This window comes from Leiobunum rupestre, chromosome 7 (assembly GCF_980474605.1).
Source record: "Leiobunum rupestre chromosome 7, qqLeiRupe1.1.hap1, whole genome shotgun sequence".
Taxonomy (NCBI): Eukaryota; Metazoa; Arthropoda; class Arachnida; order Opiliones; family Sclerosomatidae; genus Leiobunum; species Leiobunum rupestre.
Genome location: NC_143390.1, coordinates 5,453,150 through 5,574,739, shown reverse-complemented (window position 1 = coordinate 5,574,739; position 121,590 = coordinate 5,453,150). Strand labels below are relative to the sequence as shown.

At 41.4% G+C, this 121,590-nt stretch overlaps 1 protein-coding gene and 202 non-coding genes across 203 annotated transcripts; all 203 read right to left on the bottom strand.

Moving 5' to 3' along the window:
* Positions 1–17,698: 17,698 nt before the first annotated feature.
* On the bottom strand, positions 17,699–23,457 carry Ncc69 (sodium chloride cotransporter 69). Its single transcript, XM_090181023.1, has one exon. It carries the CDS (start codon positions 22,892–22,894, stop codon positions 19,643–19,645), a length of 3,252 nt encoding a protein of 1,083 aa, XP_090037149.1. The 5' UTR covers positions 22,895–23,457; the 3' UTR covers positions 17,699–19,642.
* Positions 23,458–45,898: 22,441 nt separating this feature from the next.
* TRNAR-UCU (transfer RNA arginine (anticodon UCU)) lies at positions 45,899–45,970 on the bottom strand. Its single transcript has one exon. It is a non-coding gene; the product is annotated as a tRNA-Arg (tRNA).
* Positions 45,971–46,625: 655 nt separating this feature from the next.
* On the bottom strand, positions 46,626–46,698 carry TRNAR-UCU (transfer RNA arginine (anticodon UCU)). Its single transcript has one exon. It is a non-coding gene; the product is annotated as a tRNA-Arg (tRNA).
* A 219-nt stretch (positions 46,699–46,917) lies between these two features.
* TRNAR-UCU (transfer RNA arginine (anticodon UCU)) lies at positions 46,918–46,988 on the bottom strand. The gene has a single exon. It is a non-coding gene; the product is annotated as a tRNA-Arg (tRNA).
* Positions 46,989–47,061: 73 nt separating this feature from the next.
* TRNAR-UCU (transfer RNA arginine (anticodon UCU)) lies at positions 47,062–47,134 on the bottom strand. The gene has a single exon. It is a non-coding gene; the product is annotated as a tRNA-Arg (tRNA).
* Positions 47,135–47,206: 72 nt separating this feature from the next.
* TRNAR-UCU (transfer RNA arginine (anticodon UCU)) lies at positions 47,207–47,279 on the bottom strand. The gene has a single exon. It is a non-coding gene; the product is annotated as a tRNA-Arg (tRNA).
* Positions 47,280–47,352: 73 nt separating this feature from the next.
* TRNAR-UCU (transfer RNA arginine (anticodon UCU)) lies at positions 47,353–47,425 on the bottom strand. The gene has a single exon. It is a non-coding gene; the product is annotated as a tRNA-Arg (tRNA).
* Positions 47,426–47,498: 73 nt separating this feature from the next.
* Positions 47,499–47,571, bottom strand: TRNAR-UCU (transfer RNA arginine (anticodon UCU)). Its single transcript has one exon. It is a non-coding gene; the product is annotated as a tRNA-Arg (tRNA).
* Positions 47,572–47,937: 366 nt separating this feature from the next.
* TRNAR-UCU (transfer RNA arginine (anticodon UCU)) lies at positions 47,938–48,010 on the bottom strand. The gene has a single exon. It is a non-coding gene; the product is annotated as a tRNA-Arg (tRNA).
* Positions 48,011–48,083: 73 nt separating this feature from the next.
* On the bottom strand, positions 48,084–48,156 carry TRNAR-UCU (transfer RNA arginine (anticodon UCU)). Its single transcript has one exon. It is a non-coding gene; the product is annotated as a tRNA-Arg (tRNA).
* A 363-nt stretch (positions 48,157–48,519) lies between these two features.
* On the bottom strand, positions 48,520–48,592 carry TRNAR-UCU (transfer RNA arginine (anticodon UCU)). Its single transcript has one exon. It is a non-coding gene; the product is annotated as a tRNA-Arg (tRNA).
* A 73-nt stretch (positions 48,593–48,665) lies between these two features.
* TRNAR-UCU (transfer RNA arginine (anticodon UCU)) lies at positions 48,666–48,738 on the bottom strand. Its single transcript has one exon. It is a non-coding gene; the product is annotated as a tRNA-Arg (tRNA).
* Positions 48,739–48,811: 73 nt separating this feature from the next.
* TRNAR-UCU (transfer RNA arginine (anticodon UCU)) lies at positions 48,812–48,884 on the bottom strand. Its single transcript has one exon. It is a non-coding gene; the product is annotated as a tRNA-Arg (tRNA).
* Positions 48,885–48,957: 73 nt separating this feature from the next.
* TRNAR-UCU (transfer RNA arginine (anticodon UCU)) lies at positions 48,958–49,030 on the bottom strand. The gene has a single exon. It is a non-coding gene; the product is annotated as a tRNA-Arg (tRNA).
* A 73-nt stretch (positions 49,031–49,103) lies between these two features.
* On the bottom strand, positions 49,104–49,176 carry TRNAR-UCU (transfer RNA arginine (anticodon UCU)). Its single transcript has one exon. It is a non-coding gene; the product is annotated as a tRNA-Arg (tRNA).
* A 72-nt stretch (positions 49,177–49,248) lies between these two features.
* On the bottom strand, positions 49,249–49,321 carry TRNAR-UCU (transfer RNA arginine (anticodon UCU)). The gene has a single exon. It is a non-coding gene; the product is annotated as a tRNA-Arg (tRNA).
* Positions 49,322–49,394: 73 nt separating this feature from the next.
* Positions 49,395–49,467, bottom strand: TRNAR-UCU (transfer RNA arginine (anticodon UCU)). Its single transcript has one exon. It is a non-coding gene; the product is annotated as a tRNA-Arg (tRNA).
* Positions 49,468–49,540: 73 nt separating this feature from the next.
* TRNAR-UCU (transfer RNA arginine (anticodon UCU)) lies at positions 49,541–49,613 on the bottom strand. The gene has a single exon. It is a non-coding gene; the product is annotated as a tRNA-Arg (tRNA).
* A 70-nt stretch (positions 49,614–49,683) lies between these two features.
* Positions 49,684–49,756, bottom strand: TRNAR-UCU (transfer RNA arginine (anticodon UCU)). The gene has a single exon. It is a non-coding gene; the product is annotated as a tRNA-Arg (tRNA).
* A 73-nt stretch (positions 49,757–49,829) lies between these two features.
* TRNAR-UCU (transfer RNA arginine (anticodon UCU)) lies at positions 49,830–49,902 on the bottom strand. The gene has a single exon. It is a non-coding gene; the product is annotated as a tRNA-Arg (tRNA).
* Positions 49,903–49,975: 73 nt separating this feature from the next.
* Positions 49,976–50,048, bottom strand: TRNAR-UCU (transfer RNA arginine (anticodon UCU)). Its single transcript has one exon. It is a non-coding gene; the product is annotated as a tRNA-Arg (tRNA).
* Positions 50,049–50,121: 73 nt separating this feature from the next.
* TRNAR-UCU (transfer RNA arginine (anticodon UCU)) lies at positions 50,122–50,194 on the bottom strand. The gene has a single exon. It is a non-coding gene; the product is annotated as a tRNA-Arg (tRNA).
* A 70-nt stretch (positions 50,195–50,264) lies between these two features.
* On the bottom strand, positions 50,265–50,337 carry TRNAR-UCU (transfer RNA arginine (anticodon UCU)). The gene has a single exon. It is a non-coding gene; the product is annotated as a tRNA-Arg (tRNA).
* A 73-nt stretch (positions 50,338–50,410) lies between these two features.
* TRNAR-UCU (transfer RNA arginine (anticodon UCU)) lies at positions 50,411–50,483 on the bottom strand. Its single transcript has one exon. It is a non-coding gene; the product is annotated as a tRNA-Arg (tRNA).
* A 73-nt stretch (positions 50,484–50,556) lies between these two features.
* Positions 50,557–50,629, bottom strand: TRNAR-UCU (transfer RNA arginine (anticodon UCU)). Its single transcript has one exon. It is a non-coding gene; the product is annotated as a tRNA-Arg (tRNA).
* A 73-nt stretch (positions 50,630–50,702) lies between these two features.
* TRNAR-UCU (transfer RNA arginine (anticodon UCU)) lies at positions 50,703–50,775 on the bottom strand. Its single transcript has one exon. It is a non-coding gene; the product is annotated as a tRNA-Arg (tRNA).
* Positions 50,776–50,994: 219 nt separating this feature from the next.
* On the bottom strand, positions 50,995–51,067 carry TRNAR-UCU (transfer RNA arginine (anticodon UCU)). The gene has a single exon. It is a non-coding gene; the product is annotated as a tRNA-Arg (tRNA).
* A 73-nt stretch (positions 51,068–51,140) lies between these two features.
* Positions 51,141–51,213, bottom strand: TRNAR-UCU (transfer RNA arginine (anticodon UCU)). Its single transcript has one exon. It is a non-coding gene; the product is annotated as a tRNA-Arg (tRNA).
* Positions 51,214–51,286: 73 nt separating this feature from the next.
* TRNAR-UCU (transfer RNA arginine (anticodon UCU)) lies at positions 51,287–51,359 on the bottom strand. The gene has a single exon. It is a non-coding gene; the product is annotated as a tRNA-Arg (tRNA).
* A 73-nt stretch (positions 51,360–51,432) lies between these two features.
* Positions 51,433–51,505, bottom strand: TRNAR-UCU (transfer RNA arginine (anticodon UCU)). The gene has a single exon. It is a non-coding gene; the product is annotated as a tRNA-Arg (tRNA).
* Positions 51,506–51,577: 72 nt separating this feature from the next.
* On the bottom strand, positions 51,578–51,650 carry TRNAR-UCU (transfer RNA arginine (anticodon UCU)). Its single transcript has one exon. It is a non-coding gene; the product is annotated as a tRNA-Arg (tRNA).
* Positions 51,651–51,723: 73 nt separating this feature from the next.
* On the bottom strand, positions 51,724–51,796 carry TRNAR-UCU (transfer RNA arginine (anticodon UCU)). The gene has a single exon. It is a non-coding gene; the product is annotated as a tRNA-Arg (tRNA).
* A 217-nt stretch (positions 51,797–52,013) lies between these two features.
* TRNAR-UCU (transfer RNA arginine (anticodon UCU)) lies at positions 52,014–52,086 on the bottom strand. Its single transcript has one exon. It is a non-coding gene; the product is annotated as a tRNA-Arg (tRNA).
* Positions 52,087–52,453: 367 nt separating this feature from the next.
* Positions 52,454–52,526, bottom strand: TRNAR-UCU (transfer RNA arginine (anticodon UCU)). The gene has a single exon. It is a non-coding gene; the product is annotated as a tRNA-Arg (tRNA).
* Positions 52,527–52,599: 73 nt separating this feature from the next.
* On the bottom strand, positions 52,600–52,672 carry TRNAR-UCU (transfer RNA arginine (anticodon UCU)). Its single transcript has one exon. It is a non-coding gene; the product is annotated as a tRNA-Arg (tRNA).
* Positions 52,673–52,745: 73 nt separating this feature from the next.
* On the bottom strand, positions 52,746–52,818 carry TRNAR-UCU (transfer RNA arginine (anticodon UCU)). Its single transcript has one exon. It is a non-coding gene; the product is annotated as a tRNA-Arg (tRNA).
* A 367-nt stretch (positions 52,819–53,185) lies between these two features.
* On the bottom strand, positions 53,186–53,258 carry TRNAR-UCU (transfer RNA arginine (anticodon UCU)). Its single transcript has one exon. It is a non-coding gene; the product is annotated as a tRNA-Arg (tRNA).
* Positions 53,259–53,331: 73 nt separating this feature from the next.
* TRNAR-UCU (transfer RNA arginine (anticodon UCU)) lies at positions 53,332–53,404 on the bottom strand. The gene has a single exon. It is a non-coding gene; the product is annotated as a tRNA-Arg (tRNA).
* A 72-nt stretch (positions 53,405–53,476) lies between these two features.
* Positions 53,477–53,549, bottom strand: TRNAR-UCU (transfer RNA arginine (anticodon UCU)). Its single transcript has one exon. It is a non-coding gene; the product is annotated as a tRNA-Arg (tRNA).
* A 72-nt stretch (positions 53,550–53,621) lies between these two features.
* On the bottom strand, positions 53,622–53,693 carry TRNAR-UCU (transfer RNA arginine (anticodon UCU)). The gene has a single exon. It is a non-coding gene; the product is annotated as a tRNA-Arg (tRNA).
* A 72-nt stretch (positions 53,694–53,765) lies between these two features.
* Positions 53,766–53,838, bottom strand: TRNAR-UCU (transfer RNA arginine (anticodon UCU)). The gene has a single exon. It is a non-coding gene; the product is annotated as a tRNA-Arg (tRNA).
* Positions 53,839–53,911: 73 nt separating this feature from the next.
* TRNAR-UCU (transfer RNA arginine (anticodon UCU)) lies at positions 53,912–53,984 on the bottom strand. Its single transcript has one exon. It is a non-coding gene; the product is annotated as a tRNA-Arg (tRNA).
* Positions 53,985–54,057: 73 nt separating this feature from the next.
* On the bottom strand, positions 54,058–54,130 carry TRNAR-UCU (transfer RNA arginine (anticodon UCU)). Its single transcript has one exon. It is a non-coding gene; the product is annotated as a tRNA-Arg (tRNA).
* Positions 54,131–54,203: 73 nt separating this feature from the next.
* On the bottom strand, positions 54,204–54,276 carry TRNAR-UCU (transfer RNA arginine (anticodon UCU)). Its single transcript has one exon. It is a non-coding gene; the product is annotated as a tRNA-Arg (tRNA).
* Positions 54,277–54,349: 73 nt separating this feature from the next.
* TRNAR-UCU (transfer RNA arginine (anticodon UCU)) lies at positions 54,350–54,422 on the bottom strand. The gene has a single exon. It is a non-coding gene; the product is annotated as a tRNA-Arg (tRNA).
* Positions 54,423–54,495: 73 nt separating this feature from the next.
* TRNAR-UCU (transfer RNA arginine (anticodon UCU)) lies at positions 54,496–54,568 on the bottom strand. Its single transcript has one exon. It is a non-coding gene; the product is annotated as a tRNA-Arg (tRNA).
* Positions 54,569–54,641: 73 nt separating this feature from the next.
* TRNAR-UCU (transfer RNA arginine (anticodon UCU)) lies at positions 54,642–54,714 on the bottom strand. Its single transcript has one exon. It is a non-coding gene; the product is annotated as a tRNA-Arg (tRNA).
* Positions 54,715–54,787: 73 nt separating this feature from the next.
* TRNAR-UCU (transfer RNA arginine (anticodon UCU)) lies at positions 54,788–54,857 on the bottom strand. The gene has a single exon. It is a non-coding gene; the product is annotated as a tRNA-Arg (tRNA).
* Positions 54,858–55,216: 359 nt separating this feature from the next.
* Positions 55,217–55,289, bottom strand: TRNAR-UCU (transfer RNA arginine (anticodon UCU)). Its single transcript has one exon. It is a non-coding gene; the product is annotated as a tRNA-Arg (tRNA).
* Positions 55,290–55,362: 73 nt separating this feature from the next.
* Positions 55,363–55,435, bottom strand: TRNAR-UCU (transfer RNA arginine (anticodon UCU)). The gene has a single exon. It is a non-coding gene; the product is annotated as a tRNA-Arg (tRNA).
* A 73-nt stretch (positions 55,436–55,508) lies between these two features.
* TRNAR-UCU (transfer RNA arginine (anticodon UCU)) lies at positions 55,509–55,581 on the bottom strand. Its single transcript has one exon. It is a non-coding gene; the product is annotated as a tRNA-Arg (tRNA).
* Positions 55,582–55,653: 72 nt separating this feature from the next.
* On the bottom strand, positions 55,654–55,726 carry TRNAR-UCU (transfer RNA arginine (anticodon UCU)). The gene has a single exon. It is a non-coding gene; the product is annotated as a tRNA-Arg (tRNA).
* A 73-nt stretch (positions 55,727–55,799) lies between these two features.
* TRNAR-UCU (transfer RNA arginine (anticodon UCU)) lies at positions 55,800–55,872 on the bottom strand. Its single transcript has one exon. It is a non-coding gene; the product is annotated as a tRNA-Arg (tRNA).
* Positions 55,873–56,091: 219 nt separating this feature from the next.
* On the bottom strand, positions 56,092–56,164 carry TRNAR-UCU (transfer RNA arginine (anticodon UCU)). The gene has a single exon. It is a non-coding gene; the product is annotated as a tRNA-Arg (tRNA).
* Positions 56,165–56,237: 73 nt separating this feature from the next.
* TRNAR-UCU (transfer RNA arginine (anticodon UCU)) lies at positions 56,238–56,307 on the bottom strand. The gene has a single exon. It is a non-coding gene; the product is annotated as a tRNA-Arg (tRNA).
* Positions 56,308–58,317: 2,010 nt separating this feature from the next.
* TRNAR-UCU (transfer RNA arginine (anticodon UCU)) lies at positions 58,318–58,390 on the bottom strand. Its single transcript has one exon. It is a non-coding gene; the product is annotated as a tRNA-Arg (tRNA).
* Positions 58,391–58,463: 73 nt separating this feature from the next.
* Positions 58,464–58,536, bottom strand: TRNAR-UCU (transfer RNA arginine (anticodon UCU)). Its single transcript has one exon. It is a non-coding gene; the product is annotated as a tRNA-Arg (tRNA).
* A 73-nt stretch (positions 58,537–58,609) lies between these two features.
* Positions 58,610–58,682, bottom strand: TRNAR-UCU (transfer RNA arginine (anticodon UCU)). The gene has a single exon. It is a non-coding gene; the product is annotated as a tRNA-Arg (tRNA).
* Positions 58,683–58,901: 219 nt separating this feature from the next.
* On the bottom strand, positions 58,902–58,974 carry TRNAR-UCU (transfer RNA arginine (anticodon UCU)). Its single transcript has one exon. It is a non-coding gene; the product is annotated as a tRNA-Arg (tRNA).
* Positions 58,975–59,193: 219 nt separating this feature from the next.
* TRNAR-UCU (transfer RNA arginine (anticodon UCU)) lies at positions 59,194–59,266 on the bottom strand. Its single transcript has one exon. It is a non-coding gene; the product is annotated as a tRNA-Arg (tRNA).
* A 73-nt stretch (positions 59,267–59,339) lies between these two features.
* Positions 59,340–59,412, bottom strand: TRNAR-UCU (transfer RNA arginine (anticodon UCU)). Its single transcript has one exon. It is a non-coding gene; the product is annotated as a tRNA-Arg (tRNA).
* A 73-nt stretch (positions 59,413–59,485) lies between these two features.
* TRNAR-UCU (transfer RNA arginine (anticodon UCU)) lies at positions 59,486–59,558 on the bottom strand. Its single transcript has one exon. It is a non-coding gene; the product is annotated as a tRNA-Arg (tRNA).
* A 72-nt stretch (positions 59,559–59,630) lies between these two features.
* TRNAR-UCU (transfer RNA arginine (anticodon UCU)) lies at positions 59,631–59,703 on the bottom strand. The gene has a single exon. It is a non-coding gene; the product is annotated as a tRNA-Arg (tRNA).
* A 73-nt stretch (positions 59,704–59,776) lies between these two features.
* TRNAR-UCU (transfer RNA arginine (anticodon UCU)) lies at positions 59,777–59,849 on the bottom strand. Its single transcript has one exon. It is a non-coding gene; the product is annotated as a tRNA-Arg (tRNA).
* Positions 59,850–59,922: 73 nt separating this feature from the next.
* TRNAR-UCU (transfer RNA arginine (anticodon UCU)) lies at positions 59,923–59,995 on the bottom strand. Its single transcript has one exon. It is a non-coding gene; the product is annotated as a tRNA-Arg (tRNA).
* A 219-nt stretch (positions 59,996–60,214) lies between these two features.
* On the bottom strand, positions 60,215–60,287 carry TRNAR-UCU (transfer RNA arginine (anticodon UCU)). The gene has a single exon. It is a non-coding gene; the product is annotated as a tRNA-Arg (tRNA).
* A 73-nt stretch (positions 60,288–60,360) lies between these two features.
* TRNAR-UCU (transfer RNA arginine (anticodon UCU)) lies at positions 60,361–60,433 on the bottom strand. The gene has a single exon. It is a non-coding gene; the product is annotated as a tRNA-Arg (tRNA).
* Positions 60,434–60,943: 510 nt separating this feature from the next.
* On the bottom strand, positions 60,944–61,016 carry TRNAR-UCU (transfer RNA arginine (anticodon UCU)). Its single transcript has one exon. It is a non-coding gene; the product is annotated as a tRNA-Arg (tRNA).
* A 73-nt stretch (positions 61,017–61,089) lies between these two features.
* TRNAR-UCU (transfer RNA arginine (anticodon UCU)) lies at positions 61,090–61,162 on the bottom strand. Its single transcript has one exon. It is a non-coding gene; the product is annotated as a tRNA-Arg (tRNA).
* Positions 61,163–61,381: 219 nt separating this feature from the next.
* TRNAR-UCU (transfer RNA arginine (anticodon UCU)) lies at positions 61,382–61,454 on the bottom strand. Its single transcript has one exon. It is a non-coding gene; the product is annotated as a tRNA-Arg (tRNA).
* A 219-nt stretch (positions 61,455–61,673) lies between these two features.
* TRNAR-UCU (transfer RNA arginine (anticodon UCU)) lies at positions 61,674–61,746 on the bottom strand. Its single transcript has one exon. It is a non-coding gene; the product is annotated as a tRNA-Arg (tRNA).
* A 73-nt stretch (positions 61,747–61,819) lies between these two features.
* TRNAR-CCU (transfer RNA arginine (anticodon CCU)) lies at positions 61,820–61,892 on the bottom strand. Its single transcript has one exon. It is a non-coding gene; the product is annotated as a tRNA-Arg (tRNA).
* A 219-nt stretch (positions 61,893–62,111) lies between these two features.
* TRNAR-UCU (transfer RNA arginine (anticodon UCU)) lies at positions 62,112–62,184 on the bottom strand. The gene has a single exon. It is a non-coding gene; the product is annotated as a tRNA-Arg (tRNA).
* Positions 62,185–62,403: 219 nt separating this feature from the next.
* TRNAR-UCU (transfer RNA arginine (anticodon UCU)) lies at positions 62,404–62,476 on the bottom strand. Its single transcript has one exon. It is a non-coding gene; the product is annotated as a tRNA-Arg (tRNA).
* A 364-nt stretch (positions 62,477–62,840) lies between these two features.
* On the bottom strand, positions 62,841–62,913 carry TRNAR-UCU (transfer RNA arginine (anticodon UCU)). Its single transcript has one exon. It is a non-coding gene; the product is annotated as a tRNA-Arg (tRNA).
* Positions 62,914–62,986: 73 nt separating this feature from the next.
* TRNAR-UCU (transfer RNA arginine (anticodon UCU)) lies at positions 62,987–63,059 on the bottom strand. Its single transcript has one exon. It is a non-coding gene; the product is annotated as a tRNA-Arg (tRNA).
* Positions 63,060–63,132: 73 nt separating this feature from the next.
* TRNAR-UCU (transfer RNA arginine (anticodon UCU)) lies at positions 63,133–63,205 on the bottom strand. The gene has a single exon. It is a non-coding gene; the product is annotated as a tRNA-Arg (tRNA).
* Positions 63,206–63,278: 73 nt separating this feature from the next.
* Positions 63,279–63,348, bottom strand: TRNAR-UCU (transfer RNA arginine (anticodon UCU)). Its single transcript has one exon. It is a non-coding gene; the product is annotated as a tRNA-Arg (tRNA).
* Positions 63,349–63,707: 359 nt separating this feature from the next.
* TRNAR-UCU (transfer RNA arginine (anticodon UCU)) lies at positions 63,708–63,780 on the bottom strand. Its single transcript has one exon. It is a non-coding gene; the product is annotated as a tRNA-Arg (tRNA).
* Positions 63,781–63,853: 73 nt separating this feature from the next.
* TRNAR-UCU (transfer RNA arginine (anticodon UCU)) lies at positions 63,854–63,926 on the bottom strand. Its single transcript has one exon. It is a non-coding gene; the product is annotated as a tRNA-Arg (tRNA).
* A 73-nt stretch (positions 63,927–63,999) lies between these two features.
* On the bottom strand, positions 64,000–64,072 carry TRNAR-UCU (transfer RNA arginine (anticodon UCU)). Its single transcript has one exon. It is a non-coding gene; the product is annotated as a tRNA-Arg (tRNA).
* A 2,018-nt stretch (positions 64,073–66,090) lies between these two features.
* TRNAR-UCU (transfer RNA arginine (anticodon UCU)) lies at positions 66,091–66,163 on the bottom strand. The gene has a single exon. It is a non-coding gene; the product is annotated as a tRNA-Arg (tRNA).
* A 73-nt stretch (positions 66,164–66,236) lies between these two features.
* On the bottom strand, positions 66,237–66,309 carry TRNAR-UCU (transfer RNA arginine (anticodon UCU)). The gene has a single exon. It is a non-coding gene; the product is annotated as a tRNA-Arg (tRNA).
* Positions 66,310–66,382: 73 nt separating this feature from the next.
* Positions 66,383–66,455, bottom strand: TRNAR-UCU (transfer RNA arginine (anticodon UCU)). The gene has a single exon. It is a non-coding gene; the product is annotated as a tRNA-Arg (tRNA).
* A 73-nt stretch (positions 66,456–66,528) lies between these two features.
* TRNAR-UCU (transfer RNA arginine (anticodon UCU)) lies at positions 66,529–66,601 on the bottom strand. The gene has a single exon. It is a non-coding gene; the product is annotated as a tRNA-Arg (tRNA).
* A 219-nt stretch (positions 66,602–66,820) lies between these two features.
* On the bottom strand, positions 66,821–66,893 carry TRNAR-UCU (transfer RNA arginine (anticodon UCU)). Its single transcript has one exon. It is a non-coding gene; the product is annotated as a tRNA-Arg (tRNA).
* Positions 66,894–67,258: 365 nt separating this feature from the next.
* On the bottom strand, positions 67,259–67,331 carry TRNAR-UCU (transfer RNA arginine (anticodon UCU)). Its single transcript has one exon. It is a non-coding gene; the product is annotated as a tRNA-Arg (tRNA).
* Positions 67,332–67,404: 73 nt separating this feature from the next.
* TRNAR-UCU (transfer RNA arginine (anticodon UCU)) lies at positions 67,405–67,477 on the bottom strand. The gene has a single exon. It is a non-coding gene; the product is annotated as a tRNA-Arg (tRNA).
* A 72-nt stretch (positions 67,478–67,549) lies between these two features.
* On the bottom strand, positions 67,550–67,622 carry TRNAR-UCU (transfer RNA arginine (anticodon UCU)). Its single transcript has one exon. It is a non-coding gene; the product is annotated as a tRNA-Arg (tRNA).
* A 73-nt stretch (positions 67,623–67,695) lies between these two features.
* TRNAR-UCU (transfer RNA arginine (anticodon UCU)) lies at positions 67,696–67,768 on the bottom strand. Its single transcript has one exon. It is a non-coding gene; the product is annotated as a tRNA-Arg (tRNA).
* Positions 67,769–67,841: 73 nt separating this feature from the next.
* Positions 67,842–67,914, bottom strand: TRNAR-UCU (transfer RNA arginine (anticodon UCU)). Its single transcript has one exon. It is a non-coding gene; the product is annotated as a tRNA-Arg (tRNA).
* A 219-nt stretch (positions 67,915–68,133) lies between these two features.
* Positions 68,134–68,206, bottom strand: TRNAR-UCU (transfer RNA arginine (anticodon UCU)). Its single transcript has one exon. It is a non-coding gene; the product is annotated as a tRNA-Arg (tRNA).
* A 73-nt stretch (positions 68,207–68,279) lies between these two features.
* TRNAR-UCU (transfer RNA arginine (anticodon UCU)) lies at positions 68,280–68,352 on the bottom strand. Its single transcript has one exon. It is a non-coding gene; the product is annotated as a tRNA-Arg (tRNA).
* A 510-nt stretch (positions 68,353–68,862) lies between these two features.
* On the bottom strand, positions 68,863–68,935 carry TRNAR-UCU (transfer RNA arginine (anticodon UCU)). Its single transcript has one exon. It is a non-coding gene; the product is annotated as a tRNA-Arg (tRNA).
* A 73-nt stretch (positions 68,936–69,008) lies between these two features.
* TRNAR-UCU (transfer RNA arginine (anticodon UCU)) lies at positions 69,009–69,081 on the bottom strand. Its single transcript has one exon. It is a non-coding gene; the product is annotated as a tRNA-Arg (tRNA).
* Positions 69,082–69,300: 219 nt separating this feature from the next.
* Positions 69,301–69,373, bottom strand: TRNAR-UCU (transfer RNA arginine (anticodon UCU)). Its single transcript has one exon. It is a non-coding gene; the product is annotated as a tRNA-Arg (tRNA).
* Positions 69,374–69,592: 219 nt separating this feature from the next.
* On the bottom strand, positions 69,593–69,665 carry TRNAR-UCU (transfer RNA arginine (anticodon UCU)). Its single transcript has one exon. It is a non-coding gene; the product is annotated as a tRNA-Arg (tRNA).
* Positions 69,666–69,738: 73 nt separating this feature from the next.
* Positions 69,739–69,811, bottom strand: TRNAR-CCU (transfer RNA arginine (anticodon CCU)). Its single transcript has one exon. It is a non-coding gene; the product is annotated as a tRNA-Arg (tRNA).
* A 219-nt stretch (positions 69,812–70,030) lies between these two features.
* On the bottom strand, positions 70,031–70,103 carry TRNAR-UCU (transfer RNA arginine (anticodon UCU)). The gene has a single exon. It is a non-coding gene; the product is annotated as a tRNA-Arg (tRNA).
* Positions 70,104–70,322: 219 nt separating this feature from the next.
* TRNAR-UCU (transfer RNA arginine (anticodon UCU)) lies at positions 70,323–70,395 on the bottom strand. Its single transcript has one exon. It is a non-coding gene; the product is annotated as a tRNA-Arg (tRNA).
* Positions 70,396–70,614: 219 nt separating this feature from the next.
* Positions 70,615–70,687, bottom strand: TRNAR-UCU (transfer RNA arginine (anticodon UCU)). The gene has a single exon. It is a non-coding gene; the product is annotated as a tRNA-Arg (tRNA).
* A 72-nt stretch (positions 70,688–70,759) lies between these two features.
* TRNAR-UCU (transfer RNA arginine (anticodon UCU)) lies at positions 70,760–70,832 on the bottom strand. The gene has a single exon. It is a non-coding gene; the product is annotated as a tRNA-Arg (tRNA).
* A 73-nt stretch (positions 70,833–70,905) lies between these two features.
* On the bottom strand, positions 70,906–70,978 carry TRNAR-UCU (transfer RNA arginine (anticodon UCU)). Its single transcript has one exon. It is a non-coding gene; the product is annotated as a tRNA-Arg (tRNA).
* A 73-nt stretch (positions 70,979–71,051) lies between these two features.
* Positions 71,052–71,124, bottom strand: TRNAR-UCU (transfer RNA arginine (anticodon UCU)). The gene has a single exon. It is a non-coding gene; the product is annotated as a tRNA-Arg (tRNA).
* Positions 71,125–71,197: 73 nt separating this feature from the next.
* On the bottom strand, positions 71,198–71,267 carry TRNAR-UCU (transfer RNA arginine (anticodon UCU)). The gene has a single exon. It is a non-coding gene; the product is annotated as a tRNA-Arg (tRNA).
* A 359-nt stretch (positions 71,268–71,626) lies between these two features.
* On the bottom strand, positions 71,627–71,699 carry TRNAR-UCU (transfer RNA arginine (anticodon UCU)). Its single transcript has one exon. It is a non-coding gene; the product is annotated as a tRNA-Arg (tRNA).
* A 73-nt stretch (positions 71,700–71,772) lies between these two features.
* On the bottom strand, positions 71,773–71,845 carry TRNAR-UCU (transfer RNA arginine (anticodon UCU)). The gene has a single exon. It is a non-coding gene; the product is annotated as a tRNA-Arg (tRNA).
* Positions 71,846–71,918: 73 nt separating this feature from the next.
* TRNAR-UCU (transfer RNA arginine (anticodon UCU)) lies at positions 71,919–71,991 on the bottom strand. Its single transcript has one exon. It is a non-coding gene; the product is annotated as a tRNA-Arg (tRNA).
* A 72-nt stretch (positions 71,992–72,063) lies between these two features.
* On the bottom strand, positions 72,064–72,136 carry TRNAR-UCU (transfer RNA arginine (anticodon UCU)). Its single transcript has one exon. It is a non-coding gene; the product is annotated as a tRNA-Arg (tRNA).
* Positions 72,137–72,209: 73 nt separating this feature from the next.
* On the bottom strand, positions 72,210–72,282 carry TRNAR-UCU (transfer RNA arginine (anticodon UCU)). Its single transcript has one exon. It is a non-coding gene; the product is annotated as a tRNA-Arg (tRNA).
* A 73-nt stretch (positions 72,283–72,355) lies between these two features.
* Positions 72,356–72,428, bottom strand: TRNAR-UCU (transfer RNA arginine (anticodon UCU)). The gene has a single exon. It is a non-coding gene; the product is annotated as a tRNA-Arg (tRNA).
* A 73-nt stretch (positions 72,429–72,501) lies between these two features.
* Positions 72,502–72,574, bottom strand: TRNAR-UCU (transfer RNA arginine (anticodon UCU)). The gene has a single exon. It is a non-coding gene; the product is annotated as a tRNA-Arg (tRNA).
* Positions 72,575–74,443: 1,869 nt separating this feature from the next.
* TRNAR-UCU (transfer RNA arginine (anticodon UCU)) lies at positions 74,444–74,516 on the bottom strand. Its single transcript has one exon. It is a non-coding gene; the product is annotated as a tRNA-Arg (tRNA).
* Positions 74,517–74,589: 73 nt separating this feature from the next.
* Positions 74,590–74,662, bottom strand: TRNAR-UCU (transfer RNA arginine (anticodon UCU)). The gene has a single exon. It is a non-coding gene; the product is annotated as a tRNA-Arg (tRNA).
* Positions 74,663–74,735: 73 nt separating this feature from the next.
* Positions 74,736–74,808, bottom strand: TRNAR-UCU (transfer RNA arginine (anticodon UCU)). Its single transcript has one exon. It is a non-coding gene; the product is annotated as a tRNA-Arg (tRNA).
* A 73-nt stretch (positions 74,809–74,881) lies between these two features.
* TRNAR-UCU (transfer RNA arginine (anticodon UCU)) lies at positions 74,882–74,954 on the bottom strand. Its single transcript has one exon. It is a non-coding gene; the product is annotated as a tRNA-Arg (tRNA).
* Positions 74,955–76,970: 2,016 nt separating this feature from the next.
* Positions 76,971–77,043, bottom strand: TRNAR-UCU (transfer RNA arginine (anticodon UCU)). The gene has a single exon. It is a non-coding gene; the product is annotated as a tRNA-Arg (tRNA).
* Positions 77,044–77,116: 73 nt separating this feature from the next.
* TRNAR-UCU (transfer RNA arginine (anticodon UCU)) lies at positions 77,117–77,189 on the bottom strand. The gene has a single exon. It is a non-coding gene; the product is annotated as a tRNA-Arg (tRNA).
* Positions 77,190–77,262: 73 nt separating this feature from the next.
* On the bottom strand, positions 77,263–77,335 carry TRNAR-UCU (transfer RNA arginine (anticodon UCU)). Its single transcript has one exon. It is a non-coding gene; the product is annotated as a tRNA-Arg (tRNA).
* A 73-nt stretch (positions 77,336–77,408) lies between these two features.
* TRNAR-UCU (transfer RNA arginine (anticodon UCU)) lies at positions 77,409–77,481 on the bottom strand. The gene has a single exon. It is a non-coding gene; the product is annotated as a tRNA-Arg (tRNA).
* A 73-nt stretch (positions 77,482–77,554) lies between these two features.
* On the bottom strand, positions 77,555–77,627 carry TRNAR-UCU (transfer RNA arginine (anticodon UCU)). The gene has a single exon. It is a non-coding gene; the product is annotated as a tRNA-Arg (tRNA).
* A 73-nt stretch (positions 77,628–77,700) lies between these two features.
* Positions 77,701–77,770, bottom strand: TRNAR-UCU (transfer RNA arginine (anticodon UCU)). The gene has a single exon. It is a non-coding gene; the product is annotated as a tRNA-Arg (tRNA).
* A 2,014-nt stretch (positions 77,771–79,784) lies between these two features.
* TRNAR-UCU (transfer RNA arginine (anticodon UCU)) lies at positions 79,785–79,857 on the bottom strand. Its single transcript has one exon. It is a non-coding gene; the product is annotated as a tRNA-Arg (tRNA).
* Positions 79,858–79,930: 73 nt separating this feature from the next.
* On the bottom strand, positions 79,931–80,003 carry TRNAR-UCU (transfer RNA arginine (anticodon UCU)). Its single transcript has one exon. It is a non-coding gene; the product is annotated as a tRNA-Arg (tRNA).
* A 73-nt stretch (positions 80,004–80,076) lies between these two features.
* On the bottom strand, positions 80,077–80,149 carry TRNAR-UCU (transfer RNA arginine (anticodon UCU)). The gene has a single exon. It is a non-coding gene; the product is annotated as a tRNA-Arg (tRNA).
* A 73-nt stretch (positions 80,150–80,222) lies between these two features.
* On the bottom strand, positions 80,223–80,295 carry TRNAR-UCU (transfer RNA arginine (anticodon UCU)). Its single transcript has one exon. It is a non-coding gene; the product is annotated as a tRNA-Arg (tRNA).
* Positions 80,296–80,368: 73 nt separating this feature from the next.
* Positions 80,369–80,441, bottom strand: TRNAR-UCU (transfer RNA arginine (anticodon UCU)). The gene has a single exon. It is a non-coding gene; the product is annotated as a tRNA-Arg (tRNA).
* Positions 80,442–80,513: 72 nt separating this feature from the next.
* Positions 80,514–80,586, bottom strand: TRNAR-UCU (transfer RNA arginine (anticodon UCU)). The gene has a single exon. It is a non-coding gene; the product is annotated as a tRNA-Arg (tRNA).
* Positions 80,587–80,659: 73 nt separating this feature from the next.
* Positions 80,660–80,732, bottom strand: TRNAR-UCU (transfer RNA arginine (anticodon UCU)). The gene has a single exon. It is a non-coding gene; the product is annotated as a tRNA-Arg (tRNA).
* A 73-nt stretch (positions 80,733–80,805) lies between these two features.
* Positions 80,806–80,878, bottom strand: TRNAR-UCU (transfer RNA arginine (anticodon UCU)). The gene has a single exon. It is a non-coding gene; the product is annotated as a tRNA-Arg (tRNA).
* A 219-nt stretch (positions 80,879–81,097) lies between these two features.
* TRNAR-UCU (transfer RNA arginine (anticodon UCU)) lies at positions 81,098–81,170 on the bottom strand. The gene has a single exon. It is a non-coding gene; the product is annotated as a tRNA-Arg (tRNA).
* Positions 81,171–81,243: 73 nt separating this feature from the next.
* Positions 81,244–81,316, bottom strand: TRNAR-UCU (transfer RNA arginine (anticodon UCU)). Its single transcript has one exon. It is a non-coding gene; the product is annotated as a tRNA-Arg (tRNA).
* Positions 81,317–81,389: 73 nt separating this feature from the next.
* On the bottom strand, positions 81,390–81,462 carry TRNAR-UCU (transfer RNA arginine (anticodon UCU)). The gene has a single exon. It is a non-coding gene; the product is annotated as a tRNA-Arg (tRNA).
* A 72-nt stretch (positions 81,463–81,534) lies between these two features.
* On the bottom strand, positions 81,535–81,607 carry TRNAR-UCU (transfer RNA arginine (anticodon UCU)). Its single transcript has one exon. It is a non-coding gene; the product is annotated as a tRNA-Arg (tRNA).
* A 73-nt stretch (positions 81,608–81,680) lies between these two features.
* TRNAR-UCU (transfer RNA arginine (anticodon UCU)) lies at positions 81,681–81,753 on the bottom strand. Its single transcript has one exon. It is a non-coding gene; the product is annotated as a tRNA-Arg (tRNA).
* A 73-nt stretch (positions 81,754–81,826) lies between these two features.
* Positions 81,827–81,899, bottom strand: TRNAR-UCU (transfer RNA arginine (anticodon UCU)). Its single transcript has one exon. It is a non-coding gene; the product is annotated as a tRNA-Arg (tRNA).
* A 219-nt stretch (positions 81,900–82,118) lies between these two features.
* On the bottom strand, positions 82,119–82,191 carry TRNAR-UCU (transfer RNA arginine (anticodon UCU)). The gene has a single exon. It is a non-coding gene; the product is annotated as a tRNA-Arg (tRNA).
* Positions 82,192–82,264: 73 nt separating this feature from the next.
* On the bottom strand, positions 82,265–82,337 carry TRNAR-UCU (transfer RNA arginine (anticodon UCU)). The gene has a single exon. It is a non-coding gene; the product is annotated as a tRNA-Arg (tRNA).
* A 365-nt stretch (positions 82,338–82,702) lies between these two features.
* Positions 82,703–82,775, bottom strand: TRNAR-UCU (transfer RNA arginine (anticodon UCU)). Its single transcript has one exon. It is a non-coding gene; the product is annotated as a tRNA-Arg (tRNA).
* A 73-nt stretch (positions 82,776–82,848) lies between these two features.
* Positions 82,849–82,921, bottom strand: TRNAR-UCU (transfer RNA arginine (anticodon UCU)). Its single transcript has one exon. It is a non-coding gene; the product is annotated as a tRNA-Arg (tRNA).
* Positions 82,922–83,433: 512 nt separating this feature from the next.
* Positions 83,434–83,506, bottom strand: TRNAR-UCU (transfer RNA arginine (anticodon UCU)). The gene has a single exon. It is a non-coding gene; the product is annotated as a tRNA-Arg (tRNA).
* A 219-nt stretch (positions 83,507–83,725) lies between these two features.
* On the bottom strand, positions 83,726–83,798 carry TRNAR-UCU (transfer RNA arginine (anticodon UCU)). Its single transcript has one exon. It is a non-coding gene; the product is annotated as a tRNA-Arg (tRNA).
* Positions 83,799–84,311: 513 nt separating this feature from the next.
* Positions 84,312–84,384, bottom strand: TRNAR-UCU (transfer RNA arginine (anticodon UCU)). The gene has a single exon. It is a non-coding gene; the product is annotated as a tRNA-Arg (tRNA).
* A 365-nt stretch (positions 84,385–84,749) lies between these two features.
* Positions 84,750–84,822, bottom strand: TRNAR-UCU (transfer RNA arginine (anticodon UCU)). The gene has a single exon. It is a non-coding gene; the product is annotated as a tRNA-Arg (tRNA).
* Positions 84,823–85,040: 218 nt separating this feature from the next.
* On the bottom strand, positions 85,041–85,113 carry TRNAR-UCU (transfer RNA arginine (anticodon UCU)). The gene has a single exon. It is a non-coding gene; the product is annotated as a tRNA-Arg (tRNA).
* A 218-nt stretch (positions 85,114–85,331) lies between these two features.
* TRNAR-UCU (transfer RNA arginine (anticodon UCU)) lies at positions 85,332–85,404 on the bottom strand. Its single transcript has one exon. It is a non-coding gene; the product is annotated as a tRNA-Arg (tRNA).
* Positions 85,405–85,477: 73 nt separating this feature from the next.
* TRNAR-UCU (transfer RNA arginine (anticodon UCU)) lies at positions 85,478–85,550 on the bottom strand. The gene has a single exon. It is a non-coding gene; the product is annotated as a tRNA-Arg (tRNA).
* Positions 85,551–85,623: 73 nt separating this feature from the next.
* Positions 85,624–85,696, bottom strand: TRNAR-UCU (transfer RNA arginine (anticodon UCU)). Its single transcript has one exon. It is a non-coding gene; the product is annotated as a tRNA-Arg (tRNA).
* A 511-nt stretch (positions 85,697–86,207) lies between these two features.
* TRNAR-UCU (transfer RNA arginine (anticodon UCU)) lies at positions 86,208–86,280 on the bottom strand. Its single transcript has one exon. It is a non-coding gene; the product is annotated as a tRNA-Arg (tRNA).
* A 72-nt stretch (positions 86,281–86,352) lies between these two features.
* On the bottom strand, positions 86,353–86,422 carry TRNAR-UCU (transfer RNA arginine (anticodon UCU)). Its single transcript has one exon. It is a non-coding gene; the product is annotated as a tRNA-Arg (tRNA).
* A 365-nt stretch (positions 86,423–86,787) lies between these two features.
* Positions 86,788–86,860, bottom strand: TRNAR-UCU (transfer RNA arginine (anticodon UCU)). Its single transcript has one exon. It is a non-coding gene; the product is annotated as a tRNA-Arg (tRNA).
* A 73-nt stretch (positions 86,861–86,933) lies between these two features.
* On the bottom strand, positions 86,934–87,006 carry TRNAR-UCU (transfer RNA arginine (anticodon UCU)). Its single transcript has one exon. It is a non-coding gene; the product is annotated as a tRNA-Arg (tRNA).
* A 73-nt stretch (positions 87,007–87,079) lies between these two features.
* Positions 87,080–87,152, bottom strand: TRNAR-UCU (transfer RNA arginine (anticodon UCU)). Its single transcript has one exon. It is a non-coding gene; the product is annotated as a tRNA-Arg (tRNA).
* Positions 87,153–87,371: 219 nt separating this feature from the next.
* Positions 87,372–87,444, bottom strand: TRNAR-UCU (transfer RNA arginine (anticodon UCU)). Its single transcript has one exon. It is a non-coding gene; the product is annotated as a tRNA-Arg (tRNA).
* A 73-nt stretch (positions 87,445–87,517) lies between these two features.
* Positions 87,518–87,590, bottom strand: TRNAR-UCU (transfer RNA arginine (anticodon UCU)). The gene has a single exon. It is a non-coding gene; the product is annotated as a tRNA-Arg (tRNA).
* A 73-nt stretch (positions 87,591–87,663) lies between these two features.
* Positions 87,664–87,736, bottom strand: TRNAR-UCU (transfer RNA arginine (anticodon UCU)). The gene has a single exon. It is a non-coding gene; the product is annotated as a tRNA-Arg (tRNA).
* A 73-nt stretch (positions 87,737–87,809) lies between these two features.
* On the bottom strand, positions 87,810–87,882 carry TRNAR-UCU (transfer RNA arginine (anticodon UCU)). The gene has a single exon. It is a non-coding gene; the product is annotated as a tRNA-Arg (tRNA).
* A 73-nt stretch (positions 87,883–87,955) lies between these two features.
* Positions 87,956–88,028, bottom strand: TRNAR-UCU (transfer RNA arginine (anticodon UCU)). Its single transcript has one exon. It is a non-coding gene; the product is annotated as a tRNA-Arg (tRNA).
* Positions 88,029–88,101: 73 nt separating this feature from the next.
* On the bottom strand, positions 88,102–88,174 carry TRNAR-UCU (transfer RNA arginine (anticodon UCU)). The gene has a single exon. It is a non-coding gene; the product is annotated as a tRNA-Arg (tRNA).
* Positions 88,175–88,247: 73 nt separating this feature from the next.
* TRNAR-UCU (transfer RNA arginine (anticodon UCU)) lies at positions 88,248–88,320 on the bottom strand. The gene has a single exon. It is a non-coding gene; the product is annotated as a tRNA-Arg (tRNA).
* Positions 88,321–88,393: 73 nt separating this feature from the next.
* Positions 88,394–88,466, bottom strand: TRNAR-UCU (transfer RNA arginine (anticodon UCU)). Its single transcript has one exon. It is a non-coding gene; the product is annotated as a tRNA-Arg (tRNA).
* A 73-nt stretch (positions 88,467–88,539) lies between these two features.
* TRNAR-UCU (transfer RNA arginine (anticodon UCU)) lies at positions 88,540–88,612 on the bottom strand. The gene has a single exon. It is a non-coding gene; the product is annotated as a tRNA-Arg (tRNA).
* A 73-nt stretch (positions 88,613–88,685) lies between these two features.
* Positions 88,686–88,758, bottom strand: TRNAR-UCU (transfer RNA arginine (anticodon UCU)). Its single transcript has one exon. It is a non-coding gene; the product is annotated as a tRNA-Arg (tRNA).
* Positions 88,759–88,831: 73 nt separating this feature from the next.
* On the bottom strand, positions 88,832–88,904 carry TRNAR-UCU (transfer RNA arginine (anticodon UCU)). Its single transcript has one exon. It is a non-coding gene; the product is annotated as a tRNA-Arg (tRNA).
* Positions 88,905–88,977: 73 nt separating this feature from the next.
* Positions 88,978–89,050, bottom strand: TRNAR-UCU (transfer RNA arginine (anticodon UCU)). Its single transcript has one exon. It is a non-coding gene; the product is annotated as a tRNA-Arg (tRNA).
* A 73-nt stretch (positions 89,051–89,123) lies between these two features.
* TRNAR-UCU (transfer RNA arginine (anticodon UCU)) lies at positions 89,124–89,196 on the bottom strand. The gene has a single exon. It is a non-coding gene; the product is annotated as a tRNA-Arg (tRNA).
* A 73-nt stretch (positions 89,197–89,269) lies between these two features.
* Positions 89,270–89,342, bottom strand: TRNAR-UCU (transfer RNA arginine (anticodon UCU)). The gene has a single exon. It is a non-coding gene; the product is annotated as a tRNA-Arg (tRNA).
* Positions 89,343–89,414: 72 nt separating this feature from the next.
* On the bottom strand, positions 89,415–89,487 carry TRNAR-UCU (transfer RNA arginine (anticodon UCU)). Its single transcript has one exon. It is a non-coding gene; the product is annotated as a tRNA-Arg (tRNA).
* A 73-nt stretch (positions 89,488–89,560) lies between these two features.
* On the bottom strand, positions 89,561–89,633 carry TRNAR-UCU (transfer RNA arginine (anticodon UCU)). Its single transcript has one exon. It is a non-coding gene; the product is annotated as a tRNA-Arg (tRNA).
* Positions 89,634–89,706: 73 nt separating this feature from the next.
* On the bottom strand, positions 89,707–89,779 carry TRNAR-UCU (transfer RNA arginine (anticodon UCU)). Its single transcript has one exon. It is a non-coding gene; the product is annotated as a tRNA-Arg (tRNA).
* Positions 89,780–89,852: 73 nt separating this feature from the next.
* On the bottom strand, positions 89,853–89,925 carry TRNAR-UCU (transfer RNA arginine (anticodon UCU)). The gene has a single exon. It is a non-coding gene; the product is annotated as a tRNA-Arg (tRNA).
* Positions 89,926–89,998: 73 nt separating this feature from the next.
* TRNAR-UCU (transfer RNA arginine (anticodon UCU)) lies at positions 89,999–90,071 on the bottom strand. Its single transcript has one exon. It is a non-coding gene; the product is annotated as a tRNA-Arg (tRNA).
* Positions 90,072–90,144: 73 nt separating this feature from the next.
* TRNAR-UCU (transfer RNA arginine (anticodon UCU)) lies at positions 90,145–90,217 on the bottom strand. The gene has a single exon. It is a non-coding gene; the product is annotated as a tRNA-Arg (tRNA).
* A 70-nt stretch (positions 90,218–90,287) lies between these two features.
* Positions 90,288–90,363, bottom strand: TRNAR-UCU (transfer RNA arginine (anticodon UCU)). Its single transcript has one exon. It is a non-coding gene; the product is annotated as a tRNA-Arg (tRNA).
* A 73-nt stretch (positions 90,364–90,436) lies between these two features.
* Positions 90,437–90,509, bottom strand: TRNAR-UCU (transfer RNA arginine (anticodon UCU)). The gene has a single exon. It is a non-coding gene; the product is annotated as a tRNA-Arg (tRNA).
* Positions 90,510–90,582: 73 nt separating this feature from the next.
* TRNAT-UGU (transfer RNA threonine (anticodon UGU)) lies at positions 90,583–90,655 on the bottom strand. Its single transcript has one exon. It is a non-coding gene; the product is annotated as a tRNA-Thr (tRNA).
* A 219-nt stretch (positions 90,656–90,874) lies between these two features.
* Positions 90,875–90,947, bottom strand: TRNAR-UCU (transfer RNA arginine (anticodon UCU)). Its single transcript has one exon. It is a non-coding gene; the product is annotated as a tRNA-Arg (tRNA).
* Positions 90,948–91,020: 73 nt separating this feature from the next.
* On the bottom strand, positions 91,021–91,093 carry TRNAR-UCU (transfer RNA arginine (anticodon UCU)). The gene has a single exon. It is a non-coding gene; the product is annotated as a tRNA-Arg (tRNA).
* Positions 91,094–91,166: 73 nt separating this feature from the next.
* TRNAR-UCU (transfer RNA arginine (anticodon UCU)) lies at positions 91,167–91,239 on the bottom strand. The gene has a single exon. It is a non-coding gene; the product is annotated as a tRNA-Arg (tRNA).
* Positions 91,240–91,312: 73 nt separating this feature from the next.
* TRNAR-UCU (transfer RNA arginine (anticodon UCU)) lies at positions 91,313–91,385 on the bottom strand. The gene has a single exon. It is a non-coding gene; the product is annotated as a tRNA-Arg (tRNA).
* A 1,406-nt stretch (positions 91,386–92,791) lies between these two features.
* On the bottom strand, positions 92,792–92,864 carry TRNAR-UCU (transfer RNA arginine (anticodon UCU)). The gene has a single exon. It is a non-coding gene; the product is annotated as a tRNA-Arg (tRNA).
* A 73-nt stretch (positions 92,865–92,937) lies between these two features.
* TRNAR-UCU (transfer RNA arginine (anticodon UCU)) lies at positions 92,938–93,010 on the bottom strand. The gene has a single exon. It is a non-coding gene; the product is annotated as a tRNA-Arg (tRNA).
* Positions 93,011–93,083: 73 nt separating this feature from the next.
* On the bottom strand, positions 93,084–93,156 carry TRNAR-UCU (transfer RNA arginine (anticodon UCU)). The gene has a single exon. It is a non-coding gene; the product is annotated as a tRNA-Arg (tRNA).
* A 73-nt stretch (positions 93,157–93,229) lies between these two features.
* Positions 93,230–93,302, bottom strand: TRNAR-UCU (transfer RNA arginine (anticodon UCU)). The gene has a single exon. It is a non-coding gene; the product is annotated as a tRNA-Arg (tRNA).
* Positions 93,303–93,375: 73 nt separating this feature from the next.
* On the bottom strand, positions 93,376–93,448 carry TRNAR-UCU (transfer RNA arginine (anticodon UCU)). The gene has a single exon. It is a non-coding gene; the product is annotated as a tRNA-Arg (tRNA).
* Positions 93,449–93,521: 73 nt separating this feature from the next.
* Positions 93,522–93,594, bottom strand: TRNAR-UCU (transfer RNA arginine (anticodon UCU)). Its single transcript has one exon. It is a non-coding gene; the product is annotated as a tRNA-Arg (tRNA).
* Positions 93,595–93,664: 70 nt separating this feature from the next.
* On the bottom strand, positions 93,665–93,740 carry TRNAR-UCU (transfer RNA arginine (anticodon UCU)). Its single transcript has one exon. It is a non-coding gene; the product is annotated as a tRNA-Arg (tRNA).
* Positions 93,741–93,813: 73 nt separating this feature from the next.
* Positions 93,814–93,886, bottom strand: TRNAR-UCU (transfer RNA arginine (anticodon UCU)). Its single transcript has one exon. It is a non-coding gene; the product is annotated as a tRNA-Arg (tRNA).
* Positions 93,887–93,959: 73 nt separating this feature from the next.
* TRNAR-UCU (transfer RNA arginine (anticodon UCU)) lies at positions 93,960–94,032 on the bottom strand. The gene has a single exon. It is a non-coding gene; the product is annotated as a tRNA-Arg (tRNA).
* Positions 94,033–94,105: 73 nt separating this feature from the next.
* Positions 94,106–94,178, bottom strand: TRNAR-UCU (transfer RNA arginine (anticodon UCU)). Its single transcript has one exon. It is a non-coding gene; the product is annotated as a tRNA-Arg (tRNA).
* Positions 94,179–94,251: 73 nt separating this feature from the next.
* TRNAR-UCU (transfer RNA arginine (anticodon UCU)) lies at positions 94,252–94,324 on the bottom strand. The gene has a single exon. It is a non-coding gene; the product is annotated as a tRNA-Arg (tRNA).
* A 73-nt stretch (positions 94,325–94,397) lies between these two features.
* TRNAR-UCU (transfer RNA arginine (anticodon UCU)) lies at positions 94,398–94,470 on the bottom strand. The gene has a single exon. It is a non-coding gene; the product is annotated as a tRNA-Arg (tRNA).
* A 219-nt stretch (positions 94,471–94,689) lies between these two features.
* On the bottom strand, positions 94,690–94,762 carry TRNAR-UCU (transfer RNA arginine (anticodon UCU)). Its single transcript has one exon. It is a non-coding gene; the product is annotated as a tRNA-Arg (tRNA).
* A 365-nt stretch (positions 94,763–95,127) lies between these two features.
* TRNAR-UCU (transfer RNA arginine (anticodon UCU)) lies at positions 95,128–95,200 on the bottom strand. Its single transcript has one exon. It is a non-coding gene; the product is annotated as a tRNA-Arg (tRNA).
* Positions 95,201–95,272: 72 nt separating this feature from the next.
* On the bottom strand, positions 95,273–95,342 carry TRNAR-UCU (transfer RNA arginine (anticodon UCU)). Its single transcript has one exon. It is a non-coding gene; the product is annotated as a tRNA-Arg (tRNA).
* A 663-nt stretch (positions 95,343–96,005) lies between these two features.
* TRNAG-UCC (transfer RNA glycine (anticodon UCC)) lies at positions 96,006–96,078 on the bottom strand. Its single transcript has one exon. It is a non-coding gene; the product is annotated as a tRNA-Gly (tRNA).
* A 74-nt stretch (positions 96,079–96,152) lies between these two features.
* On the bottom strand, positions 96,153–96,225 carry TRNAR-UCU (transfer RNA arginine (anticodon UCU)). The gene has a single exon. It is a non-coding gene; the product is annotated as a tRNA-Arg (tRNA).
* Positions 96,226–96,594: 369 nt separating this feature from the next.
* Positions 96,595–96,667, bottom strand: TRNAR-UCU (transfer RNA arginine (anticodon UCU)). The gene has a single exon. It is a non-coding gene; the product is annotated as a tRNA-Arg (tRNA).
* A 364-nt stretch (positions 96,668–97,031) lies between these two features.
* TRNAR-UCU (transfer RNA arginine (anticodon UCU)) lies at positions 97,032–97,104 on the bottom strand. Its single transcript has one exon. It is a non-coding gene; the product is annotated as a tRNA-Arg (tRNA).
* A 219-nt stretch (positions 97,105–97,323) lies between these two features.
* On the bottom strand, positions 97,324–97,396 carry TRNAR-UCU (transfer RNA arginine (anticodon UCU)). Its single transcript has one exon. It is a non-coding gene; the product is annotated as a tRNA-Arg (tRNA).
* Positions 97,397–97,613: 217 nt separating this feature from the next.
* Positions 97,614–97,686, bottom strand: TRNAR-UCU (transfer RNA arginine (anticodon UCU)). The gene has a single exon. It is a non-coding gene; the product is annotated as a tRNA-Arg (tRNA).
* Positions 97,687–98,048: 362 nt separating this feature from the next.
* Positions 98,049–98,121, bottom strand: TRNAR-UCU (transfer RNA arginine (anticodon UCU)). Its single transcript has one exon. It is a non-coding gene; the product is annotated as a tRNA-Arg (tRNA).
* A 73-nt stretch (positions 98,122–98,194) lies between these two features.
* Positions 98,195–98,267, bottom strand: TRNAR-UCU (transfer RNA arginine (anticodon UCU)). Its single transcript has one exon. It is a non-coding gene; the product is annotated as a tRNA-Arg (tRNA).
* Between the last annotated feature and the right edge of the window lie 23,323 nt (positions 98,268–121,590).

Here is a 121,590-nt window from a genome sequence, read left to right as displayed (position 1 = left end):
TTTATTTATTAAAATTGCTTTTATCGTGTACCGGTAATCGTTGAAATTTTTCATTTTAAATATGATAAATAGAAAAGTTAAGCCACCCTCTTGAAAACGTGAACGGGGAACTTGTTGAAATGTAGGATAATTTTTACATTTTTCATCGTTAGGTGGAGTCGAAAAGAAAGTATTTATTTATGCTTAGGGAGATGTTTGTCGCTAAAAATCGTCTTGAACATCCTTACTTTCCCGAAGGAAAATTAAACGCATTCTTGGTGGGAAAATACAGCCCATTGTAAAGTTCCTCGCGCCTTTTTCATTTCTAATTCCTAAATGGTTTCTTTTGTAAGAGATTGAATACTATATCTTTCTGATAAAGGTCGTCAAAATGACGATTATCTAATTTCAATAGTAAATGAACCGTAGTTATTGAAATAGCGCTCAGAATAGGAAAACCTTTTTACTTATGAAAATGATGAGAAAATCGAATCAAATAAAAGCTCATTTCCACCCCCGCCTTTTGACGCGATAAATTGCACTTGTGAATTGTGGGGATAGCTATTTCTATGTATAAAAAATGGTTTCATTAAAACAAAAAGGTTTTTTTTCGACCTAGGAGGACGCAAAATTTCAAATTCGAAGACAAAATGTAACTTCATAAGGAAAACGCCTCTAAAGTGGGGAGTATAGCAGTGTGATAACTTTGGTTCATTTACTTTTGCTAATTTCCAATGAATTAATTTGCTGTACAACCTATTTTTATAACGTTACTTTTCTGGGAAGATTTCTAAAATCCGAAGATTTGTTTGGACGACCGATCTAGACGCCTTTTGTCGCGATATTAAAACCTTTGTATTATTTAATAATAAGATGAGAATATTTGGAAAGTGGCAGTTTCGGCTCACGTCCGCGAAGAACGTCACCCGGGGCTGCTCTCGTTTCCAATTCGGAGAACATTTCGAAATTCCGCGCCGCGCTATCTCGGCCAATTATCGGCAAAGAGAATTTCCAAGCGAAGCACTATTATTGAATATTGATCGCTCGACGGACAAGTCGGCATTCCGTCGCGGTGTCGTCACTTCGAGCCGCGGCCAATGCGAAAACCTACTAAGCGACAAAATGACTGTTTTCCACCACGGGCCGATTGAAGTTCAGGGAAGTCCCGTTCCTTGTACAAAGATACTGTACGCCACCATTGGAAGTTATTTAAGAAGTACTTGGCTTACTTTTGGACCTTTCAAACGAACCCCAACTGCCGTACATTGTGGTGAAAAATGTATTGAAAAAAATTTTAAAAACACTCGATCGAAAAAACCTGAAATTAGCACGAAAAACACGCTTAAAAGTAATCTATTTCGTGTGACCGAAATCACCATTTTGACTTTCAGACTAAACCTTAAAATGTAATTATACTAAATTACTGCTAATAAACTTGAACTTGAACTCAGGCGCGTAGGAACATTTTGAATTAAGGGGGCTACAGCTTGGATGCAGTGCCGTATTTCCGCCTAGGCCAACCTAGGCCGTGGCCTAAGGGCCCTCAAGTGACCGTAATTACTGTATTCGAAGGCATAACTCTATCATATCAATCGTAATTTATATTGGAGAAATTCCTAGGTAGAAGATTTTGTTTTAAAATTACCAAAATTTCTGCCTGGCAGTTTACGGACGCAGCCCTAAATCGCAATGTTGCATAATCATCGCATATTTAGTCGACGATTGTTAAGAGCTTTTATTTAGTAATATAACCGTAGAACTCAGACTTCTACGCTGAATCAGGGAAATTCAGGCACAGCCTAGTTCCAGGGATAAGAGTAAATGCAGCGCTTGAAAAGGGGGCCCAGACTCCTTATCTGCCTATGGGCCCAGGATCTCTAAGTCCGGCCCTGCTTGAATGCTAAATTTGGCGCCCCCCTCATCGGCAAGCTTTTTGCGCCCCTTCTAAAACCATTTGGCGCCCTTTTCAAACCAATTTGGCGCCCCTTTCCAATTTCAAAGGGGGCACATTGTACCCCCGCACCTCCCGTTCCTACGCCACTGCTTGAACTCTTAAATCAAAACCAAATCGAGGATATATGCAAAAAAGTATATGCTTCGTAGATGTAGTCAAAAAATAGGATGTTCACTAGCGTAGAACCGGATCAGCAATGCCATAATCCCTCGCAACATTCCACTTTTTAAATTCGATCGTCAGGTGCTTCACCTCCGTATCGATTATGATATGTATTTCGGGCCATAAACTGCGACATTGAGAAAAGGCATAATTGAACTTACGGCGTATTTGCTTTAAAGTAATATCTATCCACGTAACTTTGGCAGAGCGATTGAGTGATTTCGGCGCCGACTATAGAACTAGCGGAGTACGCGTACTCAATGCAGAACTTTGGAACCTACACTGATTAAACGTTTTTTGGCGGAATATTTCCAGCTTAATGATAGCCGAAAACGCGTACTGCCGCGTCTCTGCCATGTACGAAGCTCGTGTACGCGCGCAGTTTTTAACTATTAATTATTTTTAAAAAAGGCGTTTATTACCTCGTCGAAGTACAGTTCTTATCGGCCATTTGTGTGAGCTGATTACTAATTCACTTTCAGTTAATTTTCTTATTTCTTTCTAGATTTAATAGATATCGATCGAATCGAATCGCAATTTTTCGAATTTTCCAAGGAAATTTTCGTCAAATCATGTGCCTTTAATCTCCTATTATAAGCGCGTGATTTTTTCAATGTTAGAAGAGATTTGTGAAAATTTATTTCAAGTAATAGTAGATTATAATAATATGTGATATCCGACCAGCAATTAGTTTCTAGCGCGTTTGAAAACGGATGTCAAAGCTTAAAGGGAGTATGATACTAATGGTGGATCAAGGAATTTCATATTTCTGACACCAGGTTTAACAGAAGCCAGATGTGATTATCACTAGTTAACTTAAAAAACAGTCTTTGCGAGTGTTAGCGGACGATTTTTGGATTTAGTTCGAAGTCCCTTAGAGTGTGTTGTCTATCAGTCAATCAACAGAGTTCCTAGCGGAAAAAACGTGAAATTCCTTTATCCAACATCGAACGTCCTACTTTAAGAAAAACAATATACCAGTCGGAAATCATTGGAGTTCTTCTTGTTTTCTAATTTCTCAAATAGGAAAGACTGCCTAATGCGCTCCTAGTGTCAAAATCGCCAAATCGTTGATCCAGCATCAAACATCCGAATTATAGTCCCTTTAATAAAATAAATTTTAGGGCCCGGTGCAGAGACGTTTTGCGATTCTGTTAATTTTAACAGGATCCCTATTTTGCGATTTTAAGTGAAGAGGCCTTTTTATAAAGTAACATTGGACTAAAGAGTATATTCGAAGAGGCACCCTGTTTTTAAGCATAAACTGAACTGAACTTCTACGTATTTCGTGACGAATGAGCTACACAAAAACCAGTTCATCAAGCGTAGCTTATTTTATAGAAATGTCTAATTCATGTTTCTATTTTCGATAAAAATTAGAAATGAGCTAAAAGTTAGTCTTGGTCTGCGATTTGGTATGTAGAATATAAATTGGAAAGCCTATTTATTTTTTACATCGACTCTTGAAAGCGCTTCATTTTTCTATATAAATTAACACGGAATTATATACCTCACAAATTCGAGTGACTTGTACGTTCATTATGAAATCGTTGTTAAACAAAATTAATTGGAATGTCCGGGAAATTCACTGTGACGTATATAAACAAAAATTAGCCCAAGCCGACTTCAAAGGTAAATAGCGTACAAAATCAGGTAACCGTTCTTTCATCAAATTGAAGTTGTTTAGCACGAGCGTTTACTATCTAGATTTTTAATTTAATTTAATGACCAGGAAATACTTTCTCGCTTTGAGAGGAGCTAAAATATTAGTCTAGAACTTTAAAAATCCTACCGCTCACTCGGCTATGAATGATGTTACCGAGATACATTTGGTTAAATTCCCTTTAATACATAGTTTGCATCCCTACGTCATCAATAACGCAGTTCCAAGTATAGATATATGCACCAAGACTAAATATGTAATATTTGTAATTTGAGCCAGAATTAAACGTACAATAACGCCATTTTGCTGGTGTAGATTTCGTACTAATACGCGAGGGTTAACAGTTTCAATCGTCTGTTTGTGGATAGTAATTATTTTAAAATGATTAAGAATTTAGTTTCACGTTAAAAATGGTTACCTGCCTTGTTAAAAATTGTTCGATTAGTTCAATTAGAAAGGAAGACCTAATTTGATAAACTTTGCCAACCTCTCTTTTCGTAGATATTCCTGTCGCCATTTGCTATTTATTTAAATAACCCGGGTTTATAAACTTATCTGGTTTTGCTTAAGGCCCATAACGATATTATTGTAAAAACTTTAAAGCATATAAATCTAATTTTCGTCAGTTTTGTCGCTTCAACGAGATAACCAACAAAATGGATACCTATTTAGTAGCTATCGGCGAAATGTTTTGAGTTTTTGACCCCCCACCCGGTTTTCATGGAGACGAAGGGTACGTTCAGCAGCACTCAACGAAAAAAAACCCGATGGATTTGATATTTTCCACCGATGAGCTTTTTCGTCATAATGACGTCGTAAGGTGCTGAACGCTTTTATTCAGTCATCGGTGTTTTTTAAAATGGCGTAGCTTTTATAGTAGTTTTACGTCAGTAATGACGTCAGTCATCGGAAAAACCGACTCCTCCAGCTGATGACTTCGGTGAGTAACCGATGAAAATCGTGACGTCAAAACCGGAAACGCGAAAACGCGTACAGTAGGAAACCGATGTCACCGATTAGTAAACGTATCCCATAGGCCCATCCCTTCGGTGCAAACTATGTATAGGCCACATTCGCTTTCTTGTTTTGATGTTGCTGCTGCATCGATGACGTTTTACTACGAAAAGCCCTGGACATAAGAATAAATTGATGAGGCACCCTGTTTTAAAGCATAAACTGAACTGCACTTCTACGTATTTCGTGACGAATGAGCTACACAAAAACCAGTTAAGCAAACGAAGCTTATATATTTTATAGAAAGGCCTATTATAATTAATTCGTGACTAGAAATGACGTGCTAAGAAAACCTGGACGCGTTTTGAGTTTAAAAACGTTACTTTTGACGTTTGCCATCTTCACGTGATTACCTTATAGCTAGGCGAGAGTGTCAGTGTCGAAAAAAAGGTTCAGTAAGAAAATTCACCTTAAAACGATAGGAAGTGTCATACTTATGCTTATTACGTTACTTACGCTATCAGTAATAATTTCTAGCAAATGGCGTATGTGCTTGAATCGCGTCAGTTTTCTGGGGCTGATTTGATTTTGTCCAGGCGAAGGAGTTTATACTCTTCAAGCGTAAGGTGGATTGGGAACGAGGGGCAGGTCTGAGATCACTTCCATTTTGGGTGCGTCTTAATCATAGTAAAATGATTAAATCAGGGTAATCGTGATTAAAAAATCTAATCACGATTTAAACGATATTTAATCATTCTAATCATGATATAATCTTTTTAATTAGATTTAATCATTTTAATTATATTTAATCATTTTAATTATATTTAATAATTTTAATTAGATTTAATCATTTTAATTAGATTTAATCATTTTAATTAGATTTAATCATTTTAATTAGATTTAATCATTTTAATTAGATTTAATCATTTTAATTATATTTAATCATTTTAATTATATTTAATCATTTTAATTAGATTTAATCATTTTAATTAGATTTAATCATTTTAATTAGATTTAATCATTTTAATTAGATTTAATCATTTTAATTAGATTTAATCATTTTAATTAGATTTAATCATTTTAATTATATTTAATCATTTTAATTATATTTAATCATTTTAATTAGATTTAATCATTTTAATTAGATTTAATCATTTTAATTAGATTTAATCATTTTAATTAGATTTAATCATTTTAATTAGATTTAATCATTTTAATTAGATTTAATCATTTTAATCGGTCGAATCGAGAATTTATCATTAAAATCAAAACTAAAGTACGATTTAATCATACTAATCACGATATAATTTTTTAATCAGGATTTAATCATTTAAAACCGATTTAATAATTTTAATCAGATTTAAAGGGAATATAACCTCAGGTATTTGGTGTGGAACACCAACGCTTACAGCTCTGACCGCTCTTGCCTTTCGCTTTAAAAATGTTTGGCGCCACTGTACAGCGAAATTTGAAAAATTGAAGGGGTCTTCCATAAAGATTGCTTTGCAGGTTATATTCCCTTTAATCATTTAATCATGATTAAATCAGATTTAAACATTCTTATCATGATTAAACGTGATTTAATCAACTTAATCGTGATTAAATTCAATTTAATCAAAATAATCACGATTAAATCGGATTTAATCTTTTGAGGGGTGCGTCGTTAATCAAGGAAGTGACCTGCCCTTCGATTGGGAACAACGCTAAACATCGTCCCCCGAAGTTTCAATAAATACATTCTCGGCGGACTGTTTTACGAAATCTCGGGAGTTTGTTAAACGACGATTGTGTCAGATTGATGACTTAAGCCATAATTTGTAGTAAATTCGCGCTGAATTGGAGGTTTGAAAAGAGAGCTCGCATCACGTCCGCGAACGTTGTTCCCGTTTCAGCTCGCGCTCGAGTGATTTATTACGGAAAACAATAGCCACGAAAAACCTCAGAAAATAGCTTTACTCTATTTTCAGAATAATATATTTCTATTTGAGGAAATACCGAACGCTGATTTGGGCCTTAATGTAAAATCTGTAGTTTAGCTCGTGCCTCGCCACCGCGAGATTTTGTTTCCATGGAAACCTTTTCGATTGCACGGGCATTAGTTATCTATTAACGGTTAGTTTTCCGTGTGAAACTAGGTCTCATGGATTATTTTCGATGATACTTATCAGCATAAGTCTATAATATTGTTCCATAAGTTTGTCACTTTGGCGGATATTTTACTGCGAGCTAGTAACGGAGTGACATCATCGCAAGAAGAAAATCTCCCCCTAGCGAGGCGCTGTCAAAGACAACGTGTGACGCGTTAGCGAGCCGACGCAAAACGGCGACGAAGCCCGTAAAGCAGTCTGTCTCGTGAATGGCTCTCAGTAAAATTTTTGCATGTGAAGAATAGGAAGTGTCACACTTATGTAATAATATTATACACTTATGTTATCAGTCATTAAGTTAAGTATGGATGCAGAAACTTTAAAGAAAGCCAAGTTAACACAAATATTTGAAATGGTTTTAATTAAGCTTGCCAGCTATGAAAAATTAATTATTGTATTGAAAATTTTACGATATCTGATCATAACTATTTTCGATCGCGCATTATACAGGGTGTCTCAATTTGCTCGATCAGGCCATGTTTCTCAAAATTTATTTATGCTAGGATTCTGAAATTGTCAGGGTTTATTTGTTAGGTATGGAAGGCTTTGGTTACTAAATTTCAGAAACATCGAACGATTTTGTGCCGTTTTGGAAAATTTATTTTTTCACCGGTAGGTGTCACGCAAAATGTTTCAATAGAAAAGTTGTAGGGCATAGTCGAAAGTGTAAAAATAATTTTGGTTCGGTTGAAAAAGACCTATTTTTCACTGAGTTTGGAGGTCGGGGAAACAAGTTGTACTAGCAGGCAATAGCCTTTAACGAATTGTAGGTAACATGCTTTTCAGTTATAAGATTTCGAAAAATAAACAATTAATAATAATTAGCCCAAGTGACAAATGTTTTTTAATGACTTCTACAAAATGTTTTCAAAAATGCCACCTTCTGATGCAATGCACAAATATGCACGATGTTGCATATTGCGAAATGCTCCCCGAACCATTTCTGGAGTCACCCGGCGACATGCTTCGATGATTCTTTGTCGTAAATCTTCAACGCTCGTCACAGGTGTTTGGTATACGTAGTCCTTTACGAAGCCCCAAAGAAAAAAGTCGAGTGGTGTTAGATCAGGGGATCTTGCAGGCCAACGAACAGGACCAGTTCTTCCGATCCATCTTCCAGGAAACTCGTCGTTTAGATATGCAACCACGTCACGATATCGGTGAGGTGGCGCCCCATCTTGCTGGAACCAGATGCGTCTGTACTCGGCCAGAGGAATGTCGTCCAATACGTTGGATATTTCATTTTGAAGGAACTCCAGTAGTTTTGACCGTTCAGACGATTTGGCAGGAAGAACGGGCCAATAATTCTGTCACCAAACAGACCAGCTCACACATTTAAGCGAAACTGCACTTGGTGGCGGTGAGGAAATCCCCAGTGTGGATTCTCGTAGTCCCACATATGTTGGTTTTGACGGTTGAAAGGCCCATATCTTCCGAATGAACATTCGTCGGACATCAGTAGTTGATCGTGAAAATCCTGGTGTGCGTCAGCCATGAGGCAAAACCAATTGCAGAAGTCGAGTCAGCGCTGTCTATCACCGTCATGCAGTCCTTGGTGAAGTGTCGCTCGATAAGAATGAAAATGGTGTCTTTTGAATGTTCTCCAAACGTAGTTTCGATCCAACCCTAAGTCAAAGCTGGCAGTCCTGACGCTCGCTCGAGGATTGGCGACGAAGTAGGCAAGTATGGTGTTTTCCATGTCGATGTCCTGGAGACCACGACCACGATATAGATATTACCCCAGTTGTCGAAGTCGTGGACATTTCTAAGAACCGTCGTATGACTTGGTCTGCAATTGGGAAATCTTCGTCTAAATAACTTGCTTACTAGAGTAGCATTACGACGACCTTCTCCGTAAAATAATTCTAGCATATGAGCGCGCTGATCTCGAGTGTAAAGTGGCATACTGGACAACAATCAGCCAAGCTGAGATAATGTTTTAACTTTGAAATATAAACGCTTTAAATACTACTCGTACAATTAATATTTCACGTTAAAAAAACAACAAAAGAAAAATAAGCGTAATTTTTGGTCTACAAATCTTTGTTTGATGATCTTACTCGTAACCCCGTCGAAATGGAAGACGCGGTCTTTGTCTACTTTGTCTAATTAGGTGTTGAACGTAATAATTTACTTTAACAATAACTTTTTACAGATCTGATTATTAACTACATAGCTGAAAGCATAAGTTCCCTAAAATAAATGTACATGTGTGTTGTGATTATGTACGATTGTTTACGTTAAAGGCTATTGCCTGCTAGTACAACTTGTTTTTCCCCCAGACCTCCAAACTCAGTGAAAAATAGGTCTTTTTCAACCGAACCAAAATTATTTTTACACTTTCGACTATGCCCTACAACTTTTCTATTGAAACATTTTGCGTGACACCTACCGGTGAAAAAATAAATTTTCCAAAACGGCACAAAATCGTTCGATTTTTCTGAAATTTAGTAACCAAAGCCTTCCATACCTAACAAATAAACCCTGAAAATTTCAGAACCCTAGCATAAATACATTTTGAGAAAAATGGCATGATCGAGAAAATTGAGACACCCTGTATAACTCTTTCAGACACAAGAAATTGAGTCACGTCAGAGAAGTTTACTTAACTTTCCTGTTGAATTTTCCGACTTTGTACTTAGCCATCTTTAGCTTCTCGGGTCAGAGGTCAAAGCTTAAAGGGAGTATGATCTTCCATATTTATGGTGGATTAACGAATTTCATATATCTGCCACCAGGGTTATCAGAAGCTATAGGTCACTGGCGCTAGTTACGTTGAAAATCAGTCGAAGCGCGTGTTAGCAGATGATGTTTAGATTTAGTTTCTACTCCTTTTGAAATTTTAGCTCATCACGATCACTTCCTTATAGCAGGGCCGGATTCTCAAATTAGCCGCCATGGGCACTGATGAATAGGGCGCCCTTAAAATTGAAGATGTTTGTTTAAGGGGACTAAAACAGTATTAAAAGTTGCACTGGGTAATTTATGCTGGAATTCCTCAGAGACTCTTATAAAGTATCACAGAATGAATTTATAATTAATTGATTTAAAGTAAATTTCCCACCCCTGGCCTAGAAATGTGCAGCCCTAGGCATGTGCCTTATGGGAAATCCAGTACTGACTCATAGAATCACGGTTGGCAATTTTTTGATTTAAAAAAAATCAAATAAATCGATTTTTTTGATTTTTTTATATTAAATAAAATTTAAAGTTTTATATAATTTAATATCATAATTTTACCTAAAACAAATATGTTTTAATTTTTAAAGACTTAATCTATATATATGTATAATAAATTTATTTAAATTAAGCTAATAATAATATAAAAGTTTTTATTTTTTAAAACCTATTTTGGTACTTTACAAAATAAATTCGGCGGAATCTCCACCCACAGGTAGAATTAGGCATTTCTATAAAGTAACATAGTTCTTCTGGTTTTGATGTTGCTGAGTCGTCACGGGTGACGTATCGATGACGTTTCACAACGAAAAGCCCCGGATATAGGAATAAATTTGATGAGGCACCCTGTTTTAAGCATAAACTGAACTGAACTTCTCCGTATTTCGTGACGAATGAGCTACATCAAAACAAGTTCAGCCAGCGTTGCTTACTTTATGGAAAGGCCTATAGAGTAATGGCAGTAGTGCGTCACACGACGTCACCCATGCTTTTTCCTATTCATAAAAAATTCGCGACCACAATGGCGGCCATGGCCAAACCTACTACTACTCTATTGTAGGGAATAAGGAGATACCAAGCTGATATAATTTTTTTAGGAGCTTCCATATACACGTATGGGAGCGTCCATTAATTACGTGAGGCGATTTTGGCGATTTTCAACCCCCTCCTCCCCCTTTGGTGAGATGTCGTGAGATTTGGCTCGACCCCCTCCCCCCTAATATCACGTGAGATTTTTCAAAATGCGTATTTTTAGTGTAAATACGCTAATCTGTGTTTGATTGCGTTGTATTTATTTTAAAAAAAACATAATTTGCTTAATTATTTATATTTAAGACTATTAATTTGGACAGAACGTAGTCTAGAATCACAGAGAGAAAATATAACAATGAAATACTTAAATTTTAAGTATTACGTGATATTAAATATACCACTCTCTCCTCCACGTGAGATTAGGTGAGATTCAGCTGGACCCCCTCCCTCCCCTAAACGCCTCACGTCATTTATGGACGCTCCCTAATAATAAATACGCTCTTCAGCGCATCATATTCTTTTGGAAAAACGCGTCGAGCGCTTGTTCCTTCTAAACAGAAAGCGTCCATGCGAGGCCTCTGCTTTTGGTTAGCCACTTCAGTCGGGTGATCCCAGCGGAACTCTGTACTTTATTATTCACTGTTTATTGGGCCATAAACTCCCCCGATTGTCTATATGGCCACGGACGCGTCACAACAGGATCTCCATTATGAACGTGCCGGAATTTATTCGTTCCATTGTGTTTAAACAAATGCTTTCGGCGGACAGTCGGAAATAATCCTTCGTTAGCGGAAAAACCACCATTCCGCTTTGAATTAATCAACATTATCTTCCTTTGCAAAACCGCTATCTATCGAAAATTATTTTGGGGTCGTTCATAAATTGTTGATTTTATAAAATGTCTTTACGCTTGCCCAACTTGTTGAAATGTTGCCCTGGAAATAATAGTTCAGCCAATGCCTAAGAATGAGTTCATAAACTCTTTAGTGGGAGAGAAAACGGATCCACAGCTGAAGCGGGGAGGCAACATTTCAATAAGATGGCCAAGCTTATTTTATAAAAAGAACTATTACACCTAGGAGCAACAAACGCAGCACCCCACACAAGGAGAACGCAACCCGTCAAAAGTCGCGCATTTTCTCGCGTTCAGTTTTCATTGGTTAGACGCTTTAGCGCCTGCTGCCGTCGGAAGGGGAAAATTCGGAAATTGTCTCCCCCCCCCGCCCGTAAAACGTTCAGCGTAAAGGCTCGTCCAATGAAATTTGTACGCAACACTGCGTTAGCGTGTTTAAAGGCTACCCGCGTTCTCCTTGGGTTTGTTGTTCCTAGATTCCACTAGATGTTACGACACATCTAATAATTCTGCACCGAAACCTAAATAGTTCCTATTATAAAGTGCCGTGGCTCTTACTTGTACAAGTCTACGAGCGCGCGCTAACAGTCGCCAGAGGAATATAGCTTTTCTTAGAGCGCGTGCAAATCGCTCGTGCGAAGAATATACTAATAAAGCCGCGTCTTGTGACGTAAGAGCAACATTTTAACAAGTTGGGCAAGACCACTTTTTATTTTATAAAATCAACTATTACAAATTATTTTAAGTTACTATAGCAATTTAATACTTCTTTTCCTCAATTATAATAGTATGATTAGTTTTCTAGAAAATAAATATGTTAAAAAAAATGGCCAAAATTTGTGACTTGATTTTGGGGGAATTTCCAATTGTTGCGAGTTGGGGCAAAATCGATATTTCAAAGCGAGACGTCACGTTGAAACAGAAAGTGAAGCGAAGCGAGAAGCAAAAAAGTCGTGGAGACTAAATTAAAGGTTCCTAATTGTCATATCTCTAATTGTAAGCCAGAACGGATTAATTGTAATAGTTTTGCACAAAAATTTATTACAGAATCTTAGGAAACAAGATGGGCCACGGACCCTTGCTTCTCCTAAGAAGATGATGAGTATTTACGCCTCCGAACATTTGTCCTAAACTGGTCGGCGGCTTTTTCGCCTGTTATTTTAAATTATCAACTGATACTATTAGTAACATCATAGAAAACATAAAAGAGGAATAACAAACTGTAACTTTAATAAGGTTTTAAAATGTACCTCCAGGTAGGGGTTTGCGCGGGGTACTTGATGTCTATTTCAATATTATAGGAAATTCATAGGCCTCAATTACACTATTTCTCTATCATATCTTCTGTCGAATTTAATAATTAAAATTATATTTTTTAATATTTAATAATATTATATTTTTTAATAATTAATAATATTATATATTTAAATTAATGATATTATATTTTTTAATAATTAATAATTTTATATTTTTAATAATTAATAACATCATATTTTTTAATAATTAATATTATATTTTTAAAAATTAATAATATTATATTTTTTAATAATTAATAATATTATATCAAGAATGTATTTATTTCTACTCAGGGAGAATGAATATGTCGGGACTATCGACGGACACGTTGAGGCCCTAACCCCGTCGCGCTAAGGGGGGGAGGGAAAAAGGAGGCGGTCTTATTTTTTGCGTCCTCGCTGCAGCGTTAATCGCGTCGAAAAACGTAATTTTCAAGAACCAATGATATTGCAGTATTATTTAATTTTATTAAAGCGGAGGAGCATACCGGGGCCCCCAACGGTTGGAATTCGAGAAACGCTAAAAATAATCTCGACATATTCATTCTCCCTGAGTATAAATAAATACATTCTTGATTATATATTTAAATTAATGATATTATATTTTTTAATAATTAATAATTTTATATTTTTAATAATTAATAACATCATATTTTTTAATAATTATTATATTTTTAAAAATTAATAATATTATATTTTTTAATAATTAATAATATTATATATTTAAATTAATGATATTATATTTTTTAATAATTAATGATATTATATATTTAAATTAATGATATTATATTTTTTAATAATTAATGATATTATATTTTTAATAATTAATAATTTTATATTTTTAATAATTAATAGTTAAACATCATATTTTTTAATAATTATTATATTTTTAAAAATTAATAATATTATATTTTTTAATAATTAATAATATTATATATTTAAATTAATGATATTATATTTTTTAATAATTAATAATTTTATATTTTTAATAATTAATAATTTTATATTTTTAATAATTAATAATTTTATATTTTTAATAATTAATAATTTTATATTTTTAATAATTAATAACATCATATTTTTTTTAATAATTATTATATTTTTAAAAATTAATAATATTATATTTTTTAATAATTAATAATATTATATATTTAAATTAATGATATTATATTTTTTAATAATTAATAATTTTATATTTTTAATAATTAATAATTTTATATTTTTAATAATTAATAATTTTATATTTTTAATAATTAATAACATCATATTTTTTAATAATTATTATATTTTTAAAAATTAATAATATTATATTTTTTAATAATTAATAATATTATATATTTAAATTAATGATATTATATTTTTTAATAATTAATAATTTTATATTTTTAATAATTAATAATTTTATATTTTTAATAATTAATAACATCATATTTTTTAATAATTATGATATTTTTAAAAATTAATAATATATTTTTTAATAATTAATAATATTATATATTTAAATTAATGATATTATATTTTTTAATAATTAATAAAATTATATTTTTAATAATTAATAACATATTTTTTAATAATTAATAATTTTATATTTTTTAATAATTATAAATTATGAAAATGATAAAATTAATGTTAGTAATTTTAATATTAAGTGTAAAATTCAAATATAAATCTTAATAATTATTAGTATTATTATTATTATTATTATTAATCACTCTGACGTCTTTGGCCCCGCCTACGAGAGAGAAAATCCCCTGTGCGCGCTCCCCTCTCACGTTGTTGTTTGTTAAGTTCACGTAGTGACGTCAAAAAAACCGTCAGCCACATCGAGATGAAAATCTGTCGCTAAAAGCATTCCAAGTAGAAGTATGAATTCGTGGTTGAAATAAATGGTTTTGATTGTCTTTCCTTTCCACGATAGTTTCTGCTCCAGGGGCGTAGGAACCGGGAGGGGCAGGGGGGGGGCAATGCCCCTCCCTAGAATTTTGCTGGGAGGGGCAACCAATATTATTGCCCCCTCCAACCTTTGGTCAGTTGAAATCTTCAAAAGGCTCAAATTATCATTTTAAAAGCATATACAGTTTATAGAACCTCAACTGTGTTTAAATTTCAGTCTTTTCCCGCCAATTTACATAGTAGTAACAAGTACACATGCATTCGGAGAAGCTACACTCCATTAAAAATTAAAAACCATTGTCCAGACCCCTTTTCGTTTATCTTTGCCCCCTCCAACTTCTAGAACGTTCCTACGCCCCTGTTCTGCTCTAATCGCTTTTAACTCATTTTGTGGATTAGCCTATAATCAAACTATCTAACACGCATTCTAGGCTTAAGACTCATTCGCATTGGAGCGACGTTTTCCGTTTTCCGCTTATGACCACATTGCGGAAATTTATATAAATAATTTTCAAGCCGCTTATTATTAGCATTAACTACACCCATAAGTCTATAATTCAATAAGTTTGTCCCTTTGGGGAATATTTTACTGAGAGCTAGTAACGGAGTGACGTTAAGAATAAAATATCCCCCTAGCGAGGCGCTGCCAAAGGCTACGCGTGACGCGGGAGTCAAAACGGCGACGAAGACCGTAATGCAGTCGGTCTTCAGAATAGCTCTCAGTAAAACATTTGCACGTGAAGAATAGGAAATGTCACACTTATGTTAGAATATTATACACTTATGCTACACCTGATTTGTTTCGGGGAAAGGAGTTCATTCTTCGGGCAGGGCGATTCTCCCCAAATAAACGCATTCTACTATTAGTATAAGTCTATATTTATATTCCATAAGTGTGCGAGTTACTCGAAAACATTTCTGATAACTGTAGTAATATAATACGCTAGGCTAATACCCACGGCACCACCTTAGGCCTAAGTCATCAAGCGACTTTTAAAGCCATCAATTCAGGTGACCAGCTTAAATTGCGTAGGAGGGTCGTGGCAAGCCCTTCATGCCACAGCCCCATACACGTACTATTACTATAAGTGGATAATAAGTATGGCACGGAACGAATTCGGTTCATGATAGTGGAGTGATTGTGAAATAAGAAGTTTCCAAGTAGGAAACTCGCCTCTTCCTATTCTTTCCGTTGGAAAAATAGTTGGTTAGTTTGATGGCGAGAAATACGAGCGTACACGCGTTTAGGTTTGAAATTCGAAAAAAACTAACTTCAGAAATGGAGCCAGTGTTTATAATAGTTATTTTTATCTTCCGATTGAATAATTCATCATTATTTTCCAAAAGTAAGCGTCATTTACACTTTTGAAATCATTTCAATGTTCAATAGGCTTTGGCTGGTCCGTCGAAAAGGCTGCCGGTGGATCTTGGATTAATAATATGTTACATATTATTAATCCAAGGGTGGACCGTCGCCGATTTTCCGGGCATCCTCCAAATACTATAGGAGCAGTTAGCGGAAAGTTGTCGGTCCGTCGATACGCAATGGCTTACGTTATCATTAGCAAAACAGACTATCATTAAAAAATTTGCATTGGGTGGATAGGAAGTGTCATACTTAGTTTCTTATCCACTTATGCTATTACCGTTAACATCTACGAGTTTTAATGGAAAGGGGAAAACGAAGAACTCGAGGGAAAACCCCTTTAATCAGTGGGGAGAGAACTTGGAAACTCAACGCAGAAGGAGTAGTTCCGAATTTACAAAATTTGGGAGGAACTAGCGCACTTATGTGAAATGTAGTTATCAACTTATGCTTTAAAATTGGAAAAAACGCTGAACTTTTATCGAACCACTTACCGTAATGGGTGTACACTTTGCCTGAAATGATTACGTTAATCACTTCGCAATCGATCAGTTATCGCTGTAGTCGATCACTGATTACGTAATCAGTGTACCCTCTGTCTGAAATGATTACGTTAATCACTTCGCAATCGATCCGTTCTCGCTGTGGTCGAACACTGATTACGTAATCGGGGTACAGAAAATGCTTAGTGGTCAGCAACGCATTCCGACGAGCCGCAAGAAATGACGTGAAGGAATTCAAAGGGCCAAAGAATCGTTTGAATTTCGGAAATTAAGTTAGAAAAACTGCCAAAATGTGATTGGTCGTATCTGCTATTACGAGGTACGGAAGAGGAAGAGCTTGCTTAAATTAAGTTCACATTTCTCAAATGACTTTGTGGCCCTTTAACCAAACACATTTTTTTTTAATATTATAGGAATTATAGGAAATTTCATAGAAAAAATAGGAATTTATAGGAACATTTTTAGCCAAAAAATAGGAATTTATAGGAACATTTTAACTAAAATTAGGAATTTATAGGAACATTTTAGCTAAAAATAGGAATTTATACGAACAATTTTGAAAAAGTAGGCAATTATATGAGTGTATTGAAATTGTGGGAATTTATAGGAACTCTGGGAGACCAATCGTTGATATTTTCGGGAACACCGGACCTAGCCAGAGCTAAGCTCTATTAAGAAGGCAAATTTTTCCCAAACGTTAAGGCTGTTTTCTAATACATTATTTTTAAAATTATAGGAATTTCTGGATATAGCTATCGAAAAAATAGGAATTTATAGGAACAATTTTGAGAAAATAGGAAATTATAGGAGGATATTGAAATTATAGGAATTTATAGGAATTATAGGAACTCTGGGAGCCAAACATTTTTGAACGCCTAAGAAATTATGAAATATAAAATCTTACCTGGTCTAAGATAAGGAATTTAATTTATTTCTGTATTTACAAAAACAATTAAAAATATAGATTCTGAAAGCATGGCGTCACACGTCGAAGAATATAAATAAAAAAGCTGCAGAAAACATTTTCTGGTTTTAAAAAGATGTTAATTCTTTTTATTCGTTCAAATACTATAATATTTTTTGACAAAGAAAAATGATTGAAAGAACGCGCTTATTTTCTCAAGAAATAACAAACATTGCGAAAAATTCGAAAGACAAAAAATATAATCTTCGCGAGTTCCGAAGAGAAACTAAAAAAAAAAACACACAAATACCGGGTTTATCTCCGCGTTCAGTTATAAACTTATAAATTGGCACAGAAGTTATTGTCGAGCCTTTACGCGGCGAATGTTCGGCTCAAGGATACGGCCATTACAAACATTCCGAAAACACTCGGCAGCGGAAAAGGGTTAAGCATTTTTAACATTAAGAAAAACAAGAATTATCTTAACCGAATTACGTAACTTTTCTTATCTAGTTTACATTCTACATATTAAATGGAAGGCTTTAAATGAGGTAAAGGTACATCTTTACCTTGCAGTTATCAAGAGGCACATTTCATTACAGGCACGGAATTTTCTTAGAGCGAATTAAAAAAAATCTAGACTTCTAGTGATTTATAGTATTAGATTAAAGTTTCGTTATTTTTTTTAACGCCTAGGTAAAATATAGGCACTCCTTATTTGTATTTTGCTCTACAGGTCAAATTATATTATATACAATTGTGGCGTTGTCCTAAACGCTCTTCGCGGGTGAGATATTTGTTTAAGGGGACTAAAACAGTATTAAAAGTTGCACTGGGTAGTTTATGCTGGAATTCCTCAGAGATTCTTATAAAGTATCACAGAATGAATTTATAATGAAAATATTTTTTTTAACTAATCCTTTATCTATACATTCTTTTACGTTTTTAGGCTTGGAGAATGCGTGGATTAAAACTAATATTTTTTCACGCTTCGCTTACGAAGCAACGACGGCAAATTACGCGTTAAAGGTCTTTTTTATATGGATTGGTTTTAAAATTATTATCAAATTAAGCCAATTAAATTTAATTAATTTAGCTCGCGTTAATCGTGACGTATACGAATCACGTGACCTTATTGGGAGCGCGACGGTACCTACAACCATATTCGAAAGATCTTTCGAATGACGTTTCGTTGCCATTGTTACGCGCATAATTTAGTCGAAAACAAAATACTTCTTTTTACACAAAAATAAAAATGGAAATTTAATATTTAATAGATCAAAGATCAAGGGCATATTTAAATACGTATTCTATTTCATTGGGTTGGAAAATAAACGCGCGTAATCCAAAAATTAATCGTTAAAATTTGGTAATTTTCGTAAAAGTACCGGAATTAATTTTTTAATATATTCAACGTTTGGAAGCTCTTAATTTTAATCAATTTTTGATTCAAAGAATAACTACTTTAAATAAACGTAAAATTTCTACGCTACCAAGTCTATACGTTTTCGTATCGTAAGAGAGAAAGAAAAGTAGAAATACTGGTAAGTGGCGAAATGAAGAATAATTTTGCATTCGGTTCGCTACAACAATTACGTAACAATTTAAATAGTTTTTTTCCCTCGAAACACGCGATTGACTGCCAACTTCGACCTTTAGAGATGAAGTCTTCAGGATTAGCGCTTTTACATTTACGGGAATTAAAAAAAAAGCTCTCGCCTTGGAGCGGCTCTTTTGTAAATTGATTACAAAAATTCTTTGTCTAATACTAAGGCATTATATTATTATGTAAAGGCAACTGCGCTTTAAGTTAATCCGTTAATTAGTCCAAGACAGAGAGAAGGCAGCGGGTCAAAAGTGTTCGTAATAATGATATCATTTTGAGTTCGGAACGATTTTCGGAAGCTACAAGGTCAAGCGTATTACGAAGGCCAATAAATACATTTCCGATTAGTTCAGTTCAAACAAAAATTGTTAAACAATACGAAAGCCTTCGCGGTGTCGTTTTAAACTCGTAAAAAAATACGCATTTTATGGTAAAATATATTTACAGCGATATTTGGTTGATATTGGAATATAGGGTCGGCAAACCTTCACCTATGAACAAAAACAAAAATAACCGGTAACGAAGAGAAAATATCCTTTCTAGTAATCGAACGCGTTTCTAAAGGGGTCTAACTGTCCGCTTTGTCTTCGTAGATCATTCGAGGAATAGTTCCTACCGGTTGAAGGCGATCCGGGGCTTCAACGTGGCTGCTTTACGAATAGAAAGTTAAGACGCTGGACTGATTGCCTCGCAGCAGCAGGAAGGGCGGCATGTCTTTGGTGATGAGGTCCAGCCAGGCGATGTACATGGTGGCCGAGCACGTGCCTTTCCGCGGCATGGGCAAGGTCATGGCGATCAAGGTCGCGTCTTTGGAATGTTCCAGCACGAGCTCTCGCAGGCGGATGTGCCGATTCGTTTTGTCCTTGAGCGCCAGCAGCTCGGCGTCGGAAATAGAAATCTGGTCGATCTCTTCGTCGCTGTCCGTCACCCGCCATCTCGAGATCAGATTCTCGAACTCCTTCTTGCTCTCTTCCATCGGAGGCTTGACGATGTCCGCGATGACGATGACGTCGGAATAGTCGATCCGGAACTTGGACAGAAGGGCAGCCATGTTGCGCCTGTCCTTGTCCAAGTCGTCCTTCTTATTGGCCAAAGCGAAGACGCGCAGTTTGCAGTTGGACCATTGAGATCGGGAGGTTAGCAGATACGGGATGAGCATGGTGAGCCCGCCGTCGTCGTATAGCCACCAGACGTCAATGGTCCCTTTGCGCTGCTTGCGCTGGAACTGGTTGACGGTGGTGAGGATGTCCTTTGGAATGTCTTTACTGAGCCCCTTGATCACCTGCGTACTCTTGACGGAGTTCAGGTTCTGATCTTCTTTGCTCGAGCTGAGGCGAGACCTTTCGGGCGCGGGGCTCGAGGGGGGGCTGGACTCCCGGGAATCCCCGCCGCCGTTTCCGTTTCCGCCAGCGACGCCCGCGGGCTCGGCTTTGGTGATGATCTCGTTTCCACGTTCGGTAGTCACTATTTCCTCAATATCTACGTACTGAGTATAATCGCAGCCTTCGCGCAGCCGCAGAATGCAGAAGGAGAGGTGCATGTCGAACGAGTCGTGGATGATGTTGAAGTATTGCAACACGTCCTCGGGCTCCGATTCGAGCCAGTTCGATTTGAAGCCCATTAAAAGCACGTTAGGGCGCAGTTTGCCGATTCCCGTCGTTTGGAGCAGGGCCTTGACCCCGCGCGAGATCGACTCTTCTTCCACCACGCAATAGAACGACTTGATTCGCCGTTTGGCCAGCCAAGTGTAGGCGTTCCGGGTGCGTGCCTCCCGGACGTGGTAATGCTGAGGGCCCTTGACGTAATGCCCGCATATCATCAGGCTCAATTTCTTGGTAATATTGTAGGCGAAATCGACCAGCGACGGTCGGCTACTGGGGTTGCCGGTCAGGACGAGTATTTGCGGCCGGTAATTCTTGACGTGTTCTTGTATTTGGTTCAGTTTGATGACGGAGCTCAGGGCGGTTTTGTAGGATTGAGCTTGCGTCGACGAGCCCCAATTGACGTCGGGTTTGCGGTAGTAAATGAAGATGTAGAGGGACAGGACGATGGCGAAGGTCAGCAGGGCCGTCCACCAGTTGATGACGAACATGACCCCGAGGCACAGCATGGCGCCGACTAGACTGACCCACAAGTTGTAGTAGCGGAAGGCGGGGCGGAAACCCGGCGAACTGGCGAAGGTGGCGTGGAAGCAGCTGAAGTTGATGAGGCAGTAGGCGGCCAGGAAGAAGTTGGAGATGATGGGCGCGATGGCGTTCAGCTCGCCGATGCAGACGCAGGCCAGCGCGATGAAGAAGGTGAGGACGTAGCCTCGACGCGGCTCCTTGTTTTTTCCGAACCCTTTGGCGAAATAGTAGAACTGCGGGAAGAGGCGATCTTTGCACAGCGCTTGGAAGACTTTGGGGGCGCTGACGAGGCTGGCCAGAGCGGAGGACAGCGTCGCCGCGAAGATGCCGGCGTAGATGAGGGGCCCGTACGCCGACACCAATTTCATGTTCTCGTAATTGTTGAGCAGGCCGAATTCGCATTGTTCGTTCTCGGTCAGGGTGCAGTTCGTCAGAACGGATAATTTGTCGATGCCGCTTTCGTTGGCCAAGATGTCGATGAGGCCGTTGGAGTCACGCACGATGGTGCAGCCGGCGATGATGGCGAACAGAATGTAGCAGATGGACGACACGAGAATGGCCAGGAAAGTGCCTTTGGGGATGGAGCGCTGAGGGTCCGCCAGGTCCCCGGAAATGTTGGCGCCGGCCAGGATGCCCGTGGCGGCCGGGAAGAAGATGGCGAACACCGAGAAGAAGCTCTCTCCCTCCCGGAAGTCCGGCCCGAAATTGAGCGAAGCGACGCGCGAGTCGTAGCCCACGAACCCTTCCGCCTGCTGGTAGTTGTTCGGCGGGATGAACGAGCCGATGACGAAGTTGCCCATCGACACCAGCAGGATGATCAGCAGGACGAACTGCGCTTTGGACTCCCACTCGGTGCCGATCAGCGCGATGCCCAGCAGGAAGACGACGGTGACCACCCCGATGACCCGCACGTCGTTCATTCCGCCGTCGACGATCACGCTGTCGTTATCTTTCAACAGTTTGACCACCGGCTCGGCGAATCCGACCACGTACATGGCGACGGCGACGGCGTTGGCCAGCGAGAAGATCAGTCCGATGGAGCCGCCGAATTCGGGGCCCAAGCTTCTGGAAATCATGTAGTACGTGCCGCCGCCTTTCACTTCTCCGTTGGTGCAAATGGCGGACATGGACAGCGTGGTCAGAAACGTCACGACCGTGGCCAGAATGATGATCAGGCACCCGAACCCCATGCCCGCTTGCCCGACGACCCACGACAGACGCAAAAAGAGCATCACGCCCCAAATATTGAGAAGGCATCGTACCAGAACTCCTTGGATCCAGCCCAGTTTGACCACGCCTTTGCCGGCGAGAATGTCGCCCATGCTGGCTTTCCGCAATTTGTCGCCCGACTTGTGGTCGTTGTAGCCGGTGAGATGCAGCTCGTCCAACGTGGGCCGGGCGTGGTGTCCGTGGATGGACATGGCGTTCCTGTAGTGGTCCAATCTGGGTAGAGCCTCCCTCGTGTAATGCCGAAAGCTCTTTTGCGTGCGGGTGTCGTAGGTGGAGTAGCCGACCGAGTCTCCCGGCGGGGAGGCGCCGCGGGCGCCGGAGAGCACGTCCCGCTCCTCGTCATCGTCGTCGTCGTCGTCGTCCGAGCCGTTATTGTATTTGGGCATTTGGTCGTCGCTGACGAAATCGACTTTGGCCACTTTAAATCGCGACTGTTTGCGGTCGGACTTTAATCTCTCCATCTCCATCCAGTCGTCTTCGTCGCGGGCCCCGCCGTTCGTCAATTTCTCCGTCGCACCGTCGTCGCTAGGCTTAGCGTCTTCCATCATATTCTCGAGTTCCCCAAAATATAACGCGTCTAGCCGGTCCGCCGGAATGGATCGAAGAGGCTCGCCTGGAACGACCGCCGAAGATCGCGAGAGCCCCGGGCGGACAAAGAGAGTCCAATCAAGGCCAAGGCCTTTCTACGCTTAGTTCGATGTATAAAAATATTACCCGTCTTTTTAGGCGCCGAAAATCCTCTTTTATTACGTTCTTCTTTTCACCTCGACAAATATAATAAATGCCAACAAAAATTCGGTCCTCGTAATAGGGAAAAACGTTTTCTTCTTATTCCCGTTTTCAGTCTCTCTCTCTCTCTTGTCAAAAACGGCGTAGACAAGCGCCACGTGTTTTGTTAAGCCGAACAGGAACTATAATCCATCGCGCGTTTATATAATTATTAAAAGGTTATACGCGAATTCGAGACCGTTTCTTAAACTTAAAGCGACTTCTCAGTATTGACTAAATTACCGATAATATAAAAAAAACGCCGAAACCCGTTTTCGACGAAATAAGCGAGAGAAACGCGCCTTGCCGCGAACTGGTTTGAGAGCCGACGGAACGCCGACTGCGTAATGTTTTGAACGCGAGCTAGCCGAGTCTGCCTCGTTCGTTTTGGCCATGTTTTTATATAATGTGGATCGGTCGTTGGGCGGGTGGCGACGGGGGAGCGCCGCTCGATGCCGCGTAGAGGTAGACGGAAGGAAGGGAAAGATTGACGTACAAACATTCGCTGGAATTGGGCAAATAAAAAAATCATTTTATCAATGGAGTTACGTTAGCAGCGTTGCCAGTTATCGGTTTCTCGAGCCCATTCGGCTATTATGACGCCAAGTTTACTTAGATGGCAGCTGCTTGTAATCCTTGTATAGAACGAAGGCGGTTACGAAAAGTCGCGTCACGGCTTTCATAAATAAAAGATGTCTCGCGATGATAAAATACTTCGCATTGGGAACTCATTACTACACGATCATCGCGAAGCTATTAAACAGTTTCAGAAACTATTGAGATATTTAACGGCGAAAATTTACCCGTTAGGCCTATTCAAAATTTTTGCGTCAACGTTTACCCTAACGAAAACTAGCTCCTTAGGCCTAACACCGAAATAAACCTTTTATTATTATTATTATTATTATTATTATTATTATTATTATTATTATTATTATTATAAATTAGTCTTTCTTGGCAGACCGACAGTAATGCAAAAAATAAAATAAATTTATAATAAACTGGTCATGAGACTCATGCATGACCAGTTTATTATTTTTAAGAAGAGTGGTCACATTGTTTACATTAATTTTTTAAAAGGTTGTTAATACATTCTTAGTAACCATACGTTCTTATCCTCGACGGAAAACTATCGCTACGCCCCCTTTGGTTCGCCACTGAACCTTAGATATGGTTAGCGGCTAAAGGCTAAAGCAGACACTATTAGTTTTCCTCGTCGTTATTGATAAATTTGACTTTATAAAAAATTATACTTGTATTTTAATTTAAATTTTGGCATCGCTTACTTATATTTTGATAACTTTATTTAAGAATAAACGTTCTTATGGCCTTTCAATTCGGCTGTAGCAGACGCTAGATCATAAGACTACCTCTGAGAAGCTAGCGCCGTTACGGCAGCTAGACTTATTTCAGTCGCGAATTGCTTAAGGTAAGATATTAAAATTGCAGTAGTTAAGGCTGTCATTTATTAAAATAACTGAGTTTACAGTGATAGCTTGAAGGCAAGTTCTGGATTTGCGCAGTCTGTTACGCCTTTGAGTCTTTTAGGATCTTGAAATTTCAAAACCAAACTAATATTATAAATTTCCAGCCCCACCGCCTAAACAACAACCTCACAAATTACGGACCATTAACTCAAGCTCGTAAGGTAAAAAATACATGTTCAGTTACATAGAGAAAACTAAGAACTGTCAAGTAATTTCAGTCAAATTAAATGCGCCGTTGTAATTAATTTTAGCACAAGTGTATAATATTATTACATAAGTGTGACACTTCCTATTCTTCACATACAAAAGTTTTACTGAGAGCTATTCACGAGACCGACTGCATTACGGGCTTCGTCGCCGTTTTGCGTCCGCTTGCTCAAGCGTCACACGTAGCCTTTGACCATATAAACTACTAGTTTCTATGCTTTGACAGCGCCTCGCTAGGGGGAGATTTTCTTCTTGACGTCACTCCGTTACTACCTCTCAGTAAAATAGTCCCCAAACTGACAAACTTATAGAATTATATTATAGACTTATGATTTTAGTAATGACCCGTCTAATTTTGTAGTGATAAACCTCACTTGATTTTTATGAAGAGTCTTTTGACAAACATTATTAATTACTAGATTAATAAACTTCTATCAATTAAAACCTTGATTGCCTATTATTAAATGAGATTCTCGGAATGTTTTAAGATAGAAGGGGGCGCTACGCAACACTGGGGGGGGGGGGGCTAAAGTAGCTTTTGATTTTATACGCCGCACGCGCAATAACTAAAAATGAATAAACGCGCGCCATCTGGTGCCGCGTACAAAGGCGAAGGCGAATTCGGTCACCTATTGTTGCGTGGCGCCCCCTTTTAACTGAAAACATTCGGAGAAGCCCATTGCTTTAAAACTCCTTCGGGATAATACTACAAACGTGAGATTCCGATTTCAAGGCCGTTTTGGTATATTCTATCGTGAGGCGAGTTATTTAGTCATTTCTGCGTAAAGGATGTTGCAGGTTTTTACCACAGGCTCCCGTGTGTACAGGGGCGTAGAGAAGAACTTAGGTTGGGGGGGGGGAGATCAATTGTTACCAACTCAAAGCCTAAAAATGGCCAACTTCATGGAATATTTTTTTCTGTCTAATTGAATTCATAGTAAATCGCTTTGATTTAATAATTTCACTAGAAAAATCTAATGGATTACGGGAAGTGTTTTGTGTAAGCAGAGTTTTGCGTCCACTTGCTCCAGCGTCAGGATGGAATAGAGTTGGAAAATGGCTAAATATATGTTGGGATTTTGGGACCAATGCATCTGGAGGAGCGACACATTATCGAACGAAAATGTATATGATATCGTTCTAACTATATTTGAACGAATTGAAGTTTATTTAAATAACAAATTCTAAGTTTGCCAACTTTAAGATTGAAATGCCTAGTTGGCCAACTCGGGAAATAAGTGCATATATAAAAACTTAAAGAAAATCCAGTTACGTAGTTTCGTTGTGACTTATATACGTCTGGTCTGTTGAAATATATATTAGCCGGAAGTACAGAACGCAAACCTCTATAGCTTTAGAAACCGGAGATCCATTACACAGCCTTGCTAAAACTAGGGACTTTGTTATTGCTGTTCTATAATTAACTTCTATGATGTTACCATAAGTAACGTAACTAAAATAAGTATACTTATTTTAGTTAATTAAGAACAATTATCACGAAACTGATTTTCAGAGCTATTGGGAATCTAAGTGTAATTCTCAGCACAGATCCCTCTGGTATCTAAATATACCTAAGGCGAAATAAACTACTATTCGTATATTCGACGTTATAAATAATGATACTTGCATTTTAATATAATTTTTACATCGTTTGATTATATTTTGATACGTTTAATTAAGAAAAAAAAATTCTTATGACTTTTCAATTTGCCTGTAGCAGACGCTAGATCATAGGCGCTTCGATTAATAATAGTAACACTATTATTTATTTACGCCACCTAGACTCGTTTCGGTCGCGAATACATTTTCGGAGGAGTGATAATTTTGGTTGTGTACAAACAGCGCTGCCAGGCAAACGTTTCACTGCCGCATAAAAGATAGTAGTGCTGCCAGTTTCAGATTATTTTGTCCGAAAATGACAATTTATTTTTTAATGTGGGAAGTAGGTATTAATATTTCAATATATCGAGTTTCGGCTACGTACCGGCTAAGAAATTTAAAGTAGGCTAGGTCTTTACTGATGGAGCTCTATTAATATTATTTATCTACAAGAATTGGTATATAAGTTAATGGCGATCCACAGTTCCAAACTTACGGTAAATCAGACAACAGTACTTAAAACCAAATCGAAAATACGGTAAATAACAGTCCGTACGGTGAATGACCTCGTTTGTCAGTCTCGCGCGATCGGGGTGGCGGGCGGTCTTGGGCTATTTTGGAACGGTTGTTGTCCTGCCCCTCTATTGAAGGAAACGCGCCGGCAACACGGGGACGCGTTAATAGTAGGCCCGACCGGCGCGGCGGGATTGGCCGCCGGGTGGGGGGATTGCCGATACGAAGCCCGTACTCTCCCCCCCAGCCGAGGCTAGACAAACACGGCGGGGTATGTTTCGCGGAAAAACTAGGTTTCTTTCTCACTCTTTCGAGAATAATTCCAGAAACGTTTGGAATTCGCCAAAAACCAGTAATTTAATATTTTACTCATCAATCATAAACGTTGTCTTTTAAGTAAAGATTTAACCCTATAAAGGCACGCCTGAACGACTACATAATTATTGTTGGATTATTTTATTCGCAAACAATTTTTGAAACGACCTTTGATAATTTTAACGTATAATTATGGAAGAGCCTCTTCTGGGAGGGGGGTTGGTCGTGCCCTTTTTCGACCCCCTCCGCTCGTACAAGCCTTTAAGTACTTCTCAAACTTATCTTCATGTTTTATCAGTCAATATTGGACGTGTTTACACTCAAATTCTTGTTGGCAAAAGTAGATACGACATAGCTTACGAGATAAGTTATCCGTCTCGGCTATTCGCCAACACGTCACGGCGCAAAACTTTAACTAAAAATTAGGGATAATTACTATGTTGAGTTCCTCAACGTCACCCGCAAGCTCGAAAAGTAAGCTTTTTCCACAGTAAACTATATCAAAACAGATCGATATGTCATTGGTTAGGGCCCTAAAACTGACGTCTTTCGACGCGATGAAAGCACAGGCGGCTAGGTGACGTTTTCCTCGTTCTCCAGAGGTAGAAATAAGTACATACATCACCCTGCACTAATTTTTCTTCCTATTTTGGTCTCACGCAGTACAGCTAGACGTATACTTTTCTCGGGAGTATCTTATTTACTTCTGCTATAGCATAATACGGGAAAATGTTCCAAGTTATCGGTAAGAAAGGTTTTTGAGGCTAAAAATAGAGATGCCACTTTCGTTCACAAAATCAACAGTTGTCGCTTTTGCACAATTCAGTTACGCGAAAACGATCGCGCTAATGCACGCCGCCATGTTGGGGGAGTGTGTTAAAGCTAATGGTCGTATAATTTTCGCTATAGCGTATTTTTTAAAAATTTTAAATTTAGTTTTGAAATTTCAAAACCTTTCATCGTTTTTTTCAAATTTATGATTATTACTGTGCCCCCAAAATGTTCCCTAATGAGCGCCATCTGCAGAGCCATCCTAAAAACGTTTCGACTAGATAAAACCGTTAACTTGTAGCAGCAGGTTTCAACGACTTAAATATTGATTGAAATAAAACAGTTACTAGTCCCTAATACCAAAACAATTTCAGTTTTACAATCCAAATTCAAAAAGGAATTTTCAGTAGGGTCAATGGAGGTAAGTGTGATCAGGGGGTAAGTGTGATCACCCCTTATTATTTCCCCAAATAATATTATAACATAATATTTGATGAATGGATATTGAAATATACTTAATTGTACACATTTTTTATATTTTCAATATTAATTTGAATTAAATTTCGTTTTTAAAAATTTTAGTTGAAAAAATGTTATACTCTTCTACTCGTGTTTAGAGATTTTATGCCCAAAAGAAAAGTTCTGTAATTTTTTTTCTAACTGACAAACCGATTTTACATTTTGGTGTTTTGTAGTCTGCTTAACCTTTTACCTGCTAGGAAAATTTGGTATTTTTGCTAATATTTTGAGGTTTTCAAAATTTAATCTGAAAAAAGTCTTTCAAAATTTGCGGTGCGGGGTAAGTGTGACCACACGAAGATATTATTTTACAGCTATGAAAAAAATTGAGCTTTATTGGGACACCATATTTATCCGCTGTATGCAATTTCATTGCGATTGATCAAGGATTTCACAAGATCACAATTAACCAACCTTCCTATCACACTTGCCCCTCATTTTGGGGGTAAGTGTGACCACACGAAGATATTATTTTAGATCTACGAAAAAAATATAGCTTTATTGCGACACCATTTTTAACCTCTGTATGCAAATTTATCGCGATTGGTCAAGGATTTCAAGTGATCACAATTACCCCACCCCCCTATCACACTTGCCCCTCATTTGTGGGTAAGTATGATCAGTAACGGAGTTAAATTAAATAATAAATATTTATATCACAATTTAATTGATATTATATTTGATTGCGTGGTTGTGTAGGATAAAGTGGCCGTATTAATTGTACCAATTCTTAAGAGGGTGCTATTTTTAGTTTAAGAGTAATTTCAGGTAAACGCCAAAAAAAAATATTTTGATCACACTTACCTCCATTGACCCTACATCCCAATCCACAAAGCCTTTTTCTTGGTGGTTGTCTTCGTAAGGCGAGTCGTAAAGTCATCATCTCTACGTTTCCGCCTTGAGCGTTTCAATACGCCACCTGGATGAAGATTTCCCCCTCACTAGGTGGCGCTGCGTATTTCCCCCTCGGCCGAGGCGGGGGGTTGCAATCCCTCCAACCATTTTGACGCTGATAAAATGATAAAATGAATGTATTTTCTGACAATAGAGGGGTGAAGCCCGAGCTAAGAATCGAGTAGGAGGAACTTGGAAGGAGTGTAGACGTAGCCAAGAACCGATTTACGCGAGGAAGAACGTTCGACTGTAGCTTATAGCACGGACATTCAATATACAGGACGAGTCACTGAAATGAAAACTTCGCCGCGAAACGTCCCACGTCTCAGCGGATACTTTTCGCGCAAAGAGAGTCGATGTAAACAAACCGTGACGTCACGATTTTGAAAGCGCGTGTAAAAGTCGTCTGCTTTGCTCGCTTTGCCTTATCTCTTTGGAAGCAAACAAATGAAGATATATTAATTTTAAAATTTAAAATAAATTATCCTAATAATAAATTAATAAAGAAAATATTATTACTCGGCGAAGAAAATAATTCGAAAGGAGAGGAACGAGTGTTAAAAAAAGTAAAGAGTCTAAAAGTACACATATCTTAAGAAATTACGTCTCTCCTTTTAACCGATAAATTTTGTTTCAGTACTGCCAGATTTTGGGACACGTAAGGCGAGAATAAAAAACATGGGCGACTACATTCAGTGACTCGTCCTGTATATTGAATGTCCGTGCTTATAGTTTCGGTGATATTCTGTTATACCGATGCCCCGCCCTATTTCCGGGTCCATCTTGATTTTAGTTCTAGAGCGCCATCTTTTAAAGAGAACACGATAATTTTTTCATAAATTTAATTATTTTAATTATTATAATTTTATTATTTTCAATTATAATTTTATTATTTTCATTATTATAATTTTATTATTTTCAATTATTATAATTTTATTATTTTCAATTATAATTTTATTATTTTCATTATTATAATTTTATTATTTTCATTATTATAATTTTATTATTTTCATTATTATAATTTTATTATTTTCATTATTATAATTATATTATTTTAATTTTATAATTTTATTATTTTAATTATTATAATTTTATTATTTTAATTATTATAATTTTATTATTTTAATTTTATTATTTTAATTATTATAATTTTATTATTTTAATTATTATAATTTTATTATTTTAATTATTATAATTTTATTATTTTAATTATTATAATTTTATTATTTTAATTTTATTATTTTAATTATTATAATTTTATTATTTTAGGGTATAGGGAGTTTCGCATCTCTATAACTGCCAGGATCTCTGCTGATACTCTCTTCAGGCTGTGACTAGAACTTGCGACTTACCGTTTTGGATGACTACTTATTGATAAAAATTTAAGCCTAATGTCGGACGTTCTGGAGTCGCGAGGGGCTTTGGCTTTGTTTTGAAGCCCGCGTGCGAATCATGAGTGATAAAAAACATGAGCACGTGGCGCCTAGAAAAAGTTTTTAATTTTTATAATTTTAGCCTAATATTCCGCCTATTTATCGGAAACCAGATATTTCGGCCTAGCGGAAGTCTCGCATTTTTTAGACACTAGACGGCTTTGTGCTGAGAAAACATCTTGATTACGCAATAACTATGAAAATCAGTTTGGTTCTAAATCTCGTTAATTGTCATACTTATTGTTACTTTGTTACTTATGGTATTATTATTGTGATTGTGATTTTAAGTCTCTGACTAGAAAATTGTAAAGAAATGAAAGATTTACAACACGTTTTTAACCTAGGCTTAATGACGTAGCCCCTATGTTTGGACCACGGCCAACCCCGATCGCGGAAGCGCGTTATAAAAGTTGGCAGTGCTATGACGAATTTCCGGGAACATTTTAACAAGTTAGCTAAGAACAAAACAATTTATTTTATCGTAGTGTTTTAGTTATAATGTAATTTTACTCATAATTAATTAAAATGATAGAACTCAAGTTTATAAAAAAAATTCGTGACCGCATTTTTTAAATGTATATTTAGAAGTAGCTATAAATTTTGAAAATTTTGTATTTGCAAAAGTTGGTATTATCATAAGCCTATCATAAGATCCCCATTAGCAAAGGTCTACCATAGGGGCCCATGTTAACGGCGTTGTCCTGGAGAGAAGATAATTAACCTACGACGACAGGGCAGTAGCGCCATCTTCCGTTTTCAAAATTTCTACATCTAAAATATTCTCACGCTCGGGTTGTTAATACCACACAAAACGCGTCTAAATCTCAAATTTGAAAAATAAATAGCTTCTGAAACAAGTTCTCTTATTTCTAAAAGCCAGTTTTAGCCTTTAAGGTTCTGATAGATCATTTTGCAACGATAAGTGTTAATTTTAAGTTTGAAAGTGATAAAATTGTGAATAAGCCTTGGCTACGGTGCTAAGGGCTGGCGACGGAGATTTCTCCCGCGTGGTTCCAAGTTTAAAAACGTTCGCGCACGCCTTACGCGCATTCATCATGCAACGCGCGAAATTCAATTGGGGAAATGCCTAGTTGAGAACATAACCAGTAGGAGGTGCAGATTTTGAATACCTACCTCTTAATAACGGGTATGTGATCGCAAAAAAGTTTGAATAGACCTTTGCTTATGGGGACCTAATGATAGGCTTATGCTATTATTAATACTTTCGATTCTGGTCACTAGATGACGGCATCTGACTCTCACTAAAAGAAATGAAACAATTAAGTCAGCCCCGCCGTAATACAAGTTCAACATCGTACGTGTTAAGCTACTTCCCCAGGCATGTCCAAAACACTGTATTCCAAATTCGATATCTGAAAAGTGAAGGCGCGCACTTTTTAATTTGGATCAGACCTTCTAAACCCGACGGTTCTCCAAATAAATATTGAATGACCCTGAAGACTTGTTTCAAGGTCAACATAACGTCCTCTTCCCATGGTGAGTCTCTCGTGAAATTTTCAATGCCGTAGCACAAGCGAGGGGCAGGTGCGTCTTAATCATAGCAAAATATTAAATCAGGGTAATCGTGATTGAATCAGGGTAATCAAGATTAAAAAATCTAATCAAGATTAGAAAATTAATCAAGATTAGAAAATTAATCAAGATTAGAAAATTAATCAAGATTAGAAAATCTAATCACTATTTAATCAATATAATCGCGATTTAAACGAGATTTAATCATTCTAATCATGATCTAATCTTTATAATCAGATTTAATCATTTTAATCAGATTTAATAATTTTAATCAGATTTAATAATTTTAATCAGATTTAATAATTTTAATCAGATTTAATAATTTTAAATTAAATTGAATTTAATCAAAATAATCACTAGTAAATCGGATTTAATCTTTCGAGGGGTGCGTCGTTAATCAAGGAAGTGATCTGCCCCTAGACAAGTATAGTTTCTAAATTCTTAACACCTAAGCGTGATATAATAATACTACTACTACTATAATAATCAGCTAGGCTAATACCCAAGGCACCATATCTTGAGCATTCTTACTAAATGACCTTGGTGTTTTTTATGTTAATTTTCTTGGCTTCGTATTGGTCAATTCACATTGGTATTAAGCCATTGAGACCCAATATGTGACGGCACAGATTTTTCTAATTCAAACCGAGTCTCTAAATTCAACGGTTTTCGAGATAAATTTTGAATAACCTTGAAGACATGGTTCAATGTCATTGAATTTTCTCTCATCAACTGACCCCCTGCGCTGGCTATGTGATCTGAAGTAATTAAATTCCTGGCAAAAATTATCGATGTGGAACTAAACATTCGAAATTAAAACCTTGCCTGTTCCAAGTTCTTATTGCGTAAATTGACGTACCTTCATTCCGTACTAACTAGCACTCCTACAAGCAATAATGTTTTTCAACCGCTGCATTAAAAATCACAACAAGGGGTAATATTAATGTCGTTGGCTTGTTCTTATCGGAACGTAAATACGTTTTATATTATCCTGATTGCATCCTAAAAAGAAATAGAAATTTTTATGACAAGGTGAAAATTGGGAGGGTAGAAATGAATTTACATTATTTACTTCAATCGCGTCGTAAATGTCAGCTTTAGGGAACTAATGAGATACCTAGACAATTTCGTTTACTTCCAAGGGGAGGAGTTTACTGTGAGAGATTGGTTGAAAAGCTAAATATCGGCTCAACATAGTCATTATCCCGAAGTACAAATATATACATCCTTGGAACTCGAGTAAATTAAAATAAATGGTAGCAAATTACGCCGTTAAACTCCAATTAATTAAGATAAATTCGAGTAAATTTAGATAAATTCGAGTAAATTTAGATAAATTCGAGTAAATTTAGATAAATTCGAGTAAATTTAGATAAATTCGAGTAAATTTAGATAATTTCGAGTAAATTTAGATAAAATCGAGTAAATTGAGATATATTCGAGTAAATTGAGATATATTCGAGTAAATTGAATCTATAAATTTTAGTAAATTGAGATAAATTCGAGTAAATTGAGATAAATTCGAGTAAATTGAGATAAATTCGAGTAAATTGAGATAAATTCGAGTAAATTGAGATAAATTCGAGTAAATTGAGATAAATTCGAGTAAATTGAGATAAATTCGAGTAAATTTAGAAAAATTTGAGTAAATTGAGATAAATTCGAGTAAATTGAGATAAATACCGATAAATTCGAGTAAATTAAGCTAAATTCGGATAAATTCGAGTAAATTAGGATAAATTCGAGTAAATTAAGATGAATTCGAGTAATTAAGATAAGTTCGAGTAAATAAAGATGAATTCGAGTACCCGCGAATGAATTCGGTAAACGTCACAATTTGAGTACATTCAAGTATTTTAGGTCAATATGAATAAATTAAGTAAGTTATAGTGATTAGCGAAGTAAGCTATTTTGTAACCTGGCTAAGAAACTTTAAATAATTACATTAGATAGCTTAAAAATGGCTTGGATTATGCTTTCTAAGTTAGCTATACCGAGATAAAATTTATAAAATGAAAACAGCTCTTTGAGTTTCTGATGAGCGACACGGTAATTGGTGCAATTGGGATGCCTCAGTTGCACCGATGAAACCATCAAACGTGACTGAAATGTCCAGTTGGAACTGGTGCCGTAAGTGGTCTTCGTTTAAATTCGCTCGTAAATAGAAGCTTCAATAAAACGCATTCAACAATTCGATTGGAAGTATTAATATATAGAGCCTGATGGACGTGCAAGCTACTCTCTATAATCTATATGATCCTTGTAAGGGCAAAAACGCCGCGATGGTAAGAGAGTCGACGGGCAAAACCAGTAGCGGCCTGAGCAAGTTTTTCTGGTGGTGCGAGAGCTCATTGCGAGGTCAGGCGTCTTGGTCTTGCGGTCAAAAGTTATTGGTCCCTTCGTCCCGATCCCGTTTCGGCACCCCACCTATGACGGCGCCCGGTGCGGTCGCACCCTTCGCAACGCCCTAGGGCCGGCGCTGGGCAAAACCTGTGTTAGGCCTAACGGAGATTTTGGCGTTGGCACGACAAAATTATTTTAGGCCTAACGCTTAAAACCACGCCGTTTTTTTGCATTTTGAAAAATTAACACCAGCATGTAAAGAAAGTGAATGTCCAACCTAGTTGACTTGCTTGGTTCGAGTATGGATTGTGGTTGCCTATTTGGCCAGCTAGGCGTATTTGGTAACCGGCCAACCGGAAATAATTCATTCACAGATCCCCTGAGGAAAGGGGGGCCACCGAATCGATCAAATTTCATTAATTCCTCGCGATAGTGTCCGCAAATATAGGGCAGGAAAAATGACAAATTATGATTGATCGGATTTGCCAACTTACTGGCGTTATTGAAAGGGGGGAAGCTACCTGGAATTCGGGTTGAATTTCTCAAATGATTTTGTGGCCCTTTAATAGAATCCGATTTGAAAGCACTCGCATCATTTCAGAAATATCTTAAGATTTTGATATTTAATAAAATATTTGCATACACTGACTGATAATTTTTACGCGGGTTTAGGTAAACTTTGACCTGAAATATCTCGGAATAGATAAGTGGCGTACCGAGGGGTTGAGGTGCCCGGTTAAAAATTTTAATATGGCGCCCCCGATGTACGTCATTAATAAAATAAATTAGGAATAAATATTCATTTATCCCTTACATATATTACATCGTCGATTCTGTTCTACTGAGAGTTATATTCTGATTAAATTCGCAAGAAAAAAACCAGGTAAGTTCGTCCTTCGACTGTGTTCTGTCATTAAGAACTTTAAAAAATAAATTCTACGCGCGCATTAATTCGAAACGTCAAACGCGACTATCATGGCCCTCTGCCCCCCTGGTACTCCTCTGGAGTAATTTAATAAAGCTACGTAAAGTAAATTAAGATAAACCTCAAGTAACTTAAGATAAACCTCAAGTAACTTAAGATAAACTCCATTAACTTAAGATACACTCCAGCAACTTAGGATACACTCCAGCAACTTAGGATACACTCCAGCAACTTAGGATACACTCCAGCAACTTAGGATACACTCCAGTAACTTTGGATACACTCCAGCACCTTAGGATTCACTGCAGTAACTTAGGATACACTCCAGCAACTTAGGATACACTCCAGTAACTTAGGATACACTCCAGTAACTTAGGATTCACTCCAGTAACTTAGGATACACTCCAGCAACTTAGGATACACTCCAGCAACTTAGGATACACTCCAGCAACTTAGGATACACTCCAGCAACTTAGGATACACTCCAGCAACTTAGGATACACTCCAGTAACTTAGGATACACTCCAGTAACTTAGGATACACTCCAGTAACTTAGGATACACTCCAGTAACTTAAGATAAATAAATTTATTAAATGACACAATTTTATAACATATTTTAGGTAAGTAAATTAAAGTAAATTTAAATAAGTATGCTAATGATAATTAGAACGTTCGAAATAAATTACGATAAAATCAAACATTTTTGGGAAATTCAAGTGTTTTGGATAAATTTTTGTATAATTTGAAGTTAAATCGGAAAATCCAAATAAATTTACTCTAAATTCTATTTTATTTGGGTAAATTCAAATAAATTGAGTAACAGACTTGTGGAAATTAAAATAGTGCGGGAAAAATGAATGAAATTGGATCCACTAAGTATTTACAACTTGGGCGATTCAAAGGGGACGCTATCTTTGGGACTTTTAGATTTACTACAGAGTATTACAAATATCACCGGAGGGGATGGGCCAGTATTTCGTACACACCGTATTTAAGTTTACGCGTGAGACTATTAATTATTACGGTGGTGCACCTCCAACTTTCGAAGTGTCACAACGCCGGAAAATAATTGTTATTATGCAAAGAAAGAACCAGTTCATTATAGAGTTAAAAGGGTTCGAGAAAGCTAGAGTGCTTGGCGCTCGGTGGGTCACGAGGGTGCGACGTCTGGTACGATCCGCCCGATTCTCGTTAAATGAGGAAACCTAATCACGCGTCATCTTTACAAATCGGACAAGACAGGCAAGAACCGAAATACACTGCCTTCTCGGGAACCTTTACGCGGTCTTGTTACGGTTCTCCCAATTCGTGTTCCATTCCACCCTGTGGCGGTTTCTGGTAGTTATGGAAAAGCCCAACAAATACGTAGAACTACAGTTCAGTTTATGCTTAAAAACGGGGTGCCTCGTCGAATTTACTCTTATGTCCGGCGCTTTTCAAAATGAGCGGTAACTTTCAAATAATTGAGAGGAGAAGAGCGATCTGGAACCTAAATTTTAGCTTGAAAATGAGCGGATGAGAGGAGTCTCTCTTTCGGGCGTAAAAAGCGTGTATACTGCAGTAGCGGCGCTAAGGTTTTTTCACAAGTGGGCTAATTATTTTGTGGCCCCTAAGAATTTGGTAGCCCTTACAACTTTAGTAACCCCTTATTAATTTTCCAGGAAGCGAGAAGAGCAAGGTCATTTTATTGTTGCGGCTCTCGTCCCTTTTACTGGACCCCCTACTGACCTTGTATCCGACCTGGAGGGGACACGTGCATGCCCGGGGTATTTCCCTAAATTCCCTTAAGCCCCTTTCTTTTGTTTCTATCGTCCATTCAACTTTCTCTCAATTTCTGCCCCCTTCCTCTATATCTGTTTATGGTCTACTCTCTTCTTGAGTAAACGAATTATTTTGAAAGATTTTTTTCCAGTAAAACGTTTCTTAGCAATAAAACAAATTTCGAGAGATTAAGAAGATTCATAAATTCAAATATGTGGCCTCTTAATTATAAATATATGGCCTTTTTAATAAAAATGTGGCCCCTCTCAGAAATGCAGGGGGGCTAAAGCTCACCTCAGCCCACCCTTAGCGCCGCTACTGGTATACTGGGCTAATAAATTTACGCTTTTACGTTTATTTTTCAGAATTTTATATTATTTTGGTAGCTCTAGAATTACTTTTGTTGATTATATATGTAATACGATGGCATTAGTTTTAGGTTTAAGGAAGCGATTCAGATTTCTACGACGTTAATGACCTGTTTGATGAGACACGGCCAACTTCCTTTTAAATTATAAATCAAATGTTTTCTTCGGTTATATACTGTAGTGAAATTGTGTAAAAATAATATTTATTGTCTAAGGCTTAGTTTAGTGAGATTCTCGCAAGCCGCCATCTTTAGAAGAATCTTTTTACATTTGACGCTTTTTAGCGAGCTCTCACGGAGATAAAAATTAACACGAAAAACACTTTTCAAGAGAAGTATAATTCCTTCTTAGAATTTTGACGCGGCCAGGTTGTCAATAGCCGCTGCTATAGATCCCGATACAGCAATTTGCTAGGCACAGAGTGAACCCTGGCGCGCAAGCAAATTTTACACACAATCCTAAGGATTTGTGTGTATTAGTCTCACGTACAGTGAAGCCGATGCCGATGCCGATGCCACCGTGTCGCCAGTGGCGTAGCTGATGGTCCGCAGGGCCCGCGGTGCGGGGGGGCCTCGAGCTTCAATAGGGGCCTCGAGCTTCGGGGAGGCCCCGCTAACCATAAAAAAATTAATAAGGGGGGCCTCATAGAGATTTTTGCGGGGGGGGGGGGCTCTGAGTTCTCAGCTACGCCACTGCGTGTCGCGCATATCTCTTCAACGGTTAAGGCTAGAAGAGTCAATGATATTTCCTTCGAATGTACATACATCGCCATTGATAGTCTTCCTAAAGTTTTCAAATCGGAACCCAAGAAGTTGGTGGTTTCGCTTCATGTGGTAGATATTTTATTTAAAATTAAGTCCGATAACGTTAAAAAAATATTATTGGATAGGTTAGGATTCAGCGGACCTACAACTTCAGTTATATCAGTAAATATTAAATTTAAGTATAGTTTTCGGGGTAATTTACGGGACCCCAATTTTCGTGTGTTTATATTTTCGCCTAAAAATCTACATAACGTTCCTTAATTTAAGTCCGACTTTCATGAAAGTTATATTTTTGAATAGCTGTGGTTTCCATATAACCTAGAATTGCAATTACGTTACTTAAGTTTAATTCTAAGTTAGGTTTTTTGGACAGCGTATACGTACCGCCCTCAACTTCCAACATTGGAAATACGCGTGGTTATAGAGACTATACACGAATTTATCGCTGGCGTTTTTCAAGGTCGTTCTAATATGACCCTAAGTAACAAATAAGTATGTCACTTATCGGAGAAATACGCTATGCTTATAACGTATGACCCGAAGTACAAATAAGTGTGACAATTATCGGAGCAGTACGCGATACTTGCAATGTATGACCAGAAGTTACAAATAAGTGTGATCAGAAGTAAAAAATAAGAAAGACACTGATCGAAGGAATCTTCGATGCTTTCAAAGTATGACTAAAAGTAACAAATAAGTGTAAATACAATTATGTGTGGCCGTGGATATATATTGTATGTGATACCGGCGTTGCAGGTTGTTGTGAATAGCTCAAACAAACTTAACACATTAGAAGGATATTGTGTATTCTGACCGTCGTACGTCTTGTTTATTATAGGCTTCGAGCTTAGGAAATATAGCGGCATCTGCCATAATATCCGTGAATTAAATATGTGAAGAAATAGCGGACGACGTTTGAATTTCAATACTTTTAGGTTGAAACTTTTAGCTGTTGCGCAGGGATAATTTTGAACGAGCAGACAGCTTTCATATATTCAATTTAAAAATCGGTTGGTAGGTGGCAATACTTGTGACCAAAATTTAATTTACGCACGAAGCTTATAGGGTCTTTGTCAATTGGTTTTAAAGCTATGCCAGAAATAAGACGTAGTTTTTAAAAAGTGGGAACGAGGTGACGGCTGGCGTTGACGCCGAGGTTGACGCAAAAAAAATTGCGTTAGGCCTAACGGAGGGTTTTTGAGTGTTTTACTCTTTGAACAACGAAAATCTGCCTAAAAAGGAGTATGAACTTACATATTAATTCGGAATCAACGAATTTCATATTTCTGTCACCAGGTTTAACCATAGAAATCTCATAGGTAACTAGAATGCTGCCGCCTACGGCCGAGCTTGACGCCAGTTCGCCTTGAACCTTCAGCCAATGAGAGGCCGTAGAGTGGTTCCGCCAAGGAGGATAATAATCCTCCTTGGGTCCGCTACCATAGCGGGAGATAGGAGACGTCATTCTCTCTGGTGACATTAAATTCTTGGCAGAACCACTCTTTGAGCTCTGATTGGCTGAGATCTGGCTATCGTCTGCCACGGCGTTTGGCCCATTTGCCAGTTACACGGCAGCATTCTAGTTACCTATGAGATTTCTATGGGTTTAACAGAAGCTGGGGTGATTGGCGCTACTTACGTACCGCGTGTTAGCAGCCGATGTTAAGACGTTTATAACATATATGTTAGGAGATAAGTATTGATCTCAGCTATTCAAATGAAACATGCATTTGGCGGACGTATACACCGCATCACGGCACACAACGTAACAGTGAGTAATACTTTGCTCAGAGACGTAAAACGTAAAGAGTTACTTTACAATAAACTTTATTTCACGATGTAATAATTTGAGAAATTCACTATATGATGTACTTCGCCCTGCACTATGTTTTCAACATTAGATGAATATTTCTCCATAATAGTATTTTAGCGACTTCTGGTAGCACAATTGGTTACGTTACGATGTCGAACCTAGGAATATAATACTGCGTACCTGGAAAATAAATTTGTATTCCCCCATAGGCGGAATTTTTTGTCTCTATAAATTTTGCCTACTTTTCATGCTAATCACAAGGATTTTTTGTACAAGTTGAAACACGAATATTCTACCTGGATTCTACGAAACTAATTCCGGAGATTTTTATTTAATTTGAAGACAAAATAAATAAATCTTTAACACAATTTTAATACCTTCACGCATTTCCGAATTCCCCACATTGCCAGGCTTATGAATCATATATTTCCCCTCCAGTATTTCCATCCTCCTAGGTCGAACCGACAGTGCTGTCTGCGAACGGACACACAGTTCAGCGAGAAGCGAACTTCGACGAACCTCATCTCGTGGAGGGGAAAAAAATTAAAAGGTTAAGAAGAAAAATATTTTTAAGAGCTCGTTCTGGCTTCGGGATGCCTAATTACGTCTCGAAATTACGTAAAAACTGAAGAAAGGGGGCTTGCGGAGGGGGTGGAATACTTTAGTGACTCAGATTTTAGGCAGCCTGTTTCATTGCGCTCGGAGCGGCATCGAACGAAATTGAGGACTAGCGCTTGTTAATTTCTGTCACCAGGGGCGCTTAAAGCCGTTCTACGAAAGTGGCGGCGCTGGAAGAACGCGAGTTGAGGCTTGCTAGTCAAATTAATTTAATTCGACACATTTTCGCAGAACCTTCAACTAGGCGCGATTACAGACCAAACCGGTATATCACTAGCTTAGAGCCAAAGTCAAGCGACTCGCAAAACCCCTTTTTGATAAAAACGAGTTTATAGTTTTTACATCGATAATAATTGCGATAAAAGTCAAATTATAGAAATGTACTAAAAAATAATTTACAGGAGCTTTAATAAATTAGGTATTTGGTCACTCTAATGTAAAAATACTAGAGGATTCTTATTTCGAATTTCTTCGAAGAGTCCCGTATCTCAACTTGCTTGAATTTCGCTCTCAGGAAGCGAATTATCGCTCCGTCGGAATCTAAACTCAGTCGTAAAAAGGGAGCCTGCGGCTGATTGCAGGTGTGATATGCGATTTTCTAAAAGAGATGTCTCCAGAAGCCATTCTGATATTTACTATTAGCTCTGTGAGGAGAGTCATTCGGAGTGTCCCAATAATCTTTATTAAAACGTTCCACTTATTTAACTTATATATTAAATTTTATTTTAAATTCCCTAATTTTTTTTTTAATTTACGAAATTAATTTTTTTAAGTAACAAAATCAATTTTTTTTAATTTACAAAATTATTTATAATTCCCTATATTAAATTTTACTTAAAATTTGATTTACAAATTTTAAAATAAAATATTATTTAAAAAATTTGAAGTATTATATTTCATTTTTACTTCCTTTTAGTTTTTACTCTTTGGTATGTTAACTTTTATTTTAATTTAAGTATTTATTTGTTTTGTATTATGTAATTCATATCACAGTTATTTGAGCTTTTTACTTTTGCATTTTAATGTAATTTAAATTAAATTTAAATTTAATCCAAACTTTACTTCAATTTAAATTTAATCCAAACTTTACTTCAATTTAAATTTAATTTAAATTTCATCCAAACTTTACTTCAATTTAAATTTAATCCAAACTTTACTTCAATTTAAATTTAATTTAAATTTCATCCAAACTTTTCCTTAAATTTAAATTTCATTAAATTTTACTTTAATTTAAATTTCATCCAAACATTTCCTTAAATTTAGACTTCAATAAAATTTAACTTAAATTTAAATTTAATTTAATTTAAATTTCATTAAAATTTTACTTTAATTTAAATTTAAATTTTATTAAATTTTACTTGAATTTAAATTTCATTTAAATTTTACTTTAATTTAAATTTTATTCAAATTTTACTTTAATTTAAATTTCATTTAAACTTATTTCTTTTTTTTATGAGTTATAATCACTTTAATAATGAGTTAATCGATTTAATGATGATATAATTAATATTTAATCATGCATAAAGCGTGTTTATTAAGGACTTCTGTTCTTATGGTGATAAAAACACCATTAGTGCAGCGGTTCCCAATTTTATTTTGCTATGGAACCCTAAATGATCCACCTAATTCTGGCGGAACCCCAACTCCTTTTTTTTAAAGACTCTTGACACAAACAAAGATGACCGCGCTGCGAATTCTCGGAACCCCTGTGAACACCTTTTGGGAACCGCTGCATTAGTGTAATGATTATAAAATTAATCAATAATGATTATTATATTTATAAGTCTAATGATGATTATTTTAATAACTCTAATAATGATTATTTTAATAACTCTAATAATGATTATTTTAATAACTCTAATAATGATTATTTCAATAACACTAATGATGATTATTTTAATCACGAATTATGATTATTTTAATCACTAATGATGATTATTTTAGTCGCTCTATTGATGATTATTTTAATCAGTAATGATGATTATTTTAATCAGTAATGATGATTATTTTAATCACTAATTATGATTATTTTAGTGGCTCTAATAACGATTATTTTAGTCGATCTAACAATGATTATCGATTAAGTAACCTTACGCGTAGTGAATTTTGCAAATTGTAACACGAGTGAGAATTTGTTGTCAACCTAAAATCTGTATTATGAAAGTTCTGATGATATTTGGTTAGATTAAAGTTTTATTTCACATTAGTATGTCAGTTTCTTACCGGTGTGTTTTTTTTCTGAGCGTCTCTTCTACAATGACTGCATATTTTTAGTGGATTTCAGACTAAATTATCAGGCCTAATACGCACTATTTGCCCCTTCGTCACATCGAGCACGTTGCGTATTGTTCTCGCTAGCCGCGTTTACCATTGTGAGTATTTCGTCAAATTTACTCCACACGCAACTATCAGTATGCATTTACTCTATACTCGAAATTAATGTTAGCTGAGACAACTAAAGCTGTCGGCATTTAATAATAAACACCCGTGTAACTTAATTATATGATCAATAGATGGCGCAGTCCTCTGCCATTTTTTGCCCAATATAGACTTGGCACTCCGTAGCTTTGGCCATGGCCGCCATTGTGGTCATATTTTTCTGCCCAAAAAATATTTTTACGAAATTACTAAATTTTTTACAAGCCCTTTCAAGCTCTTACTTCATATTAGTGGCAGACATTAAACTTAAACCAACTCTAATCTCATAATATTTCACACCATTTAGCGAAGGTAACAGGGACTTCGAGTATATATTGATACCAAAAGCGACATAAGAGCCAAAAGTGTGTATTTTCCACGGAGAGTTTGTTGTAGAATGGGGAAATAATACGTCACAAAATATAAAATTTTCGCCACTTCAGCGCCACTAACGAGGAGTGTACCCGAGGTGTAAATCACCGATTTTGACGAAACTCGGGGGGTATGTAGACCTTGAGGTAACATGATGTTTCACCAAGGGAAAAGTTACGCTGGGCTTCCGTTTTGCTATGGCAACCGAAAATGTTTTTGACAACATAAAATGAAAAAATCTACATTTAAAAAAGCATGGGAAAAATAAAAATAAAAATTGCAATTTCAACTAAAATGCTAAATTTGAACAATTTTGGGTGAAATTCATCAAGTAGCCCCCCTGTGAAACCGAGAAAATCCCATGCTTTTTTAAATGTAGATTGTTTCATTTTATGTTGTCAAAAACATTTTCGGTTGCCATAGCAAAACGGAAGCCCAGCGTAACTTTTCCCTTGGTGAAAATTCATGTTACCCCAAGGTCTACATACCTCCCGAGTTTCATCAAAATCGGTGATTTACACCTTGGGTACACTCCTCGTAAGTGTGGTATTTTAGAACGAATATCTATGCGCTAGTTAACGATGAGTTATAAAATAGTGCCAAGACAAATTAGCCAATAGACTAAACATAACGCTTCTTATATGTAGCCATCTAGTTGGCTTTCATTATTTTTTTATGATGAAAATCGAGGGGCTAACCTCAAATTATGTACACCGATTACAACGAGTACAGCCTTTGGTAGTGCTAAATCTGTAATCGATTACGTAATCACTTAAGTACAGTCAAAGCTACAGGCTTGTACACCGATTACGGATAGTGATCAGCCCCTTGATGAAAATATCACGGGCTTTCAGAGTAGAGCGCGTTGTACCTAACACAGCGTCGCCTAATATCCAAAACCACGTAACTCAGGTGGATTTGTCAGTAAATATTCTTTGATGCATTTCTGATACCAGTAACGAAGACCGCAGTCATCTGTCACAAATGGTAGCGAAGATATTAAATTTTCAAAAGCCCAAAACTTAATTGTTCCCTACACAAATATTTCAATCAATATTTTTCCAAATGTTACATGGTTTTGTCTTTCAGGCGACGTCTAGTTTGAGACAGTACTGCCAATAATGATTGAAACGAAGAGATTGCCCAATCAGCTCTTCGCGCAGTTTAAGACGAATCGCAATCAGACAGCGTACGCTCGCGGAAATGGGTTAGGCCCGCAAACTGAATTTATTATTAATTTTTAGTGAAATAATTTTGGTTGGCTCAAATTGCCGCGTAAAAATGATAAATGTTAATTTAAGAAATCATGATTAATGAGGAAAATGGAATGATAAAAGGGGTCACAATTCCACATCGAGGGATTAAAATTCGCTTTAAACTTTTTCAAATTACGCTAATAAATGAGGATTGGAAACTAAATATTTCGTGTTATTCTCGCTCATTATATTTTAAGGAGGGCTGTAGTGTTTCGTTAAAAAATAAAGTTAGAATTAGCCCCAGGCTTCGCAACGGGGGATATTCGCGTTGATCGCGGTATTCAAATTTAAATCCTTATTTTTAATACAGTTACGTATGAAGTTCGTTTCTTTAAAAGAAAATACAAAAATTTAAACAATTTCGTCTCTAAAGCCTCGAGTTGATCCTGAAAAAAATAAGCTAGAATTAACAGGACATCCCTATCCCAGAGTATCACACTATTGGCGTGGCCGTTACACATATCTCACCCCTGATTTATCCAGTTGGATAATTGAACTAAATGATGTCCTTATCATTAATAAAAAAATAAAGTATTAATCGAAGTTTCTCAAACAAATGTATTCAACTTTGATCGGATAAAATACCACATAAATGATTCGAAAAAAAGAAGATTCGAATTATAAGTCTGATAAGCCATCCACTACACCACGGAGACAACGACCCCCCCGTTATTTTGGAAATCCCGCCTAAGTAGTGCAGAGAACGATTCTTCTCAGCAAAAGCAACGACATTGCTGCTCGGGATAGAACCCAGCACCTTCGGATTAGAAGTCCGATGTGCTATCCACTACACCACAGAGACATTGACAGGTGTATTAATTTGGATATTCCGCCAAAAAAGTTCGGAAAACTATAATTATCTGCAAAAAAACGACATCTCTGCTGGGGATCGAACCCAGGAATTTCGGATTAGAAGTCCGATGTGCTACCACTACACCACAGAGACATTGACAAGTGTATTAATTTGGAAATTCCGCCGAAGCAGTTCGGAAAACTATGTTTCTCAGCAAAAGCAACGACATCGCTGCTCGGAATCGAACCCAGCACTTTCGGATTAGAAGTCCGATGTGCTATCCACTACACCACAGAGACAACGGCTATCGTATTACATTGAATTTCCGCCGAAGCAGTTCGGAAAACTATGTTTCTCAACAAAAGCAGCGACATCTCTGCTGGGGATCGAACCCAGGACCTTCGGTTAAATGTCCGATGTGCTATCCACTACACCACAGAGACAACGACTATCGCACTAATTTGGAAATTCCGCGAAAAAAGTTCGGAAAACTATAATTATCTGCAAAATAAGCTACATCTCTGATTGGGATCGAACCCAGCACCTTCGGGTTAGAATTCCGATGCGCTATCCACTACACCACAGAGACATTGACAGGTGTATTAATTTGGAAATTCCGCCGAAGCAGTTCGGAAAACTATGTTTCTCAGCAAAACCGGCGACATCTCTGCTGGGGATCGAACCCAGGACTTTCGGATTAAAAGTCCGATGTGCTGTCCACTACACCACAGAGACATTGACAGGTGTATTAATTTGGAAATCCCGCCTAAGTAGTTCAGAGAGCGATGCTTCTCAGCAAAACCAGCGACATCTCTGCTGGGGATCGAACCCAGGACCTTCGGATTAGAAGTCCGATGTGCTATCCACTACACCACTGAGACAACGACTATCGCACTAATTTGGAAATTCCGCGAAAAAAGTTCGGAAAACTATAATTATCTGCAAAAGAAGCTACATCTCTGATTGGGATCGAACCCAGCACCTTCGGGTTAGAATTCCGATGCGCTATCCACTACACCACAGAGACATTGTCAGGTGTATAAATTTGGAAATTCCGCCGAAGCAGTTCGGAAAACTATGTTTCTCAGCAAAACCGGCGACATCTCTGCTGGGGATCGAACCCAGGATTCTGATTAGAAGTCCGATGTGCTGTCCACTACACCACAGAGACATTGACAGGTGTATTAGTTTGGAAATCCCGCCTAAGTAGTTCAGAGAGCGATGCTTCTCAGCAAAAGCAACGAAATCTCTGCTGGGGATCGAACCCAGGACCTTTGGATTAGAAGTCCGATGTGCTATCCACTACACCACGGAGACAACGACTATCGTACTAATTTGAATTTCCGCCGAAGCAGTTCGGAAAACTATGTTTCTCAGCAAAACCAGCGACATCTCTGCTGGGGATCGAACCCAGGACCTTCGGATTAGAAGTCCGATGTGCTATCCACTACACCACAGAGACATTACCAGGTGTATTAATTTGGAAATTCCGCCGAAGCAGTTCGGAAAACTATGTTTCTCAGCAAAACCAGCGACATATCTGCTGGGGATCGAACCCAGGACCTTCGGATTAGAAGCCCGATGTGCTATCCACTACACCACAGAGACATTGACAGGTGTATTAATTTGGAAATTCCGCCGTAGTAGTTCGAAAAACTATACTTCTCAGCAAAACCAGCGACATCTCTGCTGGGGATCGAACCCAGGACCTTCGGTTTAGAAGTCCGATGTGCTATCCACTACACCACAGAAACAACGACCCCCCCCCGTAATTTTGGAAATCCCGCCTAAGTAGTTCAGAGAACGATTCTTCTCAGCAAAAGCAACGACACCGCTGCTCGGGATCGAACCCAGCACCTTCGGATTAGAAGACCGATGTGCTATCCACTACACCACAGAGACATTGACAGGTGTATTAATTTGGATATTCCTCCAAAAAAGTTCGGAAAACTATAATTATCTGCAAAAAAGCGACATCTCTGCTGGGGATCACACCCAGAACCTTCGGATTAGAAGTCCGATGTGCTATCCAGTACACCACAGAGACATTGACAGGTGTATTAATTTGGAAATTCTACCGAAGCAGTTCGGAAAACTATGTTTCTCAGCAAAACCAGCGACATCTCTGCTGGGGATTGAACCCAGGACCTTCGGATTAGAAGTCCGATGTGCTATCCACTACACCACAGAGACAACGACAGGTGTATTAATTTGGAAATTCCGCCGAAGCAGTTCGGAAAACTATGTTTCTCAGCAAAACCAGCGACATCTCTGCTGGGGATCGAACCCAGGACCTTCGGATTAGAAGTCCGATGTGCTATCCACTACACCACAGAGACCACGACCACCGCACTAATTTGGAAATTCGGCCGTAGTAGTTCGAAAAACTATACTTCTCAGCAAAACCAGCGACAAATCTGCTGGGGATCGAACCCAGGACCTTCGCATTAGAAGTCCGATGTGCTATCCACTACACCACAGAGACATTGACAGGTGTATTAATTTGGAAATCCCGCCTAAGTAGTTCAGAGTGCGATGCTTCTCAGCAAAAGCAACGAAATATCTGCGTGGGATCGAACCAGGACTTTCGGATTAGAAGGCCGATGTGCTATCCACTACACCACAGAGACAACGACTATCGTACTAATTTGAATTTCCGCCGAAGCAGTTCGGAAAACTATGTTTATCAGTAAAACCAGCGACATCTCTGCTGGGGATCGAACCCAGGACCTTCGGATTAGAAGTCCGATGTGCTATCCACTACACCACAGAGACATTGACAGGTGCATTAATTTGGAAATTCCGCCGAAGCAGTTCGGAAAACTATTATTCTCAGCAAAACCAGCGACATCTCTGCTGGGGATCGAACCCAGGACCTTCGGATTAGAAGTCCGATGTGCTATCCACTACACCACAGAGACCACGACCACCGCACTAATTTGGAAATTCCGCCGTAGTAGTTCGAAAAACTATACTTCTCAGCAAAACCAGCGACATCTCTGCTGGGGATCGAACCCAGGACCTTCGGATTAGAAGTCCGATGTGCTATCCACTACACCACAGAGACATTGACAGGTGTATTAATTTGGAAATTCCGCCGTAGTAGTTCGAAAAACTATACTTCTCAGCAAAACCAGCGACATCTCTGCTGGGGATCGAACCCAGAACCTTCGGATTAGAAGTCCGATGTGCTATCCACTACACCACAGAGACAACGACAGGTGTATTAATTTGGAAATCCCGCCTAAGTAGTTCAGAGAGCGATGCTTCTCAGCAAAAGCAACGACATCTCTGCTGGGGATCAAACCCAGAACCTTCGGATTAGAAGTCCGATGTGCTATCCACTACACCACAGAGACATTGACAGGTGTATTAATTTGGAAATTCCGCCGAAGCAGTTCGGAAAACTATGTTCTCAGCAAAACCAGCGACATCTCTGCTGGGGATCGAACCCAGCACCTTCGGATTAGAAGTCCGATGTGCTATCCACTACACCACAGAGACATTGACAAGTGTATTTATTTGGAAATTCCGCCGAAGCAGTTCGGAAAACTATTATTCTCAGCAAAACCAGCGACATCTCTGCTGGGGATCGAACCCAGGACCTTCGGATTAGAAGTCCGATGTGCTATCCACTACACCACAGAGACCACCACCACCGCACTAATTTGGAAATTCCGCCGTAGTAGTTCGAAAAACTATACTTCTCAGCAAAACCAGCGACATCTCTGCTGGGGATCGAACCCAGGACCTTCGGATTAGAAGTCCGATGTGCTATCCACTACACCACAAACACGACACTTGTATTAATTTGGAAACTCCGCCGAAGCAGTTCGGAAAACTATGTTTCTCAGCAAAACCAGCGACATCTCTGCTGGGGATCGAACCCAGGACCTTCGGATTAGAAATCCGATGTGCTATCCACTACACCACAGAGACCACGACCACTGCACTAATTTGGAAATTCCGCCGAAGCAGTTCGGAAAACTATGTTTCTCAGCAAAACCAGCGACATCTCTGCTAGGGATCGAACCCGGGACCTTCGGATTAGAAGTCCGATGTGCTATCCACTACACCACAGAGACAACGACAAGTGTAATAATTTGGAAATTCTACCGAAGCAGTTCGGAAAACTATGTTTCTCAGCAAAACCAGCGACATCTCTGCTGGGGATCGAACCCAGGACCTTCGGATTAGAAGTCCGATGTGCTATCCACTACACCACAGAGACAACGACAGGTGTATTAATTTGGAAATTCCGCCGAAGCAGTTCGGAAAACTATGTTTCTCAGCAAAACCAGCGACATCTCTGCTGGGGATCGAACCCAGGACCTTCGGATTAGAAGTCCGATGTGCTATCCACTACACCACAAACACGACACTTGTATTAATTTGGAAACTCCGCCGAAGCAGTTCGGAAAACTATGTTTCTCAGCAAAACCAGCGACATCTCTGCTGGGGATCGAACCCAGGACCTTCGGATTAGAAATCCGATGTGCTATCCACTACACCACAGAGACCACGACCACTGCACTAATTTGGAAATTCCGCCGAAGCAGTTCGGAAAACTATGTTTCTCAGCAAAACCAGCGACATCTCTGCTAGGGATCGAACCCGGGACCTTCGGATTAGAAGTCCGATGTGCTATCCACTACACCACAGAGACAACGACAGGTGTAATAATTTGGAAATTCTACCGAAGCAGTTCGGAAAACTATGTTTCTCAGCAAAACCAGCGACATCTCTGCTGGGGATCGAACCCAGGACCTTCGGATTAGAAGTCCGATGTGCTATCCACTACACCACAGAGACAACGACAGGTGTATTAATTTGGAAATTCCGCCGAAGCAGTTCGGAAAACTATGTTTCTCAGCAAAACCAGCGACATCTCTGCTGGGGATCGAACCCAGGACCTTCGGATTAGAAGTCCGATGTGCTATCCACTACACCACAGAGACCACGACCACCGCACTTATTTGGAAATTCGGCCGTAGTAGTTCGAAAAACTATACTTCTCAGCAAAACCAGCGACGAATCTGCTGGGGATCGAACCCAGGACCTTCGCATTAGAAGTCCGATGTGCTATCCACTACACCACAGAGACATCGACAGGTGTATTAATTTGGAAATCCCGCCTAAGTAGTTCAGAGTGCGATGCTTCTCAGCAAAAGCAACGAAATCTCTGCTGGGGATCGAACCCAGGACCTTCGGATTAGAAGTCCGATGTGCTATCCACTACACCACAGAGACATTGACAGGTGTATTAATTTGGAAATCCCGCCTTAGTAGTTCAGAGAGCGATGCTTCTCAGCAAAAGCAACGACATCTCCGCTGGGGATCAAACCCAGAACCTTCGGATTAGAAGTCCGATGTGCTATCCACTACACCACAGAGACATTGACAGGTGTATTAATTTGGAAATCCCGCCTAAGTAGTTCAGAGAGCGATGCTTCTCAGCAAAACCAGCGACATCTCTGCTGGGGATCGAACCCAGGACCTTCGGATTAGAAGCCCGATGTGCTATCCACTACACCACGGAGACAACGACTATCGTACTAATTTGGAAATTCCGCCGAAGCAGTTCGGAAAACTATGTTTCTCAGCAAGACCAGCGACATATCTGCTGGGGATCGAACCCAGGACCTTCGGATTAGAAGCCCGATGTGCTATCCACTACACCACAGAGACAACGACTATCGTACTAATTTGAATTTCCGCCGAAGCAGTTCGGAAAACTATGTTTATCAGTAAAACCAGCGACATCTTTGCTGGGGATCGAACCCAGGACCTTCGGATTAGAAGTCCGATGTGCTATCCACTACACCACAGAGACATTGACAGGTGCATTAATTTGGAAATTCCGCCGAATCAGTTCGGAAAACTATTATTCTCAGCAAAACCAGCGACATCTCTGCTGGGGATCGAACCCAGGACCTTCGGATTAGAAGTCCGATGTGCTATCCACTACACCACAGAGACATTGACAGGTGCATTAATTTGGAAATTCCGCCGAAGCAGTTCGGAAAACTATTATTCTCAGCAAAACCAGCGACATCTCTGCGTGGGATCGAACCAGGACCTTCGGATTAGAAGGCCGATGTGCTATCCACTACACCACAGAGACAACGACTATCGTACTAATTTGAATTTCCGCCGAAGCAGTTCGGAAAACTATGTTTATCAGTAAAACCAGCGACATCTCTGCTGGGGATCGAACCCAGGACCTTCGGATTAGAAGCCCGATGTGCTATCCACTACACCACAGAGACATTGACAGGTGTATTAATTTGGAAATTCCGCCGTAGTAGTTCGAAAAACTATACTTCTCAGCAAAACCAGCGACCTCTCTGCTGGGGATCGAACCCAGGACCTTCGGTTTAGAAGTCCGATGTGCTATCCACTACACCACAGAAACAACGACCCCCCCCCCGTAATTTTGGAAATCCCGCCTAAGTAGTTCAGAGAACGATTCTTCTCAGCAAAAGCAACGACACCGCTGCTCGGGATCGAACCCAGCACCTTCGGATTAGAAGACCGATGTGCTATCCACTACACCACAGAGACATTGACAGGTGTATTAATTTGGATATTCCTCCAAAAAAGTTCGGAAAACTATAATTATCTGCAAAAAAGCGACATCTCTGCTGGGGATTGAACCCAGGAATTTCGGATTAGAAGACCGATGTGCTATCCACTACACCACAGAGACATTGACAGGTGTATTAATTTGGAAATCCCGCCTAAGTAGTTCAGAGAGCGATGCTTCTCAGCAAAACCAGCGACATCTCTGCTGGGGATCGAACCCAGGACCTTCGGATTAGAAGCCCGATGTGCTATCCACTACACCACGGAGACAACGACTATCGTACTAATTTGGAAATTCCGCCGAAGCAGTTCGGAAAACTATGTTTCTCAGCAAAACCAGCGACATCTCTGCTGGGGATCGAACCCAGGACCTTCGGTTTAGAAGTCCGATGTGCTATCCACTACACCACAGAAACAACGACCCCCCCCCCGTAATTTTGGAAATCCCGCCTAAGTAGTTCAGAGAACGATTCTTCTCAGCAAAAGCAACGACACCGCTGCTCGGGATCGAACCCAGCACCTTCGGATTAGAAGACCGATGTGCTATCCACTACACCACAGAGACATTGACAGGTGTATTAATTTGGATATTCCTCCAAAAAAGTTCGGAAAACTATAATTATCTGCAAAAAAGCGACATCTCTGCTTGGGATTGAATCCAGGAATTTCGGATTAGAAGACCGATGTGCTATCCACTACACCACAGAGACATTGACAGGTGTATTAATTTGGGAATCCCGCCTAAGTAGTTCAGAGAGCGATGCTTCTCAGCAAAACCAGCGACATCTCTGCTGGGGATCGAACCCAGGACCTTCGGATTAGAAGCCCGATGTGCTATCCACTACACCACGGAGACAACGACTATCGTACTAATTTGGAAATTCCGCCGAAGCAGTTCGGAAAACTATGTTTCTCAGCAAGACCAGCGACATATCTGCTGGGGATCGAACCCAGGACCTTCGGATTAGAAGCCCGATGTGCTATCCACTGCACCACAGAGACATTGACAGTTGTATTAATTTGGATATTCCTCCAAAAAAGTTCGGAAAACTATAATTATCTGCAAAAAAGCGACATCTCTGCTGGGGATCGAACCCAGGAATTTCGGATTAGAAGACCGATGTGCTATCCACTACACCACAGAGACATTGACAGGTGTACTAATTTGGATATTCCGCCAAAAAAGTTCGGAAAACTATAATTATCTGCAAAAAAGCGACATCTCTGCTGGGGATCGAACCCAGGAATTTCGGATTAGAAGTCCGATGTGTTACCACTACACCACAGAGACAGTGACAGGTGTATTAATTTGGAAATTCCGCCGAAGCAGTTCGGAAAACTATGTTCTCAGCAAAACCAGCGACATCTCTGCTGGGGATCGAACCCAGCACCTTCGGATTAGAAGTCCGATGTGCTATCCACTACACCACAGAGACATTGACAAGTGTATTAATTTGGAAATTCCGCCGAAGCAGTTCGGAAAACTATTATTCTCAGCAAAACCAGCGACATCTCTGCTGTTGATCGAACCCAGGACCTTCGGATTAGAAGTCCGATGTGCTATCCACTACACCACAGAGACATTGACAGGTGTATTAATTTGGAAATTCCGCCGAAGCAGTTCGGAAAACTATTATTCTCAGCAAAACCAGCGACATCTCTGCTGGGGATCGAACCCAGGACCTTCGGATTAGAAGTGTGATGTGCTATCCACTACACCACAGAGACCACCACCACCGCACTAATTTGGAAATTCCGCCGTAGTAGTTCGAAAAACTATACTTCTCAGCAAAACCAGCGACATCTCTGCTGGGGATTGAACCCAGGACTTTCGGATTAGAAGTCCGATGTGCTATCCACTACACCACAGAGACAACGACAGGTGTAATAATTTGGAAATTCCGCCGAAGCAGTTCGGAAAACTATGTTTCTCAGCAAAACCAGCGACATCTCTGCTGGGGATCGAACCCAGGACCTTAGGATTAGAAGTCCGATGTGCTATCCACTACACCACAGAGACATTGACAAGTGTATTAATTTGGAAATTCCCCCGAAGCAGTTCGGAAAACTATTATTCTCAGCAAAACCAGCGACATCTCTGCTGGGGATCGAACCCAGGACCTTCGGATTAGAAGTCCGATGTGCTATCCACTACACCACAGAGACCACCACCACCGCACTAATTTGGAAATTCCGCCGTAGTAGTTCGAAAAACTATACTTCTCAGCAAAACCAGCGACATCTCTGCTGGGGATCGAACCCAGGACCTTCGGATTAGAAGTCCGATGTGCTATCCACTACACCACAGAGACAACGACATTTGTATTAATTTGGAAACTCCGCCGAAGCAGTTCGGAAAACTATGTTTCTCAGCAAAACCAGCGACATCTCTGCTGGGGATCGAACCCAGGACCTTCGGATTAGAAATCCGATGTGCTATCCACTACACCACGACCACCGCACTAATTTGGAAATTCCGCCGAAGCAGTTCGGAAAACTATGTTTCTCAGCAAAACCAGCGACATCTCGGCTGGGGATTGAATCCAGGACCTTCGGATTAGAAGTCCGATGTGCTATCCACTTCACCACAGAGACATTGACAGGTGTATTAATTTGGAAATTCCGCCGTAGTAATTCGAAAAACTATACTTCTCAGCAAAACCAGCGCCATATCTGCTGGGGATCGAACCCTGGACCTTCGGATTAGAAGTCCAATGTGCTATCCACTACACCACAGAAACAACGACCGCCCCGTTATTTTGGAAATCCCGCCTAAGTAGTTCAGAGAACGATGCTTCTCAGCAAAAGCAACGGCTTCTCTGCTGGGGATCGAACCCTGGACCTTCGGATTAGAAGTCCGATGTGCTATCCACTACACCACAGAGACATTGACAGGTGTAATAATTTGGAAATTCCGCAGAAGCAGTTCGGAAAACTATGTTTCTCAGCAAAAGCAACGAAATCTCTGCTGGGGATCGAACCCAGGACCTTCGGATTAGAAGTCCGATGTGCTATCCACTACACCACAGAGACAACGACAGGTGTAATAATTTGGAAATTCCGCCGAAGCAGTTCGGAAAACTATGTTTCTCAGCAAAACCAGCGACATCTCTGCTGGGGATCGAACACAGGACCTTCGGATTAGAAGTCCGATGTGCTATCCACTACACCACAGAGACATTGACAGGTGTATTAATTTGGAAATTCCGCCGAAGCAGTTCGGAAAACTATGTTCTCAGCAAAACCAGCGACATCTCTGCTGGGGATCGAACCCAGCACCTTCGGATTAGAAGTCCGATGTGCTATCCACTACACCACAGAGACATTGACAAGTGTATTAATTTGGAAATTCCGCCGAAGCAGTTCGGAAAACTATTATTCTCAGCAAAACCAGCGACATCTCTGCTGGGGATCGAACCCAGGACCTTCGGATTAGAAGTCCGATGTGCTATCCACTACACCACAGAGACATTGACAGGTGTATTAATTTGGAAATTCCGCCGAAGCAGTTCGGAAAACTATTATTCTCAGCAAAACCAGCGACATCTCTGCTGGGGATCGAACCCAGGACCTTCGGATTAAAAGTCCGATGTGCTATCCACTACACCACAGAGACCACCACCACCGCACTAATTTGGAAATTCCGCCGTAGTAGTTCGAAAAACTATACTTCTCAGCAAAACCAGCGACATCTCTGCTGGGGATCGAACCCAGGACCTTCGGATTAGAAGTCCGATGTGCTATCCACTACACCACAGAGACAACGACATTTGTATTAATTTGGAAACTCCGCCGAAGCAGTTCGGAAAACTATGTTTCTCAGCAAAACCAGCGACATCTCTGCTGGGGATCGAACCCAGGACCTTCGGATTAGAAATCCGATGTGCTATCCACTACACCACGACCACCGCACTAATTTGGAAATTCCGCCGAAGCAGTTCGGAAAACTATGTTTCTCAGCAAAACCAGCGACATCTCTGCTAGGGATCGAACCCGGGACCTTCGGATTAGAAGTCCGATTTTTTTTTTTTTAATTATGTCATTAAAAAATACAATACGCGTGTATTTTACAAGGTAGCGAGATACAACAATCGACAGATTATATAAAGAGAAAATGCCTGAGTAATAAATGACAAATCAGTCCGAAAAAAAGCAACTGGAATACAAAGAAAGATAATGAAGAGTTAACATCGAATAAAAAATAGTATCCTACGACACATCAAAGAAATAATAGAAACAAATCGTATACGATTATTCATTGCATTATGTTGTTAGTAATAATTAACGAAAATAGGCAAAAATAAACATCGAACAGCATGTAAATGAGATAAATAATTGAAAAAACCCCTATTGAAAATAAGTAGCAAAGAATGATACCCGACATAACAAAGAAAAGGCTGCAATACATTCAGAGAAGTGACCATCATAATTCCGTGACTTATACTTTAAAACCGTAATCATCCGGTATCACAAAGTCCCAATACAGAGGACTCGTAACTGGCTGCCCCTGATAGCGACAATAGCGAGCGTGAAATTCATTCTGGGAAGACGGAGGCCAAACAACTTCCTTAGGCCACCAATCTGGCCGGCGCCCACCCTCAAAAGGAACCAAAGAGGAAATGGGAACCTTCTGAGTTTTCGCAGCAGGACGAGTGTAAGAAGACGAAGTCTTGCCGGAATCACCGTCGCTGGACGACAACGAATGCTTAGCACTCCGACGAGGATCAGACTTGAGACCAGCATTGACGACTGTTGAAACAACTCCGCCACCGAGGACCGGGAAAACTGGCGGAATAGAACCGGAGGGAGGATCGACTACTTCCATTGCAGCATCTCCAACGCCGACGGACACCGCTGCAGAATCACGGGACCCCATTCTGGGCCATAGTGGACACTCGCGAATGACATGACCCTGCTTCTGACACTTGAAGCACTTGAACTCCGGACACTGACGATATACGTGATCGGTAGCATAACACTTATTACACACCTTTATTTGGGAATCGTGTTTCACAGCGTAAAACTTCTCCCGACCAACAGCATCGGCGATCCGTAAGCGATAAGGCAACACAGAAAGCCCCTCGGGTAAAGTCACCCGAACAGTACGTACTCCACAATAAAATGATAATTTTTTATGCCAAACTATCTGACCCTTAATTTCGCAGCCAAGCGACGTTAGCTTAGAGAGAACAGCGTCATCAGTCACGTATTCCGGCAGATCATGAAAAGCGGCAGTCACCGTCTTCGCAGAAACACTCGATATTTCGTAGAGCTCAACACCAATATCCAACCCAGAATCGATTACACCAACAACATCGGCTAAATTCTTCAAGGTAAGAATATAACCACCTTCATCACAAGCAACGAGGGAAGAAGCACAGTCCAGGCCAAAGTTCGCAGTAAACGCGGTAGACACAACTTCAAAACTTGGTAGATTACGTTTAAAATCAATAAAAACCGACCGCTTGAAAGCATCCATCCTGGGTAGAAACACCCAGGAGGGAAAACGAGATTAAAAATTAACAACTATTAAATAAAATTAACGAAAAATAACAGATAGTAAAAATAAACCGGCAAAAAGCAGGCCCAGGCTTAGCGCGACGAAACACGGAGAGCAAAAGTGAACGACCTGCACTCTCCAAAAGCTCAAACGCAACCTCCGAAGTCCGATGTGCTATCCACTACACCACAGAGACAACGACAGGTGTAATAATTTGGAAATTCCGCCGTAGTAGTTCGAAAAACTATACTTCTCAGCAAAACCAGCGACATATCTGCTGGGGATCGTACCCAGGACCTTCGGATTAGAAGTCCAATGAGCTATCCACTACACCACAGAGACATTGACAGGTGTATTAATTTGGAAATCCCGCCTAAGTAGTTCAGAGAGCGATGCTTCTCAGCAAAAGCAACGACATCTCTGCTGGGGATCAAACCCAGAACCTTCGGATTAGAAGTCCGATGTGCTATCCACTACACCAAAGAGACATTGACAAGTGTATTAATTTGGAAATTCCACCGAATCAGTTCAGAGAGCGATGCTTCTCAGCAAAAGCAACGAAATCTCTGCTGGGGATCGAACCCAGGACCTTCGGATTAGAAGTCCGATGTGCTATCCACTACACCACAGAGACAACGACAGGTGTATTAATTTGGAAATTCCGCCGAAGCAGTTCGGAAAACTATGTTTCTCAGCAAAACCAGCGACATCTCTGCTGGGGATCGAACCCAGGACCTTCGGATTAGAAGTCCGATGTGCTAACCACTACACCACAGAGACAACTACAGGTGTTTTAATTGGGAAATTCCGCCGAAGCAGTTCGGAAAACTATGTTTCTCAGCAAAACCGGCGACATCTCTGCTGGGGATCGAACCCAGGACCTTCGGATTTGAAGTCCGATGTGCTATCCACTACACCACAGAAACCGCGACCAACGCACTAATTTGGAAATTCCGCCGTAGTAGTTCAGAAAACTATGTTTCTCAGCAAAAACAGCGACATCTCTGCTGGGGATCGAACCCAGGACCTTCGGATTAGAAGTCCGATGTGCTATTCACTACACCACAGAGACAACTACAGGTGTTTTAATTGGGTAATTCCGCCGAAGCAGTTCGGAAAACTATTATTCTCAGCAAAACCAGCGACATCTCTGCTGGGGATCGAACCCAGGACCTTCTGATTTGAAGTCCGATGTGCTATCCACTACACCACAGAGACATTGACAGGTGTATTAATTTGGAAATTCCGCCGAAGCAGTTCGGAAAACTATGTTTCTCAGCAAAACCAGCGACATCTCTGCTGGGGATCAAACCCAGAACCTTCGGATTAGAAGTCCGATGCGCTATCCACTACACCACAGAGACATTGACAGGTGTATTAATTTGGAAATTCCGCCGAAGCAGTTCAGAGAGCGATGCTTCTCAGCAAAAGCAACGAAATCTCTGCTGGGGATCGAACCCAGGACCTTCGGATTAGAAGTCCGATGTGCTATCCCCTACACCACAGAGACAACGACAGGTGTAATAATTGGGAAATTCCGCCGAAGCAGTTCGGAAAACTATGTTTCTCAGCAAAACCAGCGACATCTCTGCTGGGGATCGAACCCAGGACCTTAGGGTTAGAAGTCCGATGTGCTATCCACTACACCACAGAGACAACGACTATCGTACTTATTTGAATTTCCGCCGAAGCAGTTCGGAAAACTATGTTTCTCAGTAATACCAGCGACATCTCTGCTGGGGATCGAACCCAGGACCTTCGGATTAGAAGTCCGATGTGCTATCCACTACACCACAGAGACATTGACAGGTATATTAATTTGGAAATCCCGCCTAAGTAGTTCAGAGAGCGATGCTTCTCAGCAAAAGCAACGACATCTCTGCTGGGGATCAAACCCAGAACCTTCGGATTAGAAGTCCGATGTGCTATCCACTACACCACAGAGACATTGACAGGTGTATTAATTTGGAAATTCCGCCGAAGCAGTTCGGAAAACTATGTTTCTCAGCAAAACCAGCGACATCTCTGCTGGGGATCGAACCCAGGACCTTCGGATTAGAAGTCCGATGTGCTATCCACTTCACCACAGAGACATTGATAGGTGTATTAATTTGGAAATTCCGCCGTAGTAATTCGAAAAACTATACTTCTCAGCAAAACCAGCGCCATATCTGCTGGGGATCGAACCCTGGACCTTCGGATTAGAAGTCCAATGTGCTATCCACTACACCACAGAAACAACGACCGCGCCGTTATTTTGGAAATCCCGCCTAAGTAGTTCAGAGAACGATGCTTCTCAGCAAAAGCAACGGCATCTCTGCTGGGGATCGAACCCAGGACCTTCGGATTAGAAGTCCGATGTGCTATCCACTACACCACAGAGACATTGACAGGTGTATTAATTTGGAAATTCCGCAGAAGCAGTTCGGAAAACTATGTTTCTCAGCAAAAGCAACGAAATCTCTGCTGGGGATCGAACCCAGGACCTTCGGATTAGAAGTCCGATGTGCTATCCACTACACCACAGAGACAACGACAGCTGTAATAATTTGGAAATTCCGCCGAAGCAGTTCGGAAAACTATGTTTCTCAGCAAAACCAGCGACATCTCTGCTGGGGATTGAACCCAGGACCTTCGGATTAAAAGTCCGATGTGCTATCCACTACACCACAGAGACAACGACTATCGTACTAATTTGAATTTCCGCCGAAGCAGTTCGGAAAACTATGTTTCTCAGTAATACCAGCGACATCTCTGCTGGGGATCGAACCCAGGACCTCCGTATTAGAAGTCCGATGTGCTATCCACTTCACCACAGAGACATTGACAGGTGTATTAATTTGGAAATTCCGCCGTAGTAATTCGAAAAACTATACTTCTCAGCAAAACCAGCGCCATATCTGCTGGGGATCGAACCCTGGACCTTCGGATTAGAAGTCCAATGTGCTATCCACTACACCACAGAAACAACGACCGCCCCGTTATTTTGGAAATCCCGCCTAAGTAGTTCAGAGAACGATGCTTCTCAGCAAAAGCAACGGCATCTCTGCTGGGGATCGAACCCAGGACCTTCGGATTAGAAGTCCGATGTGCTATCTACTACACCACAGAGACATTGACAGTTGTATTAATTTGGAAATTCCGCCGAAGCAGTTCGGAAAACTATGTTTCTCAGCATAACCAGCGACATCTCTACTGGGGATCGAACCCAGGACATTCGGATTAGAAGTCCGATGTGCTATCCACTACACCATAGAGACATTGACAGGTGTATTAATTTGGAAATCCCGCCTAAGTAGTTCGGAAAACTATGTTTCTCAGCAAAACCAGCGACATCTCTGCTGGGGATCGAACCCGAGACCTTCGGATCAGAAGTCCGATGTGCTATCCACTACACCACTGAGACAACGACAGGTGTAATAATTTGGAAATTCCGCCGAAGCAGTTCGGAAAACTATGTTTCTCAGCAAAACCAGCGTCATCTCTGCTGGGGATCGAACCCAGGACCTTCGGATTAGAAGTCCGATGTGCTATCCACTACACCACAGAGACATTGACAGGTGTATTAATTTGGAAATTCCGCCGAAGCAGTTCGGAAAACTATGTTTCTCAGCAAAACCAGCGACATCTCTACTGGGGATCGAACCCAGGACCTTCGGATTAAAAGTCCGATGTGCTATCCACTACACCACAGAGACATTGACAGGTGTATTAATTTGGAAATCCCACCGAAGCAGTTCGGAAAACTATGTTTCTCAGCAAAACCAGCGACATCTCTGCTGGGGATCGAACCCAGGACCTTCGGATTAGAAGTCCGATGTGCTATCCACTACACCACGGAGACAACGACAGGTGTATTAATTTGGAAATTCCGCCGAAGCAGTTCGGAAAACTATGTTTCTCAGCAAAACCAGCGACATCTCTGCTGGGGATCGAACCCAGGACCTTCGGATTAGGAGTCCGATGTGCTATCCACTACACCACAGAGACATTGACAAGTGTATTAATTTGGAAATCCCGCCTAAGTAGTTCAGAGAGCGATGCTTCTCAGCAAAAGCAACGACATCTCTGCTGGGGTTTCAAACCAGAACTTTCGGATTAGAAGTCCGATGTGCTATCCACTACACCACAGAGACATTGACAGGTGTATTAATTTGGAAATTCCGCCGAAGCAGTTCGGAAAACTATGTTTCTCAGCAAAACCAGCGACATCTCTGCTGGGGATCGAACCCAGGACCTTCGGATTAGAAGTCCGATGTGCTGTCCACTTCACCACAGAGACATTGACAGGTGTATTAATTTGGAAATTCCGCCGTAGTAATTCGAAAAACTATACTTCTCAGCAAAACCAGCGCCATATCTGTTGAGGATCGAACCCAGGACCTTCGGATTAGAAGTCCAATGTGCTATCCACTACACCACAGAAACAACGACCCCCCCGTTATTATGGAAATCCCGCCTAAGTAGTTCAGAGAACGATGCTTCTCAGCAAAAGCAACGGCATCTCTGCTGGGGATCGAACCCAGGACCTTCGGATTAGAAGTCCGATGTGCTATCTACTACACCACAGAGACATTGACAGGTTTATTAATTTGGAAATTCCGCCGAAGCAGTTCGGAAAACTATGTTTCTCAGCAAAACCAGCGACATATCTGCTGGGGATCGAACCCAGGACATTCGGATTAGAAAACCGATGTGCTATCCACTACACCACAGAGACATTGACAGATGTATTAATTTGGAAATCCCGCCTAAGTAGTTCGGAAAACTATGTTTCTCAGCAAAACCAGCGACATCTCTGCTGGGGATCGAACACAGGACCTTCGGATTAGAAGTCCGATGTGCTATCCACGACACCACAGAGACATTGACAGGTGTATTAATTTGGAAATTCCGCCGAAGCAGTTCGGAAAACTATGTTCTCAGCAAAACCAGCGACATCTCTGCTGGGGATCGAACCCAGCACCTTCGGATTAGAAGTCCGATGTGCTATCCACTACACCACAGAGACATTGACAAGTGTATTAATTTGGAAATTCCCCCGAAGCAGTTCGGAAAACTATTATTCTCAGCAAAACCAGCGACATCTCTGCTGGGGATCGAACCCAGGACCTTCGGATTAGAAGTCCGATGTGCTATCCACTACACCACAGAGACCACCACCACCGCACTAATTTGGAAATTCCGCCGTAGTAGTTCGAAAAACTATACTTCTCAGCAAAACCAGCGACATCTCTGCTGGGGATCGAACTCAGGACCTTCGGATTAGAAGTCCGATGTGCTATCCACTACACCACAGAGACAACGACATTTGTATTAATTTGGAAACTCCGCCGAAGCAGTTCGGAAAACTATGTTTCTCAGCAAAACCAGCGACATCTCTGCTGGGGATCGAACCCAGGACCTTCGGATTAGAAATCCGATGTGCTATCCACTACACCACGACCACCGCACTAATTTGGAAATTCCGCCGAAGCAGTTCGGAAAACTATGTTTCTCAGCAAAACCAGCGACATCTCGGCTGGGGATTGAATCCAGGACCTTCGGATTAGAAGTCCGATGTGCTATCCACTTCACCACAGAGACATTGACAGGTGTATTAATTTGGAAATTCCGCCGTAGTAATTCGAAAAACTATACTTCTCAGCAAAACCAGCGCCATATCTGCTGGGGATCGAACCCTGGACCTTCGGATTAGAAGTCCAATGTGCTATCCACTACACCACAGAAACAACGACCGCCCCGTTATTTTGGAAATCCCGCCTAAGTAGTTCAGAGAACGATGCTTCTCAGCAAAAGCAACGGCTTCTCTGCTGGGGATCGAACCCTGGACCTTCGGATTAGAAGTCCGATGTGCTATCCACTACACCACAGAGACATTGACAGGTGTATTAATTTGGAAATTCCGCAGAAGCAGTTCGGAAAACTATGTTTCTCAGCAAAAGCAACGAAATCTCTGCTGGGGATCGAACCCAGGACCTTCGGATTAGAAGTCCGATGTGCTATCCACTACACCACAGAGACCACCACCACCGCACTAATTTGGAAATTCCGCCGTAGTAGTTCGAAAAACTATACTTCTCAGCAAAACCAGCGACATCTCTGCTGGGGATCGAACCCAGGACCTTCGGATTAGAAGTCCGATGTGCTATCCACTACACCACAGAGACAACGACATTTGTATTAATTTGGAAACTCCGCCGAAGCAGTTCGGAAAACTATGTTTCTCAGCAAAACCAGCGACATCTCTGCTAGGGATCGAACCCGGGACCTTCGGATTAGAAGTCCGATTTTTTTTTTTTTTTAATTATGTCATTAAAAAATACAATACGCGTGTATTTTACAAGGTAGCGAGATACAACAATCGACAGATTATATAAAGAGAAAATGCCTGAGTAATAAATGACAAATCAGTCCGAAAAAAAGCAACTGGAATACAAAGAAAGATAATGAAGAGTTAACATCGAATAAAAAATAGTATCCTACGACACATCAAAGAAATAATAGAAACAAATCGTATACGATTATTCATTGCATTATGTTGTTAGTAATAATTAACGAAAATAGGCAAAAATAAACATCGAACAGCATGTAAATGAGATAAATAATTGAAAAAACCCCTATTGAAAATAAGTAGCAAAGAATGATACCCGACATAACAAAGAAAAGGCTGCAATACATTCAGAGAAGTGACCATCATAATTCCGTGACTTATACTTTAAAACCGTAATCATCCGGTATCACAAAGTCCCAATACAGAGGACTCGTAACTGGCTGCCCCTGATAGCGACAATAGCGAGCGTGAAATTCATTCTGGGAAGACGGAGGCCAAACAACTTCCTTAGGCCACCAATCTGGCCGGCGCCCACCCTCAAAAGGAACCAAAGAGGAAATGGGAACCTTCTGAGTTTTCGCAGCAGGACGAGTGTAAGAAGACGAAGTCTTGCCGGAATCACCGTCGCTGGACGACAACGAATGCTTAGCACTCCGACGAGGATCAGACTTGAGACCAGCATTGACGACTGTTGAAACAACTCCGCCACCGAGGACCGGGAAAACTGGCGGAATAGAACCGGAGGGAGGATCGACTACTTCCATTGCAGCATCTCCAACGCCGACGGACACCGCTGCAGAATCACGGGACCCCATTCTGGGCCATAGTGGACACTCGCGAATGACATGACCCTGCTTCTGACACTTGAAGCACTTGAACTCCGGACACTGACGATATACGTGATCGGTAGCATAACACTTATTACACACCTTTATTTGGGAATCGTGTTTCACAGCGTAAAACTTCTCCCGACCAACAGCATCGGCGATCCGTAAGCGATAAGGCAACACAGAAAGCCCCTCGGGTAAAGTCACCCGAACAGTACGTACTCCACAATAAAATGATAATTTTTTATGCCAAACTATCTGACCCTTAATTTCGCAGCCAAGCGACGTTAGCTTAGAGAGAACAGCGTCATCAGTCACGTATTCCGGCAGATCATGAAAAGCGGCAGTCACCGTCTTCGCAGAAACACTCGATATTTCGTAGAGCTCAACACCAATATCCAACCCAGAATCGATTACACCAACAACATCGGCTAAATTCTTCAAGGTAAGAATATAACCACCTTCATCACAAGCAACGAGGGAAGAAGCACAGTCCAGGCCAAAGTTCGCAGTAACCGCGGTAGACACAACTTCAAAACTTGGTAGATTACGTTTAAAATCAATAAAAACCGACCGCTTGAAAGCATCCATCCTGGGTAGAAACACCCAGGAGGGAAAACGAGATTAAAAATTAACAACTATTAAATAAAATTAACGAAAAATAACAGATAGTAAAAATAAACCGGCAAAAAGCAGGCCCAGGCTTAGCGCGACGAAACACGGAGAGCAAAAGTGAACGACCTGCACTCTCCAAAAGCTCAAACGCAACCTCCGAAGTCCGATGTGCTATCCACTACACCACAGAGACAACGACAGGTGTAATAATTTGGAAATTCCGCCGTAGTAGTTCGAAAAACTATACTTCTCAGCAAAACCAGCGACATATCTGCTGGGGATCGTACCCAGGACCTTCGGATTAGAAGTCCAATGAGCTATCCACTACACCACAGAGACATTGACAGGTGTATTAATTTGGAAATCCCGCCTAAGTAGTTCAGAGAGCGATGCTTCTCAGCAAAAGCAACGACATCTCTGCTGGGGATCAAACCCAGAACCTTCGGATTAGAAGTCCGATGTGCTATCCACTACACCAAAGAGACATTGACAAGTGTATTAATTTGGAAATTCCACCGAATCAGTTCAGAGAGCGATGCTTCTCAGCAAAAGCAACGAAATCTCTGCTGGGGATCGAACCCAGGACCTTCGGATTAGAAGTCCGATGTGCTATCCACTACACCACAGAGACAACGACAGGTGTATTAATTTGGAAATTCCGCCGAAGCAGTTCGGAAAACTATGTTTCTCAGCAAAACCAGCGACATCTCTGCTGGGGATCGAACCCAGGACCTTCGGATTAGAAGTCCGATGTGCTAACCACTACACCACAGAGACAACTACAGGTGTTTTAATTGGGAAATTCCGCCGAAGCAGTTCGGAAAACTATGTTTCTCAGCAAAACCAGCGACATCTCTGCTGGGGATCGAACCCAGGACCTTCGGATTAGAAGTCCGATGTGCTATCCACTACACCACAGAGACATTGACAGGTGTATTAATTTGGAAATTCCGCCGAAGCAGTTCGAAAAACTATACTTCTCAGCAAAACCGGCGACATCTCTGCTGGGGATCGAACCCAGGACCTTCGGATTTGAAGTCCGATGTGCTATCCACTACACCACAGAAACCGCGACCAACGCACTAATTTGGAAATTCCGCCGTAGTAGTTCAGAAAACTATGTTTCTCAGCAAAAACAGCGACATCTCTGCTGGGGATCGAACCCAGGACCTTCGGATTAGAAGTCCGATGTGCTATCCACTACACCACAGAGACAACTACAGGTGTTTTAATTGGGTAATTCCGCCGAAGCAGTTCGGAAAACTATTATTCTCAGCAAAACCAGCGACATCTCTGCTGGGGATCGAACCCAGGACCTTCTGATTTGAAGTCCGATGTGCTATCCACTACACCACAGAGACATTGACAGGTGTATTAATTTGGAAATTCCGCCGAAGCAGTTCGGAAAACTATGTTTCTCAGCAAAACCAGCGACATCTCTGCTGAGGATCAAACCCAGAACCTTCGGATTAGAAGTCCGATGCGCTATCCACTACACCACAGAGACATTGACAGGTGTATTAATTTGGAAATTCCGCCGAAGCAGTTCAGAGAGCGATGCTTCTCAGCAAAAGCAACGAAATCTCTGCTGGGGATCGAACCCAGGACCTTCGGATTAGAAGTCCGATGTGCTATCCCCTACACCAAAGAGACAACGACAGGTGTAATAATTGGGAAATTCCGCCGAAGCAGTTCGGAAAACTATGTTTCTCAGCAAAACCAGCGACATCTCTGCTGGGGATCGAACCCAGGACCTTAGGGTTAGAAGTCCGATGTGCTATCCACTACACCACAGAGACAACGACTATCGTACTTATTTGAATTTCCGCCGAAGCAGTTCGGAAAACTATGTTTCTCAGTAATACCAGCGACATCTCTGCTGGGGATCGAACCCAGGACCTTCGGATTAGAAGTCCGATGTGCTATCCACTACACCACAGAGACATTGACAGGTATATTAATTTGGAAATCCCGCCTAAGTAGTTCAGAGAGCGATGCTTCTCAGCAAAAGCAACGACATCTCTGCTGGGGATCAAACCCAGAACCTTCGGATTAGAAGTCCGATGTGCTATCCACTACACCACAGAGACATTGACAGGTGTATTAATTTGGAAATTCCGCCGAAGCAGTTCGGAAAACTATGTTTCTCAGCAAAACCAGCGACATCTCTGCTGGGGATCGAACCCAGGACCTTCGGATTAGAAGTCCGATGTGCTATCCACTTCACCACAGAGACATTGATAGGTGTATTAATTTGGAAATTCCGCCGTAGTAATTCGAAAAACTATACTTCTCAGCAAAACCAGCGCCATATCTGCTGGGGATCGAACCCTGGACCTTCGGATTAGAAGTCCAATGTGCTATCCACTACACCACAGAAACAACGACCGCGCCGTTATTTTGGAAATCCCGCCTAAGTAGTTCAGAGAACGATGCTTCTCAGCAAAAGCAACGGCATCTCTGCTGGGGATCGAACCCAGGACCTTCGGATTAGAAGTCCGATGTGCTATCCACTACACCACAGAGACATTGACAGGTGTATTAATTTGGAAATTCCGCAGAAGCAGTTCGGAAAACTATGTTTCTCAGCAAAAGCAACGAAATCTCTGCTGGGGATCGAACCCAGGACCTTCGGATTAGAAGTCCGATGTGCTATCCACTACACCACAGAGACAACGACAGCTGTAATAATTTGGAAATTCCGCCGAAGCAGTTCGGAAAACTATGTTTCTCAGCAAAACCAGCGACATCTCTGCTGGGGATTGAACCCAGGACCTTCGGATTAAAAGTCCGATGTGCTATCCACTACACCACAGAGACAACGACTATCGTACTAATTTGAATTTCCGCCGAAGCAGTTCGGAAAACTATGTTTCTCAGTAATACCAGCGACATCTCTGCTGGGGATCGAACCCAGGACCTCCGTATTAGAAGTCCGATGTGCTATCCACTTCACCACAGAGACATTGACAGGTGTATTAATTTGGAAATTCCGCCGTAGTAATTCGAAAAACTATACTTCTCAGCAAAACCAGCGCCATATCTGCTGGGGATCGAACCCTGGACCTTCGGATTAGAAGTCCAATGTGCTATCCACTACACCACAGAAACAACGACCGCCCCGTTATTTTGGAAATCCCGCCTAAGTAGTTCAGAGAACGATGCTTCTCAGCAAAAGCAACGGCATCTCTGCTGGGGATCGAACCCAGGACCTTCGGATTAGAAGTCCGATGTGCTATCTACTACACCACAGAGACATTGACAGTTGTATTAATTTGGAAATTCCGCCGAAGCAGTTCGGAAAACTATGTTTCTCAGCATAACCAGCGACATCTCTACTGGGGATCGAACCCAGGACATTCGGATTAGAAGTCCGATGTGCTATCCACTACACCATAGAGACATTGACAGGTGTATTAATTTGGAAATCCCGCCTAAGTAGTTCGGAAAACTATGTTTCTCAGCAAAACCAGCGACATCTCTGCTGGGGATCGAACCCGAGACCTTCGGATCAGAAGTCCGATGTGCTATCCACTACACCACTGAGACAACGACAGGTGTAATAATTTGGAAATTCCGCCGAAGCAGTTCGGAAAACTATGTTTCTCAGCAAAACCAGCGTCATCTCTGCTGGGGATCGAACCCAGGACCTTCGGATTAGAAGTCCGATGTGCTATCCACTACACCACAGAGACATTGACAGGTGTATTAATTTGGAAATTCCGCCGAAGCAGTTCGGAAAACTATGTTTCTCAGCAAAACCAGCGACATCTCTACTGGGGATCGAACCCAGGACCTTCGGATTAAAAGTCCGATGTGCTATCCACTACACCACAGAGACATTGACAGGTGTATTAATTTGGAAATCCCACCGAAGCAGTTCGGAAAACTATGTTTCTCAGCAAAACCAGCGACATCTCTGCTGGGGATCGAACCCAGGACCTTCGGATTAGAAGTCCGATGTGCTATCCACTACACCACGGAGACAACGACAGGTGTATTAATTTGGAAATTCCGCCGAAGCAGTTCGGAAAACTATGTTTCTCAGCAAAACCAGCGACATCTCTGCTGGGGATCGAACCCAGGACCTTCGGATTAGGAGTCCGATGTGCTATCCACTACACCACAGAGACATTGACAAGTGTATTAATTTGGAAATCCCGCCTAAGTAGTTCAGAGAGCGATGCTTCTCAGCAAAAGCAACGACATCTCTGCTGGGGTTTCAAACCAGAACTTTCGGATTAGAAGTCCGATGTGCTATCCACTACACCACAGAGACATTGACAGGTGTATTAATTTGGAAATTCCGCCGAAGCAGTTCGGAAAACTATGTTTCTCAGCAAAACCAGCGACATCTCTGCTGGGGATCGAACCCAGGACCTTCGGATTAGAAGTCCGATGTGCTGTCCACTTCACCACAGAGACATTGACAGGTGTATTAATTTGGAAATTCCGCCGTAGTAATTCGAAAAACTATACTTCTCAGCAAAACCAGCGCCATATCTGTTGAGGATCGAACCCAGGACCTTCGGATTAGAAGTCCAATGTGCTATCCACTACACCACAGAAACAACGACCCCCCCGTTATTATGGAAATCCCGCCTAAGTAGTTCAGAGAACGATGCTTCTCAGCAAAAGCAACGGCATCTCTGCTGGGGATCGAACCCAGGACCTTCGGATTAGAAGTCCGATGTGCTATCTACTACACCACAGAGACATTGACAGGTTTATTAATTTGGAAATTCCGCCGAAGCAGTTCGGAAAACTATGTTTCTCAGCAAAACCAGCGACATATCTGCTGGGGATCGAACCCAGGACATTCGGATTAGAAAACCGATGTGCTATCCACTACACCACAGAGACATTGACAGATGTATTAATTTGGAAATCCCGCCTAAGTAGTTCGGAAAACTATGTTTCTCAGCAAAACCAGCGACATCTCTGCTGGGGATCGAACACAGGACCTTCGGATTAGAAGTCCGATGTGCTATCCACTACACCACAGAGACATTGACAGGTGTATTAATTTGGAAATTCCGCCGAAGCAGTTCGGAAAACTATGTTCTCAGCAAAACCAGCGACATCTCTGCTGGGGATCGAACCCAGCACCTTCGGATTAGAAGTCCGATGTGCTATCCACTACACCACAGAGACATTGACAAGTGTATTAATTTGGAAATTCCCCCGAAGCAGTTCGGAAAACTATTATTCTCAGCAAAACCAGCGACATCTCTGCTGGGGATCGAACCCAGGACCTTCGGATTAGAAGTCCGATGTGCTATCCACTACACCACAGAGACCACCACCACCGCACTAATTTGGAAATTCCGCCGTAGTAGTTCGAAAAACTATACTTCTCAGCAAAACCAGCGACATCTCTGCTGGGGATCGAACTCAGGACCTTCGGATTAGAAGTCCGATGTGCTATCCACTACACCACAGAGACAACGACATTTGTATTAATTTGGAAACTCCGCCGAAGCAGTTCGGAAAACTATGTTTCTCAGCAAAACCAGCGACATCTCTGCTGGGGATCGAACCCAGGACCTTCGGATTAGAAATCCGATGTGCTATCCACTACACCACGACCACCGCACTAATTTGGAAATTCCGCCGAAGCAGTTCGGAAAACTATGTTTCTCAGCAAAACCAGCGACATCTCGGCTGGGGATTGAATCCAGGACCTTCGGATTAGAAGTCCGATGTGCTATCCACTTCACCACAGAGACATTGACAGGTGTATTAATTTGGAAATTCCGCCGTAGTAATTCGAAAAACTATACTTCTCAGCAAAACCAGCGCCATATCTGCTGGGGATCGAACCCTGGACCTTCGGATTAGAAGTCCAATGTGCTATCCACTACACCACAGAAACAACGACCGCCCCGTTATTTTGGAAATCCCGCCTAAGTAGTTCAGAGAACGATGCTTCTCAGCAAAAGCAACGGCTTCTCTGCTGGGGATCGAACCCTGGACCTTCGGATTAGAAGTCCGATGTGCTATCCACTACACCACAGAGACATTGACAGGTGTATTAATTTGGAAATTCCGCAGAAGCAGTTCGGAAAACTATGTTTCTCAGCAAAAGCAACGAAATCTCTGCTGGGGATCGAACCCAGGACCTTCGGATTAGAAGTCCGATGTGCTATCCACTACACCACAGAGACAACGACAGGTGTAATAATTTGGAAATTCCGCCGAAGCAGTTCGGAAAACTATGTTTCTCAGCAAAACCAGCGACATCTCTGCTGGGGATCGAACACAGGACCTTCGGATTAGAAGTCCGATGTGCTATCCACTACACCACAGAGACATTGACAGGTGTATTAATTTGGAAATTCCGCCGAAGCAGTTCGGAAAACTATGTTCTCAGCAAAACCAGCGACATCTCTGCTGGGGATCGAACCCAGCACCTTCGGATTAGAAGTCCGATGTGCTATCCACTACACCACAGAGACATTGACAAGTGTATTAATTTGGAAATTCCCCCGAAGCAGTTCGGAAAACTATTATTCTCAGCAAAACCAGCGACATCTCTGCTGGGGATCGAACCCAGGACCTTCGGATTAGAAGTCCGATGTGCTATCCACTACACCACAGAGACATTGACAGGTGTATTAATTTGGAAATTCCGCCGAAGCAGTTCGGAAAACTATTATTCTCAGCAAAACCAGCGACATCTCTGCTGGGGATCGAACCCAGGACCTTCGGATTAGAAGTCCGATGTGCTATCCACTACACCACAGAGACCACCACCACCGCACTAATTTGGAAATTCCGCCGTAGTAGTTCGAAAAACTATACTTCTCAGCAAAACCAGCGACATCTCTGCTGGGGATCGAACCCAGGACCTTCGGATTAGAAGTCCGATGTGCTATCCACTACACCACAGAGACAACGACATTTGTATTAATTTGGAAACTCCGCCGAAGCAGTTCGGAAAACTATGTTTCTCAGCAAAACCAGCGACATCTCTGCTAGGGATCGAACCCGGGACCTTCGGATTAGAAGTCCGATTTTTTTTTTTTTAATTATGTCATTAAAAAATACAATACGCGTGTATTTTACAAGGTAGCGAGATACAACAATCGACAGATTATATAAAGAGAAAATGCCTGAGTAATAAATGACAAATCAGTCCGAAAAAAAGCAACTGGAATACAAAGAAAGATAATGAAGAGTTAACATCGAATAAAAAATAGTATCCTACGACACATCAAAGAAATAATAGAAACAAATCGTATACGATTATTCATTGCATTATGTTGTTAGTAATAATTAACGAAAATAGGCAAAAATAAACATCGAACAGCATGTAAATGAGATAAATAATTGAAAAAACCCCTATTGAAAATAAGTAGCAAAGAATGATACCCGACATAACAAAGAAAAGGCTGCAATACATTCAGAGAAGTGACCATCATAATTCCGTGACTTATACTTTAAAACCGTAATCATCCGGTATCACAAAGTCCCAATACAGAGGACTCGTAACTGGCTGCCCCTGATAGCGACAATAGCGAGCGTGAAATTCATTCTGGGAAGACGGAGGCCAAACAACTTCCTTAGGCCACCAATCTGGCCGGCGCCCACCCTCAAAAGGAACCAAAGAGGAAATGGGAACCTTCTGAGTTTTCGCAGCAGGACGAGTGTAAGAAGACGAAGTCTTGCCGGAATCACCGTCGCTGGACGACAACGAATGCTTAGCACTCCGACGAGGATCAGACTTGAGACCAGCATTGACGACTGTTGAAACAACTCCGCCACCGAGGACCGGGAAAACTGGCGGAATAGAACCGGAGGGAGGATCGACTACTTCCATTGCAGCATCTCCAACGCCGACGGACACCGCTGCAGAATCACGGGACCCCATTCTGGGCCATAGTGGACACTCGCGAATGACATGACCCTGCTTCTGACACTTGAAGCACTTGAACTCCGGACACTGACGATATACGTGATCGGTAGCATAACACTTATTACACACCTTTATTTGGGAATCGTGTTTCACAGCGTAAAACTTCTCCCGACCAACAGCATCGGCGATCCGTAAGCGATAAGGCAACACAGAAAGCCCCTCGGGTAAAGTCACCCGAACAGTACGTACTCCACAATAAAATGATAATTTTTTATGCCAAACTATCTGACCCTTAATTTCGCAGCCAAGCGACGTTAGCTTAGAGAGAACAGCGTCATCAGTCACGTATTCCGGCAGATCATGAAAAGCGGCAGTCACCGTCTTCGCAGAAACACTCGATATTTCGTAGAGCTCAACACCAATATCCAACCCAGAATCGATTACACCAACAACATCGGCTAAATTCTTCAAGGTAAGAATATAACCACCTTCATCACAAGCAACGAGGGAAGAAGCACAGTCCAGGCCAAAGTTCGCAGTAACCGCGGTAGACACAACTTCAAAACTTGGTAGATTACGTTTAAAATCAATAAAAACCGACCGCTTGAAAGCATCCATCCTGGGTAGAAACACCCAGGAGGGAAAACGAGATTAAAAATTAACAACTATTAAATAAAATTAACGAAAAATAACAGATAGTAAAAATAAACCGGCAAAAAGCAGGCCAAGGCTTAGCGCGACGAAACACGGAGAGCAAAAGTGAACGACCTGCACTCTCCAAAAGCTCAAACGCAACCTCCGAAGTCCGATGTGCTATCCACTACACCACAGAGACATTGACAGGTGTATTAATTTGGAAATTCCGCCGAAGCAGTTCGGAAAACTATGTTCTCAGCAAAACCAGCGACATCTCTGCTGGGGATCGAACCCAGCACCTTCGGATTAGAAGTCCGATGTGCTATCCACTACACCACAGAGACATTGACAAGTGTATTAATTTGGAAATTCCCCCGAAGCAGTTCGGAAAACTATTATTCTCAGCAAAACCAGCGACATCTCTGCTGGGGATCGAACCCAGGACCTTCGGATTAGAAGTCCGATGTGCTATCCACTACACCACAGAGACATTGACAGGTGTATTAATTTGGAAATTCCGCCGAAGCAGTTCGGAAAACTATTATTCTCAGCAAAACCAGCGACATCTCTGCTGGGGATCGAACCCAGGACCTTCGGATTAGAAGTCCGATGTGCTATCCACTACACCACAGAGACCACCACCACCGCACTAATTTGGAAATTCCGCCGTAGTAGTTCGAAAAACTATACTTCTCAGCAAAACCAGCGACATCTCTGCTGGGGATCGAACCCAGGACCTTCGGATTAGAAGTCCGATGTGCTATCCACTACACCACAGAGACAACGACATTTGTATTAATTTGGAAACTCCGCCGAAGCAGTTCGGAAAACTATGTTTCTCAGCAAAACCAGCGACATCTCTGCTAGGGATCGAACCCGGGACCTTCGGATTAGAAGTCCGATTTTTTTTTTTTTAATTATGTCATTAAAAAATACAATACGCGTGTATTTTACAAGGTAGCGAGATACAACAATCGACAGATTATATAAAGAGAAAATGCCTGAGTAATAAATGACAAATCAGTCCGAAAAAAAGCAACTGGAATACAAAGAAAGATAATGAAGAGTTAACATCGAATAAAAAATAGTATCCTACGACACATCAAAGAAATAATAGAAACAAATCGTATACGATTATTCATTGCATTATGTTGTTAGTAATAATTAACGAAAATAGGCAAAAATAAACATCGAACAGCATGTAAATGAGATAAATAATTGAAAAAACCCCTATTGAAAATAAGTAGCAAAGAATGATACCCGACATAACAAAGAAAAGGCTGCAATACATTCAGAGAAGTGACCATCATAATTCCGTGACTTATACTTTAAAACCGTAATCATCCGGTATCACAAAGTCCCAATACAGAGGACTCGTAACTGGCTGCCCCTGATAGCGACAATAGCGAGCGTGAAATTCATTCTGGGAAGACGGAGGCCAAACAACTTCCTTAGGCCACCAATCTGGCCGGCGCCCACCCTCAAAAGGAACCAAAGAGGAAATGGGAACCTTCTGAGTTTTCGCAGCAGGACGAGTGTAAGAAGACGAAGTCTTGCCGGAATCACCGTCGCTGGACGACAACGAATGCTTAGCACTCCGACGAGGATCAGACTTGAGACCAGCATTGACGACTGTTGAAACAACTCCGCCACCGAGGACCGGGAAAACTGGCGGAATAGAACCGGAGGGAGGATCGACTACTTCCATTGCAGCATCTCCAACGCCGACGGACACCGCTGCAGAATCACGGGACCCCATTCTGGGCCATAGTGGACACTCGCGAATGACATGACCCTGCTTCTGACACTTGAAGCACTTGAACTCCGGACACTGACGATATACGTGATCGGTAGCATAACACTTATTACACACCTTTATTTGGGAATCGTGTTTCACAGCGTAAAACTTCTCCCGACCAACAGCATCGGCGATCCGTAAGCGATAAGGCAACACAGAAAGCCCCTCGGGTAAAGTCACCCGAACAGTACGTACTCCACAATAAAATGATAATTTTTTATGCCAAACTATCTGACCCTTAATTTCGCAGCCAAGCGACGTTAGCTTAGAGAGAACAGCGTCATCAGTCACGTATTCCGGCAGATCATGAAAAGCGGCAGTCACCGTCTTCGCAGAAACACTCGATATTTCGTAGAGCTCAACACCAATATCCAACCCAGAATCGATTACACCAACAACATCGGCTAAATTCTTCAAGGTAAGAATATAACCACCTTCATCACAAGCAACGAGGGAAGAAGCACAGTCCAGGCCAAAGTTCGCAGTAACCGCGGTAGACACAACTTCAAAACTTGGTAGATTACGTTTAAAATCAATAAAAACCGACCGCTTGAAAGCATCCATCCTGGGTAGAAACACCCAGGAGGGAAAACGAGATTAAAAATTAACAACTATTAAATAAAATTAACGAAAAATAACAGATAGTAAAAATAAACCGGCAAAAAGCAGGCCAAGGCTTAGCGCGACGAAACACGGAGAGCAAAAGTGAACGACCTGCACTCTCCAAAAGCTCAAACGCAACCTCCGAAGTCCGATGTGCTATCCACTACACCACAGAGACAACGACAGGTGTAATAATTTGGAAATTCCGCCGTAGTAGTTCGAAAAACTATACTTCTCAGCAAAACCAGCGACATATCTGCTGGGGATCGTACCCAGGACCTTCGGATTAGAAGTCCAATGAGCTATCCACTACACCACAGAGACATTGACAGGTGTATTAATTTGGAAATCCCGCCTAAGTAGTTCAGAGAGCGATGCTTCTCAGCAAAAGCAACGACATCTCTGCTGGGGATCAAACCCAGAACCTTCGGATTAGAAGTCCGATGTGCTATCCACTACACCAAAGAGACATTGACAAGTGTATTAATTTGGAAATTCCACCGAATCAGTTCAGAGAGCGATGCTTCTCAGCAAAAGCAACGAAATCTCTGCTGGGGATCGAACCCAGGCCCTTCGGATTAGAAGTCCGATGTGCTATCCACTACACCACAGAGACAACTACAGGTGTTTTAATTGGGAAATTCCGCCGAAGCAGTTCGGAAAACTATGTTTCTCAGCAAAACCAGCGACATCTCTGCTGGGGATCGAACCCAGGACCTTCGGATTAGAAGTCCGATGTGCTATCCACTACACCACAGAGACAACGACAGGTGTATTAATTTGGAAATTCCGCCGAAGCAGTTCGGAAAACTATGTTTCTCAGCAAAACCAGCGACATCTCTGCTGGGGATCGAACCCAGGACCTTCGGATTAGAAGTCCGATGTGCTAACCACTACACCACAGAGACAACTACAGGTGTTTTAATTGGGAAATTCCGCCGAAGCAGTTCGGAAAACTATGTTTCTCAGCAAAACCAGCGACATCTCTGCTGGGGATCGAACCCAGGACCTTCGGATTAGAAGTCCGATGTGCTATCCACTACACCACAGAGACATTGACAGGTGTATTAATTTGGAAATTCCGCCGAAGCAGTTCGAAAAACTATACTTCTCAGCAAAACCGGCGACATCTCTGCTGGGGATCGAACCCAGGACCTTCGGATTAGAAATCCGATGTGCTATCCACTACACCACGACCACCGCACTAATTTGGAAATTCCGCCGAAGCAGTTCGGAAAACTATGTTTCTCAGCAAAACCAGCGACATCTCTGCTAGGGATCGAACCCGGGACCTTCGGATTAGAAGTCCGATTTTTTTTTTTTTTTTTAATTATGTCATTAAAAAATACAATACGCGTGTATTTTACAAGGTAGCGAGATACAACAATCGACAGATTATATAAAGAGAAAATGCCTGAGTAATAAATGACAAATCAGTCCGAAAAAAAGCAACTGGAATACAAAGAAAGATAATGAAGAGTTAACATCGAATAAAAAATAGTTTCCTACGACACATCAAAGAAATAATATAAACAAATCGTATACGATTATTCATTGCATTATGTTGTTAGTAATAATTAACGAAAATAGGCAAAAATAAACATCGAACAGCATGTAAATGAGATAAATAATTGAAAAAACCCCTATTGAAAATAAGTAGCAAAGAATGATACCCGACATAACAAAGAAAAGGCTGCAATACATTCAGAGAAGTGACCATCATAATTCCGTGACTTATACTTTAAAACCGTAATCATCCGGTATCACAAAGTCCCAATACAGAGGACTCGTAACTGGCTGCCCCTGATAGCGACAATAGCGAGCGTGAAATTCATTCTGGGAAGACGGAGGCCAAACAACTTCCTTAGGCCACCAATCTGGCCGGCGCCCACCCTCAAAAGGAACCAAAGAGGAAATGGGAACCTTCTGAGTTTTCGCAGCAGGACGAGTGTAAGAAGACGAAGTCTTGCCGGAATCACCGTCGCTGGACGACAACGAATGCTTAGCACTCCGACGAGGATCAGACTTGAGACCAGCATTGACGACTGTTGAAACAACTCCGCCACCGAGGACCGGGAAAACTGGCGGAATAGAACCGGAGGGAGGATCGACTACTTCCATTGCAGCATCTCCAACGCCGACGGACACCGCTGCAGAATCACGGGACCCCATTCTGGGCCATAGTGGACACTCGCGAATGACATGACCCTGCTTCTGACACTTGAAGCACTTGAACTCCGGACACTGACGATATACGTGATCGGTAGCATAACACTTATTACACACCTTTATTTGGGAATCGTGTTTCACAGCGTAAAACTTCTCCCGACCAACAGCATCGGCGATCCGTAAGCGATAAGGCAACACAGAAAGCCCCTCGGGTAAAGTCACCCGAACAGTACGTACTCCACAATAAAATGATAATTTTTTATGCCAAACTATCTGACCCTTAATTTCGCAGCCAAGCGACGTTAGCTTAGAGAGAACAGCGTCATCAGTCACGTATTCCGGCAGATCATGAAAAGCGGCAGTCACCGTCTTCGCAGAAACACTCGATATTTCGTAGAGCTCAACACCAATATCCAACCCAGAATCGATTACACCAACAACATCGGCTAAATTCTTCAAGGTAAGAATATAACCACCTTCATCACAAGCAACGAGGGAAGAAGCACAGTCCAGGCCAAAGTTCGCAGTAACCGCGGTAGACACAACTTCAAAACTTGGTAGATTACGTTTAAAATCAATAAAAACCGACCGCTTGAAAGCATCCATCCTGGGTAGAAACACCCAGGAGGGAAAACGAGATTAAAAATTAACAACTATTAAATAAAATTAACGAAAAATAACAGATAGTAAAAATAAACCGGCAAAAAGCAGGCCCAGGCTTAGCGCGACGAAACACGGAGAGCAAAAGTGAACGACCTGCACTCTCCAAAAGCTCAAACGCAACCTCCGAAGTCCGATGTGCTATCCACTACACCACAGAGACAACGACAGGTGTAATAATTTGGAAATTCCGCCGTAGTAGTTCGAAAAACTATACTTCTCAGCAAAACCAGCGACATATCTGCTGGGGATCGTACCCAGGACCTTCGGATTAGAAGTCCAATGAGCTATCCACTACACCACAGAGACATTGACAGGTGTATTAATTTGGAAATCCCGCCTAAGTAGTTCAGAGAGCGATGCTTCTCAGCAAAAGCAACGACATCTCTGCTGGGGATCAAACCCAGAACCTTCGGATTAGAAGTCCGATGTGCTATCCACTACACCAAAGAGACATTGACAAGTGTATTAATTTGGAAATTCCACCGAATCAGTTCAGAGAGCGATGCTTCTCAGCAAAAGCAACGACATCTCTGCTGGGGATCAAACCCAGAACCTTCGGATTAGAAGTCCGATGTGCTATCCACTACACCAAAGAGACATTGACAAGTGTATTAATTTGGAAATTCCACCGAATCAGTTCAGAGAGCGATGCTTCTCAGCAAAAGCAACGAAATCTCTGCTGGGGATCGAACCCAGGACCTTCGGATTAGAAGCCCGATGTGCTATCCACTACACCACAGAGACAACGACAGGTGTATTAATTTGGAAATTCCGCCGAAGCAGTTCGGAAAACTATGTTTCTCAGCAAAACCAGCGACATCTCTGCTGGGGATCGAACCCAGGACCTTCGGATTAGAAGTCCGATGTGCTATCCACTACACCACAGAGACAACGACAGGTGTAATAATTGGGAAATTCCGCCGAAGCAGTTCGGAAAACTATGTTTCTCAGCAAAACCAGCGACATCTCTGCTGGGGATCGAACCCAGGACCTTAGGGTTAGAAGTCCGATGTGCTATCCACTACACCACAGAGACAACGACTATCGTACTTATTTGAATTTCCGCCGAAGCAGTTCGGAAAACTATGTTTCTCAGTAATACCAGCGACATCTCTGCTGGGGATCGAACCCAGGACCTTCGGATTAGAAGTCCGATGTGCTATCCACTACACCACAGAGACATTGACAGGTATATTAATTTGGAAATCCCGCCTAAGTAGTTCAGAGAGCGATGCTTCTCAGCAAAAGCAACGACATCTCTGCTGGGGATCAAACCCAGAACCTTCGGATTAGAAGTCCGATGTGCTATCCACTACACCACAGAGACATTGACAGGTGTATTAATTTGGAAATTCCGCCGAAGCAGTTCGGAAAACTATGTTTCTCAGCAAAACCAGCGACATCTCTGCTGGGGATCGAACCCAGGACCTTCGGATTAGAAGTCCGATGTGCTATCCACTTCACCACAGAGACATTGATAGGTGTATTAATTTGGAAATTCCGCCGTAGTAATTCGAAAAACTATACTTCTCAGCAAAACCAGCGCCATATCTGCTGGGGATCGAACCCTGGACCTTCGGATTAGAAGTCCAATGTGCTATCCACTACACCACAGAAACAACGACCGCGCCGTTATTTTGGAAATCCCGCCTAAGTAGTTCAGAGAACGATGCTTCTCAGCAAAAGCAACGGCATCTCTGCTGGGGATCGAACCCAGGACCTTCGGATTAGAAGTCCGATGTGCTATCCACTACACCACAGAGACATTGACAGGTGTATTAATTTGGAAATTCCGCAGAAGCAGTTCGGAAAACTATGTTTCTCAGCAAAAGCAACGAAATCTCTGCTGGGGATCGAACCCAGGACCTTCGGATTAGAAGTCCGATGTGCTATCCACTACACCACAGAGACAACGACAGGTGTAATAATTGGGAAATTCCGCCGAAGCAGTTCGGAAAACTATGTTTCTCAGCAAAACCAGCGACATCTCTGCTGGGGATCGAACCCAGGACCTTAGGGTTAGAAGTCCGATGTGCTATCCACTACACCACAGAGACAACGACTATCGTACTTATTTGAATTTCCGCCGAAGCAGTTCGGAAAACTATGTTTCTCAGTAATACCAGCGACATCTCTGCTGGGGATCGAACCCAGGACCTTCGGATTAGAAGTCCGATGTGCTATCCACTACACCACAGAGACATTGACAGGTATATTAATTTGGAAATCCCGCCTAAGTAGTTCAGAGAGCGATGCTTCTCAGCAAAAGCAACGACATCTCTGCTGGGGATCAAACCCAGAACCTTCGGATTAGAAGTCCGATGTGCTATCCACTACACCACAGAGACATTGACAGGTGTATTAATTTGGAAATTCCGCCGAAGCAGTTCGGAAAACTATGTTTCTCAGCAAAACCAGCGACATCTCTGCTGGGGATCGAACCCAGGACCTTCGGATTAGAAGTCCGATGTGCTATCCACTTCACCACAGAGACATTGATAGGTGTATTAATTTGGAAATTCCGCCGTAGTAATTCGAAAAACTATACTTCTCAGCAAAACCAGCGCCATATCTGCTGGGGATCGAACCCTGGACCTTCGGATTAGAAGTCCAATGTGCTATCCACTACACCACAGAAACAACGACCGCGCCGTTATTTTGGAAATCCCGCCTAAGTAGTTCAGAGAACGATGCTTCTCAGCAAAAGCAACGGCATCTCTGCTGGGGATCGAACCCAGGACCTTCGGATTAGAAGTCCGATGTGCTATCCACTACACCACAGAGACATTGACAGGTGTATTAATTTGGAAATTCCGCAGAAGCAGTTCGGAAAACTATGTTTCTCAGCAAAAGCAACGAAATCTCTGCTGGGGATCGAACCCAGGACCTTCGGATTAGAAGTCCGATGTGCTATCCACTACACCACAGAGACAACGACAGGTGTAATAATTTGGAAATTCCGCCGAAGCAGTTCGGAAAACTATGTTTCTCATTAATACCAGCGACATCTCTGCTGGGGATCGAACCCAGGACCTCCGTATTAGAAGTCCGATGTGCTATCCACTTCACCACAGAGACATTGACAGGTGTATTAATTTGGAAATTCCGCCGTAGTAATTCGAAAAACTATACTTCTCAGCAAAACCAGCGCCATATCTGCTGGGGATCGAACCCTGGACCTTCGGATTAGAAGTCCAATGTGCTATCCACTACACCACAGAAACAACGACCGCCCCGTTATTTGGGAAATCCCGCCTAAGTAGTTCAGAGAACGATGCTTCTCAGCAAAAGCAACGGCATCTCTGCTGGGGATCGAACCCAGGACCTTCGGATTAGAAGTCCGATGTGCTATCCACTACACCACAGAGACATTGACAGTTGTATTAATTTGGAAATTCCGCCGAAGCAGTTCGGAAAACTATGTTTCTCAGCATAACCAGCGACATCTCTACTGGGGATCGAACCCAGGACATTCGGATTAGAAGTCCGATGTGCTATCCACTACACCATAGAGACATTGACAGATGTATTAATTTGGAAATCCCGCCTAAGTAGTTCGGAAAACTATGTTTCTCAGCAAAACCAGCGACATCTCTGCTGGGGATCGAACCCGAGACCTTCGGATCAGAAGTCCGATGTGCTATCCACTACACCACTGAGACAACGACAGGTGTAATAATTTGGAAATTCCGCCGAAGCAGTTCGGAAAACTATGTTTCTCAGCAAAACCAGCGACATCTCTACTGGGGATCGAACCCAGGACCTTCGGATTAAAAGTCCGATGTGCTATCCACTACACCACAAAGACATTGACAGGTGTATTAATTTGGAAATCCCGCCTAAGTAGTTCAGAGAGCGATGCTTCTCAGCAAAAGCAACGACATCTCTGCTGGGGTTTCAAACCCAGAACTTTCGGATTAGAAGTCCGATGTGCTATCCACTACACCACAGAGACATTGACAGGTGTATTAATTTGGAAATCCCGCCGAAGCAGTTCGGAAAACTATGTTTCTCAGCAAAACCAGCGACATCTCTGCTGGGGATCGAACCCAGGACCTACGGATTAGAAGTCCGATGTGCTGTCCACTTCACCACAGAGACATTGACAGGTGTATTAATTTGGAAATTCCGCCGTAGTAATTCGAAAAACTATACTTCTCAGCAAAACCAGCGCCATATCTGTTGAGGATCGAACCCAGGACCTTCGGATTAGAAGTCCAATGTGCTATCCACTACACCACAGAGACATTGACAGTTGTATTAATTTGGAAATTCCGCCGAAGCAGTTCGGAAAACTATGTTTCTCAGCATAACCAGCGACATCTCTACTGGGGATCGAACCCAGGACATTCGGATTAGAAGTCCGATGTGCTATCCACTACACCACAGAGACATTGACAGATGTATTAATTTGGAAATCCCGCCTAAGTAGTTCGGAAAACTATGTTTATCAGCAAAACCAACGACATCTCTGCTGGGGACCGAACCCGGGACCTTCGGATCAGAAGTCCGATGTGCTATCCACTACACCACTGAGACAACGACAGGTGTATTAATTTGGAAATTCCGCCGAAGCAGATCGGAAAACTATGTTTCTCAGCAAAACCAGCGATATCTCTGCTGGGGATCCAACCCAGGGACTTTGGATTAGAAATCCGATGTGTTATCCACTACACCACAGAGACCACATCCAACGCACTAATTTGGAAATTCCGCCGTAGTAGTTCGAAAAACTATACTTCTCAGCAAAATCAGCGACATATCTGCTAGGGATCGAACCCAGGACCTTCGGATTTTAAACCGATGTGCTATCCACTACACCACAGAAACAACGACCCCCCCCCCGTTATTTTGGAAATCCCGCCTAAGTAGTTCAAAGAATGATGCTTCTCAGCAAAAGCAACGGCACCTCTGCTGGGGATCGAACCCAGGTCCATCGGATTAGAAGTCCGATGTGCTATCCACTACACCACAGAGACATTGACAGGTGTATTAATTTGGAAATCCCGCCTAAGTAGTTCGGAAAACTATGTTTCTCAGCAAAACCAGCGACATCTCTGCTGGGGATCGAACCCGGGACCCTCGGATCAGAAGTCCGATGTGCTATCCACTACACCACTGAGACAACGACAGGTGTAATAATTTGGAAATTCCGCCGAAGCAGTTCGGAAAACTATGTTTCTCAGCAAAACCAGCGATATCTCTGCTGGGGATCCAACCCAGGACCTTCGGATTAAAAGTCCGATGTGCTATCCACTACACCACAGAGACAACGACAGGTGTATTAATTTGGAAATTCCGCCGAAGCAGTTCGGAAAACTATGTTTCTCAGCAAAACCAGCGATATCTCTGCTGGGGATCCAACCCAGGACCTTCGGATTAGAAGTCCGATGTGCTATCCACTACACCACAGAGACCACAACCAACGCACTAATTTGGAAATTCCGCCGTAGTAGTTCGAAAAACTATCCTTCTCAGCAAAATCAGCGACATATCTGCTGGGGATCGAACCCAGGACCTTCGGATTAGAAGTCCAATGTGCTATCCACTTACCACAGAAACAACGACGCCCCCGAAATTTTGGAAATCCCGCCTAAGTAGTTCAGAGAACGATGCTTCTCAGCAAAAGCAACGGCATCTCTGCTGGGGATCGAACCCAGGACCTTTGGATTAGAAGTCCGATGTGCTATCCACTACACCACAGAGACCACGACCACCGCACTAATTTGGAAATTCCGCCGTAGTAGTTCGAAAAACTATACTTCTCAGCAAAACCAGCGACATATCTGCTGGGGATCGAACCCAGGACCTTCGGATTAGAAGTCCAATGTGCTATCCACTTACCACAGAAACAACGACGCCCCCGAAATTTTGGAAATCCCGCCTAAGTAGTTCAGAGAACGATGCTTCTCAGCAAAAGCAACGGCATCTCTGCTGGGGATCGAACCCAGGACCTTTGGATTAGAAGTCCGATGTGCTATCCACTACACCACAGAGACAACGACATTTGTATTAATTTGGAAACTCCGCCGAAGCAGTTCGGAAAACTATGTTTCTCAGCAAAACCAGCGACATCTCTGCTGGGGATCGAACCCAGGACCTTCGGATTAGAAATCCGATGTGCTATCCACTACACCACAGAGACCACGGCCACCGCACTAATTTGGAAATTCCGCCGTAGTAGTTCGGAAAACTATGTTTCTCAGCAAAACCAGCGACATCTCTGCTGGGGATCGAACCCAGGACCTTCGGATTAGAAGTCCAATGTGATATCCACTACACCACAGAGAGCACGCCCACCGCACTAATTTGGAAATTCCGCCGTAGTAGTTCGGAAAACTATGTTTCTCAGCAAAACCAGCGACATCTCTGCTGGGGATCGCACCCAGGACCTTCATATTAGAAGTCCGATGTGCTATCCACTACACCACAGAGAGCACGCCCACCGCACTAATTTGGAAATTCCGCCGTAGTAGTTCGGAAAACTATGTTTCTCAGCAAGACCAGCGACATCTCTGCTGGGGATCGAACCCAGGACATTCGGATTTAAAGTCCGATGTGCTATCCACTACACCACAGAGACAACGACAGGTGTAATAATTTGGAAATTCCGCCGAAGCAGTTCGGAAAACTATGTTTCTCAGCAAAACCAGCGACATCTCTGCTGGGGATCGCACCCAGGACCTTCATATTAGAAGTCCGATGTGCTATCCACTACACCACAGAGCCATTGACAGGTGTATTAATTTTGAAATTCCGCCGAAGCAGTTCGGAAAACTATGTTTTTCAGCAAAACCAGCGACATCTCTGCTGGGGATCGAACCCAGGACCTTCGGATTAGAAGTCCGATGTGCTATCCACTACACCAGTGAGACTTTGACAGGTGTATTAATTTGGATATTCCGCCAAAAAAGTTCGGAAAACTATAATTATCTACAAAAAAGCGACATCTCTGCTGGGGATCGAACCCAGGAATTTCGGATTAGAAGTCCGATGTGCTACCACTACACCACAGATCAACGACCCCCCTTTTATTTTGGAAATCCCGCCTAAGTAGTTCAGAGAACGATTCTTCTCAGCAAAAGCAACGACATCGCTGCTCGGGATCGAACCCAGCACTTTCGGATTAGAAGTCCGATGTGCTATCCACTACACCACAGAGACCACGACCACCGCACTAATTTGGAAATTCCGCCGTAGTAGTTCGAAAAACTATACTTCTCAGCAAAACCAGCGACATATCTGCTGGGGATCGAACCCAGGACCTTCGGATTAGAAGTCCAATGTGCTATCCACTTACCACAGAAACAACGACGCCCCCGAAATTTTGGAAATCCCGCCTAAGTAGTTCAGAGAACGATGCTTCTCAGCAAAAGCAACGGCATCTCTGCTGGGGATCGAACCCAGGACCTTTGGATTAGAAGTCCGATGTGCTATCCACTACACCACAGAGACAACGACATTTGTATTAATTTGGAAACTCCGCCGAAGCAGTTCGGAAAACTATGTTTCTCAGCAAAACCAGCGACATCTCTGCTGGGGATCGAACCCAGGACCTTCGGATTAGAAATCCGATGTGCTATCCACTACACCACAGAGACCACGACCACTGCACTAATTTGTAAATTCCGCCGTAGTAGTTCGAAAAACTATACATCTCACCAAAACCAGCGACATATCTGCTGGGGATCGAACCCAGGACCTTCGGATTAGAAGTCCAATGTGCTATCCACTTCACCACAGAAACAACGACCCCCCCGATATTTTGGAAATCCCGCATAAGTTGTTCAGAGAACGATGCTTCTCAGCAAAAGCAACGACATCGCTGCTCGGGATCGAACCCAGGACCTTCGGAGTAGAAGTCCGATGTGCTATCCACTACACCACAGAGACCACGACCACCGCACTAATTTGGAAATTCCGCCGTAGTAGTTCGGAAAACTATGTTTCTCAGCAAGACCAGCGACATCTCTGCTGCGGATCGAACCCAGGACATTCGGATTAGAAGTCCGATGTGCTATCCACTACACCACAGAGACCACGACCACCGCACTAATTTGGAAATTCCGCCGAAGCAGTTCGGAAAACTATGTTTCTCAGCAAAACCAGCGACATCTCTGCTGGGGATCGAACCCAGGACCTTCGGATTAGAAGTCCGATGTGCTATCCACTACACCACAGAGACATTGACAGGCGTATTAATTTGGAAATCCCGCCTAAGTAGTTCAGAGAGCGATGCTTCTCAGCAAAAGCAACGACATCTCTGCTGGGGATCAAACCCAGAACCTTCGGATTAGAAGTCCGATGTGCTATCCACTACACCACAGAGACAACGACAGGTGTATTAATTTGGAAATTCCGCCGAAGCAGTTCGGAAAAATATGTTTCTCAGCAAAACCAGCGACATCTCTGCTGGGGATCGAACCCAGGACCTTCGGATTAGAAGTCCGATGTGCTATCCACTACACCACAGAGACATTAACAGGTGTATTAATTTGGAAATCCCGCCTAAGTAGTTCAGAGAGCGATGCTTCTCAGCAAAAGCAACGACATCTCTGCTGGGGATCAAACCCAGAACCTTCGGATTAGAAGTCCGATGTGCTATCCACTACACCATAAAGACCACGGCCACCGCACTAATTTGGAAATTCCGCCGTAGTAGTTCTAAAAACTATACTTCTCAGCAAAACCAGCGACATCTCTGCTGGGGATCGAACCCAGGACCTTCGGATTAGAAGTCCGATGTGCTATCCACTACACCACAGAGACATTGACAGGTGTATTAATTTGGAAATTCCGCCGAAGCAGTTCGGAAAACTATGTTTCTCAGCAAAACCAGCGACATATCTGCTGGGGATCGAACCCAGGACTTTCGGATTAGAAGTCCGATGTGCTATCCACTACACCACAGAGACATTGACAGGTGTATCAATTTGGAAATCCCGCCTAAGCTGTTCAGAGAGCGATGATTCTCAGCAAAACCAGCGACATATCTGCTGGGGATCAAACCCAGAACCTTCGGATTAGAAGTCCGATGTGCTATCCACTACACCACAGAGACAACGACAGGTGTATTAATTTGGAAATTCCGCCGAAGCAGTTCGGAAAAATATGTTTCTCAGCAAAACCAGCGACATCTCTGCTGGGGATCGAACCCAGGACCTTCGGATTAGAAGTCCGATGTGCTATCCACTACACCACAGAGACATTAACAGGTGTATTAATTTGGAAATCCCGCCTAAGTAGTTCAGAGAGCGATGCTTCTCAGCAAAAGCAACGACATCTCTGCTGGGGATCAAACCCAGAACCTTCGGATTAGAAGTCCGATGTGCTATCCACTACACCATAAAGACCACGGCCACCGCACTAATTTGGAAATTCCGCCGTAGTAGTTCTAAAAACTATACTTCTCAGCAAAACCAGCGACATCTCTGCTGGGGATCGAACCCAGGACCTTCGGATTAGAAGTCCGATGTGCTATCCACTACACCACAGAGACATTGACAGGTGTATTAATTTGGAAATTCCGCCGAAGCAGTTCGGAAAACTATGTTTCTCAGCAAAACCAGCGACATATCTGCTGGGGATCAAACCCAGAACCTTCGGATTAGAAGTCCGATGTGCTATCCACTACACCACAGAGACAACGACAGGTGTATTAATTTGGAAATTCCGCCGAAGCAGTTCGGAAAAATATGTTTCTCAGCAAAACCAGCGACATCTCTGCTGGGGATCAAACCCAGGACCTTCGGGTTAGAAGTCCGATGTGCTATCCACTACACCACAGAGACATTAACAGGTGTATTAATTTGGAAATTCCGCCGAAGCAGTTCAGAGAGCGATGCTTCTCAGCAAAAGCAACGAAATCTCTGCTGGGGATCGAACCCAGGACCTTCGGATTAGAAGTCCGATGTGCTATCCACTACACCACAGAGACAACGACTATCGTGCTAATTTGAATTTCCGTCGAAGCAGTTCGGAAAACTATGTTTCTCAGCAAAACCAGCGACATCTCTGCTGGGGATCGAACCCAGGACCTTCGGATTAGAAGTCCGATGTGCTATCCACTACACCACAGAGACATTGACAGGCGTATTAATTTGGAAATCCCGCCTAAGTAGTTCAGAGAGCGATGCTTCTCAGCAAAAGCAACGACATCTCTGCTGGGGATCAAACCCAGAACCTTCGGATTAGAAGTCCGATGTGCTATCCACTACACCACAGAGACAACGACAGGTGTATTAATTTGGAAATTCCGCCGAAGCAGTTCGGAAAAATATGTTTCTCAGCAAAACCAGCGACATCTCTGCTGGGGATCGAACCCAGGACCTTCGGATTAGAAGTCCGATGTGCTATCCACTACACCACAGAGACATTAACAGGTGTATTAATTTGGAAATCCCGCCTAAGTAGTTCAGAGAGCGATGCTTCTCAGCAAAAGCAACGACATCTCTGCTGGGGATCAAACCCAGAACCTTCGGATTAGAAGTCCGATGTGCTATCCACTACACCATAAAGACCACGGCCACCGCACTAATTTGGAAATTCCGCCGTAGTAGTTCTAAAAACTATACTTCTCAGCAAAACCAGCGACATCTCTGCTGGGGATCGAACCCAGGACCTTCGGATTAGAAGTCCGATGTGCTATCCACTACACCACAGAGACATTGACAGGTGTATTAATTTGGAAATTCCGCCGAAGCAGTTCGGTAAACTATTATTCACAGCAAAACCAGCGACATCTCTGCTGGGAATCGAACCCAGGACCTTCGGATTAGAAGTCCGATGTGCTATCCACTACACCACAGAGACATTGACAGGTGTATTAATTTGGAAATTCCACCGAAGCAGTTCGGAAAACTATGTTTCTCATCAAAACCAGCGACCTCTCTGCTGGGGATCGAACCCAGGACCTTCGGATTAGAAGTCCGATGTGCTATCCACTACACCACAGAGACAACGACAGGTGTATTAATTTGGAAATTCCGCCGAAGCAGTTCGGAAAACTATGTTTCTCAGCAAAACCAGCGACATCCCTGCTGGGGATCGAACCCAGGACCTTCGGATTAGAAGTCCGATGTGCTATCCACTACACCACAGAGACATTGACAGGTGTATTAATTTGGAAATTCCGCCGAAGCAGTTCGGAAAACTATGTTTCTCAGCAAAACCAGCGACATCTCTGCTGGGGATCGAACCCAGGACCTTCGGATTACAAGTCCGATGTGCTATCCACTTCACCACAGAGACATTGACAGGTGTATTAATTTGGAAATTCCGCCGTAGTAATTCGAAAAACTATACTTCTCAGCAAAACCAGCGCCATATCTGCTGGGGATCGAACCCTGGACCTTCGGATTAGAAGTCCGATGTGCTATCCACTACACCACAGAGACAACGACAGGTGTATTAATTTGGAAATTCCGCCGAAGCAGTTCGGAAAACTATGTTTCTCAGCAAAACCAGCGACATCTCTGCTGGGGATCGAACCCAGGACATTCGGATTAGAAGTCCGATGTGCTATCCACTACACCACAGAGACCACGACCACCGCACTAATTTGGAAATTCCGCCGAAGCAGTTCGGAAAACTATGTTTCTCAGAAAAACCAATGACATCTCTGCTAGGGATCGAACCGAGGACATTCGGATTAGAAGTCCGATGTGCTATCCACTACACCACAGAGACATTGACAGGTGTATTAATTTGGAAATTCCGCCGAAGCAGTTCGGAAAACTATGTTTCTCAGCAAAACCAGCGACATCTCTGCTGGGGATCGAACCCAGGACATTCGGATTAGAAGTCCGATGTGCTATCCACTACACCACAGAGACCACGACCACCGCACTAATTTGGAAATTCCGCCGAAGCAGTTCGGAAAACTATGTTTCTCAGAAAAACCAGCGACATCTCTGCTGGGGATCGAACCCAGGACATTCGGATTAGAAGTCCGATGTGCTATCCACTACACCACAGAGACATTGACAGGTGTATTAATTTGGAAATTCCGCCGAAGCAGTTCGGAAAACTATGTTTCTCAGCAAAACCAGCGACATTTCTGCTCGGGATCGAACCCAGTGCAACAATCTTTTGGTTGCCTTAGTGAGAATTATCTCGAGCGACCAACTTACTAGGCATTGTTGACATTTTAAAATAAATAAACGATTTTAACTAAGGTAATAAGAAATTAAATTTAAAGACAGGATTTCTAATTTAAGGATTAAACATTAATTTTAATATCAAAACAGAACTTCACTAATAAAATGGTAAATGACAAAATAAACAAATCCTAGAACCCTAACCAATTAATACTTTTAAACTAGCTAACTTATAATCTAACCCCCAGGAATATTCCTTTCGTTAATTTACTTTAAATGGCCAATATTGATTTAGTTAATTTTAATTTAATGGGTTAACCCTTGATCGCGTCGCTAATACAAACTAGATAATTACGTTTAATAATTCCTTATGGAATGCTTACTACTACAGAGCTCCTTATGGAGATGTATAAAATTTAAATTAACAATATGTTAATTAACGTAACCTCCTAACTGAGTGGTATCACTCGTTGAGGTACTAATTGTAGCGCGCTTAAATTGCTATGCGGGTTACCGCCACAATAAAGTTCTACTCATCGTTTTAGTTCGGTGGCTCCAGCCTCAGAGTTTGCGGAGTCCACTGTTGTTCAAGACCTCGTTGATGGCTTGGTTTCGATGCGGCGACGGCTTACGCTGAAGATGGTGCACATTTCTCGCTTTAACGTCGCGAACTCGACTTGACAAATTATTTGTAAAAAGTACCGCACACGGACATTGTTGATTAGTTGGCTTTACGGGCCGAGGACTTCAGAGTCGAACTCTTTACTCGTTGAGCGGTGATCTCGTTCTCCTTCCTCATCAGTTTTTTTTTAGTCGCCCTCCAAAGTTCGGAATCGTGGCCGACTGAATATTGACGCCAGTGACGTCAAACGATATTTCGTTGGAAACGGAAATATTTCCACTCTCAACAATATATTCACAAAGCGGGGTAAACCCCTTCTAAAAACCCTAACCGCGACAATACCGCGGTGCTAAGATGTTTAACCATGACAGGAAATCGCCTAGGTTGGAAGCTCGGAGGATATTGATGGGACCCCCCATGGTCCTTGCCCCAAACCTCTCTCTCTTCGAAAATAGGCTTAATATATATTTACAAATGTTAAATTTAAATGCATTTATTATTATTATTGTAATTAATTGGATAGACCATAAAAGGTCGTTACACCAGGACCTTCGGATTAGAAGTCCGATGTGCTATCCACTACACCACAGAGACAACGACTATCGTGCTAATTTGAATTTCCGTTGAAGCAGTTCGGAAAACTATGTTTATCAGTAAAACCAGCGACATCTCTGCTGGGGATCGAACCCAGGACCTTCGGATTAGAAGTCCGATGTACTATCCACTACACCACAGAGACATGGACAGGTGTATTAATTTGGAAATCCCGCCTAAGTAGTTCAGAGAGCGATGCTTCTCAGCAAAAGCAACCACATCTCTGCTGGGGATCAAACCCAGAACCTTCGGATTAGAAGTCCGATGTGCTATCCACTACACCACAGAGACAACGACAGGTGTATTAATTTGGAAATTCCGCCGAAGCAGTTCGGAAAACTATGTTTCTCAGCAAAACCAGCGACATCTCTGCTGGGGATCGAACCCAGGACCTTCGGATTAGAAGTCCGATGTGCTATCCACTACACCACAGAGACATTAACAGGTGTATTAATTTGGAAATCCCGCCTAAGTAGTTCAGAGAGCGATGCTTCTCAGCAAAAGCAACGACATCTCTGCTGGGGATCAAACCCAGAACCTTCGGATTAGAAGTCCGATGTGCTATCCACTACACCACAAAGACCACGGCCACCGCACTAATTTGGAAATTCCGCCGTAGTAGTTCGAAAAACTATACTTCTCAGCAAAACCAGCGACATCTCTGCTGGGGATCGAACCCAGGACCTTCGGATTAGAAGTCCGATGTGCTATCCACTACACCACAGAGACATTGACAGGTGTATTAATTGGGAAATTCCGCCGAAGCAGTTCGGTAAACTATTATTCACAGCAAAACCAGCGACATCTCTGCTGGGAATCGAACCCAGGACCTTCGGATTAGAAGTCCGATGTGCTATCCACTACACCACAGAGACATTGACCGGTGTATTAATTTGGAAATTCCACCGAAGCAGTTCGGTAAACTATTATTCACAGCAAAACCAGCGACATCTCTGCTGGGAATCGAACCCAGGACCTTCGGATTAGAAGTCCGATGTGCTATCCACTACACCACAGAGTCAACGACATTTGTATTAATTTGGAAACTCCGCCGAAGCAGTTCGGAAAACTATGTTTCTCAGCAAAACCAGCGACATCTCTGCTGGGGATCGAACCCAGGACCTTCGGATTAGAAATCCGATGTGCTATTCACTACACCACAGAGACCACGACCACCGCACTAATTTGGAAATTCCGCCGAAGCAGTTCGGAAAACTATGTTTCTCAGCAAAACCAGCGACATCTCTGCTAGGAATCGAACCCGGGACCTTCGGATTAGAAGTCCGATGTGCTATCCACTACACCACAGAGACCACGACCACCGCACTAATTTGGAAATTCCGCCGTAGTAGTTCGAAAAACTATACTTCTCAGCAAAACCAGCGACATATCTGCTGGGGATCGAACCCAGGACCTTCGGATTAGAAGTCCAATGTGCTATCCACTACACCACAGAGACCACGACCGCCGCACTAATTTGGAAATTCCGCCGAAGCAGTTCGGAAAACTATGTTTCTCAGCAAAACCAGCGACATCTCTGCTGGGGATCGAACTTAGGACCTTCGGATTAGAAGTCCGATGTGCTATCCACTACACCACAGAGACCACGACCACCGCACTAATTTGGAAATTCCGCCGTAGTAGTTCGGAAAACTATGTTTCTCAGCAAAACCAGCGACATCTCTGCTGGGGATCGAACCCAGGACCTTCGGATTAGAAGTCCGATGTGCTATCCACTACACCACAGAGACCACGACCACCGCACTAATTTGGAAATTCCGCCGTAGTAGTTCGGAAAACTATGTTACTCAGCAAAACCAGCGACATCTCTGCTGGGGATCGCACCCAGGACCTTCATATTAGAAGTCCGATGTGCTATCCACTACACCACAGAGACGTTGACAGGTGTATTAATTTTGAAATTCCGCCGAAGCAGTTCGGAAAACTATGTTTCTCAGCAAAACCAGCGACATCTCTGCTGGGGATCGAACCCAGGACCTTCGGATTAGAAGTCCGATGTGCTATCCACTACACCACAGAGACCACGCCCACCGCACTAATTTGGAAATTCCGCCGTAGTAGTTCGGAAAACTATGTTTCTCAGCAAGACCAGCGACATCTCTGCTGGGGATCGAACCCAGGACATTCGGATTAAAAGTCCGATGTGCTATCCACTACACCACAGAGACAACGACAGGTGTAATAATTTGGAAATTCCGCCGAAGCAGTTCGGAAAACTATGTTTCTCAGCAAAACCAGCGACATCTCTGCTGGGGATCACACCCAGGACCTTCATATTAGAAGTCCGATGTGCTATCCACTTCACCACAGAGACGTTGACAGGTGTATTAATTTTGAAATTCCGCCGAAGCAGTTCGGAAAACTATGTTTCTCAGCAAAACCAGCGACATCTCTGCTGGGGATCGAACCCAGGACCTTCGGATTAGAAGTCCGATGTGCTATCCACTACACCAGTGAGACTTTGACAGGTGTATTAATTTGGATATTCCGCCAAAAAAGTTCGGAAAACTATAATTATCTGCAAAAAAGCGACATCTCTGCTGGGGATCGAACCCAGGAATTTCGGATTAGAAGTCCGATGTGCTACCACTACACCACAGATCAACGACCCCCCTTTTATTTTGGAAATCCCGCCTAAGTAGTTCGAAAAACTATACTTCTCAGCAAAACCAGCGACATATCTGCTGGGGATCGAACCCAGGACCTTCGGATTAGAAGTCCAATGTGCTATCCACTTACCACAGAAACAACGACGCCCCCGAAATTTTGGAAATCCCGCCTAAGTAGTTCAGAGAACGATTCTTCTCAGCAAAAGCAACGACATCGCTGCTCGGGATCGAACCCAGCACCTTCGGATTAGAAGTCCGATGTGCTATCCACTACACCAAAGAGACTTTGACAGGCGTATTAATTTGGATATTCCGCCAAAATTTCGGAAAACTATAATTATCTGCAAAAAAGCGACTTCTCTGCTGGGGATCGAACCCAGGAATTTCGGATTAGAAGTCCGATGTGCTACCACTACACCACAGATCAACGACCCCCCCCCCCCCCCTCCGTTTCTTTGGAAATCCCGCCTAAGTAGTTCAGAGAACGATTCTTCTCAGCAAAAGCAACGACATCGCTGCTCGGGATCGAACCATGCACTTTCGGATTAGAAGTCCGATGTGCTATCCACTACACCACAGAGACCACGACCACCGCACTAATTTGGAAATTCCGCCGTAGTAGTTCGAAAAACTATACTTCTCAGCAAAACCAGCGACATATCTGCTGGGGTTCGAACCCAGGACCTTTGGATTGGAAGTCCAATGTGCTATCCACTACACCACAGAAACAACGAATCCCGCGTTATTTTGGAAATCCCGCCTAAGTAGTTCAGAAAAACTATACTTCTCAGCAAAACCAGCGACATATCTGCTGGGGATCGAACCCAGGACCTTCGGATTAGAAGTCCAATGTGCTATCCACTTCACCACAGAAACAACGACCCCCCCCCCCGATATTTTGGAAATCCCGCATAAGTTGTTCAGAGAACGATGCTTCTCAGCAAAAGCAACGACATCGCTGCTCGGGATCGAACCCAGGACCTTCGGATTAGAAGTCCGATGTGCTATCCACTACACCACAGAGACATTGACAGATGTATTAATTTGGAAATTCCGCTGAAGCAGTTCGGAAAATTATGTTTCTCAGCAAAACCAGCGACATCTCTGCTAGGGATCGAACCCAGGACCTTCGGATTAGAAGTCCGATGTGCTATCCACTATACCACAGACACAACGACACTCGCACTAATTTGGAAATTCCGCCGAAGCAGTTCAGAAAACTATGTTTCTCAGCAAAACCAGCGACATCTCTGCTCGGAATCGAACCCAGGACCTTCGGATTAGAAGTCCGATGTGCTATCCACTACACCACAGAGACAACGACCTCCGCACCAATTTGGAAATTCCGCCGAAGCAGTTGGGAATTTTATGCTTCTCAGCAAAAGTAACGACTTCTCTGCTGGGGATCGAATCCAGTACCTTCGGATTAGATGTCCGATGTGCTACCACTACACCACAGAGACATCGACATCAGCACTAATTTGGAAATTCCGCCAAAGCAGTTCGGAAAACTATGTTTCTCAGCAAAACCAGCGACATCTCTGCTGGGGATCGAGCCTCGGACCTTCGGATTAGAAGTCCGATGTGCTATCCTTTACACCACAGAGACAACGACAATCGCACTTATTTGGAAATTCCGCCGAAGCAGTTCGGAAAACTGTGTTTCTCAGCAAAACCAGCGACATCACTGCTGGGGATCGAACCCAGGACCTTCGGATTAGAAGTCCGATGTGCTATCCACTACACCACAGAGACATTGACAGGTGTATTAATTTGGAAATTCCGCCGAAGCAGTTCGGAAAATTATGTTTCTCAGCAAAACCAGCGACATCTCTGCTAGGGATCGAACCCAGGACCTTCGGATTAGAAGTCCGATGTGCTATCCACTATACCACAGACACAACGACACTCGCACTAATTTGGAAATTCCGCCGAAGCAGTTCAGAAAACTATGTTTCTCAGCAAAACCAGCGACATCTCTGCTCGGGATCGAACCCAGGACCTTCGGATTAGAAGTCCGATGTGCTATCCACTACACCACAGAGACAACGACCTCCCCACCAATTTGGAAATTCCGCCGAAGCAGTTGGGAATACTATGCTTCTCAGCAAAAGTAAGGACATCTCTGCTGGGGATCGAATCCAGTACCTTCGGATTAGATGTCCGATGTGCTACCACTACACCACAGAGACATCGACATCAGCACTTATTTGGAAATTCCGCCAAAGCAGTTCGGAAAACTATGTTTCTCAGCAAAACAGCGACATCTCTGCTGGGGATTGAACCCAGAACCTTCGGATAAGAAGTCCGATGTGCTATCCACTACACCACAGAGACAAGGGCCTCCGCCTAGTTTTGGATATTCCGCCAAAAAAGTTCGGAAAACTATAATTATAAGCAAAAGAAGCGACATCTCTGCTGAGGATCGAACCCAGGAATTTCGGATTAGAAGTCCAATGTGCTACCCCTACACCACAGAGACAATGACCCTCCCGTTATTTTGGAAATCCCGCCTAAGTAGTTCAGAGAACGGTTCTTCTCAGCAAAAGCAACGACATCGCTGCTCGGGATCGAACCCAGCACCTTCGGATTAGAAGTCCGATGTTCTATCCACTACATCAGAGACAACGACATTCGCCATAATTTGGAAATTCCGCCGAAGCAGTTCGGAAAATTATGTTTCTCAGCAAAACCAGCGATATCTCTGCTGCGGATCGAACCCAGGACCTTCGGATTAGAAGTCCGATGTGCTATCCACTACACCACAGAGACAACGACATTCGCCCTAATTTGGAAATTCCGCCGAAGCAGTTCGGAAAATTATGTTTCTCAGCAAAACCAGCGATATCTCTGCTGCGGATCGAACCCAGGACCTTCGGATTAGAAGTCCGATGTGCTATCCACTACACCACAGAGACAACGACGTTCCCACTAATTTGGAAATTCCGCCGGAGCAGTTCGGAAAACTATGTTTCTCGGCAAAACCAGCGACATCTCTGACTGAACGAACTGTTCAAACTATCAAGAACATGATCACGAAGGCGACTTAAGAGGGCCGTGACCTCCAATACATTCTTATGGAATACCGTTCCACCCCCATTGGACATCTGCCATCTCCATCCGAGATGTTAATGGGCCGTCGCATACGGACACCGCTAACCACCACTATGGCACCGCTTCAGCCCCACTATCCCACGGAACACATTCACGCTACGCTACAGGCTCGCCAAGCCAAGATGTTAGCACAAGAACGAGGACGTTGCCACCTCTCGCCAAAAAGTCTAAATATTGGTGACAGGGTTCTCTACTATGCAGCACACCGAACGTGGCTCCCTGCTACCATAATCGCCCTGGCTGAAGAACCACACTTATACATAATTCAAACCCAGAATGGCAAGTCCTATAGACGAACTAGACACCACCTTAGAGTAAGACCCCAAACCTCGCATCACCAACATGAGGGACTGACAAGTCGACAACTCCACCAACAAGCGGCACCCTCAGTACGCCCAATTGTACAAGTCAACCACGGACCGCAGCCACATGGCATCATCCCTGACAATCAATCCCGCTTGCCAACACAAAATAATTTCCAACCTACCACTCCACGCGCACCTTTCGCCTCATCAATCACCACTGACACCAGCTTCTTGGCACACCTGCCTCCTCCAATGCTGAACAAATCCTACCAACCGCAAATAACAAGTACCCCGCAGCATCGGGTTCCACCACCTCCATTCTCTTCCCTCAACACTATCTCAGGAACCCCGCATCCTGTAGTTCCTGGTAACTCACCGCGACCATTGGCATCACCACAACGACATACCACCCCAGCTGCAGCGGCCACATCCCACAAAACAGTCTTGAAAACCCCAGAGATTCGTTCGGCAAGGGGCAGGCTGATCAAGCAACCATCTCGATATGAACAATAACAATCACAAAAAAACCAATAATAATAAATAAATAAATAAATAAATAAATAAAATAAACAAAAAAAAATTATAATAAAGGAAAAAGTTGTTGTAAAGTTACTTATTAGCTGGTAACCATGTTATAAATATATAAATATTGCTAGCGGGTAACCATGTTTAGGATATACGAGACTGCCGGATATAAGTGAACAGGCGAACTAAGAATGAAGACCGAATAAAGATTCCTCATCTCAAACTAAGCTTTCTACTTATTTATACTTATAAACAAACAACCACAACAATAGATCTTAAAAGAAATTGATTTGAAAAAATTCAACGGTTATATTGTGTAAATTGGCGCGTGCTTGCTCGGAAGGGATAATCTTATTGGCTAAGACAAATGCGGATAAATATTGCTAAGCCCACGTGATTCTATTTTATTTTCAGAATAAATAATTACACGTGCTACGAAAAAATGGGCGATATCATCGAGATTCACGCGTTTTTAATTTAAAAACCCTTCCTTTTGATGGTTTTTATTTTGGAGCGAATAATTTCTTTTAGCGTCTATTATAATCCAAATACTTTGATAATCTACACAAAACTACAGTTGGTAAAGCTTTGGTGAAAATATCGGCTAAATTATATTTGGAACGTTCAAAACATATTGTGAACAGTCCTTCTTTACACTTTTCACGAAGGAATTTCACACTTAAATCCAAGTATCTAGTTCTTGCGTTATCGATATGATTTTTAATGCATAGAATAGCGGCTTGATTGTCCATCTTCAATATAATACGTCCTGGAACATGTGGAAATACTGGTTTACACTCTTCTAAGATGCGTTGCAGTTCAATAATGGCTTTTGTTGCTTCAGTAGCTGCAATAAGTTCTGATTCCATGGTTGATAATGCTGTAAGGGTCTGTTTAGCTGATCGCCATGTGATAGGGTTTGAACCGCACAGTATTATACAACCAGAGGTGGATTTTCTTGATTCGGGATCAGATGTAAACGATGCGTCACTGTAAACGTTAATTTCCAGATTGCTCGTACGTTCCAGCTTTAGACATTTCTCTTTCGTTGTAACCACATAATTCCAGAGGTGTATCAACTTTTCCCAAATATTCATATCATAATTGGTACAATACTGTGCTAAAGTATTTACGGCATATAAAATATCTGGACGAGTATGGCGGGTAATATGCAAAAGGCTTCCTATTAAAATACGATAAGGGACTTGCAGTTGATGTTCTTCTGTCTTCACAGGAGTATCAATTATGCTTCGATATCTCATGGGTTCATAACACCGTCGTAAAGGAATATCTTTAAATTGATGATTCTTTAAGCTTTCAATATATCTTGTTTGTGACATCATTATACCATCTTGATTGGTTTGAATGTCAATTCCTAGAAAAGTCTTTATCTCCCCTAAATCTTGTAAATCGAATTTAGATGACAAGTTTCATTATGTCAGACATGATGTATTCGTTTTTCGTTAGGATAATTATATCATCGACGTACACGAGTAGTATGCACTCCCAACGGTAACGGTACACACATTGACTAGACATGAGATTTGAAAAACCTAGAGTTTTTAATTCCTCGTCCAACTTGTCATACCAACATCGACCTGCTTGATGTAAGCCATAAAGGCTTTTATGTAATTGCCAAACATATTGGTCGTTGATCTTGTAACCCTTTGGAATCTCCATATATGTTGTTTCTTCTAAGTCTCCGTAAAGATAAGCACATGTAATATCCACATGTTTGTGTGACCAACGTAATAGAACCACAAGGAACAATAAAAATAAACAGATGAATGTGAAATCTACTACGGGTGCATAACTCTCTTGATAATCGGTTCCTTTGCTTTGCGTGAACCCTTGAGCTACAATTTGTGCTTTATGTCGTAAAATAGTTCCTTTAGCATTACGTTTACGTACGTATACCCATCGACTACCGAGTACTTTGTATAAATATATTTATATAATTTAGTATTTGCTATTTCGGTGTTAATGCCCGGCAGACCTGCAATGCCTGGCAATCCTGTAATCAACTAACTAGGGTCCATAGAAATCTCATAGGTAACTAGAATGCTGCCGCCCACGGCCGAGCTTGACGCCAGTTCGCCTTGAATCTTCAGCCAATGAGAGGCCGTAGAGGGGTTCCGCCAAGGAGGATAATAATCCTTCTTGATTCTGCTACTATAGTGGGAGATGGGTGAAGTCATTCTCTCTGGTGACATTAAATTCTTGGCAGAACCACTCTTTGAGCTCTGATTGGCTGAGATCTGGCTATCGTCTGCCACGGCGTTTGGCCCATTTGCCAGTTACACGGCAGCATTCTAGTTACCTATGAGATTTCTATGCTAGGGTCGGACCATAGATATAGGAAACGTATATAAAGGTCTAGATAAAATATTTCAAAGGGAGTGAATACGGAGGTGACAGCTAGCAGAAACGCGTAATTTCTGGGCAAATACTAAAAGGCCAACTAGCCAACTTGGCCCACTAAATAGCCAAGGTATGTGGGAACTTGGCCAACTTTGGAAACTTTGTTTATACATGATTTTCACGTGACATTTAAATGTTTTTCATTATAAATGATATTTTATTATAATTTCATTTAAATTATCCATATTTCGATAAGTTTTTATCGTTTGAAAAACATTTTTGTACCTTTTAGGGAAAACCAGTTGGCCTTTTAGTAGAGAAATGGCCCACCCGATGTTTACGTCGCTTTCGGACGTTTTAGGAAAAAGTCAAACGCGCAATACCGAGTTAATATCGCGAAAATAAGGTAATTCATTTATTATTAATTATATTTTATGCGGGTCGAATACGTTTCTAGTCCTTTTTCGACAATTGAAGATATGGCCAACGCGGTGTTAACGAGTCTTTCTGAGGTATTAGGAAAAAGCCAACGACGTCCATTCGCCGAAATGGTTTTCAACAGAGATATATCTGTGATAGGGTAGAACTCGCGACAGGGGAAATAAATAAGTTTAAAGTGTTGGACAAAAGTATCCTATATTAAATAGTTATAAATTGCAAAAACTTCACCATGTTTTAGTAAAATTATATATTTAAATTATAATTAATATTATAAATATTGTTGATTCACATTGAATTTTATATTAGAAATGATATCGATGAATATTGTTTTAGCCAACCGCGTTTTGACATTTCAAGAAATGGCCAACCCGTTGTTTACGTCCCTTTCGAACGCTTTCGGAAAAAGCCATCCGCGCCATACCGAGTTAATATCGCGAAATTAAGGTAATTTTTATTACTAAATATATTTCACGCCGATCAAATACGTTTTTAATCCTTTTTGGACGTCTCAAGAAATGGCCAACCCGGTGTTAACGTCTCTTTCCGACGTTTTAGGTAAAAGCCAACCGCGCTATACCCAGTTAATAACTTCAAAAACTTGTTAAGTTGTTTTTGGACGTTTCAAGAAATGGCCAACCCGGTGTTTACGTCTCTTTCGGACGTTTTAGGAAAAAGCCAACCGCGCTATATACCCAGTTAATAACTTCCAAACCTTGTTAAGTTGTTTTTTGACGTTTGAAGAAATGGCCAACCCGTTGTTTACGTCTCTTTCCGACGTTTTAGGAAAAAGCCAACCGCGCTATACCCAGTTAATAACTTCAAAAACTTGTTAAGTTGTTTTTTGACGTTTGAAGAAATGGCCAACCCGTTGTTTACGTCTCTTTCGGACGTTTTAGGAAAAAGCCAACCGCGCTATTCCCAGTTAATAACTTCCAAAACTTGTTAAGTTGTTTTTTGACGTTTGAAGAAATGGCCAACCCGTTGTTTACGTCTCTTTCCGACGTTTTAGGAAAAAGCCAACCGCGCTATACCCAGTTAATAACTTCAAAAACTTGTTAAGTTGTTTTTTGACGTTTGACGTATAGCGCGGTTGGCTTTTTCCTAAAACGTCCGAAAGAGACATAAACACCGGGTTGGCCATTTCTTCAAACGTCAAAAAATGAATTAAGACGTTTTTGAAAAAATATTAACTCGGTATAGCGCGGTTGGCTTTTTCCTAAAACGTCGGAAAGAGACGTAAGCACCGGGTTGGCCATTTCTTGAAACGTTCAAAACCAACTTAACAAGTTTTTGAAGTTATTAACTGGGTATAGCGCGGTTGGCCTTTTCCTAAAACGTCGGAAAGAGACGTAAGCACCGGGTTGGCCATTTCTTGAAACGTTCAAAACCAACTTAACAAGTTTTTGAAGTTATTAACTCGGTATATAGGCCAGTGCAATTAGAGTTTTATACGGGCAATTTTAGGTAAAAGCTGGATTTTGGCATATAAATAGAACTTAACGTAAAAATAATATATCGAAAGTCCCAAGCCGACGCGCGATTTACTATCTTGCCTATAACTTCGGTTCTAATTGTCACAAGGATTCGTACTATATATCAATTAAAAGCTACAACCATGCACTATATTTCATTGTAGAAAATGTTATTAGCTATCTGTAGCCATTTTTGAAATTCCACGCTTTTTAAATTGACCCACCCACTTTTCTTTTGACAATTTTGAATATTATTCAAAACCCACTTACAAATTAAACTATTTGTGTCCATTGATAAATATAATTAAAAAATATCTTTCATTCGATATATTGTGGAAGAAAATCCAACTAACAATAGGAAAGATATTTGAAATTTAATGTTTCGAAATTTCAAAAACAAGCTGGTCAAGACCAAAATAAATAAAGCCGGTTGATTAATTCATTAACGAATTAATCCTCCTAGAGATAACAATGACGAAATAAATGCAAAAATTTATATTTTTATGTTAAGTCTTTAGCATTCAAGTTCGCGTCGATGCCATTTTCTAATATGGACGCCAATGGCCGCCTGATATTTTTGGAAAATAGATTAAAATATATTTGTCAATAATGCAAGTTTATTGACATAAAAAACTAATTCTATAACATTTGTATGAGTTTGATTGTTTTAAATTTTCATAAGCAAAATTAGTCGTCATAAGAAATTGAACCCGCATTGTTGCAACTGTTCCCACGACAGTGTGCGCACATTGCTACGCACACAAGTCCACCTTTTTTGAATATGCAATTCGTTTTGCACGATTTTTCGCAACCACAAGTAATCAGCCTCAGAAGATTGTCTGGAGCTGGTGAAAGAGTGCTTACAATTGGTCTTAAGGTACCATTGGATGTCCGTTGCCATCGCCATTCTTCTAATTTAAATCGATACCTTTCCATTTCCGTACTTGTAAATATACCCTGTAGGAGTGCTGTTGTGCTGTTGTTGGGGGTAATTTCGCTAGTTCAAACTATGATTTGAGAGCTAAGCGTGCTAAAGAACGATTATAAAGCCGTGTTCACACTTGACACTTTGGAACCGTTTTTAAATGGTTTCGAAAGATAAAATTGAACATTTTCGGTGTCAACTGTAGTAATGGCCATACCATAAATACATTCGATATCAAAATTTTACAATTCGTACAATTCTTTTGAAACCCTTTTAAAACGGTTCCAAAGTGTCTAGTGTGAACGCGGCTTAAGTGTAGTACCTGCAGTCGTTTAAGGTGTCCAATTTTTTACCACCGTAAAACGAAACTAAAAACCGTTCTCAAGCTATGGCTATATCACTGTGTCCGTAAAGTGTAAATATTGAAAGTTTGAAACTGCTTTTTGTAATTCTTTGTTAATTTCCAAAAGTTTTAGAGTGGCTTTTTTACCCTTTTCATATAGCGCTGAGGTAGTGTCACAACCAGTTACCGCGTGAACGAAAAGAAGATGCTCTTTAAGATTACCTAGTCGGTTTGGAAGATTATAAATTTTAATTAGTGTACTATAAATAGATATCCGAATCGGTAAGTGATACTAAAAGTACGAGCACATCCGTGTCTTCAGGGACTATGGTGACAGTGTGCCATACCACCGGAGGCCGATCATCATAGTGCCCTACGCCAGCGTCCCCAAGCCCGGGCAGGTGACAAATCCAGCATCGGTAGTAATACCCTACTACTGATGGTCGCACCTTAGACGCAAGCCACTCAACCCAGCAGAAGATGCAGCAATGGGTGGACCATTTCCCACTTCGCACGCAGCAGTGGGATTAAGAGCGGATGCTGTAGCAACTCCAGCCGACGCTGTTCCTACGTAGGTAAAGAGTCAAACCCTTTGGAGAGAGCTCCTAAAGGGGATTTACGGTCCATATAACCCGGCACAGCTGGCACCGGAGATCCCAGTGGACTCCAAAAGGCCGGGAAACAGGACCACCGTGCCCTCATACGGGGGCCCGCCGCCCCACAGCAGGCTACCCAATCCGCCGAGGCGGCCAGTTTGCCTGGACCCTCTCCGTTAGCCTGAGTTTAAGCTCAGTTTCCAGCCCAAACCTGACCGAAGTCGGAGGTGGAGATAGGACCATTTGATCAGAGCTAACATCTCCAAGTGCACCACCGCCCTTATGGGTTACAAGAGCCGGACCCCGACTCTCCGGTAAAGCCACCAGTTATTGCACACTTTAACCCATTTACGGCCAGACTATGGTGACAGGAATATTATTTTTTTTTGGCACTTCGCTAATTGCAGTAACCACAAAAAGTCGGTCGGCATCCTCTTGCGCTCCCCCCCCCCCCTTTCAATGGCCGTTAAATTTAAATGAGGTTCTGAGCGCTAGACGTGACGAGACGTCACTAGCGTGCCGGGAAGACGTCACGAAAATCTACTCCTTTTAAAATTCATTCCCATTAAAAATCGCAAAACTTTGGTAAAAGATACCCAGCTAGGTAACCAAAATAAAAAAAGCCGTCGAAAAAATCATTCGATAGTAATTTTGCAGCTGAAATTGTATTTTTAGCGACTTTCGCTGCCAAAATATAAGCGTAAATTAGCGTCCATATTGGAAAATGGTGACGACTCGAACTAGAACGCTAAAGACTTAACATAAAAGTATAAATTTTTGCATTTATTTCGTCATTGTTATCTCTAGGTGGATTAATTCGTTAATTTTTTAATCAACCGGCTTTATTTATTTTGGTCTTGACCAGCTTGTTTTTGAAATTTCGAAACATTAAATTTCAAATATCTTTCCTCCTGTTAGTTGGATTTTCTTCCACAATATCTCGAATGAAAGATATGTTTAATTATATTTGTCAATGGACACAAATATTTTAATTTGTATGTGGGTTTTGAATAATATTCAAAATTGTCAAAAGAAAAGTGGGTGGATCAATTTAAAAAGCGTGGAATATCAAAAATGGCTACAGATAGCTAATAACATTATATTAAATGAAATATAGTGCATGGTTGTAGCTTTTAATTGATATATAGTACGAATCATTCCGACAATTAAAACCGAAGTTAAAGGCAATAAAGTGAATCGCGCGTCGGCCATCTTGAATGGCCGCCATCTTGGAACGCAAGCGTCCTTCAGCTTGGGACTTTCAGTATATTGTTTCTAATGGTAAGTACTATTTCTACTCCAAAATCCAGCTTTTACCTAAAATTCCCCGTATACGGCCCATCTTTATTTTATCTGTCCTGGCCTAATAGCGCGGTTGGCTTTTTCCTAAAACGTCCGAAAGAGACGTAAGCACCGGGTTGGCCATTTCTTGAAACGTTCAAAACCAACTTAACAAGTTTTTGAAGTTATTAACTGGGTATAGCGCGGTTGAAAAAGCCCGAAAGGGACGTAAACACCGGGTTGAAATGTCAAAACGCGGTTGGCTAGAACAATATTCATCAATAACATTTCTAATGTAAAATTCAACGTGAATCAACAATATTTATAATATTAATAATAATTTAAATATGTAATTTTCGTAAAACATTGTGCTAAATACGTTTTCATGGTGAAGTTATTGCAATTTATAACTATTTAATATGGGATAGTTTTGTCCAACACTTTAAACTTATTTATTTCCCTCGTCGCGAGTTCTACCGTATCCCAGATATATCTCTGTTGTAAACCATTTCGGCGAATGGACGTCGTTGGCTTTTTCCTAATACGTCGGAAAGACTCGTTAACACCGCGTTGGCCTGCCATATCTTCAATTGTCGGAAAAGGACTAGAAACGTATTCGACCCGCATAAAATATAATTAGTAATAAATTAATTACCTTATTTTCGTGATATTAACTCGGTATTGCGCGGTTGCCTTTTTCCTAAAACGTCTTAAAGGGACGTAAACATCGGGTGGGCCATTTCTCGACTAAAAGGCCAACTGGAAGGTAGTCTTTTCCCCAAAAGGTAAAAAAATGTTTTTCAAACTATAAAAACTTATTGAAATATGGATAATTTAAATGAAATTGTAATAAAATTTCATTTATAATGAAAAACATTTAAATGTCGCGTGAAAATCATGTATGAACAAAGTTTCCAAAGTTGGCCAAGTTCCCACATACCTTAGCTATTTAGTGGGCCAAGTTGGCCAAGTTGGCTAGTTGGCCTTTTAGTAGCTCTCTAATTTCTGCAGGCTATCCTTATAAGGCGCTATCTATCGGTAAGAAAGCTCGTGCTATCGTTGCGAGAGCCATTGTCTCCTACTTAAAAATTATACTAAAAGTCACCAACAGATGGTGTCTAAAGACTACGGCCTGCGGAAAGGTCAAAAACTTAGTACTAAAATGCTAAGAGAGCTCGCGCTCTTGGTCTGCTAGGTGTCAATTCCGTATTTTATGTTAAGCTTAGACGCCCCGAAATTTATCTAGACCTTTATATACATTTCTTATATCTATGGGTCGGACGCTCTGATAACTCGTGTCAGGATAGACGTTAATTTTTGTTCTCTCTGTTAATCATGTTAAATTCATTTAGTCTAACTTAATAAATTTACTTAAATATTGTCGATAAAGCTTTTTACTTTCATCACATTACATTACATATACAACAATTACGTTTACGTACGTATACCCATCGACTACCGAGTACTTTGTGATTCTTTTTTCTTTTCATTTGTTTAAAAACGTTTCTTTCTCTGAGCGTGGTTATTTCGTTGTCCATCGCTAAATCTTAATCAGAAACATCTTCAGCCTTCAGCGCTTCTTCAAACGTTCTAGGGTCATCAACGTTTGCAAAACAGAAGTTTAAACCATTAAAAAAACAGATGACGTTAGTGTCAACATCTTCTTCTGTTGGAGGTTCTTTCAATGTTCAATCGCAGATCCCTGAGTAGTGATTGTTCTTCGAAAAATCTATTAAATCTGGGTTAATTACTATTCCTTTTTCTGAACAGAACTCAATTACTTCACGGCTACTTCTAAAATCTTTATGCTCCCCGTATTTGTAATAAATGTCAAAAGTACCAGCTGTCTTTCCTGATTGTCGTTGTCTGACTTTTCGAATCCAAACTGTTTGGGTAGGTGCTATTTCCGTTTTGTCTTCAGCATCTGGTTGGTGTTTTAATGTTGTGTCAGCTGTTACCTCTGTGACCTCCTCCGATTGTTTTGATACTTGTTCCGGAAATAGAATAGGAACCGGTTGTTCTACGGTCTGATCGTGATCTTCATTCGTGATGGGCAAGTGTACATAGTTTCGTTCGTCCTTCGTCAACGCTTTTTCATAGTGCATCGTTTCATTGAATTTTACGTTGTCACATTCCACAATTTTGTCTGTTTCGGGGTTTCAAATACGATAACCTTGTGTGTTCAAGGCGTAGCCCACTAGGATACCTTTCTTAGATGTATCAGATAATTTATTCTTCCTAATCTCTTTCGGTGCGAAGTAATGTGCAATACTACCCACTCTTCTTAGGTGTTTTACGGATGGTGTCCAGCCAAAACGCATTTCAAAAGGTGTTTTATTGTCTAATTTCTTTTGTGGCATACGATTCTTTAAATAGTTAAATGTATATAGCATTTCGACCCAAAACCGAGGAGACAGTTTACTATCTTTTAGCATAGCTCTTATAGAATTTAAAGCTGTTCTATTGTATCTCTCCGCTGTTCCGTTTTGTTGGGGTGTATATACATTCGTGCGTTGGTGTGCAATACCCATTGAATTAAGGAAATCGTGCATTTTATTGCTGCAGTATTCCATACCGTTATCGCTTTTGATACAAATAACTTTTTCAGCTGTTTGGCGTTCCATCTTTACTATCGAAAACCTTCCATTTACTTTTCATTGCTGCTACTTCTGTCCAACGTGTATTATCATCGAGAAATGATATGTAATACACTTTGCCTGATCCTGATTCGTATGTTGATGGACCCCAAATATCAGTATGTATAACCTGCAATATTTTTGTTGTTTGTATTGTAGGTATAGCTTTCCTTTCTATTCTTGTCATTTTTGTTTCTTTACATATGTCGCACTCATGTTGTTGATTACGAAACTGAGGTAGATATCTCACACTTCCGCTGTTTGACATCCTGATAATGGTATGGACACTATGGTGACCGAGTCTTCTATGCCATAAATCCAAAAGGTCGTTCGATTTTTCGGTAAAATTCACTACCGGTATATCTTCGGTATATGGCTCACCAAACATCTTATATAATCCACGGTCATCTTTGAATAACATTATAGTGTCGCCTTTATCATTTAAAACTGTCAATGTCTGATCACCACCCCTCCAATTGTGTCCTGCCTTATCACTCTGAAATCCGCTAATGAGATTTTGTCGGCCATTTGGAGCAACACCTACATTCTTCAATAATAAGAGCCGTGTCTTATCTTGTACCTGATGTTAGATTACTACATCGCCTATCCCTGTTACGGTAAACGTGTCATGATAGGAATTCATTGTTAATGGAGCGATAGTTTTCAAATTTGTAAACCTTTTCATATCGTTGCACAGATGTGTCCCTGCTCCAGAATCCCAAATCCATTCATCTGTGTGCGGTCCATATTCATCGGGATTTGATATTGTAGCAACATCATAACTTGGTCTTTCTCGAGTATTGGTATTTTTCTTTTGTTTGCTGTAGCTCTTCTTTGGCTTTCTACATCTTCTAGCAAGATGTCCAGGTATATCGCAATTGTAACATGTTCTAGTTTCTCTTCGGGTTTGTGACTGTGGTGTCGAAGTTGTCATTACATCTAGCCGTGATTCGTTTACATTGTCCTTTAATCTCAAACGATCCGCTTCAGAAATAATATCATTTTTTACTTTCGCTGATGTAAAATCCGCATCCTCCCATTGATATACCATTAAATTCCTGAGGGAGCTCACTGATCATCTGGTAAGATATTTCATTGTCGGGAATGGTCCCACCTGCTTCTTCTAGAGAAGCAACAGCTTCCAAAACTCTGTTTAGGAAAATCTCTATCCGCTCCCCTTTCTCTGGTTTGCATGTAATGAATGAGCGACGTAACATGGCTATACGTGCCCTGGATATGGGTTCATATGTTTCTTTCAATGTGGTCCATGCCTTTAATGGATCAGATGCATTCCTTAATAGACGTTTAATCTCTGGCTCTAAAGTCAAATATAAATAACCCAATGTCTGGGACTTCTTTTCATTATGTTGTGCCAATAAATGTGGATCTTGTGGTGTGGTTGTTGTATAGTCAATAAATTTACTTAAACCCTTCGGAGCCAATGCCATTTTAATATCTATTTTCCAATCAGCATAATTTGTGCCGTCTAATTTCTTGAAGGTGAACAGTTCCTCCCCTTTGAAAGCCATGTTGACATGTTGACTTACACCTAAGCCTTGCCTTGCTATAACTATTGATCATTAGGCTCTTAACCTTTGTTGCCCTTAATGTTGTACTTTATCCTAAACGATTTCATGATCAAAAAGGAGGGAGAACTAAAACAATAAACCACGCTTGGAATATGCCCAACAAAGATCTAAACATTTACAGAGTTGCCAGAATAATATTTTAGATCTCGCACAAACCAACTTTAAAACCAGCCCAAATTCCCGCACAAGCCAAAATCGGATTAACCCCAAATGAGGCCAAATTCCCGCCCCAGAAATATTTCAGATTTCTGCTATAGAAAGGGAATTGGCGCGTTATTTGAAAATAATTTTGGAAAATTAATGAAAACATCACAGTTTGCAAAGCTGGGTACAGATTATATTTTCTAGGAACGTTGATTCCCGTTATGAAGGATGGGGCTGAAAGGGGGAAAACCGGTACCCCGTTCCTTCGCCTCGAATTTTTGGAACCAGCCCAAAAAACCGCCTCCCGCCCAAAGGTTTTTTCCTCGCAACAGCCTCCGCAAAGCAGCCCAATTTGGGCGGAAAAGCGCCCATCTGGCAACTCGGAACATTTATTCATTCTCTCATTCTCTTCCGTACAAACAAAAAACCAAAGTAAAAGCAGACGACGCTTTCGTCTGCCTGGCAAAACGGCCAACTATGTGAAGTACTGTATAACAATATTTAACACTATCCACTACACCACAGAGTCAACAACAACCTCATTAATTTGGAAATTCCGCCGAAGCAGTTCGGAATACTATGCTTCTCAGTGATATAAGCGACATCTCTGCTGGGAATCGCACCTAGGACCATCTGATTAGAAGTCCGATGTGCTATCCACTACACCACAGAGACATTTTTTTTTATTATTTAAAAAAATATGATTACATCAATTGCCACAAACAATACATTTTTGTAATTTTCCCCAACATATTTTCATGGAAGCGATCAGTATAAAATTGGTAAAACAGAGTTATCTATAATTAAAATATTTTGTCTAACATAATGATCAGCAAAGAATTTCTATATTTTTGGTCAATTAAATGAGATTAGAATAGGTGTGTTTCTTTTTTAACCTTAGCATAAAACTGAGCTGTTTTAACGATTATTTCAAAATTGTCATTTATTGAATAAAATGAGCGAGCCTCTAAAATTAGAAATAAAAAATAAAATAGTTTGAGAACAGGATTTATAATTTTTTAACACCGCGGGAGAACGTTCAAAAACAATAAGCGCGTCCCTGTCGGGGTTAGATGTTCCCATTACATTGCTAGGTAATTGAAATTTATCGAGAAAAATCAAATTCCAAAACTTATTAACAATTTCACACTGTAACATGAGATGTTCAAGAGTGCAAAAAGTACATAAAGAACTGGTTTATAAACCCATTAGCATTAGACGGTGATTAAGAAATACTGCCCAATGAACCACTTGTAAATTGGAACTAATTAAAGAAACTGGCCACCACGAGTTCGTAATTTCTTCCAATTGACTGCCTGCTGAGGACCTCCAAAAAAACGGCGCCATTGCTCTTCACCCGACGATTCTGCGACAGCAAAAGTGTTAAGTAAAAGTCCTTGACTGCCAATCTGTCAAGTTCTTTTACATCATTACAAGTACGTTTCGCTATAACAAGCGAATCCGCCTCGGAAAAGGCAACGAGTTCGTCCACATGCTCTTGAAAAACTCGCGATAGCCTCCGCTCTGGAAGTTTGTCTTTTAATATAGTAAATACGCGCCGCAATGTAGCTTCACCCGATTTACCTCCGGAATCACACGATTCTATTATTGCGTCCATTCTTAAAAATCCTGGAATAACCTCGTAGCAAATGTCACAGAGTCGACTAAACCCTTTTGACTTAAAATAAAACTTGTCCGTCACCGTAACCTCTGATAAAGGAAAGGAAACATTAAAAAAAAGAGGCTCGTAAAAGGGATCGCGACACGGCACAATCGCATAGTTTGCGCCAGAGGTGGGCAGATTTATAAAAAGTTCATCCTGAAAAGTTCTCCGTCATTGAAAATACGAACGCGCACGGTTCTACGGGCATTCCCTTCTTGAAATAGATCGAGAGCTAAAATACGTAATAGGAAAAAGTTCGGGCCGTCACTAAATAAGTTCTGAACGGTAACTCGACGGCCAATCTCTCGGCCTGTGAGCGGACTTCGTTTCGCTCTTACCAAAAATTCTTTTGATGAACTGTAATACCAAAAATAGAGTTTTTTTCTATCTATTTTTGGTAATACTCCAACTTATTTGGTAGAAAGCTTAATATCTGGGATATAAATTTAAGTACCTGAAGTATAGTAGTATTAATTTTTAAAAATGTTTAAAACCAAATATGATGTACTTTTTCTACTGTGATAAACTTAAAATTCTTAAACTATATATTATTAATTAGAGAAATTTGTTAAAACTATGGATACATTTTTTAAATTTAAAAGTGAAAACTGCAATAAACTTAAATTTTAAGTTCCTAATTTACTGATTTTTTAATTATGGGTTTTTGTAAATTAGATACAAAAGTGACTAAACCACTTGGAGCTATTGCTATTAAATATTTTAAGGTATGACACCCTTTATAGCTTGAATAGAAACGAACCTGTTGTTTTACTGAGGCAGGTTTTTTCACTTTAATTTCGGTGCAGTCAACTATTGCCTTGCAGTCTGGATATTCCCTTTTGAAGGACTCTGGCATTGTTTCTTTTATCGCGAACATACTTGGCCAATAGATCCAATCTTTAGTTCTGTCCGGGAGCGCTATAGATTCTTTTACGTAGAATATTCGTGGGGGAATCCATAGCTTGACTACCTGAGGAGCGGACCCGTAAGGGGAAAGAAATTTCAATAGTGGAGGCATATGTAGTACGGCCGTGGCGGCCGCCACATGGGAGATTGTAAAGGGGGGGGGGGATACTGTCGTAAAAGAGTGTATAAAACATCCGTAAATATTATTCCAACTGTGGTTTGGTGTATGCCCCAAATGACGCCCAAAGCTGATGAACTTAAGCCCAACTTCATTTTCATTAGGAATATAAATAGGCGGTTTTCTTTTGAAATTTTGGCATGAGCCGCGAGTTGACCAGGAATGAGGCCAAGCAATATGTTAAAAACGAGAAAAGTAACACCACCCAATTTTACCAGCTGATGTTCTTCTTCTATCGATTCAATTCCCTCAAAATGTTTACGCATCGTTAGAGCAGTTTCACACGCAATGTCCTTGGTTTGGACATTTGATTGTACCACCACATCATGAAAGCTTTTGAAACTACTACCAGCCATCGTATGACGATTTACTGTAGTTTTGGTTTTAGGAAGGTTGACTTGCAGAGAAATATCATTATTGGGGAGTATTGAGCAAAATAAAACTGGGATTTCAATAGTTCCAGGTCGTTCTTCAAAGCAACATTGGGTTGACGAGTTAGTGACTTTGTGCGATGTTATTTCCAGTAAGTCCAGAGACTCCGGAGACTCAGGATTGGTAATTGATATAATCTCCAGAAGGACCAGAACAATTAACTTGAGATTCAGTTTTACTTCTTCTTTTAATATATCTGTCTGCACGATCAACGTTTTGCCTGCCTATAGATAAATAACCTTCTCCAACTTTTGACCATGGAAAAATCGATGGGATATAATCTGGAGTTAGAGGATTATCAGACTTTTTCCCAGTGATAAAATGAGCACTGCATAATCTTGAATTTTTGGTTAAAACCCAAGACTGCATGGTCAGCACTGGAATTTAAGATGAAAACTTTAGTGTCTACTCTGAAATTTTTAATTTTCCAAGGCTTAAAAACGTACCAGTTTTCTCTTTTCAATGCATTAACCCATAGTTTTGCTCTTCAGGAAATCTAATTTCCGAAGAAAACTAGAAAATGCTGTCCCTTGTGGACAATTTTCGTAATAATTCTTGCACCCAGGCACTGAACAATTAATTCTACTCTTTCCCATAGCCTTTGTTTAAAGGTTTATTTTCTGTTAATAAACCTACACGACCATGGTTCAAAATCTATTAGAGGGGGCGAAAACCCCGAACTATTTGTGTGAAAGGAATCGTGCGGCGTTTTCGAAATGTCTCTTTTCACACAAATAATTCCAATATTTTCTACCAGTCGCGAAGCTGGCGCTGCGTTCGCCGTTACCGAGCAATTCTCAGGACCTTATTAACCTAAACTCTAAGAAGGAATTCCTCGCCCAAACTTCCCGAACTAAACAGGCGGTGAAGTATTATAAAACGTTCAGCAGATTCAACCGAGTACCTTATTATAGCTTCCCACATGATCGAAATTCATTTCACAAGTTCGTTCGTTTGAAGAATTGTTTCTTAATATTTTTTATCGTGGAAAATATTGACTTAATTATTTTCAGTTGTGTTGTTACTCAAAATAGAGTCGCATCTCTCTCCGTCTGTGCATGTGCGCGCGGAGGGGGGGGGGGGTTAATGAACGTGTTTCGTGTGCAAGTTGAAAAGGCAGTTTGTTATAGCTTGTCGTTTCGTGAAAATGTAACAAGGGGCTCTCATTTTCGTTTGCGCCTGCCTTTGACTTTAGAAATGTTCGGCGCCACTGGACAGGAAAATTTAAAAATTGAAGGGGTCTTCCTTAAAGAATAATTTGCAGGTTATATTCACTTTTAACAAAGTTTCCACAACTAGTATGATCTAGTCTCTAGAACTTGAAAAAAATTAAAGATAAGTAGACAGAAAAGGCAGAACAAGTCACGTATTTAGCTGCGCGAGGGAAACGGGAAAGCGAAGAATTGAAACATGGCTGAGAACAGACGGATTGGCACTACTTAATGTACACAGAGACATTCTAGTAAATGTTGAAAATGTGATAGAGCGTTTTGCGAAGTCGAGAAATCGCAAACTAGCTAGAATTCGTCTTATAAATTGTTAAAATAATCAACCACAAGCAATCAAGGTCTTAGCTGCATTACTAGGCTAACAACTAAACTCTGTAGTCTTCGTTAAATAAATATATTTCAATAACTTGAAAAATTGCTTATAAAAATGTTCCAACTATTCTAGGGGGGGGGGATCGCCCCCATCGCCTCTCTATTGATCCGCCCCTGACAAGACTAAACGCGTCTAAGTCTCAAATTCGTAGATAGTTACCGATTCAACTAGTGAAGAGTTGTCAGCTCTTAACTACATTTAACAATTTATATGGTCATTGGCGATACAGATTATCCCGACCTTTAAACTTTTTTAACAGGTTAGTGTGAAATTCGTAGAAGGGGAGTTAGTGTGAAAGAAAGCGACTTCGTAGAAGCGGAGGTTTAGTTGGGATTTTTAAGTAGTTCAGGACTTTTTGCTACGCGTGTTACGTTTTTGCTACCGTTTTTGCTACGTGTGTTACGTTTTTGCTACGTGTGTTACGTTTTTGCTACGTGTGTTACGTTTTTGCTACTGTTTTTGCTACGTGTGTTGCGTTTTTGCTACGCGTGTTACGTTTTTGCTACCGTTTTTGCTACGTGTGTTACGTTTTTGCTACGTGTGTTACGTTTTTGATAGCGTTTTTGCTACGTGTGTTGCGTTTTTGCTACGCGTGTTACGTTTTTGCTACCGTTTTTGCTACGTGTGTTACGTTTTTGCTACGCGTGTTACGTTTTTGCTACCGTTTTTGCTACGTGTGTTACGTTTTTGCTACGTGTGTTACGTTTTTGCTACCGTTTTTGCTACGTGTGTTACGTTTTTGCTACGCGTGTTACGTTTTTGCTACCGTTTTTGCTACGTGTGTTACGTTTTTGCTACGCGTGTTACGTTTTTGCTACCGTTTTTGCTACGTGTGTTACGTTTTTGCTACCGTTTTTGCTACGTGTGTTACGTTTTTGCTACGCGTGTTACGTTTTTGCTACCGTTTTCGCTACGTGTGTTACGTTTTTGCTACGCGTGTTACGTTTTTGCTACCGTTTTTGCTACGTGTGTTACGTTTTTGCTACCGTTTTTGCTACGTGTGTTGCGTTTTTGCTACGTGTGTTACGTTTTTGATAGCGTTTTTGCTACGTGTGTTGCGTTTTTGCTACGCGTGTTACGTTTTTGCTACCGTTTTTGCTACGTGTGTTACGTTTTTGCTACCGTTTTTGCTACGTGTGTTACGTTTTTGCTACGTGTGTTACGTTTTTGATAGCGTTTTTGCTACGTGTGTTGCGTTTTTGCTACGCGTGTTACGTTTTTGCTACCGTTTTTGCTACGTGTGTTACGTTTTTGCTACGCGTGTTACGTTTTTGCTACCGTTTTTGCTACGTGTGTTACGTTTTTGCTACGTGTGTTACGTTTTTGCTACCGTTTTTGCTACGTGTGTTACGTTTTTGCTACGCGTGTTACGTTTTTGCTACCGTTTTTGCTACGTGTGTTACGTTTTTGCTACGCGTGTTACGTTTTTGCTACCGTTTTTGCTACGTGTGTTACGTTTTTGCTACCGTTTTTGCTACGTGTGTTACGTTTTTGCTACGCGTGTTACGTTTTTGCTACCGTTTTCGCTACGTGTGTTACGTTTTTGCTACGCGTGTTACGTTTTTGCTACCGTTTTTGCTACGTGTGTTACGTTTTTGCTACCGTTTTTGCTACGTGTGTTGCGTTTTTGCTACGCGTGTTACGTTTTTGCTACGCGTGCTACGTTTTTGCTACGCGTGCTACGTTTTTGCTACCGTTTTTGCTACGTGTGTTACGTTTTTGCTACGCGTGTTACGTTTTTGCTACCGTTTTTGCTACGTGTGTTACGTTTTTGCTACCGTTTTTGCTACGTGTGTTGCGTTTTTGCTACGAGTGTTACGTTTTTGCTACCGTTTTTGCTACGTGTGTTACGTTGTTGCTACGCGTGTTACGTTTTTGCTACCGTTTTTGCTACGCGTGTTCCGTTTTTGCTACATGTGTTACGTTTTTGATACGCGTGTTACGTTTTTGCTACCGTTTTTGCTACGTGTGTTACGTTTTTGCTACCGTTTTTGCTACGTGTGTTACGTTTTTGCTACGCGTGTTACGTTTTTGCTACCGTTTTTGCTACGTGTGTTGCGTTTTTGTTACGCGTGTTACGTTTTTGCTACCGTTTTTGCTACGTGTGTTACGTTGTTGCTACCGTTTTTGCTACGTGTGTTACGTTTTTGCTACCGTTTTTGCTACGTGTGTTACGTTTTTGCTACGCGTGTTACGTTTTTGCTACCGTTTTTGCTACGTGTGTTGCGTTTTTGTTACGCGTGTTACGTTTTTGCTACCGTTTTTGCTACGTGTGTTACGTTGTTGCTACCGTTTTTGCTACGTGTGTTACGTTTTTGCTACGCGTGTTACGTTTTTGCTACCGTTTTTGCTACGTGTGTTACGTTGTTGCTACGCGTGTTACGTTTTTGCTACCGTTTTTGCTACGTGTGTTACGTTTTTGCTACGTGTGTTACGTTTTTGCTACGCGTGTTACGTTTTTGCTACCGTTTTTGCTACGTGTGTTACGTTTTTGCTACCGTTTTTGCTACGTGTGTTGCGTTTTTGCTACGCGTGTTACGTTTTTGCTACGCGTGTTACGTTTTTGCTACGCGTGCTACGTTTTTGCTACGTGTGTTACGTTTTTGCTACGCGTGTTACGTTTTTGCTACCGTTTTTGCTACGTGTGTTACGTTTTTGCTACCGTTTTTGCTACGTGTGTTGCGTTTTTGCTACGCGTGTTACGTTTTTGCTACCGTTTTTGCTACGTGTGTTACGTTGTTGCTACGCGTGTTACGTTTTTGCTACGTGTGTTACGTTTTTGCTACCGTTTTTGCTACGTGTGTTACGTTTTTGCTACCGTTTTTGCTACGTGTGTTACGTTGTTGCTACGCGTGTTACGTTTTTGCTACCGTTTTTGCTACGTGTGTTACGTTTTTGCTACCGTTTTTGCTACGTGTGTTGCGTTTTTGCTACGCGTGTTACGTTTTTGCTACGCGTGCTACGTTTTTGCTACGTGTGTTACGTTTTTGCTACGCGTGTTACGTTTTTGCTACGTGTGTTACGTTTTTGCTACCGTTTTTGCTACGTGTGTTACGTTATTGCTACGCGTGTTACGTTTTTGCTACCGTTTTTGCTACGTGTGTTACGTTTTTGCTACGCGTGTTACGTTTTTGCTACCGTTTTTGCTACGTGTGTTACGTTTTTGCTACGTGTGTTACGTTTTTGCTACCGTTTTTGCTACGTGTGTTGCGTTTTTGCTACGCGTGTTACGTTTTTGCTACCGTTTTTGCTACGTGTGTTACGTTTTTGCTACCGTTTTTGCTACGTGTGTTACGTTTTTGCTACGCGTGTTACGTTTTTGCTACGTGTGTTACGTTTTTGCTACGCGTGTTACGTTTTTGCTACGTGTGTTACGTTTTTGCTACGTGTGTTACGTTGTTGCTACGCGTGTTACGTTTTTGCTACCGTTTTTGCTACGTGTGTTACGTTGTTGCTACGCGTGTTACGTTTTTGCTACCGTTTTTGCTACGTGTGTTAAGTTTTTGCTACCGTTTTTGCTACGTGTGTTACGTTTTTGCTACGCGTGCTACGTTTTTGCTACCGTTTTTGCTACGTGTGTTACGTTTTTGCTACCGTTTTTGCTACGTGTGTTACGTTTTTGCTACCGTTTTTGCTACGTGTGTTAAGTTTTTGCTACCGTTTTTGCTACGTGTGTTGCGTTTTTGCTACGCGTGTTACGTTTTTGCTACCGTTTTTGCTACGTGTGTTACGTTTTTGCTACCGTTTTTGCTACGTGTGTTACGTTTTTGCTACGCGTGTTACGTTTTTGCTACGTGTGTTACGTTGTTGCTACGCGTGTTACGTTTTTGCTACCGTTTTTGCTACGTGTGTTAAGTTTTTGCTACCGTTTTTGCTACGTGTGTTACGTTTTTGCTACGCGTGCTACGTTTTTGCTACCGTTTTTGCTACGTGTGTTACGTTTTTGCTACGTGTGTTACGTTTTTGCTACCGTTTTTGCTACGTGTGTTACTTTTTGCTACGCGTGTTACGTTTTTGCTACCGTTTTTGCTACGTGTGTTACTTTTTGCTACCGTTTTTGCTACGTGTGTTACGTTTTTGCTACCGTTTTTGCTACGTGTGTTACGTTTTTGCTACCGTTTTTGCTACGTGTGTTACGTTGTTGCTACGCGTGTTACGTTTTTGCTACCGTTTTTGCTACGTGTGTTACGTTTTTGCTACCGTTTTTGCTACGTGTGTTGCGTTTTTGCTACGCGTGTTACGTTTTTGCTACGCGTGCTACGTTTTTGCTACGTGTGTTACGTTTTTGCTACGCGTGTTACGTTTTTGCTACGTGTGTTACGTTTTTGCTACCGTTTTTGCTACGTGTGTTACGTTATTGCTACGCGTGTTACGTTTTTGCTACCGTTTTTGCTACGTGTGTTACGTTTTTGCTACGCGTGTTACGTTTTTGCTACCGTTTTTGCTACGTGTGTTACGTTTTTGCTACGTGTGTTACGTTTTTGCTACCGTTTTTGCTACGTGTGTTGCGTTTTTGCTACGCGTGTTACGTTTTTGCTACCGTTTTTGCTACGTGTGTTACGTTTTTGCTACCGTTTTTGCTACGTGTGTTACGTTTTTGCTACGCGTGTTACGTTTTTGCTACGTGTGTTACGTTTTTGCTACGCGTGTTACGTTTTTGCTACGTGTGTTACGTTTTTGCTACGCGTGTTACGTTTTTGCTACCGTTTTTGCTACGTGTGTTGCGTGTTTGCTACGCGTGTTACGTTTTTGCTACGCGTGTTACGTTTTTGCTACCGTTTTTGCTACGCGTGTTACGTTTTTGCTACCGTTTTTGCTACGCGTGTTACGTTTTTGCTACGCGTGTTACGTTTTTGCTACCGTTTTTGCTACGTGTGTTGCGTGTTTGCTACGCGTGTTACGTTTTTGCTACCGTTTTTGCTACGTGTGTTACGTTGTTGCTACGCGTGTTACGTTTTTGCTACCGTTTTTGCTACGTGTGTTGCGTTTTTGCTACGTGTGTTACGTTTTTGCTACGTGTGTTACGTTTTTGCTACCGTTTTTGCTACGTGTGTTACGTTGTTGCTACGCGTGTTACGTTTTTGCTACCGTTTTTGCTACGTGTGTTACGTTGTTGCTACGCGTGTTACGTTTTTGCTACCGTTTTTGCTACGTGTGTTACGTTTTTGCTACGTGTGTTACGTTTTTGCTACCGTTTTTGCTACGTGTGTTGCGTTTTTGCTACGTGTGTTACGTTTTTGCTACGTGTGTTACGTTTTTGCTACCGTTTTTGCTACGTGTGTTGCGTTTTGCTACGCGTGTTACGTTTTTGCTACGCGTGTTACGTTTTTGCTACCGTTTTTGCTACGTGTGTTGCGTGTTTGCTACGCGTGTTACGTTTTTGCTACCGTTTTTGCTACGTGTGTTACGTTTTTGCTACCGTTTTTGCTACGTGTGTTGCGTTTTTGCTACGCGTGTTACGTTTTTGCTACCGTTTTTGCTACGTGTGTTACGTTGTTGCTACGTGTGTTGCGTTTTTGCTACGCGTGTTAAGTTTTTGCTACCGTTTTTGCTACGTGTGTTACGTTTTTGCTACGCGTGCTACGTTTTTGCTACCGTTTTTGCTACGTGTGTTACGTTTTTGCTACGTGTGTTACGTTTTTGCTACGTGTGTTACGTTTTTGCTACCGTTTTTGCTACGTGTGTTACTTTTTGCTACGCGTGTTACGTTTTTGCTACCGTTTTTGCT

Coding starts and splice junctions, on each gene's coding strand:
- Ncc69 (XM_090181023.1), bottom strand. CDS start 22,894: ATGATGGAAGACGCTAAGCCTAGCGACGACGGTGCGACGGAGAAATTG.